Source organism: Zootoca vivipara, chromosome 1, assembly GCF_965207765.1.
Source record: "Zootoca vivipara chromosome 1, rZooViv2.hap1.1, whole genome shotgun sequence".
NCBI lineage: Eukaryota > Metazoa > Chordata > Lepidosauria > Squamata > Lacertidae > Zootoca > Zootoca vivipara.
Window position 1 is genome coordinate 72,928,066 of NC_142582.1, and position 121,896 is coordinate 73,049,961.

The following is a 121,896-nucleotide window of genomic DNA, read 5'->3' on the forward strand; positions in this document are numbered from 1 at the left end:
TGTGTGAAATTTGTACAGCAATTTCTACATCAACTGGCTCTCCATAGAGATATCATTAAACAGCTGATTAAAAACCAACAACAAACCAACGCTTCTCCAAAAACCCAGTTTCCTTAACTACGCAGAGCATCAATGTTTCACCTGCCTTGAGGAAAGCACTGCAAGGAACCATAAGCAGAAAAGACCCGACCGCCTTGTCTTTCTCCTCGGCAATAAGGGAAAATTACATGTTATTCCTGAAAGTGGTACTTTAGCACAGTAGGCAGCTCTTATGTTGTGACAAGATAATGTGTGTGTAAAGCACTCCTGTAATTTAGCTGTCACATAGACACAGCTCTTTGACTACGTCTGGGCTGAGAGAATTTGCTTTGATTTGCTAAAATACACCAGCCAATTTTCATCTCTTAGCAATGAAATTGACTCCGCTTGAACACAATTGTCCCCCAGACCCCGTGCCACTTCCCTTGGTGGGGTTTGGTGGCAAGAAATGGTGCCGGCATTTCACACGCTGACAAAGGCAAGAAATATTTACAGCCTTGTGGCATAGAGTACCTCTGTCATTATTGAAATATTTGGAAGGGTGAGAGGGTCATTATCAGCCCCAAGGAAAAAATGAGCTGCTGATTGGAAGACACTTACACCCAGCAGGAAATTCAGTGATTACTTCCCTTTCTTGCAGGGAAATATGGGAGAACATGATACTCCTAGTACAAACAATTCCTGCCCATGCTGGGACAAATCAAGTAGGGCCATGACCTTCTACACTCATTCTTCTATTTGGGCCAAGGATGGGTAGAGGAGAGGTGGTATTATAGCTCATTATACAGCCTTGGCCATATTGGTATCCAAGGTTATCCAAAAGTTCTTCTCTTGTGACCATCTGTTCTCAGCTAATATTCTGGGTTCTATTTGGTGCTGCACTTCTGTTCGTGCAACAAATTTGCCCATGTGCAACAAAAATTCCCCTTCCACTGCTGCCACCTGCTATCCCCTGTCACTCAAAATTTGCTCCAGAATTAGGAGACTCACCAGAGCATATTTTGGGGGCACATGTGGGGGATGAGAAGAAGGGGAAGTCCTGATACAATATGATGGGAGAGAGAAAAGGGAGCAAGAGGAGATTAAAAACAATTCCAAAAACAATATCCCTCATCCTTATAGAGCAGGGGTCCCCAAACTAAGGGTCGGGTGCGGTCCAATCGTCTTCTAAATCTGGCCCCCGGACGGTCCAGGAATCAGCATGTTTTTACATGAATAGAATGTGTCCTTTTATTTAAAATGCATCTCTGGGTTATTTGTGGGGCATAGGAATTCGTTCATATTTTTCCCCCAAAATATAGTCCGGCCCCCCACAAGGTCTGAGGGACAGTGGACCGGCCCCCTTCTGAAAAAGTTTGCTGACCCCTGTTATAGAGACTTCATCTACCCCAGCTGCAACAAAACATGTCTCTCCCATATTGGTCTCTACAGCTGTAGCAGGCACTGTAACTATCCAACAATTTAACTACACCCCCAAAGGTGCACGCTCTTCCATTGTCTCCTGAGACAGATGGATGCCAACATATAGACTTACATCATTGCTATCATACCAGTCAGGATCTTTCCTGGAGAGTTCATTGAGAGATTATTAAAACAGCATTATCCTCATCTTTTCAAATAGACAGGCTTAACAAGGGGAAATGAGGGTCAACCAATCAGACGTAGCCATTGTACCACTGGGAGGAGCTTGTCATGTACATAAAGGAAGGTTAGCCATTAACCCTTGGCAACAGCAAAAGAGGCAATGAATCAGAGCATTCTCCTCTTGGATTGCCCTGAGTGGAATCAGCCAAGATGAAAACACCACCCTGCATATTTGTGAGAAGATACTTGATACATGCCACTAGAGCAAGCATGGAATTGAGACCTTAGGAGAAGCAACCAGGGAAGTGGGATGCAAAAGGAGGAGTTCATGGTCCAAGAAAGCAGCAGACTGAGGTGGAAAGAGGCTGGTTTGAGAGAGGAAGGGAAAGAAGGAACCTGAAATTCACATATTGCTTTTGATTTGAAATTAGCAGCCAAATCTTTGACTTCAGGTCACTAGAGATTTATTATCAGTAGATGTATAAAATGTCTGCAAACCTTTCATAGGTTTCTTTCAGCATTTTGCTTTCCCCGGCCTTCATCTTGTAGCCTTCTACCACACTTTGTATGTGCCTAGTATTTCACAAGTGCATCGCTGCAAAATAACCTCCCACCTCTTTGCATTTAGAGTGCTAATGCAAAGCAGATGTAAGCAATTGTTCTAATATTCCCATGAAATGGATTATAAAGCACCACACTGAAAATATTTTCTTCTGCCCAATTGGGAGCAAAGTTCAGCACACCCTTGTTACCGATACTCAGATTTCAGGCTCATGCGGTAACAGAAAAGAGCAGGTTGCAGTGAGATTGCATATGGAGATTTTTGGCTCAGGAATAATATCGTATATTTGTATACAATAGACATTTGCTGCTTCTAGTTGTAGGCTAGATTCTGGCATGGAGAAGGGGAGCTTGAAAAGCCAGAATGTGAGTAGGCAGTAACTTCAAACAGATTTGCCTTCAAATTGCAAGGAGAATGAAGCTCAAGCACTGTGTCTAATAAGTATAATGGTTTTCAAAACTCTGGTGCTGTGCAATCAAGAGCCCAAGTGGTAGTAAATAAAGGCTTTAAAACCTCACTTATGCATAATGTCTGGTGGAAAATATTTTCTTTTCATGGTGGTGCAGGGGAAACATAATATTGTCTAGGTGGCTGTGGGGAAAATGGCTGAGCAGAAAAGGGAAAAAATGTTTTGGGGATGTTGTCATTTGTGGTTGCCATGATCTTTGCACAGCTATTACAAGCAGGGAAATTCCATTTGTAGCATAACAAGACAATCGGCACAAGATGTGGGCTTAAGGCACACTTCGAGTGTTACAAGTGGAGCATTTGGGGGTAAATAAATCAAATTCAAAGCAACAAAAGAGTAGACCTTCCCATGAAACTCACAAATGAGAAGCTGTTCTCCATCAAGAGTAGCCAGCAGCAATTAATTAAAAGGGATCTGGAGGGATACAAAATTGTAGAATATTATGATTATAGAGTTGGAAGGGACCCCAATGTCAGGAGTATGGGCAGGAGTCAGGCTCTGGGGCCTGTAGTGCTTTGCAGGACTGGGGCATGCCTCAACTTGTGCTGGAGAAGCAAGGCATGGCCACACAGGTGAAGTCCTCAGCTTGTGCTGGAGAGGCAAGGAGTAATCACCCAGGTGTGGCCACTTGAGATCTCACTGCACCTGGTGGCAGGAGCTGGGAGGGATAAAAGCCCAGCATTTCCCTTCAGCTCTTTGCCACAGCAACGCTATCCCTGCCTGGTTGCATCTGGCCTCCTGTTCCTTGGACCCTTGCCTTGTTGCTGCCGTGCTTCTTGGACCCCTGCCTCGCCTTCGCCTTGCTCCTGCCCCGTGGACCTCCGCCTTGCTTCTTGTTCCTGGATCCTTCGCCTTGCTCCTTGGACCCTTGCTTCGCCTTCGCCTTGCTCTTGCCCTGTGGACCTTCGCCTTGCTTCTTGTTCCTGGACCCTCGCTTTGCCTTCGCCTTGCTTCATGCCCCGTGGACCTTCGCCTCTGCCTTCGACCCTGCTTCTTCACCACCATCTTGCCTCTGGTCCTGACGCCCGCCGACCGGACCGTGACACCCAAGGGCCATCTAGTCAGTGGCAGAGCTTCATGCTCCGGCACCGGGGGCAGAGAGCAGGTGGGGGAGGGGCTGGCGCGTGTTCTGGGGGTGTGGCACGCTGCCCATAGGGGTGTGGTGCACGTTCTGGGGACGTGGTGTGCCGCCTGTAGGGGCATGGTGCGCGTTCTGGGGGCAGGGATCGCCTCCTGTGGGGGCAGGACGTCCAGCACGGGGGGGGGGGCAGCCGCCATGGTGCCCTCAGGATTGCGCTGCCCAGGGCGGAGCAACCCATCGCCCCTCCCTTCCTACGCCCCTGCATCTAGTCCAACTCTCTGCAATGCAGGAATCTCAGCTAAAGCATCCTTGACAGATGGCCATCCAACCTCATTATAACTTGAAGCCATTGGTTTGGGTTCTACCCTCCAGAGCAGGAGAAAACAAGTTGGTGCCATCTTCCATGTGTTAGCTTTTTAGATATTTGAATGTGGCTATCATATCTCCTCTCTGTCTGCCACTTTCCCAGGCGAAACATACCCAACTCCCTCAAGTGTTCCTTAAAAGTATTGGTTTCCAGACCCTTGCTCATCTTAGAGAAGGAGGTCACTCATTCTGAAGTCTGAAAAGACCACAGGTCAAGAAGCATGACTTACTCCTTAAGTCACACTATCAGAAGATGTGGTGAGGATTTTGTCTGGAGTTTGCCTGGCCTTGAGTGTTGTACAGCACAGGTTTGTTTCAGAGTATACTTATAATGGACCCTTTTCCCTGCCTTGCAATGCAGGACCTAACTAGACCAGATTTCATGTCATTTATGAGTAGGCTGCCTATTTCTTTGAGGTAGAAACCTGAAATTATTATGGGGAGGGACTAGTTCTCTGAGACGACTGAGCAGATTCTCACCTGACTACATGTGCCCACAGTACAATACTTCTGGTAACTCCCTTGTAACATGGAGCCAATATTACTAGTCAAAAAAACAACTCTGAGTATGACTAATATTGGATATCACAGTTAGTTAGTTCCAGGTTTGTTTGTTTTTTCTAAGGGAGGAAGTTGCTGAACCAGGGTGAGTTTACAAATCTAGGAGTTTGACAAAGTCAAGATCTAGGCAATTACATGGTGCCCAGTCATAGCAGGCCATACCAGCCAAGAGAATCAATTCCCCAAGGTGTACTTGCAGGATTGCTTGACAGACAACCTGCTTTGTCCCAGTGGGTCCAGATGTTAATGGAACAAATTATGTACCGTATTTATTCTACTTTTTCCTCCCCAATTCTAACCAAAGACTGTACACCATAAAACTCACAAAATGTATTTTAAAATCAAAACAAGAAAGCCAAACAAATGTTGATACTGAATGTCCCTTTCTACTTAATTCTTTTCTTATGAATTCTTTTTCTTATATCTGGATATGATGTCAACTGAGTAACAGATTCTATTCAACCAACATCATTTTGTATTATTATTATTATTAGGCTTTTAGAAGACACATAAAACCATATCACCCACCAACTTTTTATTATTCTTTTTGCCTAGACTTAGCTATCAGTCACACCACTCTGTAAGGTAGGATAGGCTGAGAGAAAGTCACCAATGCAATGTCACCAAATGAGTTTCATGGAAGAGTAAGGATTTGAACACAGGACTCCCTGGTCCAAGTTCAATATCTCAACACTTGTACTTGTCATGACCTTCGAACCTGATACTACATAGCAGAAGATTCTAATGAGGACAAAGCTCAGGGTGATCCCTTGAGAGATGAACCTTCAGTGTTCAAGGCCCTACCATCCTCAGACTCAGCAGATCTACCCCCTCCAATACCTTTCTTTCTCCAGTCTCTCAGAAGTTGAATACTACCGAAAAAAGCAAGGTCAGCTTACAAAAGGCTTCAGCTGGCTCTAGCTCCCTGCAGAGACAGCATCTTCTGTAGCTGTCTCAGGAGGAGAACCCTTCAACCTGCAGGCCCCTTGGAGCTGTCCAAGGTCCTGTTCTTCCCTGCTATCTGCTTGCATGTCACTTGGAACAGAGATTGCCCACTTCGCCTCAAGCTTCCCCAGAATAAACTGTATTGGTATTCTTGTGACCAAAGGTATTCTACCATCATTAAAAGAAAAATCCACAAAGTTCGGCTTAGTATTGTTCTCATTTTCCTTTGTGTTGGTAATAAATGGTTGATGATGATACTTGGCAAATAAACAAAATTTACTGAAGTACTTCCAAAAATCTGACGGCCAAGACATGAGAAGAAAGACTGATGAAATCCATTCCACTACTAAGATTTATGTGCTATTTTTCATAAGTTTGCTGTTAACAGCGTACCCGAGTGCAACGGGAAGGTATTCTGTAATAAGATTAATAAACAATCATACCACAATCTTATGTATCACAGCAATGCTGAACTGTAAAAACCAATCAGTGACATTGTATGAATTTATTATGTAAATAATCAACTCTGAAATCATAAAACTATTACAAGACTGGTTATAACCAGCAATCTTTAATAGAGGGAAATGTTTCACTTATTCATTGTCTCAGTTTAAATTGCTTTACCTCCCCTAGAGAGCCTGGACTTCAGAAGGATCATGTTTTATCAAAGTTTTTATTGTGAGTCTGTGAATAGCAGGAATCCCAGCTGGACTCTCATTCCCTCTCAACATCTTCTTCTCTTCAACTGGTTTTGATCTGCCTCTCTTGAGCTCAGCCTTGCGTCATTCAGAAAAATAATTCAAATAACTTCCATCTCAAAGTGGTTCATTGAGAAATCTTTCTTCTTCTGCACACAGAATGAACTCTGTTGTTCAATTAGCATAGTATCCAGACAGCTCTTCATTAAAAAAAAATCAAGGACATGTTTTACCTGTAACAGCAAGCTTTCAAACATTGCAGCTGTAAACCTTTTTTTCTAAAAGGCAACAGCAAGAAGGTATTTGGCACCAAAAATAAATAGGAACATTTTTTTAAAGAAGAAAATAAACCTTGATCCAAAATACAGAGGCTGCATAAAAATCCAGAGATCCAATTCAAAAGGATAAGGTTGCATAACTTCAGCTTCAATGACATGGTAATATAAAAGGAAACATTATTGTCAAGTCATTGAATTTCATATTCTAAGGCATATTGTTTCAGTAAAGAAGGGCATATAGAGTGCAATGTACTTTGAAGCAAGTTCCATTGAGTTCAATGAAAACTACTCCCAGCTAAATTTGTATAAGATTGCAGCATTACGAAAAGACACAGAGAAATAACCCTTGACCATCAACTAAACTAGGGCTGGGCAACCTCTTTTCTTTGAGGTCTAAAGATAATAAAGAAGGATCATGATTAAATATGCTCACCTGAGCATGTAGAGGTGTGCCTTTCACTCAAGGCTGGTGAAGCACAATTCTCCATATGCATCTGATAATAGATGAAGGAGTTTCATGGCAGAGGGTAGACTAAGCTCGAAGTTAGCTTGACCTTCAATGCTTCCTCTTTGAGGAACTGAAACTGTTGATTGTTAATACTTCAGTCTTTCTCTGAGAAAAGTCTGAGGACTTGGGTCTCCGGTCCTCTGCCTAACCCTTTATCTTCCGTTTGAGAGTCTCCCTTCCCTCGAATATCCTTCCCTACATTTTAGAACCGAAGGTACCACCCAAGTGGAACAGAACAGGAAATAAGGTGAAGAGTGATTGATTGACGAGGCACGTTTTAATGAGTAAGCCTAGCAAAAACGGATCAGAATGCTGGTGCTATGCTTCTAGAGGACCCTGAAGGCAGGTTCCAAAGAGTTGCTTGTTTTCTCTGATTTGGTTCATGCTTCGGCCCCACTTACATGCCATAACCTGTTTCTTATTCTTGTTGATGTATGAGCTATTCTGCCAGAAATGTTCACTGCTATAATGATGGGAGAAACTAAATGTAAAAATGAAATGGACAGGTGCCCTCTCTCCATGGAGATCTAAAGGACCCCCCTCCTCAAAGAAGCCATGGGTCTAGGAACCGGAGAGTTCAGCCAGAAAAGAGGTGGAGCTTTATCCACACAAGACTGTTCTACAACTAATCTGCACAACCAAAATGTTCCAGAATTGCCTAATTGAGACTTGAGGGGTTTGCTGCATCAGTACTCTTCACCTCCAGAACCGTTTTTTTTCCATTTATTTAATTTCATTATTTCATTTCATTTCATTTCTATACTGCTTTACATTTTTAGGAAAAATCTCAAAGTGGTTTACAGCATATTAAAACATCAATAAAACAATCCAGAATCAAACATTTCTGAAGAAAGTCAAATATAGAGTATACAGTCAAAGCAACATAACTGACAGAAAACTAAAATATTATCTTAAAGATTTCAAAATAAAACATTACCACGGAGGTCAACTACAGAATACTACAGGTTAAAACAACAGGGTAAAAGCAAAGTTAACCAAAAAAAAAATCTTAAACATTTCAAAAAGAAAGAAAAAAACCATTGTACACATTTAAAACAGCATAATTAACAAAGGAATAAAATATTATCATAAGCATGATATGTCTGTTTGACAGGCACAAAAAGATGGGGCAAAAGAATCCAATAGTTAGGGTTTGATGTCCCTCCGGTCTCACCAGGAGCCTCTTTAGTAGAGCTGGGTGAGTGTGGGCCCCGCCCCCTAGACCAGGTGGAGAGGGCCTTGCAGGGAGCGGCCTTCACAACTCACAGCTGGACGATGTTGAGATGAGCATTGCCACTATTGCCTCAGCTTCTTCCAAGACCAGCAGAAGCCTCCCTTATGATAACTGTAGGGTCTGCTTGATAATGTTGGTGTGGCAGTAGAGTGACCCACCAACTACAATATGTTCTGGCTATCCTTTCTGCCCTCTCTGGCTTGGTATACATAAATAGAAATCAGAAGACAGTAAAACCCAATAAAGAGCTCTCAAAATTAGCATGCACCATCTTATATTAGGGGGAGTAAGTTGCTTGCACAGGGACATATACAAACCTTGAGCTGGCCCTACAGAGGGTGCTCTGGTTCTCTGGTGCTGTGAATAGCCCTAGGAAAACAGCCCTTCAAAAAAGAAAAGCATTGCAATGCATTGCATTCAGCAGAAAGTATCACTAAACTAATATGTTTCCATGGTCAAAGATTTGTCTTTTGCATTCACTCTGGAATTGCTTGGAAATGTATCCAGGATGGAGGGATTGTATCTATTTCTGAGAGTTTATTGTATACTATGTTCTTGGGACTTTTATCAAGGTGACAATTATGCTAATGAGCCTCTCTAATCTCCCAATAATTCAGGCCAACTAAAAATAGGCCCTTTAGAAACAATGAATCATCATAACTTCACTGTGGAAAGCTGAATCCACTTTAAAATTGGAGTCACAGCTTCACAGCTTCTGCCAAGCAGGCAGCTGATAAAATTGATCAAACTATTTTCTTCTATTTGTGGCTTCTTGTTTTCCAGGATTGCATTCGGGCTCCAAATATAAAAAAATAAAATAAACAAGGTTGAAGTGGAGGAAGGGTGGGGAGAGAATCACAGGAAGGGTAATGCTGCGACCAAAAGATGGGCGTTATAACTGGCATAAAGGTATTATAATGCAAAATGTATCGTCGGCGTGAAAGGTAATAATGTGAAATGCAGACATTTCAAACAGGCCTGCTTGAACACGCTACAAGCTCCTTGTGGTTCATGAAGACATCGAAAGGGAGGCAGAAAATGTTGGAATGTCCTTGGTCATCAGCCACACTTCCCAGTGTTTCCAGATTTGCTAAGCACGCCTAAAGGGATCCGTATCATCTGGGAAAATCAACACCACCTCCAAGCTTGGGACTTGGGCTCTATTTGAGATTTCTGCACTTTTTGTGCATAAAATGTGAAACCATTTGCGAAATCCAAAGGCCTGCTTGGTGCCATTCAAAGTTAACTCAAAGAGAGACTCATTGTTGTTGCTTTTAAAAAGTACTCATAACAACCATAGCAATGTTGCCATACCAGCACCCCTTTTTTGAAAGAGGCCCAGTGGATGTTTTATGCACTTGATGTCACAGCCATCAGGTGAAGACCACATGCACTTGTGAATTCCAAACATCTTTCTTGGAAATATTTCAGAAGCAAAGGGCACCTAAGGAATGAAATAAAGGAGGACAGGTACATAAGATACGGTGAAGCTAGGGTCAATTCAGCTAATAGCAGCAGCAACTTTTCTGACAGTGAGGTCAGTTTCAAAGACTTCTGAAGAATTGTCACCACCTGGGACACTTGAAGCTAGGCTAAACAAAATGCTGGGAAGCAAAATAATAATAATTCTATCTTTGCCAGGGGATAGTGTGACTGCTCTAAAAGAACATTGCAGCTCTGACTCACACAGCTGAATTAGCAAGTCTTACCTCTATGGGACTGCATTTCCTCCACATCTCTTTTAGACAGTCTGTGACCAATCAGCACTCTCATTTCCTTTTCATATACTAATTTACTCATCTTTTTAATATTTCTTTTTTTAAAGGAGGCCCAATCTTTTCGCCTTTTTTAAAACTACCCAGGAAGGTAAAATAAGATTTGGATCCCCAAGTCACAGCTTTGGTTTATAGCTCCAAGTAGTGCTCCTTTGTGTATGATATTTGATTATTATTATTATATTACATATTTATTTATTTATTGCAATCATATCCCACTTTTCCTCCAAGGGGTTCTATGTGCAACTATGGTATACATAGTTCTCTCCTCCATTTTATCCTCACAACCACCCTGTGAAGTAGGTTAGTCTGAGAGTTGATGACTTGCCCAAGGTCACCCAATGAGCTTCATGGGTGAATGGGGATTCCAACTTTCTAACCTTTACACTACACTGGCCTTTAGTGGACCTTGGGTTGGAAAAAAGGACCCCATTTCCGCTTAATGCCCTGTTAACCTGCAGGGATCCTTCATGTGATCCAGCATGAAGCTTATGGAGCAGCTCATTTGCATTTGGTGTGAATTGGTTCATAGAATAGTATTATTCTCCCATATCACCAAATGGCACAACAAACCATTGGGTTGTCCTGTACAATTACATGCCTATCAACAGTAGGGAGAGCCTTAGATTTTGACATGTTGAGATTTAGATTCTGCAGTTGAAAAGTATTCTTCCTTGCACTGTCCTCTAAGCAAATTGTTCTCATCCCAAGGAGAATAAGGCTCGGTGTGGTGATTTTGATAAAACCTTGCATGTATGTATTATATTGGGTGTCTATATTTTGCATATAAATAGAATTCTTCACAGGTTTATTAATGTTCCAGTTTGGTGTACTCACTAAGCCTGACTCAATAAAGCTTCCATTATGACAAACAATAATGGGAAAGTTGCTAAATTAGTCAGATTGACAAGTTTTAAATAGCCCAAATGCTGACTGATTGAATTTTTGTATTTCTTGAGAACATCTCGCTTCTGTAACTGGCATAATGTTACCACAGATGCTCTTACTGGAAAAGATCCTTACAGATTTCCCCCATCGCGCCCGGTTTGTTCCTCTGGGAATGGCCATTGTTGCAGAATCCAGATCTCTTGAACAACAGCATACATAAACAACAAATGAGGGAAAAGAAGCCGGAATCATCCTATCTGAAAATCAATAATCCCAAACTGTAGGTTCTTATAATTAAGACTGTAATAGCCATAAATTATACTCTTTATAAATCTTGTATAACATTTAATATAATCTTATGTAAACAGCCACAGTGTGTTTCATTACATTCCTCTTGGCAGTGATAAGTATTGGTCAAGAAGCAAACATCTGACTCTTCATCTATTATTAATTCTTCTAAAGGTGCTATGTTAAAGTCACTATGCGCCATGGAAGAAACCAAGAGATACTCCAATCACAAGAGAACTTTTCCAATAGTGGAACAGAGAATTAAATTTGCCTGTGATGAAATATCAACTACCCACTATCTCAACCCACTAAGGAAGATAATAATACAATAAAATTCAAAACAGTAATAATTAATGGCATACTTATTCAAAATCCAAATAAAACTATTTAGTTAAATTATAAAATTGATGAACTTGATCCATTGATGACAGCTTTTCACATCTCCAGTGCCCCCTAATACCCCCTTACATTTTAGAGCCTGCTAGGTTAGAAGTTTTCAACTTTTTTGGGTCCACGGCTCCCTTGACCAGCTACCTTCTTTCTGCAGCTCCCCTGTGGGGCTCAGGAGCCCAGTTATGTTACCCCTTGCCTGCAGAGCCGGCAGCCTCTCACCCTTTGTCGAACACCCTCAGCCTCCTCTCTTCTCCCCTTTCCTTGGGAGTCCTCTGGGCAGCTGAGCTGCTCCCCCCCCTTGCCCCAAAGAGAGGTGCCTCCTCACACTGCCCCCACAGGGACCTGGGAAGCACCACCTGGCCAGCCACAGAGGCACCATTCACCTGGGGAGCTTGTAGCCTTGGCTGCTGCAACGAACAACTGCACAATCCTTTGGGTGGAAGAGACGTGAGAGGGCATCAGAGGAAGGGAGGGAAGGAAAGAGGGACAGAGGCCAGTGTTGCCTGCGCCACCCCTGACCATCATTCAAGGCACCCCAGGGTGCCATGGCACCCTGGCTGAAAACCACTGCCCTAGGTAATTCCACTACCTCCAGGCATAGCTGCCAAGTCTCCCGTATTCCCCGGGAAACCCCTGTTTTTCCAGCCGTTCCCAGCTGGAAAAACGGATTTTTTTTGTTTTTCCCCGGTTTACTTACCGGCCGGGGGAGGCTCCTTCTGCACATGTCTGGAGTCTCTGGACATGCGCAGAAGCGATTTCTGGCGCTGGCCATTTTGGAACTGGGCGGAGCATGCTCAGAAGCGACTTTCGATGCTGCTCTGCCCAGTTCCAAAATGGCCGTAGCACGACTTCTAGCGTGGTGGCCATTTTGGAACTGGGCAGAGCAGCATCGAAAGTCGCTTCTGAGCATGCTCCGCCCAGTTCCAAAATGGCAGCAGCGCTACTTCCGGTCTGCCGATCCCTTATTTTTCCAGCAGGAACTTGGCAGGTATGCCTCCAGGGGGTGGTCCCCCCCACTTTGAGAACCACTGCCCTAAACCCCTCCTTTATTCCCTTCCTCCTTTCAATTCTTCTGCACATCTCATTTTCCTTTATTGTCATCTATAGTTGAAGCATGTGGCATTTGAGAAGGGAAGGAGAAATAGAAAGTATTTTGGTTGTTTGGCAGGCTAGCCAGTTAGTCATTTGAGATTGTTTGGTTTGCAGCATTAGCTGTTTTGCCCGCACAAAACGAGGGAAATATTTTGATCACACAACATTCCCTGCTCAATCCCCAATCCACAATCTCCAGGCAGGGTTGGGAAAAGCCCCTGTCTGAAAACACAGAGAGTCCCTGCTAGTGTGTACAGCTAATACTTATTTGCCTTTGTATATGTATCAAATATATTAGGAAGTTATTTGCCTTTGTATATGTATCAAATATATTAGGAAGACAAACTCTATAATCTGGATTCTAAATAATACGTTGGCAGTATTGCTTCACAGTGCAACCATGATACAGTGGTCATCAGGGTAACCACCCCAAAGCAGAGCTTTTTATATTTTATTGGAATGCTTCATTGCAAATCTCAATTATTATTATTTTCTGGAAGGAAACATGTTGGCAGCTGCCTTATTGTTGCTTAGCATCTGTAAACCAAGATGTCCTTCCAGGAAGTAGAGCAGAGCACTTGTGGTTCTGCCGCAGCAGCATTCCCAGTAACTGTTCTTACACACTGCCAGGAAGGGTGTCCTAAAATATGGCTATTGATGCCTGCTCGGTACTTTGCTACTTACAACAAACCACAACGAAGGGCCTCGTAGGATGCGGCTTGGGGGAATTAAGTACGATGGGCCCTGAAACTCAGGCCTGAGCTTTCCTGATTAGTAAATTCCTATGAAAGAAATGGTAACAGGCATGGGTGAGGCCAATAAAAAAACTACTGCCCATCAATGGTTCAAGGGAAAAAAAGCTTAGATGGGCAGAGAAAAATAGCTTTCCCCCTTTCTCCTCCTTCATTTCATTTACTACCTGGCTGAATGTAATCACAACTACTTTATAAAAAGTTGCTCAGCCTACATTGTACTTCAAGTGCTTCTGTTGGTAGTTATCTACTGGGATGTAACAATTGGAATATATATTCTTATTACCATTTTCCTTTTTGCAGAGTCTTTCAAGCACAAGGAGTGTAATTGGGAGGGGGGGGTCCGAGGGAGCACTGGGATACAATAAAGAAACCACAACAAAAAGACAGAACAAAGGAACCTTTAGGTGTGTGCATCGCATGCAGAGGAGTTATACGTAGATAGCACATCACCTAATTTCACTCTGTAGCAAAGACAACAAAAACAGTAAAGTGGTAATAAAGATATATACAAGACTAAGAAGTTATTTATATATGCTGCCCTATTTCCCAAGCCTGAATGGATGGTTTCTATCCAGGTTTCAAGGTGAAATCAAGTGGAAAAGTCTGGTTTTCCTTCTCTGAGTTTCAGCTGATCAGTCACCTTTTTCATAATGACTATATTCCAAAGTGAAGAGTACCAGTGTTCCAAAGACAGATCTGGAGCCACTTTCCATTGTGAAACTATTACCAATTTTGCTACCAGAGTCACATAAATGTTAAGTTATTTTGAGAATATAGCCTTATTATCACAATCAAAAATATTCAATAACAACAATTTTTGGCAGAAACTATATTTTCTTGTTAGTAACAAGAAGCCTTTCCTCATGAAACTAAAGTTCAGATTTTTTTTATATTAATGCATTTCAAGTATAAATGACAACAAATACTGAAAATCCCATATTTGATTGTTCATTTTTTAAAAATGGTGACCAAGAGGAAAATATACCATTGATACCAGTGATGAGTTCATTTTAATGAATTTTCGCTCATATATGTAGAGGCAGGCCTGAAAGACTATTCATTCCTCAAATTATCCCAATCTTTAAATTGCATCTCAGAACCAATTAAAATTAATATTTACTTTCATTTATCAGGGGAAACCCTATTATCATCATATTGAAAATTACGGTATGTATAAATACCAATAGCAGTATCAAATAAGATTTACTTTGTATTGATTTTCTACATGAACAAATAATTCATTATGTGGTCTTCACGGGGATCACTCTTTGATGAAGAGTGGGGTGGAAATTCAATAACTTACTGTGAGCTTGCAGCCATAGAGTTGAAAGTGGGGTATACATTCCTTAAAAAAAGATAATAAATTTCCATTTCCCCACTCTTCTTCCTTTTCCTCCATCACCCAATTACCTCCCCCATCCTCTCTCACACAAACAATATATTACATACAAACATGACGCCCCGAGAAAGTGCCTTATACAGAGTCCAGCCATTGGTCTATCTAGCTCAGTATTTTCTACACTGACTGACAACAGCTGTCCAGGATTTTTTAGGCAGGGAGTAATTCCTCAGGTCTTCCTGGAGAGGCTGGCCCTTGGGCATACATAGCAGATCACCACTGAACTAAACTCCCCAAAGCCCCACAAACATGTAAGTATATAAATCATAAACATATGTCACACAAGATGTTTAAATGAGTCAGGGTGCACTCAGAATATTCTAGCAGGCAGTCCAGACTAGGCAGAAAGCAGTTATACCAGAGGGTCAGGAAGCGTGCATGGAATCTGCTGTTTACTGGCCTACTTTGGATACTTACAAGTATATGCAGGAACCACATGATATTTCAGTTTTCCAAACTGACTCAACCAACACAAAGCTGAAGTCTACTCCTCTGGTCTCAGCAGCAGTCAGAGCAAGTCTGGACCCAAAGGAGCCAACTCCATTCCATCTAGAGTGCTTCCAGATGATCTGACACATTTTTCATATTGATTAAGCAACACATCACAGATTCTGAGTGCATCTTTGTAGAATATGCCACACAATACATTAAAGCAAGACTTCTTCCATCTCAGGAAGAGGTAGAGGAATAAAAATAAAAAACGATCCCGATGTGTACTCTATCTTTCAGTCCCCCAACCAAGTTATTTATATTGGTCAGGTCTATAAATATGCTCCCTAAGGGACTGGATTAAATTTAATTCTGAGTGATTACTAATGCATTCAAAAATTAAATTATAAAACATTTCTGATGGTGTCGTCTGTCTGAATGGGAAAGCTTTGCTGTCATCTCCATTTTGTAATTGCTTGCTTTGCCTCTCAGTCCTGAATTGAAGAATCATTCTCTCTCCCTCACAAAGAGGAAAGTTGCAGCTCTGCATTCCTCTTTTGGCAATTGCCATCTTTTCTAGCTTAACCAATCAATGTATCATAGCATCAACATGAATGGAGGATAAGACAGCCTGACACACATTTTTATCTTTGCAATTGTTCATAAGCATTTAAGGCATTACAAACAAGTAAATCTATGGACACTATTTTCACAGATTTTGTAAAATTACCAGTAAAAGCCACATACAGATTATCAAACTAAAGATTTATTGGTGAAGGGACACTTTCAGTTAAACAATAGTTGCTTTTCCACCTTATTGGAGAAGACTTATTGGTAGGAATACAGAATAGTTTCCATAAACCTCATACTCATTTTTCAGCAGGTGATGAGGCCTAAGAATATCTCTGCTGGGTTGGGTCAATGACCCATCTGATCCAACCTCCTGTCATGTGAATGTGCATGTGATACAGTATTGATACACGAGGGCTTTTTTGTATTGGTTATGAGATTTTCTTACTGTTTAGGGTAATTATATTGCATTGGATGTTTGGTATATGATTTGCTTCTGTGATCATTATTTATTCTGAGATATTTATTGTTGTTCAATTACGTTACTTAAAATGTGGGTGATGATTACTTAAATGTACCAGTTGTGCTTACCTAAAAGGTTGCAAGGTGACTTACACTTAAAAACAAGAAGAGAAATGCATAAATAAACATGAAGATATTACCAGGGGGGGGGAGAAATTCATATAAAACATTAACATAAAATATTAATATTTCCACCTAACAACAACCCACCCCCAAAACAGCCATAGAAAGCTTGGGCAGCGCACAAACAGTAGATCGGAATCAGCTCAGTCCATCAAAGGCTTGGGGAAAAGAGTAAGGGTTTGTCTACACTTCTTGTCCCATGCATAGAAAGAACAGGTCGAAGTGGTTTTCCCCTTGACCCGCTGCTTTCCCAAGGAAACCCCACTCTTTAGCTCAAAATCAGAACAAACATAAATCTGGAGAAAACTCAAATTGCTGTTTGCAGCACAACAAGAGGAAGTGTGGATAAGCCCTCAGTCTTTACTTGGAGCCAGAAAGATGACAATGAAGGCAAGACAGAACTCACTGGGGAGAGTACTCCACAAATGGGGGTCCACTGCTGTAGCAGCAGCAGCAGCAGCAATAATATTGTTTAGTATTGAACATGGTATTGATATAGGGGGTATATGAACTGTTTGGGGCTTTCTTATGGACTCTCAAGTGGTATAAAGGTTAATTAATAAATAACAAAAATTACAAACAAGCACAGTAGGGGCTATCACATGAAGTAGCCCTAAACAATAAATATAAACCAAATAATGTGCTGTATTTTATACTAAAGCAAACAAAAAGCTCACATATCAAGTACAGGAGTACAGGTGTTAGTATCAAAACCAAGGAGTTTTGTGTAACTACAAATCAACATTTTCCTTATTTCATTTTGCATGATTTATGCAGCTCTTTCCAAATTATTTTCCCAACCTTTAAAAAATGGGTGAGCGGTGGAAAGCGAGTGGGGGGCATAAGGGAGGAAGAGTTCACCCAAAAGGCAACAAAAGCACCCTCCCCTACCCCACCAACACTCCTGCTTTTGCAGACACTTTGTTTTTGTGCTGTCCACTACAATATTCACCACCATAGGAGTGACATGTGTGTCTTTTTTTCAAAGCAAATACTGGGATTCACGGGACACTATGCCAATTGCCATATTCTGCACACAAATGAAGGATGCAACAAACTATCAAGACCGGAATTTATCTATGATATAAACAAAGCAGAGGCCATGCCAAACCAAGTTAGGGGTTAATTGGTTTGTCGTAAATGATCATCAGAGTGTACAGGATGTTCTTTTAGGGGAATGTTGTAGCAGAGGCTTCCAAGGAAATGTAGTCCATCATCTGCTTCCCAGGGTCTCCGGCCTGAGCTACCTACAGAACCAGCCTGGTGGGTGGCCTTTAGGAACAGAACTGCGTCAAAGCTGCTCCATGCGGCTTGCCACTGTGTGAACTGACTCTACTCAGCTCTCACAGACCTTCTTTTTTCTAAATGCTCTTACACAGAGTCTTCCCAGCTCTTGATACGGGAGCACATGCACGTTTACACACTTGGTGCAAATTATAAGCATCCTTTGAAAGCTTTATCACCTTCCCTCTGGATTGCTGCTTGTTAGGTAACTACAGTGGTACCTCGGGTTAAGAGCTTAATTCATTCTGGAGGTCCGTTCTTAACCTGAAACTGTTCTTAACCTAAGGTACCACTTTAGCTAATGGGGGCCCCTGCCCTCGCTGCGCCGCCGCTGTGCAATTTCTGTTCTCAACCTGAAGCAAAGTTCTTAACCCAAGGTACTATGTCTGGGTTAGCGGAGTCTGTAACCTGAAGCGTCTGTAACCCGAAGCGTCTGTAACCCAAGGTACCACTGTACCTGAAAAACAACAACACAGCAATGATCTGCTGTGATTCTAGAACCCTGCAGATGATCAGACCCAGGTATAAACAACACGGTTATAGTGTTACCCTCAATTTGTACTCCACATTTCTGTAGGGTGCAGACCCCAGAACACACAACTTCTCCTCTTTGGAGGCAGAAGCAGAAAGGCAATTGCATGACATTCTATGTACTTTAAAGTTGATTGTAGGCCCTAGAATCAAAGTTCAGAGAGGACGAAGTAACACACACAGAGAGAGAGAGAGAAGGAGACTAATTTAATAGGCCACTATGCGAACAGTGGCCTTGGCTGCTATTGCTACTTTGCTCCTACTACCGTAGTACCCATGCTGCATGAATTTATAGTGGTATCTCAAGATCAATAAATTGACTGTGGTTTCGCTGATATACTTGCACAGAGTGCAAGAATTAAGTGCGTTCCTCTAACAATCATTTTGGGAGATAGGATTATTTTAGGGGGATGGGATTAATATATCTTCCCAGTTACAGATGGATAAACAGATGGATGGAAAACTCCACTGAACAGAGTGTTGGCTGAGTGTCATTCTCTGACTGACAGCCAATAAATATCATATGGAGTAAACCTGTAAACTAATGTGATACTATTTACTAAATTCCATCAAAATGGGATGGGCTGCTTGCCAAAGTGTCATTAGAGTAAACATCATGCAGGGTTGAATAGCCTCTTGCAAAGGCAATCACACACCTCAGGTCAGCAATTACTGTTGAAAAGGAAGTTTTTAAAAAAACAAACAAACCTGCCTTGGGATTTGGATGTGATGAATTTATTTTCAAGGAAGTCCCACATGTTCCATTACATGGGAAATGTTTGCAAGTTGCAATCTTTGTTCTTGGCAAATGTGCTATTGAATGTGTGTGCGTTACGTAGTACATAATTAGTTTAGTAGCGAACCATAGGGCAGCTTCTCAAGTAAGGTTTTCTTTTCCATGCACATAAAAGTTTGCTTCCACATGCAGATCTCCCTTGCTGGACAGGGTTTCATCATGCTTTCTAATTGGATGCCTGATCATTTGTAAATTTTGCATGACATAAAATGCTACACCACTTTCAGCATGCAGTGATATGCGCTGGCAATGTGTCCATCATCTGTAAACACAGATTTCCCATCCCACCCCCAGTTTTTGGATCACCCCTTAGTATTTTTGTAGTCACAAACATGTTCTATTCAAAACATACTTATAAATCAGACTATATTTGCACATCAGGTAGTAGAAATAAAACTTCACTGAATATTTATTTATTTATCTATAGTTTAAATTCCACCCTTTGTCATAGAAACAAATTCAGGGTGGATCACAATATTCCTTTTCCAGCAGGGGGTGAATATCCCAAATTCTACATTACAGTCCAGAAACGAAAACAGATTAGACTTCATATATGTAATTCCTTAATTGCTCTTGTATTGAGTAGGTTTCCAGAGTATCTCAGGGTAACCTAAGGCACCCCAAATCCAAAGGGAGCCAGCAACTTAATAGTCTTATTAAGTATACATATTGTCTGCAGAAAATGAGCAATTACAAATCAAGCTGGCACCATCAACTTCTGTGGCATGCAGAGAGAAAACAACACTACCTTGTGGATATTTTAACATCCCAGTAGGAAACATTGTGGAATCAGAGCCAACAATAGCTCCATGAGCCAAATATCTACATAGAAAGTAAGTATAAGTAACACAGAATTATTGCAATACTTTCTCAGGCTGTTGCAGTGAAGGTTGTAATTATATACAGTGGTACCCCAGGTTAAGAACTTAATTCATTCTGGAAGCTGAAACTGTTCTTAACCTGAGGTACCACTTTAGCTAATGGGGCCTCCCACTGCCACCCCGCCGCCACTGCGCAATTTCTGTTCTCATCCTGAAGCAAAGTTCTTAACCTGAGGTACTATTTCTGGGTTAGTGGAGTCTGTAACCTGAAGCGTCTGTAACCCGAGGTACCACTATATGTATATTGTATTGTTGGATTTTGGCTCACCAATTTTATCTTCAGCATTATTCTCACACAACATATAGAGTGCCATCAAGTTATGAAGTAGCTGTGCTATTTTAACCACTTGCCAGAATCAAAAGATATACTTAAGAAGTTAGGTCCAAAGGTTTGGGTATGCCCAGTTTGATTTCCCCCTTCCCTGTTTCGGGCAGGAGACCTCTGAGTGTACAGTTCTTTGGAACTTGTCATAGCATTACTGAAAGTGGTCTCTGTTAACAGTGGACTTCCTTGGAGAGGATGATATATCGTATACAACTAATATCAATCAACGACTGTCATAATATTAGGGAGAATCACATTTTCTGTTTTAGACGCTATTGTGGCAGTATTTATTACTAGAGAGGAGCAGTTGGAACAGGAGGACAGATCAGATTGTATATAGAAAAAACCATCTCCTTGCCAGGATTGGATGCTTTCTGGTTCACTCTGAGAAGCCATTTTTAACTGCGCCGAGGGACAGAAGAGAGAGCTGCTCACAGACACCAGTGGAGAAATTAAAGGGTTTTTTAAAATACCAAAATTGGGGTGAACTAAAATGGAGGGTACCCCCCTCCCCCAAGAAAGCCCTAATCATGCTCAGTGGACATGGAATGCTGAATTGGGGCGGGGGGTAAAAACAGGGGCGGGGGGCAGTGAATGGAATGGGGCGGCTGAACCCTGAGCTGAAGCATCCTACACTGTACCATTCATTGTATGTTTCTCGTAGTTATTTATATTACCATTCTCTTGGTTTCTATATTCCTATTACCTATAGTCTCTTGACTAGGATCCAAAGCACAAGGGCTTTTGCTTATTAGTTTGGTGGGTGGGGTTATGCACACAAATTTGTACAGATCTCATGGCAAAATGTTTTTGTTTTTGCTTACTCCATCTACAAAGTTGGAAAGGAGCTCGCACTCTAGTTTAGGCTGCGGAACTACTGCTTTGAGAAACACACACTAAAGGCTTTGTTGTGTGCATGAGGAGCTGAGGCTGAAGGAGGGTCACTTGCCCAGGCAGGAAGCTCATATACCACACACCTTAATATAAAAATTGGCAGAAGACCCTCAAAGCTGAGCAGGCCTTATGGAAACCCCTATAAACACTTCTAGGTTCATGGCTGGGATGGGGGAAGATACTGAATTCAGTTCACACTTCCCAAAACAATGCATGAGCTAAAAACCACAGTCATCCTTTGAAATTTGCATTTGGCTGAATTTAGCAAGGCAGTTCTGTACACACGACACAAGTAATGTGTACAGAAACACATATGCTAGACTAAAGTGTGCATGAAAATGCATATATTTGTGAAAATAACATAACAGTGTGTTATATTAGGGGGAAAATGCTTTCAAAAACTTGTATATTAGGCAAGATTCCATACCCAAAATGTATGTATTAAGAGCATTTTGCACTGAAATGCTAATGAATTTTCATGAGCACTTTTTTAAAAAAATTCACAACCTGATGTAGAAATGTGGAGAAATGAATCTGACAGATCCATCTACCTCTAGTTCATAGCAAATCTCAACCAATGGATTTACAGCAGCCCTGGCTTCAATTCAGTTACAACCCCAAATCTTTGGAGCACTTTGGGCTGCCTTTCTATGCTAAAACCTGCTTGTTTTGGAGATTTTCATTTCATGAATGATTTTAAAACTCACAGTCTAAAGATGTCTCTGCCCCTTTCCCCCACACTCTTAATTAAATAGCAAGACTAAAGATGGAAGCTAATATGAAAGTACCTTGTAGTATAATATCTTCAAATAAGACTCTTCATCAACTTCTCCAAGTCTCCTGTGTGACACTCAGAAAGTCAAGAATTGCTGGCGAGCGTAATCTTATTCATCTATTCTAGCCTCAGTGTTGCAAATTGTGACTTTATGGCACCACAGCTCGTCAGGCATGGTGTGACCGGCAAGCAAGTCAGAGGCAGTTAACACCCACTCCTTGACTTAGACTTCCTGCCTATCCCTTGTTGGAAAACACCCTGGGGTTGCCTGCAAATCCCCGGAACTCCAAGCGTCCTCCGATGTGCGCAGCACTGGAAAAGGCATCTCCCTTCTTCTCCAGGGCGCTCAGCAACATATATCAGCTTGATATAGGCACACTAATCTTCTGGCATAATACAGCAAGAAGAGTGAGACATCGTAGATCTAAGCTACTATTTATTTACGGTACACACTATATGCAGGCTGCAGTGTAATGGCGACCATTCTCTTCAGCTCCAAGACAACAACCAAGGTGAAAGTACATTATAAAGTACATACAGCGGAAGAGAGATAAGACCAGGCATCCCCAAACTTCGGCCCTCCAGATGTTTTGGACTACAATTCCCATCATCCCTGACCACTGGTCCTGTTAGATAGGGATCATGGGAGTTATCGGCCAAAACATCTGGAGGGCCGCAGTTTGGGGGTGCCTGGATAAGGCTGTCTTCCATCCCACGTTCTTCTCAGACAGGCATGTGATTTATAACAATCTCATTTGCAGCATCGGACTTCATGAAATACTAACATCCTTGCCTATCCCCTGCAAGCCCCACAAAATGCAAGTCACCAGTCCTACACTGCCCTTTCCTCATTTGGAAGCTGCCAACCTGCAAAACCAGTCCCTTCTACAGCTTCCGCCTGCTCCATGCCACCACACAACATACTCAAGCTGCTGCAAGGGCTCACCACTAATGCTAGTCCTGGATTCTATTAAATATTTTCCTAGTTCCAAGGTGGCTTCTTAGATATGCCATCTTAGATTTGCCTCAAATGCCCCGGAGGTTAAGTAATTCTTGAGCACTGTGACATAGGGGAAGGAGATGGCTGCCACTGGGTTTTTTGGGGTGTGTGTGTGTGTCTTCTTCTTAGAATCACATGAATAACAGAGAGTAGCTTTTTATAGATTATCATGAAATAACACTGAACACCATTGAAATTGTCCAAAACATATAAAATTGATAATGGTAAATGCTGATTTTTGTACCTGCACTACAGGTGATTTAACTCATATTATGCCCCAGCACCCCTCATCCTTTTCTGGAAAAAGGGAAAGGAAACAATGATTGAAATGATAAAAATGTATCTATCTTTAGATCCTTTTATTTCCTCGCTGAATTAGGTGAAGGGCAAGAAAACTTTCAAGAAGCAGTATTATATACCCTACTGCTACAAGAACATTTTACCAATATAGACTCTGTAGGACTCCTCCCTGGTCACTTTCAGACATCTTTTATAAACTGCATTTTTCAGACAGGCCTTTTGAATCTGATATTCTTTGCTAACCAGCTTTTACTAATGTGTTTGACATTTTTATCGCTGTAAGGTGACATTCTGTCATGTGATATGTTATATGAAAGTGCTGTCTTTTTTAAAAGGTAAATAAATTAAGATTAACTTTTGCCAAATGCTGGAAGGCAAATTCTACACAAGGGGAAACTGAATGGTAAAAAACTACCCATGGCATATTTATTCTGGTTGAGCTTAAAGTTAATCGGATATTACCGGTGCAGTGCATAAGAAATGTTTGGAGATCAACTCCACAGCATATAGTGATGGAATTATGCACTATCAAGTTGAAAAACTTGAACTGAATATTGACATGCTTCCATCCTTCATTCTCGGGGGCACTATTTTTACACATATTGTATTCAATAAATAAATCCTGTGAGGGCAGGGAACCTAGATTCTTCATCCATGTCCCTTAAACTTCAGGTAATTTTTTTAACTCTGTCCACAAATCAGTTAAGTCAGAATATTTGGACATAAGCCAACATCTCCCCACTGACTTCAACAAAACTGAATTTACCCAACCAATTTGCATCGTTGTCTTTTTCTGGTTGATTACCAAGGTCAGGGTGAGTGAAGCTTCATTTCTAAGCGCACCTTTTCACCACTTTCCTTCAGGAATGGTTTTGCTTTTGTGGGGAGTGGTAATGTCTATGATACTTCTAAATTGCTGCTCAGTTATATTGTAATGGTGTTTGCACAGCTACGGTATTAGCTCTCGCAGAATATTCAGGGATATTCAACTTGGAAAAGAGCCAGTTCTTAATTTATTCTCTGTGCTAGGGAGGTAGAAATCTATCCAGTTGGATTGCTCAGTTTGCACAGATCAGCAACCACGGGAGTCAAGAAGAAGCAACCACACGAGGGGATCTTGAAAGGTGGAAAGTGGAGCGAGGGGCCATTCTCAACCACATGGACTGCAAATCAGATGAGGGAGGCGCAACTCTGCTGAAAACATTCCTTGTTTTGTCAAGTGTTTTTAAGAATTTCATCTGATTCAGTGTTAGCCTTTTTCTGTATTTCATGATTCTGTAACGTTGTGAAGTTTTAATGATTTCATCGTAGTTTGAGGTTTCTTTTTGTTTATGAGTTGTTGGCTTAGAAAGACTCTTATAAAATACTCTTATAGTTCTCGACTCTGCGGCTTAATTAAAGGGAAAACACACCTAAAATAAAGCTGCTATCCTAACCTCACATACCTAGGAGGGAGTCCCACTGAATCATATAGGACTTTCTTCTAAGTAGGTACAGTCAGGATGATTGTGCTATAAACCGCTACAAGATACAAGGGCAATAAATAGTCCTTGTATACACCTGGAAAATATTCTGGAGTGTAGCCAAGAGCCAAAAAGAAGCTGTGCATAGACAAGGCTTTCCTGTCCACTTCACAGGGAAGCCTACTTGTCCCACCCCAGCTGCCTCTCCAGGGAAGCTGCAAAGCAGAATTTGCAGCAGCCTAAGCAGATGCAGATGCATCGGTCAAAAGCATAAAATACCCACTTTCTTTCACACATATTAAGCCGTCTGCAAAGTGGAGGAAGGCTTACCTGGTAAAACACTAGGAGGCAGAGGGTTGTAATTAGACTTCCTTAATTGCGATTTTTCTTTTCATTAGAGGCCCCTCTGCTGCTTGAAAAGCCACACAAAGCTTTTTTAAAAAAACAACAACAACAACTAGGGATGGGGAACTTGTGGGCCTCCAGGTGTTGTCGGCCTCCATCCTCCCTCAGTCTCAGCTTACATGGCCAACGTTCAGGGGTGATGGGTATTGTAGTCCAGCAACATTTGTGGGTTGGTGGGTTATTATTACATGTTTTGTTACTACGGTATGTACTTTTGTATTTTTAAATTGTAAACTGTCCTGTGATCTTCGGATGAAGGGCGGTATAGAAATTTAATAAAGAAATAAAAATAAATAATAACATCTAGGATATCCACAGATTCCAATACTATCAGGCAACCCTCCATTCTTGTTATTCTTTATTTTTTAGAAATTTTGCCAACCAACTGAAGTGCTCTCTCTCTCTCTCTCTCTCTCTCTCTCTCTCGCACACACACACACACATGCGCGCGCGCACACACACACACACACCCCTTTGGAGGTCCTCCCACAAACAAGGAGTACAAAACAAGACACATTTCCTGCTGGCATGTTCCTGATGCTAACCTTAGTCCATTAATCTTGAACAGCTTTTCCCTCCTTCCCTCTTCACTAAGCCCCTGGCGCACACAAAAGTTCCTACAGCAGAGGTGCATGACACAGCAGTGAAAGAAAAAAAAGACGTTAAACGATTTATTACTATCACTTCACTATTATTATTTAAGCAAAACAGCAGAGCTAGGGAGAAAACCGTGTTAGGTTTTATGTAAGTGGTGGTCCTAGTTGCAGTAACGGATAAGAGCTTTCTCTGTTTCCCAGACTGAGTGGAAAAACTGAATGGATGGAAGGTGAATGGGGCAGCCATTATGTTGTTTGTAGCAACTTGTTTCCTGTTCACTGAGAAAATGATGTGCCAAGAGGAAAGCAAGCAAACATTTCCAAGTATTTTTCTTATGTCCTATCACAACACAATGCACACTGTTTGTATGACAGGGACATAGTGTGGTGGTTGAGAAAGGGGTAACTTCAGCATTACTCACATGTCCCAGAGGCAGCATGGAGTGTTGCATGATAGAAGGGACAGGACTGAACCATATTACTCAGCTGAGTTAGGGATTGGAAGGGTAGACAACTCAGCTTGACCAGTTTGAGGGCACCCTTCACTGTAGAGTGCTTGTTTTGGGGGACAGGGGACGGGCAGGTGTGGAGGACTCCCTGGTCCTGAATAGGGTAGCTGTGCCCCTGAAGGACCAGGTGTGCAGCCTGGGAGTCATTTTGGACTCACTGCTGTCCATGGAGGCACAGTTCAGTTGTGTGTCCAGGGCAGCAGTCTACCAGCTCCATCTGGTACGCAGGCTGAGAGCTTATCTGCCCGCAGACTGTCTCTCCAGAGTGGTGCATGCTCTGGTTATCTCCCGCTTGGACTACTGCAATGCGCTCTGCATGGGGCTGAAGGTGACCAGGAAACTACAATTAATCCAGAATGTGGCAGCTAGATTGGTGACTCCGAGCACAATTCAGTGTTGGTGCTGACCTTTAAAGCCCTAAATGGCCTTGGCCCAGTATACCTGAAGGAGCGTCTCCACCCCCATCATTCAGCTGAGGTCCAGCTCTGAGGGCCTTCTAGTGGTTCCTTCACTGCAAGAAATGAATCTATGGGAAACCAGGCAGATGGCCTTCTTGATAGTGGCACCCACCCTGTGAAATCCTTTCCCATCAGATGTCAAAGAAATAAACAACTATCTGACTTTTAGAAGACATCTGAAAGCCACCCTGTTTAGGTTTTTTAAAAAAATGTTTGATGTTTTATCGTGTTTTTAATATTCTGTTGGGAGCCGCCCAGAGTGGCTGGGGAGAGATGGGCGGGGTATAGTTGTTGTTGTTGTTGTTGTTGTTGTTGTTGTTGTTGGTTCAAACTCCCAATATATCCAGATAGTAAGGTTAAACGAGACCTCTGCCACAGAACCTATACGATATCGGGCTTGAAGAACACTTTGAATGATTTAAGACAATTTCATATGTTCTCAAATGGGGAAACTTGCAATGCTCACGTTTTCTTTTCTTGATTGGTCAGGTGTATTTTGTATGCCATGCCAGTGTAAAGTGTTTTGGATCCTTAATACAGGGTTATTAGGTAAGGGGATTGCAAACAGCATTGGGCTGTCCACCTGGGAGATTAGAGTTGGAATCACCTACCTCACCTTGGACCAGTCACTGTCCCTCAGCCTTATCTGATAAAATTGGGAAGGGGAAATGCATGTATACCACCTTGAGGTGAAAGGTGGAGCATAAAATGTAATAAATAAACAAAATTCTGTGGATGCTCTAAGGACAACTTGAGATGTGGGGTGTATGTTAAAGGCCCAGAATGAATCTATATTATCTCAGACACTATAGATTAAAGAGATGAGGTGAGTGAGAGATATGTTTCACAAGACTGCTAAATAAAGTTTTAATATTGGTTTAGGTCACAAAGCTTTCAAAATAATAGCCTGTGGTCATCCTTGTAGATACTAAAGTAAAACACAGTACAAACAGAATCCAGCACTCAAACCTTAAGAGTCTGATTTGAAGAATGTAATGTTCCTCTAGTTTGTTTATCTCATTAACCTGTGTTTATTTTAAAAGTGGTTGGCATTGTGTTTTACAGTTCAGTGCTCTAACTGGCTCTCTTTAACTGGCTGAGTCTCTGCCTCCCCCCAACCCCCCCAAAAACCCTAACAGAATAATCCACAGTAGATAATGTCCCTGATAATGCTAACTTTCGAAATAAGAGACAGCTTGGGCGGGGGGTGGGTTATGTTCCTTTTTCGTACATTATTGCAGCAGAATTAGACTTGGTTGGTGGGGATCACTCGCGTGCTTTTTGTTAACACACAGCAAACAGATCCTGAAATGAATGAGGTTCTTAGAAGTATACAGGAGACAGATTAGCTCGGGATTATTTGTGCATCTAGAGGGATGACAAAAGTGCATTTCTGAATGAAGACTTTAAGCATTATTCTGCTGATCCAGGTGGTAGCAGATCATCCTTGGGGCCCCGAGGCAAAGTGTTGGAATGTTATAATGAGTAAAAACACGGCTGGATTTTGTTCTCTGTCAAGATGACAAAAGGGAACAATGGTTGTGTATGGAAGCATGGTAAAACCAGCCAAATGTCAAACAAGGAATCTCTGCTCCTAACAGGGATGAAAGGGAATTATGCTGCTGCCTCATTGTTTAAAGAATAAACCACAAGGCTGCTGTTAATACTAAAATGGAGAAAGAACACACAGACACTTGCATATCAGGGAGATGGAATCTTCTGCGTAAAAGGGAAATCATTAATATACGAACAAAAAATTGAGTTCGGCCACAATGAAAATATTTTAGTTTTTGAAAAAAAAGTTCATAGTGTCTCCTTGACAGCTGTTCAATGGGTTCATTTTTTATTCAGTGCATAGACTTAAATCTACCGTGCTCCAGTGAAAGTACACAATTTGAAAACCCTTCACATAAATTACACCACTGAAGTATTTTTAGTTGTTGGGTGAGTGAGGCTTGTTTAGGGAGGCAGGGATCCCATGCCTTTTCAGATTTTTGTGGTTAGCAAGCAGCTAAATACACCCAAGTGAAGGTCACAAAGTCTAGCTAGTTGATGGAGAACACCTTTGTGTGACCTGTTTGCAGTACTCTATGTAGCATAACCCGCTTTCTTCCGCACAAGCTTTGATGTTAATAAAAGCTTGGCAGGCAGGCAACTGTGGCTTCAACTCCACATGTTTCAGTGAAGCAAGCAAGCAAACAAACAAATATAAATGACCACACTTGTCATTCACAAAAGGAAAGGGGTGAGCATTTTAGGGACAACCTCCCACTTCTGTGGCTGTGCCTAATAGTGGAAAATACAAGGACAAAATATGCACTGGAATGTGTCACCAGAATTAAATTTGCAGCTGCCACTGATGACCTGGTGAGGGGGCATGGGGACTCCAGGTGCAGTATAACAAAATGCCAGACAAATATGTTGAGGTTTAATCTGAATGGCTGGCACTTTATGGCTTTCCCAGGCAAGGGTATTTCATAGCCAAGCTGTTACCTAAAAAAGAAAATAATTGTGCCACAACATGCCAGTTAAGAACATAAGATGTATGAACAGCCTGCTGGATCAGGCAAATGGCTTGTCTAGTCCAGCATCCTTTGCTCACAGCGGCCAAGCAGATGCCTGTGGGAAGCCTAGAGGCTGGACATGAGCACAATAGCACTTTTCCCATCTGGCGTTCAGAGACATAATGCTCCTACGAGTAGAGGCAGAAGACAGCTATCGTGGCTAGTAGCCATTGAGAGCCTTCTCCTCCATGAATTGGCCTAATCCTCTTTTAAAGTAATCCAAGCTGGTGACTATCATTGCCTCCTATGGGAGCAAATTCCATAGTTTAGCAATGTGCTATGTCAAGAAGTTGAGGGGCGCAGGTAGCGCTGTGGGCTAAACCACAGAGCCTAGGGCTTGCCAATCAGAAGGTCGGCGGTTCAAATCCCCATGATGGGGTGAGCTCCCGTTGCTCAGTCCCTGCTCCTGCCAACCTAGCAGTTCAAAAGCACGTCAAAGTGCAAGTAGATAAATAGGTACCACTACAGCGGGAAGGTAAACGGCGTTTCCGTGCGCTGCTCTGCTTCGTCAGAAGCGGCTTAGTCATGCTGGCCACATGACCCGGAAAAACTGTCTGCGGACAAACGTCAGCTCCCTTGGCCAGTAAAGCGAGATGAGCGCCACAACCCCAGAGTCGTTCGCGACTGGACTTAACTGTCAGGTGTCCTTTACCTTTTTTTTTTGTAAGTCTCAACCCTATGCATGTTACTTGGAAATCCTACTGAATTCCTTTGCAAGTTACATATACAAGCAATCTGCACTGTCTGGAATAGGAAACAGCAACTAGAATGACTAAAATTCCACCACAAAGAATACCTTCAGAGAGTCTACTGAATAAGTGGTAAGAAAAACAAGAAAAAAGAGTTCCTCAGCAGTAGTTCTATGTACAGCAAAGTAGGCAAACACTTCTGCAAGCATTACAATTTTTATCAGTCTTTTTGCATCTATGCAAAGCAATTTATTGGCCAAATTAAAAAAAAAGCAAATAAGGGTGATGGCCTGCAGCCAGTAACCTTGGTTAAGTGTAAAACTATCACAGGTAAATCACATGCAGATTTAGTCCAGAAATTTCCCTAATTGTGATGAGCAGTCATTAGCAATTCCACTTAAAAGTAATTAATCAGCATGTGTCCTTTAGTAAGTGAAACAGCACAAGTAAAATTATTAAATGTGAAAACACTTTTTTTTAAAACCGCCTGTGAGTCTATTTGATATGCAGGGATGCAATGAAACAGCACTCTGAAAACTATTCTTGTATGTTGTATGTGGTCTAATAAGATGGAATAGTATGTTACTATTTTTTAGTATGTTACTAGTATGTTTGGGAAAGATTGAGGGCACTAGGAGAAGGGGACAACAGACAGAGGATGAGATGGTTGGACAGTGTTCTCGAAGCTACCAACATGAGTTTGACCAAACTGCGGGAGGCAGTGGAAGACAGGAGTGCCTGGCGTGCTCTGGTCCATGGGGTCACGAAGAGTCAGACATGACTAAACGACTAAACAACAACAACAATGTTGTATGTGGTCTAATAAGATGGAATAGTATGTTACATTTAGATAGCAAAAACAGAAATGGGTGAACATGGGAATACTCATGATTTTCTGCACTTTGGGAAATTCAAGTCTCTTTGCAGAGGCATCACCCCTTTCTCCTCTTCTCCTGCCTGTTTCCCTCACAGGTGAAGTTTAGATTCATCAGGAAAGAGGCATCTATTTTGTATATGTGACTCTGTGAAGAGCCATGTACACAAATATAGAAACAAGTAGGTACGGAGGTGTGCCCACAAAGAGCAGAGACGATCACCTACCCCCTTGTTGGGTGATTGCTGCAACCCCGCAGGACGTGGGGAGGGCGATCCCTTCCTCCTTAGAGGCTGGCCGTGAAGAAAGCTGGGATTGCCTGCCAAAATCTCCAGTTTGAATTGGTCAGTCACAACCTTTTGGGCGGAAGGGATTCACCGGTGAACCGGAGGGAGCAAGTCCTCACTCTGGTCCACTGCTGCAGCTTGATAAGCAAGCTGTGTGCCTGGGCAGCGGCATCGTCCTTTTTGACGAAAAGGACTCATATCGCCCAGATGGTGCGCACTTATCACCTGCCTGCAATGAAAAAGGGTTGCTAGACATATATTGGGGCCTGCAGAGTTGGTTGCAGCCGTAGGCGGATTTGATGGTGAGCCGGGGAAGTGACGGCTGGCTTGTGTGGCAGATAAGGCATTGGGCTGAATCTTGTAGTCCATTTTCTGGAAGTGGTGCATCACCCCATTTCCCCCCAGTAGGTGCAATATTTCTGGGTACCCTAGTAAAGGTACCTGGAGAGTTCTTTCCTGAAGCCTAGAAGGGAACAGTTGAGCCACAGAACTTACAGATGGTGGCCCAGGTGGCTTAACTGACCCATATCTTGAGGTGACCCTTTCCCAGGCACAATCCAACCAACAGTAGTATTAATCAGGAAGCAAACCCAATGCTAAACCAAAGCCGACCTACATCTGTAATCAATAAAGTTGTGGCAAATTTCAATCCCAAGTGTCAGTTTGTTCAATGATTGCCGCCTCACCTTCTCACGTCCCCTAGGGCATACTGTGCCTAGGACCATACCTGGTTATTTTGGAACGCAGGGACCTTCAGTTGTGTTTCCTAGCTCTTGGCCATCATGACTGGAATAAGAGCTTTCACATCTCATCCCTTCAATGAGTAGGGTGGCCATGAGGACAATCCTGTATTAGAAAGTGTCCTGTATGTGAAAGACTATCTGGCCCAAGATAAAGAAGCAAAAAAAGGGAGAGCAGGGACCTTCAATTTGCCCATCGACACTTTTAACACCTGGACAGCAAGTCATGGTGAGATGTGTATCTATTTAAATTACAATAATTACTTCTAAATTTGCATCAGTTCATATAAAAATAACATATGAAAGCTGCATGGAAATCTCTTTTTGGTGATGCTAACTTACCTGTGAGATGTAAAAGTTGTTTCCAGGTTTCAGCGCACCTTACTTGGGTGGGAAGATGTGCAAATTTTATTTCAAGATATTTGGAGAAGCATCGAGAACAGGAACCCCAGGGACTCGTTGACACATCCAGTGCAGAAAAAGCACACAGTAGAGGTTGCGAGTGAAACAGGATGTGAGAGTGTGGGTAGGGCAAGAACAGTGAGTGACCCACTGGGAAACATTCTTCTCTAGATATAGCTCTCAATGTTTCGCAAAATATTTTACTCGGGAAGACAATGGGGCAGTTTGCAAGATCTTGACTTTATAAAAGAAGATATGAATGATTTCCTCACCCTGCACATTATTATTTTTATATAATTTTTTATTAGTTTTTACACGTATTTTCCAGCATAACATCCTTTTAAATATAATTTCAAATTTTTTGGCTGTCACAGCCTGAGACTTCCTTCAACCTCGACTGATGGTTTTCTAAAGTCTTTCTAATTATGCATTTTGTTACTATAATTATTGCTATAATTATACCTGAAGGAGCGTCTCCACCCCCATTGTTCTGCCTGGACACTGAGGTCCAGTGCTGAGGGCCTTCTGGCGGTTCCCTCGCTGCGAGAAGCCAAGTTACAGGGAACCAGGTAGAGGGCCTTCTCAGTAGTGGAGCCCGCCCTGTGGAACGTCCTCCCATCAGATGTCAAAGAGAAAAACGACTACCAGACTTTTAGAGGACATCTGAAGGCAGCCCTGTTTAGGGAAGCTTTTAATGTTTAATAAATTATTGTATTTTAATATTCTGTTGGAAGCCGCCCAGAGTGGCTGGGGAAACCCAGCCAGATGGGTGGGGCATAAATAAATAAATAAAAATAAAAAATATTATTTTTATTATTATCCAATACATCTATTCTTAATTCTCTTCACAATAATTTATAAATTACTCCTTACAAAACTTCTTTTAACCCTACAAGTGATGTCAATTGATTACAATTACTTTCCAGATATGTCGAAAACTTCTTCCATTCCTTTAGAAAAGTCTGGTCCTGCTGATTCCGAATTTCGTGTTAGTCTTGCCATCTCGGCATCGCAGGGGCCATGCTAATCTTCTCTGTATCATTCCAATTTTAGTATATGTGCTGCCAAAGTGAGCACAGTTCCTCACCCTGCACATTAAGGCCCTTTGCACGAAGAAGGAAGCCTATAACAAATCAGTTTCCCATTTGGTCCAAATGGCTACAATGTTCAGAACAAGCCAGAATCTTAAATTGGCTTCAAACTATGGTTTAATAGCCTGCCTTGTTCTGAAATTGTTAACCAGTTTCCCAGCTCATACAAAATAGTAAACTTTGGCTAATGGAAGACTTTCTGTTTTGCTTGCTTGCACTGTGAAGCAGCTTCTATCTTGGCTTATTAAGCCAAAATATTATTACTGGAATGAAGTCACTCTGATATCTGAAGTGGTATAGTCTAGAGCTCTACTGTATGTTCTGCATGTTTGAGTCAGCTCTGAGTCACAGCACAGATCTAGAATTGAGACATGCAGCCCCCAGAATATTTCAAAATTACTGTCATAGGCAGAATTAATTGACATTCATTGAGCAGGTTCAAGCAAAGATACCGTGAGTCATATTAGTTCTTGCACTTTGAAGAAATGGATTTACGACAGCCAAATTAATAAATTTTAAAGGGTTGTGATATTTTAATAACCTATTTGACAGAAATTTTTATTATGTATTAATAGTGCAAATGTTAACTTGCTTAAATGAGCGAGTGATAGCCATAACCAAAAGGTCTGTCAAGATAAAGCAGATTATTACCAATTTTCTTCAAGAGTAGATGATTTAGTGTGCCGTGACAGTCAATTACTGCCTTCTCTCATAATTCAATGAAACAACATTGTTTGCTTTGTCTTCCAGGTTCTCCTAAAGTCATTTAAATAATAATAGTAACAACAATGTCACTGTGATCTTATAGATCAGGCACGTCCAACAGGATGTCTGTGGTAGATCACTGGCTCTCCCCAAAGAAGCTCAACAAGTTTGGCTCCCCTAAAAAAAAGCTCAACAACTTTGATCTGAACCCAAAAAAGGGGGTAGATCACTGCCAGTCTTTGTGAGTAGATCGCAGTCTCTTGGAAGTTGGCCACCCCTGTTATAGATAATCCACAGGAAAAGTTTGAGTTTTACAAAGTCACAATGTAGCTGAATTTGTTTGTTTTTTTAAATGAAGCAGTATGAATTTAAATAAATAAATAAATAAATAAATAAATAAATAAATATTATGAACACAAATAACTCTGCTAATGTAATAGTAACTGCCTATGATAACAATACTCCTAGTAGAGGGGGATAACCAACAGTCATTACAATGATTGGTACTCATATCTTGTTCCCTTGTGATAAGCCATGTTCCATTTTACTGAGGATGGGAAGACCAGACCTTTGCCAGGAATAGCACAGTAAGTCACCCCACCTTCCTAGTTCTTCCCCATCATTCAGTGCATCTATGGCTACCTGGGAATAGGACATACACAATGGAGCAGAAATTATTCCTCCTTTGCCACCCAAATAAAAACAACAACAACAACAACATATTTCTTGTATCCCAGCCATCTGACTGGGTTTCCCCAGCCACTCTGGGCAGCTTCCGACAAAGCATCATCATCATCATCATCATCATCATTTTTTATTTATACCCCGGCCATCAGGCTCAGTTTCCCCAGTCACTCTGGGCGGCTTACAGCATAAAAGAGCAGTATGATCAAAAATCACCCACTATGCTGATCATATTGCCTATGTATTATGTCTACGATTGACATTTTTACACCAAATATATCTGTAGAATAAAGTAAAAACTTAAAAGATTAGGGCTTTTCTGGAAGGAATGTAAAAGAATGCTAGACTCTCCTCTCGAAGACAAAGAATAGCATTTGAATGGCTTGGAGCTCTATCAAGTAGTAGCTGGGAAACAGGCCAAAAGAGTCACTTTCTGTCTCACTCTCTGAGTCATATAAGAAAAAGGGCCAAAAATCCAGGGGGATCATTTGATCAAGCTAGATATGGAAAGGAAGAAGACAACATGGAGTGAGCCATCAGGATATAAGGGCCCTCTGAGTCCAATAACAAAGCACACTGCAAGAGATTTATAGGATTGGGAGTCCATCACAAGTTCAACCCTGCCATGTCAAGTGCTGAGAGAGATATGCCTGTTCCTGATTAGTATGCATCTCACTAGCCTTACTGTGCTGGATAGTGACGTATTTGATTTTCTTCTTGTAAACGTGCTGTGCTATACTGTGCTCAAACGTCAAAAATTTAGCTTTTGGGGGGTAATTATCTAGGATATTCCATCGTCTCCCAATCACTGTATAGAATGCTATTTCCCTATATTCTTTGTTCCATAAACTACTCACCCAGCTCCTACAATCCTTGCCTGCTTTTCACTTTCCCCCCTAAGGTTCTGGCACACCTGCATTCCTACTATCATATTATCTATATGATAATATGGTCAAGGATTTGCTCTCCTTCCTCTTGGAAGCTGTAACAGGGTCACTACCCATCCTTTAGAAAACCATGAATCTTGTCTGCTTATTGGTGCAACATGATAAATTGCTTAAATCTCTCGAGTGCCCTCCATGTTCCCTTCCTTCATGAAAGATGTTTACACTCCCAGACAGAGAAAGACTGATCAATGCAATTCTTCAAATAAGCTCTGATAATGTGTATTGTCATTCTGATGAAATTATCGCTACACGAGGAATAAGTGGAGCTCCTTCCCTTGACCATTAGTAAGTTAAACACCAGTCCTACTGCAGATTCTTGGATCCTCCTGAAAACTCCATCCTAGAAATTGTCTATCTATTCATTTTCTGTGAAAAACATTATTAATTTAGACTAAGTTCACAACAGATTCTACATATTCCTTATTAGGAAAAATGGGAATAACTTGACTCTTTATTACAAAAGGGGGAAGTAATAATAATGATTTTTTTCATTTTTATTGTATTTGTCCAGGGGTAGAGGGAAGAGATCAGATCAGATCAGATTATTATCATGGTGAGTTATATAGAAACTAACATAATTTATTCTTGTCCTTTAATCTGTATATGCAAAAGATATTTTTTCTGTAGCAATGCAGAAAAAAAGGCTGTTTAGTCATGTGGTGTTCCCTTCTTTGGCATTCTGATTTAATTAAGGAAGTAGGAATAATGTGTGGCTAACTTTTTAAAAATGCTACAAATCTGCTGCTTAAAAAAATGTTTACATTTTAATAGCTGCTCTTAGCTTTGCTGAGCGTCCTCTTGGATTATCTTTAATATCCTTAGCTTGGGGAGTGACCACTTTCTTCTGTATTGAGGTCCATCTTGAGTTAGAAGTTCCACTGGACAATTCATCCTCCTCCTCGTCTGAAGAATTCTTCTCCACTTGCCTGATCTTCTGCCTTACACTGAGATTGAATTTTTCTGATATATCTATTCCATGAAGAAACCGCTTGATGATACGATCTTCTAACGAATGGAAGGAAAGTGCTACAAGTCGCCCCCCTGGCTTTAGAAACTTCTCGGCTGCCTTTAGCCCCGCAAATAGTTCGTGCAGCTCATTGTTGACAAATATGCGCAAGGCTTGGAATGTTTTGGTAGCAACATGTGCTGGTCTGTGAAGCAAGTCTTTTCGAGCATACAAAGCTGTGTCTGGGAAAGCACCTGTTATGAATAAGAGAGAATGAATTAAATGATTACTCTTCAGTAGGAATGCGCCCACAAATTATTCTTCTCTCTTTTTTTTACTGTTCAACTCTTTATTAAATTTTTGCTTTTACAAAACATAACAAAATATCCCAAAATGAAAATACAAAATAAACAAAACACTTAGAATAATATAATAACAGGATATTCCCAAGTAAAATACAATCCTTGGTAAATCAGAATCAAAAATCCTTTCATCCAATCATATCAGCCCAATCCTTTATCTCCTCCCCTTCCCTCCTCTCCTGATCAAATGATTCTTCTCTACTCCCCTTTGTTTTTACTCTTAACTATATTAGTGCTATATAAGACTAGGTCTGAATAGATATTGGATTCTTGTCTCATTACATTCAGTATTTGTATTCAGTAATAATGTTTATTACTAAACTCATTCAGTTTATTACTAAACTGAAAACTATGGAGAGACCTGGTCTGAATAGAGATATTGGATTCTTGCCTTATTACATATGCTAAAGCTATTTTTGGTCATCTGCATACTATCCCTTGCTTTTTCCTGTAGGACTAATTGTAAGGTAAAGGTAAAGGGACCCCTGACCATTAGGTCCAGTCGTGACCGACTCTGGGGTTGCGCGCTCATCTCACATTATTGGCCGAGGGAGCCGGCGTATAGCTTCCAGGTCATGTGGCCAGCATGACAAAGCCACTTCTGGCAAACCAGAGCAGCACATGGAAACGCCGTTTACCTTCCCGCTGTAGCGGTTCCTATTTATCTACTTGTATTTTGACGTGCTTTCGAACTGCTAGGTTGGCAGGAGCTGGGACCAAGCAACGGGAGCTCACCCCGTCACAGGGATTCGAACCGCCGACCTTCTGATCAGCAAGCCCTAGGCTCAGTGGTTTAACCACAGCGCCACCTGGGACTAATTGTAGTCGTTAACAATTGTCAACAGGTTTACATACCCATTGAGTCAATCACCCATCTCCTACTACCCTTCTGAGAAAAACCCTGCCCCACCCTCCCAATATATATAAGGGTCTGGTAACTTCTGTTTCAGTGTATCTGAAGAAGTGTGCATGCACACAAAAGCTTATACCCAGAACAAACTTAGTTGGTCTCTAAGGTGCTACTGGACAATTTTTTTATTTTCAAAATCTGTGAGGCACAATATTTAAGACCCATATTGCATCAGGCTGTGGCAATCCAAGTTTTTGCACTGCAAAAATAATGTATAAAAAAATAATGTATAAAAAAATTATAGTGTAATAATTTCTATAATAATGCCATGTTTGGATGTAAGAGAAAACATAGCAAGCACTCCCTGCACTCCCTGGTCTTCTCACTGCTCTTCATCTAATTCCAGTTGCTGCGGCATTTGAATCTGCTTCCTACATTGTTCTGCCACATTGCCTGTTAAGCATCCACACCGGTCCCTCACATCTTTGGAACCAGCAGGGCTGCAGCATGGCTGCTTGAAATGCAGTCTAACCAACCCATAATGGAAGCAGCTGCAAGGAGCCACAATCCCACAGAAACCATTTCCAATGGCAGCCATGAATCTGAAATAATGTTTAAATTGGTTAAAGGAGCTATAAAATGATGTCCCCTGATCCTTGGGTTAAGTATTCACCAAAGGTGGTGGCTGTAATCCAGCAGAGCAAATGAACCACATCTGCACTAACAGAGGGTTTGCTTTCTTCTTAATTTTTTTTTGGCAAAGCAGCCCGTCCTCCCACCACATCACACACCACTTTGAAATCAGGGGAGTGATGGATCTTCAGTCACCCTGCCTTCCAGGCTATCCTCTCTGCCCCTTTGGCTCCACAGAACGGATCCTAGGCATTTACATGAAAGCATGTATTGTCATCTTCCACTTGCCTACAAGTTAAAAGCAAATGGAAGAATCAGCTAGGAACTTTTTTTTTGTTAACACACATTATTTATGACCTTGGATGTATTTATGGCATCCAGTCTCTTATTTTATGTACTTGGATAGAATAAAGAAACAGACAAAAGGAAAATTCAGCACACTGTGCATAGAAGGCCGACACTTGAGCCAAGCAAAGAGATCTGGGGAAAAAAGTATATGGCAAGACATACGTCTCCTTATGTCGAATAAATCTAAAAATACACCTTCATTTATAGGTTAAATCCTTCATCTTAATGAGGACTGCACCTAGAAAAAAAGCAATTCTTCCATATACTGTAAAGCTCACTGTGGTAAGCACTTAAATGGGTAACTATAAACAGTATCAGTGTGGTCAATGCTCTTACGGTATTCTTTGATAAAGATGAAACAATGTGCTTAAAACCTGAATACGAAGGGAAATCTCTCCTTTGTGCATGCCCCTTGTTCCTTAAGAAGAAAATTGTGAAGTCATGCCCTCACAAGCAAGCTAATCGAGCCATGCATGCCCCATGGTGGTCTGCGGAACTGATGGTGATGACATCTAGATTAGCCACCCTGAGCAAGCAAGTGAAAAGTCAAGGTACAATTTATTCTTATGAATGAACAGTGACTGTGGCAGAAAGCTCATGATGGATTAGATCTTTCTCAGGTAGTCATCTGGACCATCAAGGATGAGATGATGACCACTCAGTGGCTTGCTGTTACCAATCTACCAAGCGCTTAGTGGAATGAACTGCTCATGCTTGTTTCAACTTAACACCAGAGCTTGGGAAGAGTCCATAGATGTACCTTTCACATTTTCTTGTTTAGTTTTGTTGGATATTTATCAATATTTATGTAGCTTGGGGAGGTATACAAAAGAAGATGACCATGTGCACACTCAACCCTTGTCCTTCCCAGTTTTCATGAACAGCTAGAGGCAGACTAGCTGAGTGAGTGGAAGGGTGGTTGATGATGTGGTTCCTGTAAACTTAAAACAGGCTTCTTCAAAAACTTCTGAAGCAGCTCCCTCTTGGTTCTACTATAGGATAAATTCCAGCTGGACTCAAACATTCCATCCCTGAGAAAGGTGCTCAGGTTTTAGGAGGCCTTTCTATATTTTCTATATTTAGGTCTTTCCGTTCTAGATGTGGATTTTCTATATTTAGGCCTAATATTGGAATGGAAACAGCCCCAGTCTCAATGACTGATGACTTTTGCCAAGAAGTACATACCTATCAGTTGTACTAGATCTGTCAGCAGCTTTAAATACCATGATATTCATCTGAATTGCTTGGCAAAAGTGGGACTTTGCTTTAAAATGTTATTCCAGTCCTGGAGGTTTGACGCAAACACATTACCCATTGGCCTCTGGCTTCCCTCAGGGTTCCATCTTACACGAAACCATTCAGAGATTTAGAGTAAAGTGTCACCAATATGCAGATGATGCACAGTTCTCTCTTCTTTCAATCTATAGATACTATTGCCATTATAAATAAGTGCCCGGGACAGTAATGGACTGGATGTGGGCTACAAACTGAAGCCTAGTCTAGATGAGACAGGTGGTCTCATGGGTCCATAAGACTGTTGATCCATGAATAATGATTTAATTAGTGTTGGTTGGGATTTTACTTCCCTTAAGAACACAACATGTTCTTAATGGAACGCTTTTGCTCAGCTTAGGTTGCTGCACCAAATATTGCCATTCCTGGAGATTGAAGATTGGCTATGGGAATATCTTTCTTAGTTACATCATGTCTAGACTACTGGAATGCAGTCTATCTAGGTTGCCTTTGAAAAAATATCCATAAACTTCCAACTGGTCCAGAATATGACAACTGCATTTGTTAATGGGAGCTACCTATCACAAGCATCTGCACTGGCTTCTAGTTTGTTTCGGTCCCCAATTCAAAATTCTATTAATGACCTGTAAAGCCATGTATGATTTGGGCCAGTATATCCAAAGAACTACTTTATCTTGTATGATCCTACTTGCTTTATTAAGATCATCATCATAGGTTCTCATATCCTATACATATTATCCTTCTGACTGTGACCAGGGAGACCTCATTGTAGTCATGCCAAGGTTCCGGAATTCCCTTCCTAGGAAACCTTGTATTGGCATTTTGGTGGCTGGCAAAGATCATACTTCTTAGAAAAGCCTCTGGCTAAGATGCTTTTTATGCTACAAAGATGTAGTGTCGGTTGTTATCATCATCACCTGCTGCTTTTACAAGGACGTTTTTATAGATTATGCTTTAGCTCACTGTTTAAAGCCCCTTAAGTTTTGTAATGTTTGTTTAATGTTTCATTGTTTTAATAATGATGTTGTAAGCTGTCTTGACTATTTTTAGGGAAAGTAGGTACAAAAATTTTAAATAAATGTTTATCTCTGCTGCTGTCTGCCAGGAGAAAAAACAATAGAAAGATTTTAGTAGTGTATTCCTTCTATCCTGTTTTAATTGGACTAGCCCAGCCAGGATGAGATATATGTTATTTCATTCTTAATCATTCTAACTGAGGAGCACTTGTGGATCGGGGTGGGGGGAATCCATCATGTTCTGACCTTTCCACAAAAAAGAAAATCACATTGCCAATGGAAGAAAAATCTTGCTTGGTAACAGGCTTTACTATGGATAATAATAGAACAAAATCTGTATGGGAAGCATGCAAAAAAAATTCATTCATAAAAAAAAACCCTGCTTCTGGCAAGATAAATGATTTAAAATCCCAAGGAGAGAAATTATCCTTTTTTAGTTTTGGGATACCCTGATGTTGCTTACACTATTTAAAATCTAATAGATTCACATGTTAAAATGCATTGAAACTTTAAGCTTCAGAATAAAATTAGCAACGTGCAGTGCCTGCCAATGGGCAGCATTCACGTCCCATGTGAGACAGAGTGTGTGACAGACTTCAAAAATTAATTCTGAGCGGGCACCTGTTTACAGGAATTTCCTGTTGAATCTGAATCACATTTAATAAGTTTCAATGACGCAGCTTATGTCCTTTTGTCTAGGCGTTCTTAATAAATGTGGATGTATATCATATAGCCATCTAAAACTCAAGCATTATTACATATTTCAAGATATTAGTTAAAAGTCTGTGAACTTAAGATAGATGTGGATAAACTAGATTTACCTACCAAGATTCCTTTTAATTGCCTTTTGGCCCATAAACCTATGTTCTCATCAAGAGAATCTTAAAGGCTTACATAATCTTACTTGTCTGTGAACAAGTCACAAATCTAAATGAAAGCAAGTGTAAAAAAGTCACGAAAGCTATCAGGTAACAAGGAACACCAGCCACCAAAAGGAAAGATCAGAAGGAGTTGAGGGAAGAACAGGGCCAGTCCTACCATTAGGTGGAGTGAGACAATTGCCTCAAGCAGCAGTTACTAGGGGGCAATGGTAGTTGCCCGCCACCCTCTGGTCACTCCTCCTGAGCCCCCTGGCCATTTCCCTCTGTGTCAATGTGGCACCATACACCCCTAAGCTAGCCTGCTGCCCTCAGATACACTGACAGCCGCCGAGATCACATAACACCGGTCTTGAAAGATCTACATTGGCTCCCAGTACGTTTCCGAGCACAATTCAAAGTGTTGGTGCTGACCTTTAAAGCCCTAAATGGCCTCGGTCCTGTATACCTGAAGGAGCGTCTCCACCCCTACCATTCACCCCGGACACTGAGATCCAGCACCGAGGGCCTTCTGGCGGTTTCCTCGTTGCGAGAAGCCAAGTTGCAGGGAACTAGGCAGAGGGCCTTCTCGGTGGTGGCGCCTGCCCTGTGGAATGCCCTCCTGACAGATGTCAAAAAGGAAAACAACTACCAGACTTTTAGAAGACATCTGAAGGCAGCCCTCTTCAGGGAGGCTTTTAATGTTTAATATATTATTGTGTTTTATTCTTCTGTTGGAAGCCGCCCAGAGTGGCTGGGGAGACCCAGCCAGATGGGCAGGGTATAAATAATAAATTATTATTATTATTATGACAGATGTATTTCATTGTCAGAAGTGAAATAAGATTCAGCTGCTAATCCAGTCAGCTTCTGTACATGGAATGAGGAGGCTATTTTGCCCTTTGCCTTAGGTAGCAAAATGTCTTGGTTTGGCCCTGGGGAAGAATACAATAGGTACACTGAGATGTCCAATCTTTTTGTATCATTAGACAACACCTAGATGTTAGCAGACGTATCAGGGCTCATGACTACGACTTGCGAATGAGTAAGATAAAAGACTGTAGTTGAGTAGTGACTACTACCCGTCTTATATAATCTGACTAACACTTACAAAGGGATGACCTTCCGTTCCACAGGAACAAACAAAAACAAAATGCAAAACAACTGAGCAATAGCAATAGAGATAAAGAAATCCTGGAGGGCTGCAGTGCTGAGATTTCTGCCTTTGTAAAAGGCCCATCTGCCCTTGTTTTTGATGTAGGTTTGGAGTGCTGTCACACCTCGCCCTTGCCCATAGCGGCAGCAGCACTACACGGACAGAGGGGGCCTGGCAACTCGTAACATCTGGGATTGACTACTAGCATGCACTGTATAGGGGGCTGCTCTTGAAGACCTGTCAGGGCCTTCAGTTGGTTCAAAAATAAAAATGCATCTGCTCAGCAGTGGGGTGGCATGGGTTATATGAAACAATCTCGTCCCAATTCTGAAATGATGTCAATGAATTCCTGTGCGTTTTCAGTGCAATTCAGAGTGCTGGCATTTACCTAGAGAGCTTTATATTTGGGAGAGGGATTTTTCAAGCCCTGTTTGTGCTTTGAATGTATATGGTAGGATTCTTCACTGAGTCATCCTGCTTGGGGAGTAACTGGAATGCTCCCTCCCTCCCTTCACAATGCCTGACGCCTACAGCCCTTACCTCTCAGGGACAGGTAAAAACTTTTTCTCCAACCAGGCATTTTATAATTCTGTATACAGTTGTATCTTGGTTGTCGAACGCCCTGGAACTCGGACATTTTGGCTCCCAAACACTGCAAACCCAGAAGTGATTGTTCCATTTAACATTCCTTTTGGAACACGAACATCCGACGGGGCCAATCACAAGCTGTGATTTGATTTCCAAACGTTTTGGAAGTCGAACAGACTTCTAGAATGGATTCTGTTCAACTTCCAAGGTATGAATGGCTGTATTGCTGTTTTCAGTACTGGAACTTTACTGCAACTGGGCAGTCTTTAGCTTTTGCATTTATATATGTTGGCGGGGGGGGGGGGGGATGGATTCTACTGTCATGTTTTCAAAGCCACTTCAAACAATTCTGAAAAGGTGGCGTACAAATCTATTTAATAATAATACACAGCAACAGCACAGGTCTTTCCATTAGCCCTTTGAATGTAAAGTTGAGTTGAAGTTTTACAAGATAGTTTGCTTCATGTATAAGCACAGAATCAAGTATTAAAAGTTTAAGGGATAAGTTGCCTCCTATTCTGTGATAAATGATCAACCAGCAGGTGGCAATGTCCATTTTCCAGTAGCTTTGGAATGCCCGAGTTCCTATATACTCTCTGCACCTTGACAGCCAATAAAGCTTTACTCTATCCATCACCCCTGCCATTTAATCACAACTAGCTCCACAGACCATTGTTGGGGCAAACATAACCCATCAAGGGTAATTGTAAAGTTATCTGTCTGGACAGGTACTTTGTGCTCTGAGAATGAAGGGGTGCTGTCTGGGAGAGGGAAATGTATTTTATGTATTACATTTATATTTCAATGCGAAACCTTTAGAATGCCCTCGGTGTAAAGTGGCATATATCCAAAGTATTCTGCAAATGACCTTTGCTCTGTATTGTCCTGCCCCAGGGTTGATGAAAAGGTTCAGAAAACGTTTTAGCTATCTGGCCAAAACGTTTGATCTTATGCTGGCGGAACTTTTTCCTGCTTCTCTGCAGATAATTTATTTATATGGACAATTTATATACCGCTTAACTGCAGTTGTCACTAAGTGTACTCAGTACAGACAAAAAATAAATTAAAACTATAAAATCACAATACAGTTAAAATGCCTGCTGGAATAAAAAAGTTGGCACCTGAAGTTCAACAGGGTGGGGCCCACACTACCTGAATGCACAACTCCTAATGGGTACGAGTTGCGCATATGAGCCACGGGAGACCACTAACAATGACTCCTCAAAAGACCTCAATGACCAGCCAGAATAACATATCAAAGGGGAGAGGTAAACATTACAGTTCATCAGGATGGTTTGAATACACTACAATTGAAATTTATGAAGTCTCTATGGCCATTCCTTAAATGGTGGATGAGTTATAGTAAGAGTAGCACTGCAAACATGGCCCCTTGTAAAATCTGAATCTTGTGATTCATTGTTCTTGCTGCATCAAAGTTGTCACAGCCATGTAACTGTGGACTTAGGAAAAGGCTTAAAGGCAATCTATACTGTCTGACAGATCATCTATACCAAACACCCTCAAAATTTAACAATTCTAATTACTCGCTTTGGTTTGCTCACTGCAATGTGTAACCTTCCAGAATCTGCTAAGATAAAACTGTATTGACCACCAGATAGAAACTACAGTGAAGAACTTCTATCCTGGGATACAAAGACAAAACAGCTTTTTTTTCTAGGAGCCAAAGTGCAGTGGCATACATGTGCTGTGTGCAAAAAAATCTACCGTTGGCACCTTCACTTAAAAGAACCTGAACTAGCACAGGAGAGAAAGGCCACTGCCATAAACCCTAAAAAGCTGTTGCCAGTCAGGGTAGACTGGGCTTGATGGGTCAATGGTTTGATTCAGGAAAAAGCAGCTTCACAACACTCCTAGGAACATGATGATGGTTGAATTTAGCAAACTGTCACATGTTCATTTGATGCCTTCCTTGGCCAAATGATACAAAAATAAGAGTGTTCACTCACTCAACTCATTAAAAACTTGCACAGTGAAATAGTTGAAAGATGGCATTGTTGTGCACTGCAAGTTCTCCATGCACCCAGATAGAGGCAGGCATCACTGTTTGCTCAAGAATCCATAAGAAATGGACCACAACTTATTTGGAAACTGTTTTTCAGCTGAAGTTCTCAGAAAGGCTTATAGAATGCAGCTATATGTTAAAAAACAGAAAGCCTTGTTTAAAGGTTTTTCATGTGGCACCATGAAAAACAAAGATGGTGCCAGGCAAACCTCTCCAAGGCAAGGTACCAGAACTGAAAAGGACTTGTCTTTGGTCAACAGCCACTTTACTTAAGATAGCGGAGGGACTTTGAATAAGGACTCTGAGACCCACCTTAAAAGTCCAGGAAGATTTAAGCAGAGGCAGATGGTCCTTTAGGAATCCGCAAGGTTTCTGGGAACAGCTGTCAAGATTGTATGCCTCAATAAGCCCTCTTTGTTAGCATCAGTGATTCACTTTGTTAGCATCAGTGAAATTCACTTTGTTAGCATCAGTGAAATATTTCATTACTCTGAGCAGTACCTGTCAACCTAGCAGTTTGAAAGCACACTTGTGCTAGGAGATAAATAGGCATCGCAGCAGCAGGAAGGTAAACAGTGTTTCTATGAGCTCTGGCTTCCATCACGGTGTTCCGTTGTGCCAGAAGCAGTTTAGTCTTGTTGGTCACATGACCTGTGGACAAACGCCGGCTCCCTCAGTCTGAAAAATGAGATGAGTGCCACAACCCCATAGTCACTTTTGACTGGACTTAATCGTCCAGGGGTCCTTTACTTTTAAAAATCAATAATGTCTACCAGTGTGTGTAATGGAAATCCACTTGGGCAACAGGATTTCTGTTTTCTCCCCTCTCCAGCCTCTCATACCCACCCTGCTCTGCTGGGTCATCCAATCCTTCTGGGTAGATTTTTGGGTGTGCAGATGGCTGCAGTGGGGAGCAGAGAATGGGGAAGACCCAGTGATTATGCCATGTTGGACCGCACCCTATTTCTACCGAATAGAGAAATCAGCTAGTAGACTGTTATTTTACTAGTTGGGCAATTGCTTCTTCTTCCTTCGCAACTACATCAAATTGTGTGAAATTAAGACAGAAGCTTTGTTGTTTCGGGTAACTGAAGGCTTCTCAGCAATAGCGCTAAAGCAGATCCATTGTTTTTGTCATCCAGGGTTTCACCTTGGTAGGCAAAATTAAAAACGTCTTCGTGTAAAGTCTATTATTAAACTAATCAGCATCCAACAATATAAAAAAGATAGAGCATATGGAAAAATAGCTGACATCAGAGCAGGAGAGACAGGATTAGATCTTGCATGATTTCAAGTACAAATAGATCCCTCTGGGATTTAGTGGATTAATATTTTCTCTCTCTCAGACACTGCTCGGAATTAATGAGGGTACCTGCAACAATGCTGGCAAGCTGCTGAGTCCTGGTGATGGGGTAGATGCTGCGTGCCTGAACAACTGCTGAAGCTATTTTCTTGGCGTGCCTCTCCTCCCCGTATGTTCTCAGGATGGACGCAAGTGCCTGTTGATCTAAAGCATTCACAACATCAGCAGCGGTGGGCATGTCAGGATACCTACGCACAAGAACAGCCAATTAGTTCACTGACGTCAGCTTTCATTGACAAGGGGTGAAGCTTCACAGCATTGAGACATAAAGTCAAACACACATACACTGCATGCAAGTGCTTCTGAGATTTCTCAATAAGAGGCAGAGATCATTTTAAAGCAGAAATAGCTCCTATCTTGTAAATCACCTCTTATTAATTCATATGGAAGCTTTCTCCCTCCAACTCCAACCTCCCAACATTAATTAGCTATAAGAAGTAGTTGAGATGCCTTTTATCATAAACTTTAACATTATAGCAGTAGCTCAAATAAAATTCAAAAGACAAAATACTGCTAAGGCTGCCTTTGCTTGTATAATGCCAGGAGATGAACTCATTTTACAAGCAGATATTTTTCCAAGACATCACATTGCTTGATCTATTTCCTGATAAAAAAAGAGAACCTTAATCTCTGTGACCTTTTCCCTCACATCTGGTGTTATGAAAAATGATCTTCTGTGAGGTATTTAACGATCACTTAAAGGTCTCTCAATTCAGAAATGGTCTCTCTTTTAGAAGAAAGGTAGTAGAAATGATCAGCCTGGAAAACACTCCCAGAACATAAGGGAGAAACCAGCATTTCTTTCAGTTGCCTTTTTGGAATGATCTGAGGGATTTTATGTATCAGCAGGAGCAGAGACTGATTCAGAGTCCTGTGTGCTCATCACAGGCAAGGGACTTTGTTATAAACATTAGACCACCCAAATCCACAAGAAACAGTACAATCAGGTTGTACAATAGTACAAACTTAAGCAAGATTTATTGACCTGAACCAATGTGACAATTTAGTCACCAGAAAAACGTTGTGAGGCAAATAAGTTTGTGTGCTTTAAGACACCCCCCCCCCAGCACTGTTCCAAAGTGCAGTTGGTGGGGAGGGTCTTCAGAATTATAGATCTCCCAGAAACTGCAAAGTAGGATACCAATGAATCAAAAAGTTTCATTTGTATTGGTTCTTTATTTGGATTATTTCATTTTGTTGTTGTTGTTGTTTAGTCGTTTAGTCGTGTCCGACTCTTCGTGACCCCATGGACCACAGCACGCCAGGCACTCCTGTCTTGCACTGCCTCCCGCAGTTTGGTCAAACTCATGTTCGTAGCCTCGAGAACACTGTCCAACCATCTTGTCCTCTGACGTCCCCTTCTCCTAGTGCCCTCAATCTTTCCCAACATCAGGGTCTTTTCCAAGGATTCTTCTCTTCTCATGAGGTGGCCAAAGTATTGGAGCCTCAGCTTCACGATCTGTCCTTCCAGGGAGCACTCAGGGCTGATTTCCTTAAGAATGGATAGGTTTGATCTTCTTGCAGTCCATGGGACTCTCAAGAGTCTCCTCCAGCACCACAATTCAAAAGCATCAATTCTTCGGCGATCAGCCTTCTTTATGGTCCAGCTCTCACTTCCATACATCACTACTGGGATGTATGGAAGTAAGAGCTGGACCATAAAGAAGGCTGATCTTTACCTCATTTTACCTCATTTTAAAAAACAACAACACACTTAACCACACACAGACTATGTTATCAAATTTCAGCAGGACTAAAGCATATTTCTTTCTTTCTTATGGAGGTCAGGGGTTGATTGTGCTTTGAGTGACATGAAATCTGTCAAGCCCCTTAGCAATCTCATTTAATGGTTAACAATTCTTAAGAGAAATATACATGGCTGATTTCAAGAACAATTTATGCAGATCTTGGCTTAGGTTATGCTTTTCCTGGCTATATTAATTTGCATTTGTAATACCACAAACACTCTGCTGATTTTTATAAACAGAGCTTCTGGAAATATTTTTTGACTAAAATCTTTAAAAGTGGTCTCTAATGTGTTCATTCATTCTATCTGCTCTATCAATCTGTGCATCAGACACCAAAGTTCTGCCAGTACTGAAGCCATCGGAATTGTACTAGCTCATTGCCATTATAAACTATAAATGTTCCACTTGGCTCATCTAACAGTAGGCTCAATGCAATACTGATTCCAAAATACTTTTTAATGAAGTGTACTTATTGTTGAAGACACTTGGCAGGTTATACACGGCTGCTATACATTCAGTAAAATGTACAGCCACACAACGTAATACTCCAGTTTTCCACACTGTCACTAGTAGGCAACAGTTATCTATGTGGGGACATTTCAAAATGGGCAATGCCTTTTGATTCAGAAGCTTACGGAGTTTTTGTTGTTATTGTTTACAATTCCAAGAAACCACCTGGAAGAAAAGCATAAGTGATCTAATCAAAGGGATAAGAAAGATGCTTATATAGGAATTGCCTCATTGGTCATACTCCAGCGAATCTTTTACATACATTTCAGTTCTGTGTTCCATATGGTTAGCTGTTGCTGTCATCAACCATAGTTTCTATTTTAAATGCCAGGTTTAAAATCCATGTGCTTGCAAACATTTGTAACGAGCCAACAAGCAAAACAAACACTGGGACTACTAAGGCCTACACCTTTAACATTAGGAAAAGTATTCTGCAATGGGGGGGGGGAGATGATTTATGATGTATATGCAGAGGCAGATATGGGGATTTGATCGCAGCTCTGCAACATGAAAAGGAAATTAAATTCAGCATGCTAGTGAAAAATTGATTTCTTGTTGAAGAAAGAAATGTTTTATCAATATGTACCTGCCACCATCCATCCTCATGTCCAAAGGACCATCTTTTCTTAGGGAAAAACCTCTTTCTGGAGTATCAAGTTGCATCGAAGAGCAACCGGCATCCAAAAGAACTCCATCCAGACTCCCTGGCTGCACTCCAGCCAAAGTTAACAAGGCTTCTGCTTGACTAAACTGTCCAAGAAGAGCTTGGATTTGTTGCCTACAAGAAAAAAAGAGGAGAAAATAATATACATAATTAGCAAAAGGATAGCAATGTTTAACCTTAATTTTCTCCTGGATCCCTATGCATATAATCAGCAACTCCTTCATCCGAAGTCAGCAGCACTGTGACTGGAATGTCTATTCTCATTGCAATTTGGTATGCTTACTTGGATAAGGACCTAAGAGAAGTTCAAAAATCTTTTAAGTCTTTGTTCTACCAATGAAAAAGAATAAAATGCAACACTAGTGCCCTATGATATAAAACAAGACCACAGATGACTGCTTTATGTGTCAAAATGCATGGGTGTGTAACTTTTTTTAGTTCTAAAGAAAGAAATTAAATTCAGAGTTGCTGTTTGATCTCTTAAATCCACACTGTTGCTTTACTCAAAGCACAGCTTTTGCAACATCAGGAGAAACAGCGATTGTACCAAGCGAACACCTTGCTTCCTCAACTGGTGCACACATTTTGTCAAGATCACTAAGGTGAATGAAATAACTCTCAGAGGTACACAATGAACCTAACCACCAAAGGTCTACTCATAAATTAACAGCCTTGCTACTGCTGCCAGATCAATACCTGAATGAGACTACATGGAGGCATTTTTCAACTAGTTAATTGAGAAGTTGGGTGTGTGGGAAGGAAATTGGATTGAATGATATGGTGTTCAGGGGCCTGTCAGAATGTATCAGGGGGCACAAGTGTCAATTAGGGATGAACAGGCAAGTGAAAGGTATGTCCAACAGAAATAGAGCACAACTTTTCATTCTCAAGGTGTCCTGTTATCATTTCCCATTTATTTAGTTTAAAAAGACTATGTTCCACCCCACACAGAAGAAAACTGTGCCTGGTTAAGAAAATCTGATGACATCTAAGCTCTGAAAAAAGTAAAATGAATGTGCAGCAATTCAAGGTCCTTAGCACATTATTATTTTTTCATAATTCACCTCTTTTCCCAGAAGACTCATAAAATCCTTGAGTAGTAGTATTTCTACTTTTCAATTGGGGAACTGTATAAGACAAAGGAGGCAATTTTAAGTGAGCTGCCCAAGGATGAATAGTAATGATGATAAAATTGGATTGGCATTTAGGAAATTCACAACCCAAGGGTTTATAACTTCAAACTGACTTTATCATAACCATCTTAGATATCCACACACACACACACACAATTTTTTTGGCCCTCACCCAGGGGCGTAGCCAGGATGAAAATCAGGGGGGCAAGGGGCGGGGCCAAGGGGCGGGGCCACACTGGAGCAGCCCGAAATCGGGCTGCTCCGACTCACTCCTCCCCCTCCGTGATAGGAAGGGACGAGGGGGAGCCAGGATCAGCCCGAAATCGGGCTGCTCCGACTCCCTCCTCCCCCTCCGCGATAGGAACGGACGAGGGGGAGCCAGGATCAGCCCAAAATCGGGCTGCTCCGACTCCCTCCTCCCCCTCCGCGATAGGAACGGACGAGGGGGAGCCAGGATCAGCCCGAAATCGGGCTGCTCCGACTCCCTCCTCCCCCTCCGCGATCGGAAGGGATGAGGGGGAGCCAGGATCAGCCCGAAATCGGGCTGCTCCGATCCCCTCCTCCCCCTCTGCAATCACTGGGGCAGGTGGAGGGAAAGCCCCAGAGCCGCGCAAAGCGGTTGCCTGGCTTTCCCTCCGCCCGCCCCACAGCCAGTCCGGCTAGAAGGGACGTCTCCCTTCTCCCTTGCTGGCTGTGGGGCGGAGGGAGGGAAAGCCAGCCAAACGCTTTGCGCGGCTCTGGTGCTTTCCCGCCGCCCGCCCCACAGCCAGCCAGGGAGAAGGGAGACGGCACCGGGCGGGCAGTGGGGCAGGCTGGCCAGTGGCCCTGCTTCTAGGGGGGGCAATTGCCCCCTCCTGCCCCCCTGCCTACGCCCATGTCCTCACCACTTTTTTTCCTCCATTTTGCATAACATCCACACTTGAATGGCCTTCTAACTACTATCTGAAATATTCAACTGATTCTTTTGCCTTCCTTTCCTTTGTTCCTAATTCCTTTGCATTAAGGTTCTTCATTTTAAAGAAATATTCTAAAGAAATTGCTGTTAAAATGTCTGCTGCTCCCACTTTAACAATAATTCTGCCTGTTGCGTAAAAGCCACAGAAATAAAGTGGGGGTGGGGGCAGGTCTTTGCACCTATGATCACTTTCACAGCTATTGTTCGGCAGTTCATAGCAAGGGTAGGTAATTCCCAAATCACAGCATTCTATTAATGTCACTTGCTGCTTAATCTTAGCAGTTAACTGCCGCCTGCCAACACTAGCAACCCAAAGTGTTTCGCTTAATGTAAGGAACATGCCAAAAGTCAATGCTTTCGAAAAGAAGCTTATTTCTGAACTTCAAACAGAAAGGTCTATTTACAGATTCGGCTTTTTTCCGTGAGATAGTTAACATGTATGCCTACAAGTGACAATTTGCATGGACACTCGCTTGGAAACTTGGGGAAAGGCTCAGTCAGATGTTATATAGTGATTACTCTCAAAAGCTAGCAGTTCAGGGCTAAAACTTCTACAGCCATTGACTTTCTGACAGAGCAACTCCAATTATTATTTTCATTGAATAAAGACCAAGCCCTTTGCGGGGGGTGTTTTTAAAATTGGGAGGAGAAACTGGCATAGAAAGAAAGCTAAGAGTACATGGTTTTGGTTTTTTTGGGGGGTGGGGTGGGGAGAAAAGCAACTGGACTGATTCTCAGTGATACTGTACATGTGTATATGTGTGTGTGTGGGGGGGTTGTCTTCTAGTGATAGTGAACATTCCTGGAAACGCCCCTTCTGTATATCAAGCAACAACATGTGACATATTCACCGCCTCTACCAAAACCACACCAGCCACTAATTTCCCTGATAAAAGGTGTCAGTAGGGAGTTGATTTGCAGAGAAGTGAGGAGGACTTACCGTAACTCTTTCCCTGCCCAATTTTTTCTCCTCAGCCAGTTTTACACCCATGGGGCTAGAATCTAAATTGTGCAAAATTATGTGGGAAGGCTATGTTACAAAGCAAAAAAAAAAAAAAAAAAACTGTTGGGGAGGGACAGGCCCACCACTTCCCAACTGCAAATGCCCCTTCTCCACCCCAGATTAATGTTATAATGGGGCTCTCATAACTTGTAGTTCTAGCATCAGAGAAACATTCAAGTGGATTGTTCCTCTAGGTGCATTCAGTTCACTTGCTTTTCCATCGTTACTGATTTCACAGAAGAAGGTATTAACAGGCATAGAAAACATGGTCTTTAGGTTCAGCATTGTTAAGGGAACGTTGAAAGAAGGTTCAAGAGAATTCTCATCCAGGCTTGTCAGAACTCAGCTCAAGTAGCCAATAGAAAAGAGACTTTTTGTGTTCTCTGCTTGGGTATGTTCCTTATAGCAGCTGTCACTTTATCCAAATTCATATATTCTACTAATTTAACTTCCCATTCCTGTACCGATGGTACCTCCTCCCCCTTCCATTTTTGCGCTATCAAGATCCTCGCTGCCATTCCGGCATATAATAATATATTCCTTCTATCCTTTGGGATGCTTTCGGGAACCATACTTAACAAAAATAGCTCTGGCTTTTTTATCAAATGTTAACTTTAATATACTTTTCAACTTTTCATAAACCTTGTTCCAAAACTCTTGAAATTTTTTTTGCGATGTCACCAGCAATGTATATATGTTCTAATGTGTGTGTGTGTGTGTGTGTGTGTGTGTTTCCCATTTATCTGGGAAACTTTCAGAGAAGCTGCATTGAGTTCTTGAACAAAATTACAGGTATCTTGGCCAATTTTTAAAAAATCTCAAGAGCTCTCTCTCTCTCTGTGAGACAGAGATTTGAACAGAAAGGCAAACACACATCAGTATCTCCCCTGCCCCACCTTGCTACCCGGCATCGAAGTGTTTTTTGCACTGGTGTTATGCCATAAACACCAGCTGAAAGATTTCTGGTGACAACATACAGACCTGATGCCAGCAACCCAAAGCAACTAATGGTCATTCAGAAGTCTTGCTGATGAACACTGTTCCAATTACCTCAGCAGGATGAGTGCACAATAATTACTGCCATGTTGGAATCATACACAAGATGCTCTGCCTTACGGGAGGAGAAAGGAAACTTCACTCTGACCAATAGGGCGCTTGTTTCCCATTGAATAAATGGAAGGTGATTCACTCTGCCTGTTGATTTAAACGTTTTGCTAAGACAATGCTCATCCATTAAAAAATATTTTAGATCCTACAAATCGCTTTTGCCTGTTTTATCTGTTGGCTCTGCCAGCTTTATTTTGTGTTTTTATTGCCGTTTCATGTGTTTTATGGGGATGGAGTCTTTTTGCTTTGTTTGAAGCTACCTTGAAACCACCTGCAATGAAAGGCAGAATATAAATCCTATAAATAAATAACACCCAGTGTTAAGAATATCAGTCTGACAATGAGGAGTCAATGTCTCTTGTGTCAGCAGGTCCTCCAGGTGAGCTTTGTAACTCAATAGGCTGGCATTGTAATCAGAATCCCGTCCAGCATAAACAGTCTCATTCCCTAGGACAGTTGTTCTGAAGCCAGCAGCTATAGTTCAGAGACTGCCTGAGTTCCCTGGTCACTCTACCTACATACAGCACCATCTTAGAGTACCCAAGAACAGACTTCAGGTCCTGGCAGGATACCTGAATGAGATATATTTGATCTAGTTTCTAAACTGTTGCAACCTACTCGAGATCTTCTGCTGATACTCCTCTGACAGACAGAAGCTTGTGTTGAGGACCACTCTCCAAGAAATGGAGAGGATGAGGAAAGAGTTACTTCTCTTCTTGACAATTAACTATCTTCTTCTCAACAAACAAGCAACAGCTGTGTCTGATCTGAATGTGTAGATACACCTCCACAGGTCACAGAATCAGAGTTGGAAAGGATCACAAAGATCTTAAAAGTCCAACCACTTTCCAAAGCAGGAAATCCATTGCTGGGCATCTATTTTGTGCTTAAAAACATATAATGAAGATGAGGCCACCACCTACCAAGATAGTCTGTTCCATACCACTAGGAAATTCTTTCTAATATTTACTCTTAATCCTTCATCTTGCAATTTGAACCCTTTTGTTTGGACCCTATTGCTTGCCTGCAGCATTATTTAGATATCTGGATCACCATGTTATTGTGAAGTGCTTCAGGGATCCCTGCTCCTGCTTCACCTTTTGACAAGCCCAAAATGCCCTGGAGGCAATTGCACTTCACCTTCACCAAATCCAATACCCACAACTACTAGCTACAATATGTTAGGATAAGGAATGAGATAATAGACCAGGGTGTGAGGAGAAGATATATGAGCAACTCTGACTGATCTCTGCTTACTATGTGCTTCTCTGCCACTTATTCCCTGCCCCACCACTCTGTTTTTCTTCTTTTTGTATGTGCTTTTAAATGGTTTTGAGTGTTTCTAGTGAAATGATTGTGTGTGTTTAGGTGTATCTGTTTTAATTTATGCTGTGAGCCATTTTGGATTCTGTACTGGGAAAGGCCGGGTATTAAATAAATGAATGCACACAAACACAAAAACAAAGCATGTGTCTGGCACAAGTTCTCAAATTAAAAATAACGTAAAATTATTTGAATAGAAAAATATTGTGTCTCAGTAGGCAGAATATGCTACATCTATCCACAAATCACAGGAAGCTCAAATTTATATTGAGACCTCAGGACACTTAGCAATTTTAGGAAAGAATCACATGCTTCAACTATGGCCAGGTTAAGCTTTTTGTTGTTCCAGGTTCTGTCAGCAGCCATCAATCTCCGAACGTAAAGAAAATGAAAAATGGCAGGATAAAAAAAATCCAATTTCTTTTAATATACACTGCAAGCAAAGCTCATATTCTCAAATTTAACAACTGTCATTCATGGCTTCCTACTGCAAATGAAAACCACAGAAATGTTAATTTCAAGCACCTATAGACTGTACTGTACAATTTAATTACACTATAAACTCCAAATGACATATTCAAGAGTCCAGATATTTGGAATTTATGGTTAAAAACCCACAATGGGTTAAAAGGCTCTATAGCTAAATGGTCATATTTAGGATACAAAACATATTGTGTAGAGCAGGCATGGCCAATCTTGGCCCTCCAGCTGTTTTGGGACTACAACTCCTATCATCCCTAGCTAACATGTTTTGGGACTACAACTCCCATCATCCCTAGCTAACAGGACCAGTGGTCAGGGATGATGAGAATTGTAGTCCCAAAACAGCTGGAGGGCCAAGTTTGGCCATGCCTGGTGTAGAGCAACTGGAAGAAAGGACAATCCCAATTGGCACTAGTCTCAAATATATAATACCTACAAGATTGGGAATCCTTCACCTTTTTGACACCTTTCTCTTTAAAAAAAAAAAATCATGTTAACACAAACCTCAGTTTTGGTGTTCATTTATCGTAAGAAAATATCAGATGGTTATTTAAAGCAATTGGCCAATTATAAATTAAGACCTGATTACTAGCTTCTAATAAAAGATACCTCTCAGTTCATTCCTCCACTCATTTAATTCAGAGGAGCAATCTTGTAGCTAAATGGCACAATAAAGGTGTACCATCATACTACACAAGAAATTGTAATTTTGGAAACGGACACAAGATACCCTTGACAAGATGCTTATGGATTTACACAAATTTCCTAGCTGGTTCACACCACAATGGCTACAGACTGAACAAAACTTGCTTCATCTCTGGTAGCCCAATTAAACACGAAAAAAAGTACGGGTTAATAGTATACTGACACTTCTCCTGCTTATGTGTAAGTTGTTCTGCTTATGGTTGCAAAATTAAAAAATAGTAATAAATAATAGAACAAAAGATAATATACTGGTGTCGAGAAATTTAATGACCACTAACACTGGCTTAATTTAGTGACCATAGGTTTGAAGCTGCTGAGTGATCAATAAAATCAGCGCTTGGGCATGACACCATCACAAATACAATGGACAGGTTGTAGAGAATGAGAATTCTACCTCATCCTTCCTACCACAGCCTCTGGTGCCCTCCAAACCACTCGTGGGAGCTAGGGGACCTTTTTTGACTGAGAGGGAGAGCCTTTTGCTTGAGTGAGAGTCCCAGTAAAAGTTTTAACTATTCATAGAACATCACAAATTGTATTAATTGTTTATGACATTAAATAAGTATATCAATGTGCATTTAAGAAGACAAAAATCTGGAATAGTATATTGCCAGGGAAACGTTAGGAAAAAATCTAGCACTGGTCTACATTCAGAAGAGAGATGCAATGTGGTCAATTTCAATGTATGCACCGTAATATAATTTTAAATGTGTTATAATACCACTTGTGTGATGACATAAACCAGTACTTCTGAATGCACATGCAGCCATATTTCAAAGAAGCATGAATGTGCTTTCTATTATTCAGTTTCACTTGAACACTCTGAACCATCTGCTTTAACCCAGCAAAATGCTATAGTATCAACTGCACAATAACTTAAACCAATCAACCAACTCCTCTTTGCAAAATGCAGCTAAGCATTGGTCATTACATAGAATCAAGCAATTCCAAAACTTGAGATCTCCAATTGATGAATGCATTCTTACTCATTTCTTCAACTCAGAGCACGATCCTAAGCATGCTTCTTTTGAGACAGGTTCAATGTATTCAGTGGAGGTTACTCACTAGTAAGCGTTCTTAGGATTGCAGCCTTTTTCAAAGATATGGGATTTACTACCAAGCAGTAATGCATATTATTCAATCTCCATAAATTTACACATCATTCCGGAAACATTTTGGCCATGAACTACAAGTCTCCTGCATAGTTAAGTCTCATTTTTATTTAATCACATCAATTCAATTTAATATTGCTAAATGATCCTTACATTTGTGCTAATTTAAAATGCATCTGTGTATTCATCTGGGTGGAAAAACTGATTCTGATTTTTAAAACAGACAGAAATATTAAGGGCTCAGAAAGTAGATGAAAATGGACTGTCAAAACAGGATCTTTCTTTCCACACCTACATATTCAATTGTTTGAACATATGACTCACACTTGAGCTTGATTTACATTTTGTAAGACTGTTTTAAACACTCAGAGTAGTATAGAACTTTTATTATCTTCTCTAAAATTGGACAACAAATGTTACTACTCCCAAGTTTTTCTTCAGCTAGCAAAACTCATTTATACATCCCACCCCCTGCCCCACATCATAAAATGTTAACTCTTCAAGGAGGTCTTTTCACAGAGGTCTTTTGTAAACTTCTTCATAGCTTTTGCTATGTTATGTTGTTGCTTCATATGCATAGCCTCAGCATAGTGGTAGTGCTGGATGAATGAATGAATGAATGAATTAATGATAAAAGGACTATGCCTCTTACAAGGTCTTTAGAAATTGCAAGAGGTGTCTAAGCTGCCACAGCAAACCCCAGGTTAAATTAAATCCCTACAAGACAAGATGGTGAATATTTTTGGTTATGGGAATCTAAGTGAAACACAAGCATAGACAGTGCATTCTCAGATCTTCCAATCTACTCCTTTCAACCTAAGTTTGATCAAAGAAAACAAGTTCCCCAATTCACCTTTAACTAGTGCATAAAAACATGGTGCAATTCATTTTCAGTAAAAGTAAAATCCAATTCCCTTAAATTAGACTAGTTAATAATATCATTGTGCAAGGTTTTCAATAGAAATCTTGTCATTTCAACTGGAAGTTTGTGGTAGGGTAGGCTGACTACTGAGAACATGAATTATTATTTGTGAACCTACACAGGAACATCTAGAAAGCAGTTATCCTCTCTTCCCCTTTATCAATAGATTTGTTACCAAGGTTATGGTTGTATCCACAACCGAGCCATATCCAATTAAAATGAAGGCGAAATATATACAAAATACTACTTTTCAATCTCTTCTTAATCTCTGTAAAAATATAAAATGCTTGGGTTTCCAGCTGTTGTTAGACTACAGCTTCCATCATCCCTAACTAGCAGGAACAGTGGTCAGGGATGATGGGAATTGTAGTCCAAAACAGCTGGAGACCCCAGTTTGGGAAACACTGTTCTAGAGGATGCAAAGCCAGAAACGTCAAAACACAAAAGCACTGACATTTCTGCTTGTTTTCTGACAAGCCCATTTGCCACTTCTTTGCAGAGAGGAGGAAGGTTGGGAAAACTGAACAGAAGTTCAAGAAGACCAGAAGCAAGACTAACCAAATGATCACAGGGCTGCTACCACTGAGAATGTGTTCCAACGTAAGAAGTAAATCAGGAATTTCTGCATAAGAAGAGGGAACCAGTAGTGAGCCCATGGTACACCCAAAAAATGGAGATGGGAGCATTGAGAGTAAGGCTCCCTTTTTAAATAGAAAATTAAGCCATTTTTTTTCATAAATAAAACCACATGTGTGAAAAGGAATAACAACCTAACTTTTTAAAATCTAATGTCTCTGAAATGCTAATAAGGTAGGTGATTAAATTTGATGAGAATCCCACATATTATTGTGGGCTTCCCATTTTGTCCCTTACAAAAAACCTTTTTGTTTTGATGACTTTCCAACAAGATTTTAAATAAATAAAAAGCTGCAGTCAAATGAGTTCATTAGGAAGTGATGCGTGAACTGGAAAAACTTACAGAGAAATCAACTACCTAGGGAATTACAGTGAACAGTCACTTCTGCCATCTCTCTTGGAATAAGCATGTCACTGTGTTAAGGATGTCATTCTCTGTAAGGCTGCCAGGCATACAGGTGCAACAGGAAGAGGGAAAAAGTCACTGCCTTGCCCACTGTTCAAGACATTTTTAAACCTGATACACAACATTATTTTATACCTCGACATAAAACATTGTGACTGAACAGGATACAGCCTTTCTCATGAGGTCCTTAACAATTCAGTAGTCTCTAAGTGCGAGGAAAACTGCCCTGTCTTTCCATTTTCATCTGGCAACAGGCAGGGTCTGTGCTTTGGCATAAAACAATCCCAATTTTTCCAATGGCAAAACATGGCTAATGTAGTTATTATACAATACAACATCTCTCCAAGCTGGTGTCCAGGAGAATTTTTTTCTCCTGACAATCCCTGGCATATTGGCTTTCGCAAATGTGGCAAACCTGCTTCTCTGGCAGAATGTAACTGATATACTGTATATAGGGGGGTGTACTATTAGCTGCCAGAATAGGCACTGCCCATTATTCTGAGCTGGATTAGGAACCAGCAGTTCTAAAGTGCATATGGAACTCTGTGTTCTAATATGCTCCCCTCCTTTATTTTATATAACAACAACAACAATTTATTATTTACACTCCACCCATCTGCTGGGTTTCCCTAGCCACTCTGCAGAGGAAGGTTTCTGTAACAGTACAGAAAAGTCTCTTTGCCTCCTGGATTCCAAGAGAGACAGGAGAGGAATCCCACTGCACAGGAAGAATGACTGCTGATCTACCATAATGTATCTTTATTAGTCAGGTCAGCAGAAGCCACGGGTATATTTTAACCGTGAAACATGATGAACTCTGTGGTGTCCATATGAAAGACAAAGGGTGTGCTCACCATGTGGGGCCTGCGGTTTTAAAAATAAAATCAGAAGCATGAAACACAATTCCAGAAGTTAAATTTTAAGGAAGAGGAAGGAAGAGTTGTGCTCATGTTAAGATGAGTGTCAAGCACTGATCCTCACTTTTGCTTTTGTAAGAGAGGTCCTTAAACTTGTGTCTGAAATCCTTGACATTCAACATTAAATGGACACAACTCTTCCTTCCTCTTCCTTAAAATGTAACTTCCAAGAGTTTGACTGAACCAAAATTAGCATTTTCTTCAGTGGAGAAAACATCTTTCTTCTGAATATTTTATTTTATGTATTATCAATGGGCGGCATTCAATGAATTAATTGTGGCTAGCACAAAGTTTAGCACTAGCAAAAGACTTTGCCTCTTCTTAGAATCATAGAGTTGGAAGAGACCACAAGGGCCATCCAGCCAAGCAGGAAACACCATCAAAGCATTCTTGACAAATGCCTGCCAAGCCTCTGCTTAAAGACCTCCAAAGAAGGAGACTCCACCACACTCCTTGTTAGCAAATTCCACTGCCGAACAGCTCTTACTGTCAGGAAGTTCTTCCTAATGTTTAGGTGGAATCTTCTTTCTTGTAGTTTGAATCCATTGCTCCGTGTCCGCTTCTCTGGAGCAGCAGAAAACAACCTTTCTCCCTCCTCCATATGACATCCTTTCATATATTTGAACATGGCTATCATATCACCCCTTAACCTTCTCTTCTCCAGGCTAAAAATACCCAGCTCCCTAAGCCGTTCCTCATAAGGCATCGTTTCCAGGCCTTTGACTATTTTGGTTGCCCTCTTCTGGACACGTTCCAGCTTGTCAGTATCCTTCTTGAACTGTGGTGCCCAGAACTGGACACAGTACTCCAGCTAAGGTCTGACCAGAGCAGAATACAGTGGTACTATTACTTCCCTTGATCTAGATGCTATACTCCTATTGATGCAGCTCAGAATTGCATTGGCTTTTTTAGCTGCTGCATCACACTGCTGACTCATGTCAAGTTTGTGGTCTACCAAGAATCCTAGATCCTTTTCACATGTATTGCTCTCAAGCCAGGTGTCTCCCATCCTGTATTTGTGCCTTTCAATTTTTTTTGCCCAAGTGTAGTACTTTACATTTCTCCCTGTTATAATTCATATTGTTTGCTTTGGCCCAGTTCTCTAATCTGTTAAGGTCATTTTGAAGTGTGATCCTGTCCTCTGGGGTGTTAGCCACCCCTCCCAATTTGGTGTCATCTGCAAACTTGCTCAAGATGCCCTCAAGCCCATCATCCAAGTCATTGATAAAGATGTTGAATAAGATTGGGCCCAAGACAGAACCCTGTGGCACCCCACTAGTCACTATTCTCCAGGATATGCTTCGCTGGAGGGCTAAGAGAACCCCAGGAACAGATTTTAGAGTGCACAGGGGGAGGGGTAGAATGTTCTCTTGCACGGGGAGAAAACCAGTGGCGCAGTGGGGTGTTGAATGCAAGCACTTATTTACATCAGTGGTTCTCCAAAAAGGGAAGTGGGAAACATAAGGGCTGTGAATGTGGGGCTGAAATCCAACAGATGAGAACATGATGTGCTGAGACTGGCTAAGGAAACTAAGGATTCCCAATTTTCCTTGATTATCCCTTTCAAACAGGCAAACAGTAGAACAAATTTACATTAAAAGGTAAAGGGACCCCTGACCATTAGGTCCAGTCATGACCGACTCTGGGGTTGCGCGCTCATCTCGCATTATTGGCCGAGGGAGCCGGCGTATAGCTTCCAGATCATGTGGCCAGCATGACAAAGCCGCTTCTGGCAAACCAGAGCAGCACATGGAAACACCGTTTACCTTCCTGCTGTAGCGGTTCCTATTTATCTACTTGCATTTTGACGTGCTTTCGAACTGCTAGGTTGGCAGGAGCTGGGACCAAGCAACGGGAGCTCACCCCGTCACAGGGAATCAAACCGCCGACCTTCTGATCAGCAAGCCCTAGGCTCAGTGGTTTAACCACAGCGCCACCTGGGTCCCTTTAAAAAAGATAAAAGTATTATACCACGGTAATATTAGTGTGCCATGGTAAATTCATCAATGATACAACTTGGAACTAAACATAGCATTTTATACCTTAAAGAGAGAAACTGAAATAACTCATTTTTGTAACCAAGACCGATGCCTTCAGATCACATCAGCTGTGCTGGCAGAGCATTATATGAAAGACGGTGCTACATAGGCCTGAGAGACGGGATTTGAGCATCATGCATATATGCAACATGTATATTTCAATATCCCCATGAGATACTGAAAACCAGGCAGCAGGAAAATCTGTCTGTTACAGCTGATGTTACATTTGGAAACAATGGCATTATCCTTCATTTTCAAAATACAAACAGACTGACAGAGGTAAACAAACACTTAAGACCAATCTCTCTCTCCTTCACACCTTTATAAGCAGATGGCACCCCCAACCTCACACTGAATGGAATTCACACACTGTCTACAGCCCCAAATTATCTGTTTCCTAGTGATGTGTGTTTAAGCATAAGCATCATACTTTATTTTTTAACACTATTCACATATTATGGAATGAGACAAACCAAAGACGACTTACCGTATTTCCCTTTCCTATGAGCCAGGTTTTAAAAACCTTATAGCAGAGGTGGGCAGTTTTTGGATAGTGGCAGCCTAGTCGCCAGTGGTGACTAGTGGACCCTGGACCTGGTAGGGTAGAATGGTCAAGGAGGTCGTGGTGGGGCAGACGTGGAGGCCTCCTTGGTGAATATGATGGAATGATGGCAGCTGTAGTTTAGCAATATCTGGAGGGCCACGGGTTAGCCCAGGCATCCCCAAACTTCGGCCCTCCAGATGTTTTGGACTACAATTCCCATCATCCCTGACCACTGGTCCTGTTAGCTAGGGATCATGGGAGTTGTAGGCCAAAACATCTGGACGGCCGCAGTTTGGGGATGCCTGGGTTAGCCACATCTGTTTTGAAGTCACATAGGTTTAATGGAAGTAACAGGTGCACACAAACATCTCACTTGGATTTGTGGATTTTAAAGAGTTTTAAATTTACGATTGCACCATGCCATATTATTTATTTTAAAATAGAACTATAGAACTATATATCTTTTCATGCAGGCTAACAGTGCATTTAGTCCTCACTGATAAACAAAATTGAGTGTGGAATTCCATATTTTATTTTACCCTACTGTACTATTTTTAGTTGCTCCCCGCCCCCAGTCTCTACTTCAAAGCATACACATGATCAGTTTAAATATAGAAATAAAAGTATGTAAAGGCAAGGTAAAGGCAACTGAATTAATTCTATCATGATTGAGAATTTACAGTGATTCTATTGCTGAGATGCCACATCTTTAAAACTCTATAGAAGGCCCGTCTCCTTCTTTCTATATTGAGAAAGTACTCTAATTGGCCAAAACCAGTCATAAAAATTTAACTCTGTTTCTGAAAACACAAGTGCCAAGGGGTAATGCATCACTAATGGTTTCCAGTGGAATAAATAGCAGTTCTGACGTCAAAACTTTGTTACACTCCAATAACTGTCTCACTTGGGGTTTCAGGTACAGCGAGTTACATGTCAGTTTTAAATAAAGATATAAAAATAGAATGCATGGCAAACCACACTGTCATTATGCCACCTGACACTATACAATTTGTGGCCAATAAATGGTTTGGAAAGGAGGTAGATAACACAAAAACAGTATTTTCAGGCTCATGAAACCCCTCTCCTCATGTTGAGTTTTGAGCTTTTAGATTACTCCGCTCCCTCAAAGGTTATACTTTTGCATTTTACATTTAAGGGTCTGAGCAAAAATGGAACAAGCAGTACAGTATATTGGTAAACTAGAATAGTTTAGCGTCAGTTTCCCACCCAAACTGAAAACGACATCATGCCTCTAACGGTTTTGCATGTGTGATTGTGTTATGTGCATGTATGAGAGAGTAAGTGTAAATGTGAACCCACAATAATCTACAATGTATGGGGTAGGCATGACAGAGAGTTACAAAAATCTTCCTTGTGTCTGCCTTCAGCAAGTTTATCACCCAGCTGGCCCCACAATACTGGCTACATTGCATTAAGCAAACACAAAGCCAACAGGAGAAGAGGCAGGTTTCTAGAAAAGGGGAAACAGGATCCTTCCAATCAGTAATGGCTGGCGGGGCAGCACAAGCATTGCTCACCAGGCATCCTGATGCTTTGCACTACTGCCAGTTATCAAGAGGGAGGAGCAAAATGGGGAGCTTGACCCAAGTGCATTGGCAGGAATGGTGGTGGATTGGCTCCACTGCTTCGCTACACCCCACTGCCTTCCCCTCTTTCAGTAATCAGCAGCAATGGGAAGCCAGGGGAGAAGCAGCACACCGCTAGTCACTACTTCTTCCAGAGTACAACAATACTAAGCAGTTTCCGAAACAGTGCGCTTCCAAAGTACAGTGGCGCCTCGCTTAACAAACGCCCCATAAGACAAAATTTTTGCTTAAAGAAATGATTTTTCTAGCGGAGGTTGCCTCGCTAGACGAATTCGTTTTACGAAAAATTCGTCTAGCGAATCACGGTTTCCCATAGGAATGCATTGAAATTCAATTAATGCATTCCTATGGGCAAAAAAAAATTCAAAAAAAATCAATGCATTCCTATGGGATTCGCTAGACAAATTTTTCGTTATAAGAATAGACCCGTGGAACGAATTAAATTCGTCTAGCGAGGCACCACTGTATATTGAATCAGCAGGATATGTCCAGCCAGTTCCATTGGCATGAATGCATTATTCTTATAAGCTCACTAAATTAGGAGGCATAATAAGCTATTATGCAACAACACATATATTATATCTTTAGGTCAGCTGGACTTTCCCATAAGTGTATAAAATATTGCAGCAGTACATTGAAATACAGTGATCTCCAATGAGAGCATTGATTTGCATATTCAGACAAACAGATCAAAAGGAATATTCTGTCACCTGATATTGCATATGTGCATGAATGATTCAATGCTTGTTCCATTTGTGGAATGACCTGTGCACAGTCTCTAAAACCGGTTGTCTCTGAAGTTGGGACATATGCTAACCTAGACAACACACACATGCATATTTGCTGTGAGATTAACAGCAGACTCTTCTCCTAGTTAGGAAAAGAGTTTTGCAAGCTTACTCTTAGGTGACAATGCAGTGATGGCTTGCTCTGACACAATTGCAAAGACATTAATGGAAGTTTTTGTAAGACTATCTGGGACAGATTGTTGAGGGGACATGAGCAGACCAAGGTAAGTCAGTGCACACAAAGAAGAAGACTGCAGTAGTCAAGGTGGTCAAAGAAGAAGACTGCAGTAGTCAATGCTTCAAAGATTTCTCTTCGACAACAGAGAGGAAAGGCTGTTTTCTGTAATGTTGTAAAGGAAGAAGAAGCATAATTTGATGACATACTAATTGGGGTGGGAAGAAGAGAAGAGTCAGAGAAACCTAAAATTGTTTTCATCAGGTTGTGCCTAATGAACAGGGTGGATAGGTGACAATGGGAAGAAAGTTGAGAAGTTCAGTCTTGAGAATATTGAGCTTGAGATGATTACAAAGAATCCAAGTAGAAATATTGACTGGACACCTGTAGATAAGAACTGTAAAGATACCTTTGGATTTGGCAATGAGGCACTCCGAAAGGTTAGTGGGACAGTATTTACTCTTGCGACAAACCTAGACAGCATCTTAAAAAGCAGAGACATCACCTTGCCAACAAAGGTCCGTATAGTTAAAGCTATGGTTTTCCCAGTAGTGATGTATGGAAGTGAGAGCTGGACCATAAAGAAGGCTGATCGCCGAAGAATTGATGCTTTTGAATTATGGTGCTGGAGGAGACTCTTGAGAGTCCCATGGACTGCAAGAAGATCAAACCTATCAATTCTGAAGGAAATCAGCCCTGAGTGCTCACTGGAAGGACAGATCATGAAGCTGAGGCTCCAATACTTTGGCCACCTCATGAGAAGAGAAGAATCCTTGGAAAAGACCCTGATGTTGGGAAAGATTGAGGGCACTAGGAGAAGGGGACGACAGAGGACAAGATGGTTGGACAGTGTTCTCGAAGCTACGAACATGAGTTTGACCAAACTGCGGGAGGCAGTGCAAGACAGGAGTGCCTGGCGTGCTATGGTCCGTGGGGTCACGAAGAGTCGGACACGACTAAACGACTAAACAACAACAATTTACTCTTGCAGAAGCCATGCTGATTCTGCTTCAGCAAGGCTTGTTGTTCTATATGTTTGGTAATTCTCTCTTGAATGCTTTCCACCAATTTCCCTGGAATAGACATTAAGACACAGTAATTGTCTGCATCCCCTTTTAAAAAACTATGGTTACACTGGCCACTTTTCTGTCTCTTGGAACAGCATCTGCTCCTGAGGGCAAGTTACATATTTCTGTTAGAAGCTGGAAGACCAGGATTTTCATATTTGAGTTCTTGCAGAACTTTTGTTACCTTGAAGCTTTGTCAGTGAGCCTGAGATGCTTCATCAGCTGTTCTCTTGCTTGCACACTTGGGTGCTATCTTAGATAGTTAAGTGCACAGTATGAGACTGCAAGTGATCAATTAAGTTTTATTCTAAAATGTACATGCGGCTTTGTGCAGGGGTTCTGTTCCTGCCCCTATGCGTGTCAGCTGAGCATGCATAAGCGAGCCCAGCCCATTCTGCTCCACCCCTGCTCTGCCCTCTTCCAAGTCCAAAATGACCCACGCATCCATTTTCATTCATCGTAAGACACGACCAGAATTATTTTGATTAAGAAAATTCAGCTACAGCTTACAGAGGCTTCACAGCAATTTTTAAAAGCAATATGCAAATACTAATACACGTTGCCTAATTAATTTAGTATATTCATTAGCCACCATGCACCCTATTAACTATTCATGCAACTCATCTTTAAACAGCATGGCATATTTTTTAATTAAGGACTGCGAGCTCAGAGTGGGTTGAACTCTTATGGCCTAGCAATTCTACCCAAAAATAATAATGTCCTACTTGGGACATTTTGCAGGACATGCTTCTTGTAAAGCTTTTTTCTTTTCTTTCTAAGTTTCACATTATTACCTTTGAAGTTATCATATTGCAAGCAACAATATTCTACAAAGCACTGATAACAGTGACATACATACATACAAAATATGCAGCAGTTGTATTTCAAATGCCAACAGCCATATTCCTTAAGAAACCCCCGATCATTCAGCAAAAACTGTAGCTAGGTAAATAATGAACTACTCTTACTTGTTGTTCTAGGTTTTTCTTTTTTCTAATCATCAGTATCAGCTGCACCACAGGATCCCTTTGGTTATTTTCCTGATCGATCTCAAGCCCTTGGGTGACTTGTTAGCAAGATGCTTTGGAAATAAAAAGTGACGCAAAAGATGTGCAAACGCCTTATTAATCGTTAACTTACTTCTACCTCCAAGCCACCTGCTGTAGCTCCTAAGTTGATTATGGGGCAAAAAGACGTCAGAAAGCTCAAGAAGGTTTGTTTTAGTACTGGCTGCATCAAGCATTTCACCCCAAGATACTATTTGAATTGTCATTCAAGCTTCAAATGTTCACAGGATCTGACCTTAGAATTTAAGAAGTGCGTCAGTTCTGCAAAAAAACCAAACCCTGGCAATTAGTTGATCATTTATAGCAAAGAGAAGAAACTCAAAAATATATTGTGTCTTATTTTTAAATGCCAGCTGTTCAGTTGTTAAAAAGAGCTTGAATAACCAACTTTATTTTGCAGGATTTTTGTTTTGTTTTAAGTTAAGGCAAAGAAAAACACGACACTTACGATTATCAAATTATTATTTTAATTACTAAATTTTTTTTTTTACAAAACCAAAACAAAGTCCACCCACATAAAAATATGAAACCACAGCCAGGATCAGCTTGTGCTTTCTACATAGAGATCAGTTGTAAAGTAATAATATCCACATATGCAAAATAAAATGCAGTGCTCCAAAGTAGATTTGTACCAAAAATCATAAGCCAGGTGGGGGTTTCTTCCTGGGGAATCTGTGCTTCTTAAAAATGAATTAATTCAATCAAGCATTTTGTCTACTTGAAAGTAAGTTCCACTATGTGCACAGAAAGTGGGGAAGCCACGGAATGAGCGTCGATGCAACTGCAGGCAGCTGGGCAGACCAATGTGATTCCACACTAAAGAATAGAAAAATGCAACTATGTTTCTGAAACACTGAGCTGCCTCTAGCTATTGATGCTATTGTGTTTACTTCACTAACTATATTTCCCTCAAATTCTTCTCCACATATTAGTTTAAATTTGTAGTAGCCATTGAAAACAGATTCAAAACAATTATACTATACAACTTGTCACAATGTTTTACAACTTGTTCCCTTTGAAGTTTTACAATACAGTACTGTATGTAGAAATTAAGTTAGAAGTTGGCAGGGAATTTCGGAGTGCGGGTGCGGAGCTCCCACTGGATATACCCAGGCCTGAGTTTTGTTAAATAACTTCTACTTTATAGAATTCTCTAGAACCTATTCATTCAGATTAGGTATATGGTTGATTCCCCAAAGATTAATCGGAATGGGTATCCCGCCACTCCTGTGCTTTCAATTTATGTGTTTGCACGAAACAAGTCCTCCCTTACTATCAGTCTATAAATGGGATTACTACCTTACAGCTAGCCGTGGTTTGCTGAAAACCTCTCCTGTTGATAAATGGCCTGTAACAGCAGGAATCATCAGGAACTCATAGCTAAGGTAACATTCAAGTCTCATCATTATTTTATAGGCTACTAGCTGGCCCGGCTACGCGTTGCTGTGGGTTTTTGTGTTAAATGGACCCTTTTCTGTTAAATTGACCTTCAGAGTCTCCCTTCAGAGTCCCCTCGTCTGCCCTGTTCCAACCCTGACTCCCCTACTGTAAGTTTCAAAAATAAGACTCTCCCACCCACGCGTGTTCCTGAAAATATCCCCACCCCGCACTGCTTTGGCTGACTCAGGGTCCTACCTACTGGGCAATGTTGCAGCCTACACAGTTTCCCCTGTCCCAACCCACCTCCCACTGTTTTGGCTGACTCAGGGTTCTTCCTCCCCCCCCATGGCTATGTGTTCCCCCCTCCCTTTGTTGTGCTTCATCCCTGTGACCCCCCCCCCCCGTGGTGAAAGCCCCATTTTCTGTTTGTTTTTGCCTGTGGCCTACTGAATGGTGCGGCCTACTCAGTTTTCCCTGCTGGGCAATGCTGCAGCCTATTGAAAAAGCTGGGCCTTGTTGCTGCAAAAAGGACTGTTTTCAGTTGGTTGCTGTGGAATTTTGTGCTGTCATCTGGCAGTGCAGCTTTGGAGGCGGCAGGGTGCGATCTGCCTTTCTATTGGATGCTGCTGGAGTTTTCAGAGCTTCTGGTGGTGACGTCTAATTTGGGGACCACCTTTTTTGTGTTTAATCATTATTTTAGGTGTGAAAGGTGTGGCTTTTTAGGGAAAAAATTAATGCCAGATCCCTCCCTGAAGGGCATGGAACGTTGTGGCCAAATATGTTACATTACGGTTCAGCAGTTACGGAGAAAGGCTGTGACCTCCGCACACGCAATGTCTATATATATATAGGCTTCAGCCAAGTTGGGCAGAGCCAACCAAGATTGGGCTGCCTAGGGCAAACTGAAGCTGTACAAGGGGCAGATTAGTTTGCAAGAGGGCTTTCAGATACCCTAAAGCAGTGGTCCTCAACCTTGGGCCTCCAGATGTTTTGAGACTACAATTCCCATGATCCCTGACCACTGGTCCTGCTAGCTAGGGATCATGGGAGTTGTAGGCCAAAAACACCTGGAGGCCCAAGGTTGAGGACCACTGCCCTAAAGGACTAAAAGCACTTTCTTTGAATGCAGGTGCCTGTTCCTAGGAGGGACACACACACACACAAGCTGAGCAGGGCTAAACACTCATTCACCAACAGATGAGCGGAGAGTGCAATTCTGCTGGCTACAGGGGGCTGCTTCACATGGAACGTGCTGTGAAAGCAGCCCTAGCAGGATTGAATCTCCCACTCTCTGAGGTCAGCAGACACAATATCTCCCACCATCTCCTGATGGTATCCTTAATTAAGGGTTTCTAAATCCTAATTAAACATTAGTCCTGCCCCCAATTTGATTCAGGGCTGGCTCCGTGGTGGATGTTTCCCAGATCATATTGGGAGGGGAAAGCATAAGGATGGATGGAAGTGGTTGTATATAAAGCATTCTATCAATCATTTGTTATATTCCATACTCTAAATTCAGTTAGCTTCCTATAGACAGAATCTAGTCAGTCTTTTGAATAATCACTTGACATTTGACATTTCTGATTCACAGAAGTCAAGATCACACTGAAACACGAACAGCATTTATTATGAGAAACAGTATTACTTATTCTTATTTGTGAAGTTACCTGTTCCTCTGTTTCCTGTCATTTGTATATATACTGTGTATAAAGCATTAGGGCAAGAGAACAGCAACATTGCCTGCAATGACTAAAAGCTTTAAGAACCTTGGAATTCAAACTACTATAATTTAGATGTACCTTTTATTGTAAAGGGCAAAGAAAGCCTTAAGTGAAATTATGTGGCCACATATATACCCCCCAGAACTTTTATTATAAAAATGGGCCTGAAAAAGGCAATGGCTGAATTTAAAGTAACAGTTACTTGGATTAACATAATCATCTGCATTCCAGCCCAATTCATTGCATCTTATAGTCCAATACGAATCTGGTTGAACCCAGTAGGACATTCCAAGTCTATGATGTATACGATTGCAACGTACATTTTAAAAAACAACACAATAAACATCACCAGACAAGGGTTTTAAAGTGTGCAATCCTCTTTTACGGTAATGCTATCTAAGTTGATGGGCATCACTGCCTTCTGTGGGAGCAAGTTCCACAGTTTATGCACCGTGTGAAGAAGTACTTTCTTTGATCTGTCCTGAATCTTCCAACATTCAACTTCATTGGACTTCCAGTATTGAGAGAGAACAACCTTTCTCTCTCTTACGCGTCTTTTCTCTAAACTGAAAAAGTTGTGAACGCTGCAAACATTCCTCATGGGGCATCGCTACATCCCCTTGATCATTTTGGTTGCCCTTTTCTGAACCCTTTCAAACTCCTTTTTGAGGTGAAATAGCCAGAAAAGCACACAGAATTCCAAACACAGTCACACCATAGATTTGTATAGCAGCATTACAATATCAACAGTTCTAGTTTTATTTATGTCTAATCTCTAATTGATACATGCAGTAACCTCAGCAGGTACAACTAATCCCAGGGAGCAAAGAGAGTTGCATTCAAGAAATGATGGCTAGGGCAAAGGAGCCCCGCTGAATGGAAAACATACCAAAACGCCAAATCAATGTAAACAGAGTTCTAATTTCAGGGCCATTTCCCACACACATCTAGACTTTTATAAACCATTTATGATCATGTGTGAAACACATTCTCCAATTGGAAAATATATGGAAACGGGCATAACTCTAATTACATATACAGTGGTAAGAACCTTGCATAATTATACTGAAAATTTAATACAACACAATATGAAGCACTGAGGAAGCTACAGTGAAATTATTTTCTTCTTTGTTGTTTAGTTGTTTAGTGGTGTCCGACTCTTTGTGACCCCATGGACCAGAGCACGCCAGGCACTCCTGTCTTCCACTGCCTCCCGCAGTTTGGTCATACTCATGTTCATAGCTTCGAGAACACTGTTCAACTATCTCATCCTGTGTCGTCGCCTTCTCCTTGTGCCCTCAATCTTTCCCAACATCAGGGTCTTTTCCAGGGAGTCTTCTCTTCTCATGAGGTGGCCAAAGTATTGGAGCCTCAGCTTCATGATCTGTCCTTCCAGTGAGCACTCAGGGCTGATTTCCTTCAGAATGGATAGGTTTGATCTTCTTGCAGTCCATGGGACTCTCAAGAGTCTCCTCCTTTCTTCTAGGCAGAATTAAATAGCCATACTTGAAATCTTGGCAAAGTTTAAGAAGCTTTTGAGATCTCCCTATCTGAAGGAAAGTGCAAGAATATTTCTTCAGTATTTTTCTGATTTCAAGAGGGTACTAACTAGCACATTCTGAAATCCAACACAGTCGAGGGCTTGGTGACTCATCAGCTGAAGACAATACTAAGGCCAGAACTGGTTCATTCAATGTTATGAATGGAAATGAAGGAAGAACAAGTTCAGGGCAGATTCAGAGTGAAGTACATAACATATAATACCTGACCAAAAAGAAAAAGGGAATAATGGCCAAACTTCACATTAAACGAATGGTAGGAAATCACTTAACTACTTGCATACTGCTTAAGGAGAAAGTCATCATATATTTGGCTTCTCCCTTAGATTTTTCATAGTACTAACTCAGGAGTCTTACCCACATATGATTGAGGAAGTTTTTTAAACAAAAACAATAAAGGATTTAGAGTCATTAGGTAGGAGACAATGGCAAGTATTAAAGGGGGAATATGTTAAGTGGTTAAATACCTTTTCTCTCTCTCTCTGTCTTTCTGAAGTGCAAGGCTTTGTACCTACAAGGAAGTCTAGTGCAAAAGACGTGCCTCTTACGTGCCGATGTATGGAACAGGTGTAGTTGTCCACAGAAGAGGGAAATATGCCCACTCTACATATGCACAGAAGCATTTCCTAACACTACTTCATACACACATTCCAGGTATGAAGCCTGACACTGGAAATAAGCTCTAGATGGGTATTCATATATTCTGGATCAGAAAAGGAGCCCCGTTTTTATTATGAGCACCCCCTTCTTTAAGACATCTGTTCCCTATTATGGACCGTTGAACATCCATGCAATGTAATGTCCATTTGCAAGTGAAGACCTTCTTGTTCCAACAGGCTTTTGGGAACCGACTGCTTTTAATGGAAGGGTAAGTGTCATGCTGCTTTTAATGTAATCATTTGTACGTTTAAAACAGATTTTATATGTGTATATACGTAGTTTTAAATCTATCACAGTTCAATTGTTTTTTAAATTATTGTTTTGTCTATGTTTTTAGCAATTCTCGTTTTTATCTGTAAGCTTCATTGAGTCCCATCAGGGAAAAAGGCAGGGTATTTATAAATACCACCACCACCACCACCACAACTCCAAAATCTAAAAACCGTCAGTAAGCAAGGGCAGTTGCCAGCTTTGGAACGAGGAAGGATATTAAAAGAACTTCAAACTGTGATTAATACCCTAGCTTGTTCAGAAGCTGATAACTGTAGTTTCCCAATTGAGACAAAACAGAAACTTATGGTTAATTAAAGACTTCCTGGTTTGAGGAGAAGAACAAAAGGGACTTGTTCGTATCTCAGTTTATGAAGCTGAGGTATAATTCTTTAGCAGGACTAGAATCTAGTAAGCCAATTATTTTTAAAGCTGATATATTATAATTCTCTGACTTGCAAAGAGCTCCAAACAAAAAAAAATAATTTGAAAACTAAGAAACAAAGCATCACAAAATGCAATATATATATTTGGTCATGAGTATCTATACTAGTTGAGGTAATTCCACCTCTTCTCTTCAGAAACTGGGAAACCATGTTCTGATACAGTGCTATAGGACATCTTCCAATGTAATTCAGCATTCTCAGGGTTCTATAGGGGACCTCTAGCAAGAGAGAGGCAGATCTGATTACATTAAACCTCAGTCTTGTAAGTTCTGGCTGATGGAAGCATAAATCGCTGTCAAATTCCACTACTACAACCAACAGGAAAATTTGATATAAATTGGATTTTTTAAAGAGGCTTCCATGATTCACAACTCAGTACTATATAGTCTTTTTGCAGTGTTTCTCCAAGAATACATGAGTTACTCAAAGAAACAATGAAAGAAAAAAGCAATTTCAAGATGAGGAAAAAGCCTTGAACAGCCCTGCAACTAAACTAGCAATATATCCAGAGTTACTTCCATTATATAAACAAATTTTAAACTTTGGTACAGCCACTATTTGGGGGGCAGGGGATAGGTGCCCAGCAATAAGTGCATTGCATCCTATTCCCTCCTAATTTGGATTGCATGGGGGGGGGGGGGAAGGTCGCATATATTATTTATTGAACTAGTCCAGGGTTTCCCAAACTTGGGTCTCCAGCTGTTTTTGGAACACAAGATTGCTGACGACTGGTCCTGCTAACTAGGGATGATGGGAGTTGTAGTCCAACCCTGAACTAGAGACATGATGTACACCATGGGTGAGGAACAGATGCAAGGCTAAATACAGCCTTCCAGACTTCCCTATCTTGCTGTTTTGACTCACCCCAGGCCATGCCCCTTAAAGTTTCTTGCCTGCTTGGTTGAAAGACCGAGGTGGTACTCACTTTTGCCTCTGGCCCTGATCACTACTGGTGGTTGCCACAAGGTTACTCAAAAAGGCACGTGAAATGTGGACTGGAAAGGGTTCCACACACATCTTACACCACCACCGACTGCCATGGCACTGCCAGGGAACACCCCAGAGCTGAGGGAGGAGGGAGAGCAGAGTGAGCAGGAGACGTTAGAAAGGACAGGAGAGGGGGAGAGGGAATGAGCGGAAGGAAGTCAAGGGACGAAGATGCTCCTGGATGCTAGCTTAGAGCATCAGCACCGCTCGACTGGTTCAGGACCAGATGGAGAGGGAATGACTGGTCCCTTCAGCTCAGGAGCGGAGGGGGTTAAAACGCAGGCAGCAGAGGAGGTGTTTGGGACTTCCCAGGCTCCTATGCTGGAGGAGGAGTCGCAGATCCCCACTTCCTGGATCTGCAACCGAGGACTCAGACACATGAAAGTATGTCCTGTAATTTGTATATATGTACATAATAAAAGACTGTGACTATATCTCTGAGTGAGCAGAGGTATTTCTTGCGGAAGGCTTCCAGACCCATCACACTGACCTATGGCTCTTTCTTTTAGAAATGATTAAAATTGCTATGCACCCCTCAAGGCTTTCTTCCTGGTTATTCACACAATGATTTATAAGGTCAACTACACAAACCAGTTTTGAAAGACAAGTATTACTAGGAGACAAGCTGAAGAGACAATTCTGCACAGTGCAGACATCTGGCCTGCAATTCTCTCTGCCAAACTGAGGCCACATAAAGATTACAAAAGCCAATGTACTGAACATGCACAAAGAGAGGCAGAAAGTTTAACTGGATGGTTTATTGTAGGTGTTCCTCTTGCGTGTCTGGATTTGTCTTCTAAATTTTACACACACAAATCAGAATTCATTTTGTTGCCATAAACTTAATTTCACCTTGAACCAAAGCACACACATTTTAGGCAGTCAATATATATGATGAATTTATTTCCTCCTTCATCTAAGGTATGATTTCATTTCCAACTGAGTATATTATAACAACTTGACTCCACTGTGTAGGATCTGCGTAGGTTTCTCATCCTTTCAAGTTTGCAATGATACTAACATAAGTGCTAGATTGCAGGCACCTTTTGTAACCTTTTACTTTCAGTGGCTGTAAGAGGGTTTATTTGTAATATATATTGCAACTGACAGAATACTATTTTGCTCTGGAATCTTTGCAGCAATTCCAAACTTGTAGGTTTCCCCCAAACGCACGTCAAAGGATTCCTACCCACACACTGAATACCTAATAGGGCCTGACCCATTTCCTTTTCTTATTAAAACAGCACTGCATCTTTAATGAAGACCACAGCAAGAAAAAAAGAAGAGCTAAACTTGCTCAAAAATTACGAGTCTATAACTGCGGAAAAACCCAAAGCATTCCATGCCATAACAAATCCACATACAGCATTAATATCCAAATTGGTTGTAAATAGTATGCTATATGACTCTGCCATTCTCAAAAGATGGGAAAATCAACTGCTAATAAGGGTTTTTGAGCAAAAAGCCCAAGACTAGACAGAATCTGAGTAGTGAGAGCAGACACTGACTAGAGGCCTGGATCAGCTGGGGCCATCTGGGGTAGAAGAGGGTAACCTTAGAATGCCGACTCATCTGTCCGAGTTGTGGGAGAAAGGTCCTATACACACATGCAAGTTGTAGCATGTAATTCTGCTTTCAAAATTCTACCTGTAATGTATATATATTCTACCACAGCAAACTGTCTGGTGTAAATTCATGTATCACTCATTTTATTTTATTATCATAGAACCAAAGAGTTTCAGAGTTGGAAAGGACCCCAGGGGTCATGCAAACACATGCATGTGTAAACACTCTTATGCTATTAACATATTAGATCTGAAATGAATTGTACTCACGGGTGAGATTCAGAAAGCCGCTGAGCTAGTTGATAGGCTGTGGGATCTCTGTCAAGAGCATATATTTTAATATCTGCTGCCTCTTGCATAAGTGCCTTGGTATGGCCTCCTGCTCCAAATGTCATATCAAGAATACACTGAGAGGTAGAAAAATAATAACCTTGTTATTTTACTTAATAATGCAGAGGGAATTTAAAATTTAGCATCCATCTCTGCTTATTAACCTTTAAATTGTTAATCGTATTTACCCAAACATTATGCGTATATTTGCATTTTGAGATCAACATAAGCAGTCCTTAGGTTCCTAAATGGAAAACCTAACTCACAGAAAAACCATTTGCCATCGGTCCATACCGTTGAAGATGTCTTAAGTTCCAAAAGAAGTAGAAAAGAAACTTCACCATTCAGAGGTCATGTTTGGTAGCTCAAGAGAATCAACTCAAGAGAATCAATCCTCAAGTTGCAATTGCTGAATAAAATCAGGTTTTGCACCCCCCCCCCAAAGCTATTGCTTCACTAAGTGATACCAATACTGCATATGGAGATGTTCTGCTTTGGTAATTTCACATGCTCCGAAATTTATCAACAACTCTGTTCTACTGGCCCGATGCTTTGTTTTAATAAAGCATAATTGAAGAAACAATTGAAAGGTAATTTGCTAAAAGAAAATCCCAGCAGAATATAGATACAGAAAATAGCTTCACTATAGTGAAAAACAGAGTTGTTCTCATGTGGATCACATATTTGTATGGCTTTTATGCTCTACTATTCAATCTTACCAAACCCAGTTTCCCATGTTTTTTGTAATAAAATATGTCATCATGCTGCAGTTTGCATGGCTGCTGAGAGGTGGCCATGCCAACTTCAGTATGATGACGGAACAGCAAGCAGGTAGGTAAGCAAGCAAGCAAGCAAGCAGCGTGGGTGACCCAGATGAGCTGCAGTGGAACAGCAAGGGCAGGGCAGGGCAGGGCAGTTCCCCATCAACCATCCTGATCCGTTGTCATTGTGTTGCTGCCGCTTTGGCCAGAGCAGTATCAGAGGCTAAGGATTAAGAAAGTGACAACAAGGCAGGACAGTGGGGAGATGAAATGGCAGGCAAGCACTCTCCCTGTTGCTACAATTGCTGATTGCTTATGGGAGATAACTCATGAGCAGGCTGGCAGTGAGTGGGCAAGTGGGAAGCCTATGCAGTTCTTCCCATGTCCCCCCCTCTCCTTTGTCCACCAGGGCAGGGTTTAAGGATCTGTGAAGGGATGGAGAGGAGTTGAGTGAGATTAAGGGACGGGGTGGCAAAGAGGTGAGGGTGGCCCGAGAGCAGGGGCAGGAGCCCCTAGTACATGAAGTTTGAGAACAGGCACATCTCCCCAGAGCATGAGTGGCTCAACTCTTTTGACCCTAAAGATGGTCAGGTATACCTTTGAGGCTACAGGTCAGTGGTGGATGTGGCGGATGCATGTGTGCATGTACACATATGCTACGTATACATTACACATAGTGACCTCACACATACAGCACACACACACACAAACACCAGACAACCAGGCCCACAGCACTCTCTCGTTCTCTCTCACACAAGCAATCACACACACACATGCATACACTGCCACACACAAACATATGTAAACACAGGTACACATGCATACATACAACCAGCCCTTCCCACTTGAGCCCAGAGGTGAAGGTGGATGGGAACACTGCCTTTTTCCTTTGAACATTATGATCTGTGAAAAGCAAAGGCAGCGTTTCTCCACACCCCTACTTAAAAAATATATTGTGTCATATATAACTAATCTTCCCTTTGCAAGATTAAGGCTGCAATCCTATTCCCAGTTTCCTGGGAATTCTGAGTAAGCCCAACAGAATTCAATTGGATTTACTTCTGAGCAGACATATAGGACTACACTGTACTAATAGCTTAAGCATATTCCCAACACTTCATAATACATTAATTACAGAAATCATTCAACATTCAAGAGCACAGAAAACAGATCATTAGTTTGGGCATACTTTACACCTTGCCTGCTCCCCCCCTTTTTTTCCTTTTTTTGGAGGGGGGGGGATAATTCTGTACAACTAGATGACATTTTATCCCCAGGGTACTGTAAATACCAGAAAAGATTATTATACGACCACTTCCTGCAATGAGTCACACTTCTATGGTTAAGTTATGATGCCCTGCTACAGCTTCTCGTAGAAATTTTATAATCAGTTTGTGACTATACATTTTTGAAAGTATTCAAGTTTCTCATGATAGCCACAGAAAAAATAAAGCATTCCAATACTGCTTTCCCCCACCCCAAATTTAGTGATACATCTATGAAAGTCCATCACCTTAAGTTTGCATTTAAAGAAGAGGTAATGATCTTCACTTTGGCTCACTTTGAAATTATATTACTGGTTTAAATCACTTTGTCATGTTTTTCAACAGTATGTCTCAATATTTACTTTTCTATAATTAATGTGTTCTTGTCACTATTTTTTCCACCTTTTAACAAGATTAGATAGAAAAAAATACGGAAAAATATTTTGTTCCATTAGATCTCTGGCTGTACAGAATAAAAGCATAAAGCGCACAATGCAAGAGTATTAAAACTGATCTTGAGATAATCATTCTTATTAATGACTTTTGTTCATACAGTGTATTTGGATTTTTTAATTTTATTTTTCGGTGAGGTCTGCAATGACGCCTTAGGCTACAGTCCTACACACACCGTGGATGTGGATGGATGGGGAGTGGGGTTAGGCTCTTGTGTGCCACACTCACTACTGGTGGAAAGGAGAGCCACTGGGCTTGGGAGGGCACCACTGCAGTGGAGGTCCCAGCTTGTTGTAAACTATTGCTGGTAGTAACCAGTGGAAAGGCCCCTGGAATGAATGTAGCTAGGTGGGTCAGAAGGTGCCAGAGGTATTGGATGCACTGGATCCTAAAGCCCCACAATGTTTCAACCTTTCACCTATGCCAGCCTGGAGATGGTATAGTGAAATGAAACCCCACAGACCTTCTGCTTTGCTAGTAAGAACCAGTAGGAGTTCTGATAGCGTTCCATGTCCCCCCAGCCTCTCATTAGGATTGCTTTGCCCACTTCCTTTCATTGGTCACACATTACAAGATGCCGCCTGGGAAGCTTATATTTCTCTGCCATTGCTTTGGAGCCTTTGCTTTTCCACCTCACAAATGCAAAGGGTGTGATCCAGACCTGCTGTTCTTTGAATGGAAAGTCTTCTCCATTCATGGAAGAAAACTGGATCCAGCAGAATTTCCTGCTCCACTGGCTTCCTGCAGGCAGACAGGGAGAGGGGAAACTATATTCACCAACCATCATCAGCCCACCCAAAGTTCCTACTACACCCTCCCACTGTTTCAAGGGGTCTCCCAATCCTCTAGAGCAGGTGAAAGGGGAGCATAGGGAAAACCAGTGAAACGTGTTTGCTCCTCTTCCATTTTCAACTAGTCCACACAACTCTGGATCCAACAAAATGTGTGTGGGTGCATATGTTTACAAACCTATTGATCACCACCTTATATAGTAATGGTATAATATTTAATAGCCTAGACACCTGCAGTCCAATAAATGGCTGGCTGGTTCAAATCAATAGGAAACTCACCTACATATATACACAAGTTCTTGACATTCACTATCCCATTAGGATTACAGCTCAGAATACTGCAGTGACAACAAAAGCTCTCACAGGGTAAGCCAATCCCTTCAGGCATCTCTCACCCACATAACATGGGTTTGCAGCTCATCAAACCTCCCTTACCTGCTCAGTTCCCTCCTGTCAATAATGCACAGTCCCAGTGTAATGCCTACCCCAGCAAGGTGTAATAGTGCTAGATTTGTGAAAAGAGAAACGTAATATATGGATACAGTAAGCAAGAGGGGGGAAATGGTGAGGAGTTAATGCAACAGAGTATGTAGCTGAAGAAGTACATGCAGTGAGGAAGAGCTGAAGATTGAAGAGGGGAGAAGCAACTGAGGAGAGAAGCCAAGAGAAGGAAAAAGAAGAGAGAGAGTAAGCAAAAGTAACATAATGAATGAACTGTGGCAGAAATTGCTATTTCACTAGCAACAGTAAATTGGCACCATGATACATAATCAGTGGTGGATGGGGATGAGTCATTCATATTTTCTTATTGTTTATTCGTTTTTATTAATAAACAGGCTATATAAACCATTTTTAACTACAGTATATGTAACTCCCCACCCCAGTGGATTCCAGAGCGATTACCAATTTGCCCTCCCCATCCTTGATGTGTACAACTTGGAAGGTTTGCCCCAGTCCTACTTGACTCCTCCCTTCTTCAACTCCATGTCACCACCTGTTCCCTCCCACCCTTCAGGTACCTACATTGTGCCACTTCCTTCAGTCACCTGTATTGACTTATTTCAATTTTCTCAAGCCTCCTTTACCACCTATCATTTCTTCAAATTCTTCTCTTTTACTCCACCGATTATTATGCACCATCCCTGTGAGCCTTTATCCCTGGTCTTCCTGGTCTTCCAAGTCCTTGGGCTGTACATGTGTTTGGTCTGAATCCCAGCCAATTGCAAATGAACATTCTTTGCCGCCACTCCATAGCAGCCAATCAGTGCCAGGGGCTCCCCCACAAAAGCACAATACTTTTGAGAACCCAGAAAAGGATCCCAAGGGTCTGAAATACTGATGGAAAGTTTGTTTAGAGGAGCTGTCATAATTAAGAACAGCAGGAGCCTCGGTTTGGTATCTTTAAAGCTGTGATCCAATGCAGTTCTTTCAAGAGGCATAATGTGTTTCACATTTAGTAGCTGTGCCTGCAGATTTTGAATAGTCTTCAAATGCAGCCCCACGTTCAGCTCATTATAGCATACATATGCCCGTGGTCAGAACAGCATTTCTCAGAATATGGTGCAGCTGTCATATCAACCCAAACTCGTAAAGGCCCTTCTGGTTATGGGCCACCTGAGTCCGCAGGAGCAAACTGCAGGCATGAGCCTATTATCCTCCACAAGGAATAAGAATATTACCCACTCCAAGTTCACATGACTTTATGTGGGTTGTGCTTTGGGATGTTTACCCTAACCCAGCATTAATGATCTAAAGCCCTCTTTCAGAAAATCTCCCACTACGTCTCAATGCCACCATAGTGTCCATATTCCAAACCCCTGAGCAACCTCTTGTAGCCGTTTTATGTAGATGTTGAGTAGCACAAAACAGTTCCTCCATGCAGTGCAGGAATGTATGATGGTGAAAAGCCAGGCAAAAGCGTCCATTTCCTGGTATAAGTAATCAGCCTGGTTCTCAAGCCAGGTCAGAAGTCAGACCAAACATTTTCCATCTCATTGTCATACACTGTTAGGCAGCTGCCTACAAAGAACTCATTCTTCTTGTATATATCTATGCTATATACTTATGTAAGGAGAAAATCCGCAGGAAGGGAAAAGCTATAAAGACAAACCAAACAAATCAATGCAATGCTATATATTTCATTTTCCCTCCATTTTACAAAGATCATTGGTGTTACTAGGATGAGTCATCCTATCTAAACTCTGCAAATGTTTAGTCTTACTATTTAGACTTACTGTTCAAAATCCTACTTCTTCACAGCAGAAATCACCTCTTGCTGCAACGAACTTGTTTTTAGTCAGCTTTAGACCATAAACCCTAAGTACATGAACATTAAAAGATGAAAGTAGTCTACCTTTTTCATGACTGACGGTGCAGAGAGCCACGACTTGTTGTGGCTTTCTCATTCTATGTAGTCACAACTCATATATCATTTTATATGGCGAATAAACACACACACACAATCAGTTTATGTGATCCAGACAGATTGACAAGTGAAATATAAAAAGCTAGAAACATTGTTTGATATGCCCAACAGATCAGTCTGCCATGGGAATCTCCACATACACATATCAAATTGGCTTCATATTTATGGTTTTTGGTTAAATCCAGCTTGAGCTTTTTTTCTTTTTTAAAAGGTCTCTATTCTTCCACACATCTGTTATATTAGAAATAAAAGGGAACAAAATTCTAAAGAACCTGTAGTTCTCCTCCATCCCCACAGCCCAATTGTGGGTAAAATATACTTCTACTACACTCATTCTCTAAAAGACCATCACATTTATAAAGAGAGAAGCATTCGTCACTGGAGTCGACTTCATCAGATCCAGAAAGTGCAGGAAACTTGCTGTACAAAAATGTGATCATGGAAGTGAAACTAATTATGAAGCAGTCACAATGCATTTTTGTGGGGAATTAAATATATAAATCCCTGTGGACCCACATGTGTGAGTGAACAACAAAAAGAAATGGCAGATTCAAAAAATGGGGCTTTGCACACTCTCCCGAAGGGAGAGATTTCCAGTAGCTGATATTAAACATGCAACTTGTGCAGCAGTACAGTGTTAGGAATATAGGTTAATTTTTAAAAAAAAAATCCTTCCAGTAGCACCTTAGAGACCAACTAAATTTGTCATAGGCATCAGCTTTCATGAGCATGCACACTTCTTCAGATACGTATCTAACCAGCCTCATGTTTGCTAGCTGTATTGACTGCAAACTCCCACAATTTTGAAATACTAGTATGAGAGATTTGTTCAATCATCTGTCCCTAAGACAGAGCCTTCTATGCTTGGTCCCACATCTCCAAACATCAACCACTGCAAGCAGAAGGCTGAAGCAAGAAAGGTACCTGCCAAATACAAGGGACTTCCATGCTGTAAAAATGTACAGAAAACATCGCTAACTTTAAGGGGGTGGGAGTGGGCGTGGCTCCACAGATGAAGCAGCACCACACAGAGACATGAAGAGAAATCAGGATTACAAGGTCTCTGGACTCTATTTATTCTTTAACTCTTACTACACCTCTACGATTCTATGATTCTTATCAGAAATTTGCAATGTAATTCCTATATATTTCTTTGAATGCTTGCTTGCAATGAGCTCCTCTCACCTAGGAAAACAGAATGCATATCTTAGTTAAAGTTAGATTTCAAAAAGAAACACACACACACACACACACACACACACACACACACACACACACACACACAGCTTTACATGTTAAGTCAGAGATGAGCATAAGGTAGCTCTGGACAACTGGTAAATCTCTGGGTGAGTTTCAGGACATCAACAAAGATTTCTGACTCCCAGCTGCTTAACAAGAGCAGCATTGAATTCCCAGGTCCCAAATTAAATTGCTGAATGAAGAAAGGTTGGGGTAACTAGAGGAGAAATTGTTTGTGGGAAGTTTATGAGCCCATATCAAGTGCTGATACGAAAAATAAATAAATCTTGGGATTAAATTTCTCTAATTGTAAGAATATGATCTTTTCAACAGATTCTGCTTGGTGGATTTCAAGACCCTAGTAAAAAACAAAATAACCCAAAGTAGATCCCACAAGTCTGAAGCCTGTCCTTTTGTTTGGTGAGTGGAGTAGTTCTAAAGTAAGATCCGAAGAGGGAGGAGTGTAATGTGAGGAGGAAGTTCAAGGGAGAGGCTGGCGGGAAGGGCTCACAAATGCCGTGTTTCCCCTTTTTTAAATATGTAGTCATAAAGCAAGCCATGGCAGGATTTTAAAGCATTTTCGAAATATAAGACATACTCCGAAAATAAGACATACCTTGTTGCTTTCCTTTAGAGCCTCAGAGAGGCTTGAGACCAGGTGGGAGGGGGTGCATGAATTGAGCGCGTCGCCAGGCAAGCCACGCTGGGAGCCTCCCCACTCTTCCCAGGACTTTTTTCCACTCGGGCCGAGCGCCCGGACGGGGAGACCCCTTGGCGTCGGGAGGCCTGCTGGCCCCTTCTGCGCCGCCAGAGCGTCGTGGGCTACATAGCCCGAGGCTAAGTGGCGGCAGGAGGCCCGCGGGCCCTTCCGCACCGCCGAATAGCGGCGTGAGTGCTGCTGGCCCCTTCCGCACCGCCGGAATTTTGTGGGCCGCATGGCCTGAGGCAGAGTGGCGGTGGGAGGCCCGCGGGCCTTCCTGTGCCGCCGGGGCGATGGACAGCGGCGGGAGCGCTGCTGGCCCCTTCCACGCCGCCGGAATGTTGTAGGCCGCATGGCCCGAGGCCGAGCGGCAGCGGGAGGCCCACTGGCCCTTCCCCAGCCAGCCAGCGGGACCCAGAAAGCCGACCGCAGCAGCAGCAGGGGGAGGAGGCCTGCCAGCTTGGGGCCTGGAACCTGCGGCCACTGCAGCGGCCAGCACGTGGAGCGCCCAGCAGTGCTGCACGGAGAGCCCAAGCCAGCGGCCTCGCCTCTTCTTGGCCCGGCCAAGGAGGCCTGCTGCCCCGCCGCCCGGAACTGGCTGCTACAGCGCGGATCATTCAGCAGCCCCGAGCGCTCGGAGCACCCAGCAGCACTGGGCGGAGCGCCTGAGCCAGCGGCCTCGCCTCCACCTGGCCCGGCCGAGGAGGCCTGCCGCCTCGGCGCCCAGAACCGGTGGCTGCTGCAGTGCCAAGCGCTCAGAGAGCCCAACAGCACCATGCAGAGCGCCCAGCAGCACCCCGAGCCAGCAGCCTGGCCCGGCTGAGGAGGCCGTAAGGTACCGTAATAAAAACCTAATTAAAATTAAGACATCCCCTGAAAATAAGACACCTTGTTGTTGTTTTTTGAGGAAAAAAGTCATAAGACGGTGTCTTAAAAAAGGGAAAACACAGTACCTAGATCTGGCCCTATTCAGCTTATGCTAGCTGCACAAACATTTCTCCATCTTAAAGAAGCTCATTATATTTTGTTACCTGAGATACAGGCAAAAAACCTCAAACACCCAAAAAAGCCCACCACCACAGACAACAATCTACCACCTTCTCTTTGTAACTAATTACTTTGTTCTAACAGGAGCTTCATAAGCTCAATACCTCATGGAAAACATGTGAGAGGGCATTAAAATCTGACCTAACATTCTGAAAAGGTAGAAGAAGCCAAAGTCAGATGAGAAGACATCCTTACACTAATAGTGGTCCTGAGCAACAACATACCCCAGAATACGGTAACAAAACCTGTAAGATAAAATTTAAGTCTAAATAATTGAAAAGGTGCTACAGAATTATACAATGCAATAGTCAAAAAGTCATCTCACACCCCCGTCCTATTAATGAATTCCCCTCACTTTTCTATCCATCATTTGCCGCTTTTACAATTGACTTCAGCATATTGTAGGGAGAATGCAGCAGAAATAATCAACAGACAAACATACCGTTAAATTAACATGTCATGATGTGCAGCTTTATTTAAAAAGAACTACTCTATAATTATCTCTTTTTGATGAAAATCTTAATTCATTTGTTCCTGCTGTTCTCTGCAGGTCGTTTTGCTACTCTACACCCCAAAATTAACAAAATTGCTTACACCAGTTTAATTTCAGGGAGCAATCCGAAATATCAGTGTCAACTGCAGAATGGCTTATTATGGCAACAATCAATCTATTTAAAGGAGACTAATGGAAGCAGTATCACTTTTCGTCTGACACACACATGGAGTCTTTTTCCTGTCAACTCAAGTTCAAGCTTGGACTCAACTTACAACTCAGCCGAGTACAACATACACAAAGCTATCATGGCATAAATCTCATCAGCCTATGATAATGTATTGCTTTGGAACACTCAAATTGTGATTGTAAATAGTAGGCTCTCTGTTGAACGATAAATACAACATTAAGGAAAAGAGACTAGAACAAATGTAAGTTCTTCTTTAAAGCAATATTGTCATAGTCAGCTACAAGCACAGTAATTAGTATGATAATTTAATACAGATTGTTCAAAACATGAATTATCTTTTCAAAATATTTACAAAAGTTTTTTTGGCCAAAACTGAATGAGATAATCAGATTACAGTCAGGCTACTGATTCAACTATATTATGATCCAAATTAAAGTAGCAGGGGAGCAGATTAGATTATTATGTTAGGAGTTGTGACATGTAACGCAAAGTGAAATAGCTTGAATATATGGGGGAAATTTAAAAGAGACTCAGTTTAACTCATTGTACAGTAGTCATTTTGTATAAACAGTATTTTCAGAAGAATTTGACTACCACAAAGGAAACACTGCCACAAATATACGATCTCAGGCATTATACCTTTATACCTGTAACAGGTTGCCACCATCTATCTATGAGAAAACCAAACAATAGCATGGGATGATCTAGTGCTGTCACTGTCCCAGGAATAAGCAAATTTGGAATGCTACGCTTATTCTCAGAGATTCTTAAACACACCAGTTCTCTTTCTTTCCATAGATAATAAATTTAGGAAAGAATTGGTGATGGGTTGATTGCATCAAACACAGTAACACTTAATGACTACAAAATAATACATTTCTACAAGGGCAATGGGCACACAGATCATTAGCATGTTTTAAACCTTTTCACAGTGCAGTTCTATATATGACTATATATTGCATGGAGTTCAATACAGCTTCCTCCAGATAAGTGGGCATACCGGTAGGACTGCAGCATCAGCAAGGATCAGGTTCTCATTTGTATATGCTGCTTCTCAAGCAGCATTTTGAGGTTGCATGATATACTTGAAGCACCAGGATGTGTTCTGCTTCTCTACACCTTCACTGCTATACTACTAACTTCCATACAGGGGTTGTCAACCTGGTCCCTACTGCCCACTAGTGGGCATTTCAGGTTTCTAGGTGGGCTGTAGGGGGTTCTACGGCACAAGGTGAATCCTTCTTCCATCGAGCACTGGTGGGCGGTAAGGAAATTTTACCATCAAGAAAGATGCATTAGTGGGCGGTAGGTATAAAAAGGTTGACTACCCCTGCTCTAGAGCAAACATTTGCCACAGACGTTGGTCTTCAAGTGAGTTGTGCACTTTGCTTCTTTTTATCCACTGCTTGGAATAGTTATCTGCTTACACATATATTTTGTTGTTTAGTCATGTCCAACTCTTCATGACCCCATGAACCAGAGCACGCCAGGCACTCCTGTCTTCCACTGCATCCCGCAGTTTGGTCAAACTCATGTTAGTAGCTTCGAGAACACTGTCCAACCATCTCGTCCTCTGTCGTCCCCTTCTCCTAGGGCCCTATATTGTGTGTGTGTGTGTGTGTGTGTGTGTGTGTGTGTGTGTTATTTATATATTTAGAGCTGTTTTATCGTTGCTACTCTTTTTAAAGGGAGGGTGTCCTCTTTGTTTTTTAGATTTTGAAAACTGTTACAGCAAGAAAAGGAGAACACTTTCACAGTAGTTTCATCACTGCTGAAATCATGCCTTTATGCACTCCATTAAAAAAAAACTACTTTAATAACACATTAACTAATATTATAAACAAGTGGGAATAGGTGCTTCAGAAAATTCTAAGACAGCCTGGTGGTGCACACAGATCTCCCCACTCCTCTGGCTTGGGTAATTTGACACCATAATCTGACAACCAAGATTGGTTGTCTATTCTCAAATTCCAATGGTACCACTGCAGAAATGCAGATAGCTCTGCTGCAGAGCAACACCAATAGCCTCTGCTCCCTACCCCACATCATATCATGGTAATTCACATAGTGAAGAGGGCATAGGAGGACACAAGGCAGGAAGATGCTAAATTAACAATAACTTCAAGCTAAGACTCAAGTGATTTACATTGAGCAAGATTGTAGAGATAATCAGGCAAGCTACCCAGATTCAAGGATTTTGCTTTTGTAAAAGCAAAAAGCACTTGGTAGAAATGAAGACTCTTAAATAAATAACACTGATCTCATGCTGGACAATACTAATAAATGTAGGGAAGTGTCTTTTAAAAAAATGACTGGTGTTTAATGTATTTTTAATCTCCTGTTGGAAGCCGTCCAGAGTGGCCGGGGAAACCCAGCCAGATGGGTGAGGTATAAGTAATAAAAAATATTTATTATTATTATTATTATTATTATTATTATTATTATTATTATTATCATCATCATCTCAGCATTATACATCAGTAAAATACATAGCTCACTGCAGCATAGTGCTATATTCAGACACAGCCTTGTTGCAAGAGTTACCGTAGTTGGTTTCAACACTGTATTCACACCGTGTGTGATCTTCCATTGTGATGCCCTCAAAAAAAAAAACATTTCACAGCAATCATAGCAGTGGGTGGGACTTGACAATTATGGTTTATTCCTCTTAGCCACATGATTCTCTCTCACCCCTACTACGGTACCTATTCTGTACATGCATACAGTTGAATAAAGTGTACTCGTAATGTAATTCTATGTCTATAAGCCCTGTTGAATTCAATGGGACTTACTGCATGGCAAGAGAGGTTAGGGTTGTACCATGGGTCTACAGTAGGGCGTTTTATTCTATTAGCCACCAGACATTTGGTTAATTAATTGGGTAAACTTGAATAACTTTAAATATGGATACAATGGAAAAATTTAGCATGAAAACATTGTTTTTATTTGTAGCCATGTTTTCCAGGAATGGAAAGGAGTCTTCCAGCAAGACTTCCTCTTCCTTTCCTCCCCAAAATCTGCTCTGGAGTGGGAAGTTCCATTGCACAATCAGAGGTTTGTTGCATCAGTGGAATGGCAGCGTTGGCTGCAACCCAATACAGTGCAAATGCACAGGCAAGCTCAAATCTAACAGTAAAAGTCGGGCTTGCTCCAAACTGCATGTTTTTCCTTAGGATGCAGACAAACTTGGATAACAATTGGGTTTGTTATTTTCACATATGGGGTATCAACCATCATTTGGTTCCCTCTTCTCAGCAGCCATAGGCACAACCAGCACAACAGAGCCTCATTTGAACGTCTGTTACACAGTCCATCTTCAGCTTCATCATCTGCAAATTTCTCTCTCTCTCGCCTCATGAAGAGCTCTGGGTAACTCAAAAGCTATTTAGCGACATTTTGATTGGCCTTATCAAGCTATTGCCCTAATGGGTTTTTGAAATAGTTGATATGGGTCGGAGCAATGGCCTGTTAGAGGTTGTTCTGCACCACCACCAAAGAAGTCATCAACAGCTTTCTTAGTTCAAACAACTCGCACTGAATTTCAGCGTCTTACACGTAGAAGCACTTCATCTCGTCCCATGAAGTAACAAGCCGCTCCCACACAGAATTCTTTCTGCCTCCCTTCCTGCTTCTCTGACAGGGTGCCTAGACACTGATAAGGTGCAGAATATATAAAAACAGGCAAACGAATAGGCCCAGATGCTGATCAAAGAGACCAACAGTCTCTTGAAGCAGACAAGAGGCTCCCTCTTATATCTGGTGAAAGCAGAGCCTGTCTTCCACTTCTGTCTGGGGAAGCCCTGCACTGGGGCCGCTAAACACAGTTGGCTGGTTCAGAAGCCCAGCACAATTAACCCTACTATAGCATGAAGGGGAGAAGATCACATATAAATCTGCCTGCGCTAATGCAATGCGGTTGATTGCTGTATTAGCATCTGCACAGCTACCCTGCTTTACAGCAGTACAATACATTTAGTGGGTGCGTTGGAGGCAAAAGCAAATTGGTCAGATTACTCAGCATCTTGTCAAACACAAGATGTTGCAATGGGGAAATAAAATGCCCCCCCCCAATATGTTTAAGTCAAAACAAACAAACTATAGCAAGTACATACCATGCTTCAAATAACAATTAAAAAGGAACACCTGCAAAAATCAGTTAACATTTTATGTCCACAAAACAGACTACCACAGAAAAGCTAACACAGGAGGACCATCAGATTAAGCCACCCAAACACAACCACTACCTTGTTTTTTCTTCTAGTTCTCACAATACATGTTTTAGTTATTATACATTTCAGAAATGTGTGTGCAGATCTAAACTGAGGCAATCATGTCTCTTGAGAGGAGAAAAGCTACTATGAAGTGAACACTACATATATGCTACATTTTTCAGTAATTAGAAATACAATGCTTCTGAGGAAGAGAGGATTTAATGACCTCTGATACACTGTAATTCGAGATGCTCATATTCTCATTTAGGATGCAGGTACAATACACCAATACATAATTAAAGAACATGAAGTTATTGTGATTTATATTTATGTGAGGTCAGTTTTACAAAATGGAGAGTATTTCAAGCTCATAGGGAAATTAATCTTATTTTAATTTCTTACCCAAGATTAATTTCTTACTATTGAAGCTCAAATTTCTCACCAGTACATGATTCTAACACAATTACCAGCATACTACCTACTGGAGAAAAAATAAAATAAAATAATAAAATCCACAGACTGACTGTCCGATGAAGAAGTGTGCATGCACACGAAAGCTCATACCAATGACAAACTTAGTTGGTCTCTAAGGTGCTACTGGAAGGAATTTTTTATTTTATCCAATGAAAAATTAATCTGTGTAAAATCCTACAACATAGCAAGCATACAATATATATTAAATATTGGTGACATGCCACATGTTTTTCTAAACTAATATACAGTAATGGGAATAACTTATAAAAAATGTTCACAATTGAGCAGTGGTTTTCAAAAAAAATAAAATACATGATACAGAAGTGTTGTTTGGTGACTTGTTTTGAAATAATCCCCGAGAAAAATCGCATCAAATTACAAACTGTCAGCAATAGTCTGAATAAACCAGAAACTACAGTCAGGATTGAAGAATAATGAATCAGAAGCTAATGAAGAAGACAGAGCTAGAGAATAAGCCAGGAGTCAGAAATGAAGAGCAATTAGGAACAGAGCATAAACCAAAAGGCAGAACTGGAGAAAAATGTCAGGAGTCATGACCAAGGAGAATAACTAGAAACACAAGATATGCCAGAACTAGCAGCTAGCTTGGGTGAAGTTAGGACACAGAACCCTAAGTGACCACATCTGACACTGCTTAGCAGCTTCCAAAACTTCCCTGAGCTTGCCATTTGAGGCAGTAGTCAGCAGTTTCTAATCGTCATTTATCAAACACGTTTGAAATTAAGTGCATATCAACACACTATTTTAAATTATGTGGATTTTTTTAAACTTTGGGTATGTTTCAGCCACAATTTACATTCTCGACTATTTATTAAGAAAGAGGGAAGGGAAGTTCCATCGAGCGTTCTGAAGTCCTAATACATACGTAACTACTTTGTTGGATATTGTCCACTCATTGTTCTGGGAGTACGTTTTAAAAACAAAGAACGTAAGCGAGTGAGAGAGCTGAACAACACGGCACAGTTAGGTGTAAGTTTACTACCTCTATTGTTCTATTTTATCAATATCTCCAGTAGTATAAACACATCTAATTCTTTCAGTCCCCCCTCATTACCTGCAAGAATAAGGTAAGGGTAAGAATAAGGTTTGGCCACCTCATGAGAAGAGAAAACTCCCTGGAAAAGACACTGATGTTGGGAAAGATTGAGGGCACAAGGAGAAGGGGACGACAGAGGACGAGATGGCTGGACAGCGTTCTCAAAGCTACCAACATGAGTCTGACCAAACTGGGGGAGGCAGTGGAAGACAGGAGTGCCTGGCATGCTCTGGTCCATGGCGTCGTGAAGAATCGGACACAACTAAACAACTAAACAACAACAAAATCATCTCAGACGAAAATTCTCACTCATTTGTAGTTGCGTATTTGGAAAGAATAGGAAGGAATCTAAAGCATAGAACCAAACTCTAAAAGAGTTCTAAAAGATCTCCAAAGGTAATATAGTGCACGTCCTTATTCTCCTTACAATACATGCTTAGAAGCTACTTTCTGCCGATCCTTCATTTAAAACAAATAAACTGAGCTATTTTAAGAAAGGCAAATGGGATGAGTCCTGTTTCACTTTCCATATCAGAATCTTCTCAGTGCAAAGGCCTGGTACTCCAGGGTTTCTGTGACAGCACCTCAGAGCAACACACAGGAACATTTGATGCTAATTTTACACCATCTAATTTGTCAGCCCTTGTGTAGAAAAATAAAAGTCCCTCTTTTATCAGCATTTTCCCAGCAGCAGAACTCCAAACATGACATCACTCACACTCAAGAAGTAATCCTGAGATATTTATTAGGCCTCCTTATTTAATGGGAAACTTTTTAGTATGGCTGAGGTCCATGGAGATGCCATATTACTCATCTCCAAGAATCATCAGGGTTTGCCTGAGGATTTTCAGGCTCCCCAACCTCCCACCTGCAACAGACTTTATCTTTAACTAAAAATCAAATCTTCTTAAACTATACAACTTCCCAGTTCTCAAGTAGTAAAATTTGTTTGTTTTCTTGCATAATCAATCAATCATTTAATTTCGTGTTCATAAAATCTGAACTTTATATCCAATAGCCAGTTTGGTGAAGCTTTTGTAGTGTCACACTTCGACCTGGTATGCCTACTAGATTGAAATCTATGATCTACCACAAAGATCAGCACAATTCTATACATGTCTGATCAAAAGCAAGCCCCACCAAGCTTACTCGGGCTTAATCCCAGGTAAATATAAAATAAAACTGCACTCCAAGCAATTTACAACCTCCACACACAATCGCTCGGCCTAACCTCCCTTAAAGGACAGTTATCCCTCCTCCTCAAATGTATTTATTAAAGCTTTTAAACAATTTACATGAACATACAAACACAAAGTATGTTTTCCTGTTATAATTCCATGATGACCAAGCAACACAATCCACAGGTTAATTCATATCCAGGTAACCCCTCCATATTGTCCTATGATACAGTGTGCATAGGCGAGGATCTATATGCAGACAGATGCCAACAACAACAACAAGCTGCAACAGATTTTCAAACAGTCACAAGACTTTTTGTTGGTTTTGCTTAAGTACAGTACAGACAGCAGAACAGAATTTCACAGTGTTTGGAAAATAACCAGATCGTAAGGCTTAGAAGTAAAAAGAAAAAACAAAGTTATAATTTTGTCTCACGACATCACAAGATAATGTTTATCGCCTGCTGATACAAGCAGCCACTCTGATGTTTTATAGCCTAAGTAATCATTTGGTCCATGAACAATTACTTATTCCCAGACAAACACTTTTATGAGCTTACAGCTATGGACTCTAATTGAGCCAGTATAAACTTGAACTCTATGGATTCCTTATATAAAAGGGGGGTTGAATTTTCAGAATGTTGCACAATCAAACTTCTACTCATGCAATGGGACTTCTTCCTCCCCCCCCCCAAACAGCCCTCTGTGATCCCTCAAATTTGCTTAATTAGATTTAAGGAGTGTGCAAGAGGCTGCAAGGAGGAAGTAAACTGCTCATGCACAAGCACACAAATGCTGTCAGATTCAACCTGAAACCTTTATTGCTTTGCATTCCAACAATGCTTATTTTTATTTTATAGATTTATAAGCCACCTTTCCCAAGGCAGATGAAATGTTGTTTTTGGAAGATTCATAGTTATGTGTCTGAACAAAGGTGCCATTGACATGTATTATCTTCTTAAGACAGTGGTAAATGCACAAGGCCCACAGTTCCTCATCCATATATGGCAGCAATTGTTTTTACTTATTGCAGCTGCTCCTTTATTAATTTTATGAAGTGCAAGATGAATTCAGAATGCATATTAATCCAGTTATTTCATAGTACAGAATTTTGGAATTTATCGCATTCTACGATACAATCAGACTCAAGGTGGCTTACAAAGATAAAATATATGCAACAGCCAAAACTAAAAACAAATCTAATAAAGCAAACAGCAGTAAAACTGAACCATGAAAATACAGTCCAGAATTCCCATGAGTGGGATTTGGTTCATGGGGTACTCCTCTTGGAAAAAGTGGAGTGGGGAGGTATTTAATCTCCTCCTTCCTTCTGTGCCTGCCTGAAAAGCTGATCCAGAGGACTGGGAACAGTGTGGAGGGAGATGAGATGTGGGGATGAACTGGAGGGGGAATAGACAAGAATTGCCTGCCTCCAGTGAGAACTTCTGCAGGATCTCAATTTCTACTTCAGAAGGAGTATATTTAGCAAATGAGTTCTAAATATGGGAAATCGAAAATTCAATTTGACTGCGTTTAATATACACGTCTATTTCTGTGTGTGCACAAACACACATAGAGGAAATGGTTGTGTTTCAGAATTGTGCTTCAGAATTGCTACAATAACTGACCTTTATTCCATTTTTCTGGATTAAAATGTGCAAAGTGGGTTACAGCAATGGAAACAGTGAAGCAGAAAAACTACAAAACTAAAATTTGAATAGTAAGTGTTTACTAGAAAGTGTTGGAGAGGTCTATTGTTTCAAACATATCAACTATTATTGTGCTTTGTTGAGTTTGAAATCATTTCACACTTCTGTGGAGAAAAAGGTTTAAAGTATCCATTTCGGAATTAGCCAGCAATACTTTCCCATTGTGGGAACGTCATAATTTCCTGCAAAGATTTCAAATGATTACCGGTAAATGTGAAACTGCCAACCTTATATCAGACATGTAATAAAGTTTATTTATGAAACAGCATGCTTTTTTATCCACTTAAAGTCCCCCAATGCAGCCAAGTAAAATGAAATGTGATCCAAAAGTTCAATTAAGCCAGGATGGCAATATATGTTTCTAGACCCACCCAAACAAGAGCATGCAACCATCTGAACTTCAACATGTTCTTCACCGCTTTCATCCATTTCCAAGGCCACATATGACAGTAACACAGTCACTAAATAAATAAATAAATAAATAATATACACAGAGATGATTAAAAAAACTCTTACAATGTAGTGTTCCACGTTGAATAGGAAGAGATCAACATAATGGTTGAGGACTTGCTGAAATAACTGAACTTTCTTCCATCTCTCTGCATGAATGAAAATCCTATTTGCCTCTAAAGAGAAATGTGAATTCTGATTAAGTGACTGTTTCCCACGATCCACTTCCATGTCATAGAAAAAGTATCTGGATTTCTGTAATGTACAAGTTACTTGGACAGTATATGGCGTTTCCCAAAGGAGTGTCATTTCTCCTTTAAGGCTGCAATACCTAGATGATCCCAGCAATCTACACTACCGTATATGAAAACCAGCTCATTGTGTGCCTAACACTAAACAAAGAATAGTTTAGCAAGAACAGGCTAGTACATAGGTTTCCAGACAGATTGCAGGCATTTTATTCCTATGGCCCTGCTGTTGCTGTAAACTAAACCATGGTTTGGCTTAACGTGCCATCTGCAGCCACTGTCATGGTTGGTCTCCAGACAAAGCACAGACTGTAACCAGGAAAACCATGAGCCCAGGTGCTTTGCATACTGTGAGCTAAATAATGGCTTGGCTCACAGTAGCCAAGGAGGATCTTGGGAAGAGCACAGGAGGTGGAATCTACTCTCCAGAAACTATCTCATTTGCACAAAGTCATGTGTCATTTGCAGTTCTTAAAATGTCCTGATAATAAGCAGACTCACTATTTAGTTAAGCTGGATTCTGTGCTTTCAAGGCACATTTAGTGTAAGATCAAACTAAACCTGTAGAAATTTTTAAGCAATTTGGCATCTTACTACAACTAGAATTCCTTACATAAAAATAACTTGGAAAATGGACTCCCATTCTTTAAGTTATACCCGATAAAACAGTAGGACATATATTTTTTTATTCTACCACTTCAGGTGATTATAAGTACTGTAAGTCAAAAATTGTGAATATACATAGAAAGAGCTATATCGCCCTACTGTGTACAGGTGTTTAGCTACTTTTAATATTGCAGATAATCAACTTCACACCTAACATAATTAAAAATGCACAGCAATTACGGTCCATTTGCAAGATAGTTTTACAACTCTGCTTGCTCCTCACACAAAATTTAAAAGGTAAATTGCATGCTTCCAATTAGTCTTTCAAATGCAGTTTCATAAACTTCAAATTAGCAGGCAAAAGTCTGCAAACTGAGCTTGGCATTACAAACTAATGAGCAAAACCACCTTGAGGGGCATGTTAGTCATCACTAGACTTAGTCACCTTGAAGACAGAAAGAAATACTGTATACCTTTATATAATTCACAAATCATTGATTAAAAACAAATCTAAATTATATAAAATTGATCCAACACACTCTACTGTGTATTTAAGTAGGCTTATGTAAAATTGTACTTTAAGTGCGTAATAATTAGTTAAGAAACCAATTATTTGAGCAAATTTTCCCAACAATTATTAAAACTCAATTTAACTTTGATAATATTTGTAAGAAAGTTGTGAAAGGAGTGGGGGACGGGCGAGAAATCAATCAATTAAAAGCTATGGGTGGAATTCAACATCACACTCTTACAATTGCTCTATCTGCACTAGCATATCAGCTTGCCAGATAGAACGTTCCCGCCTCCCTGCCCCATGCACTGTTCTGAGGATTTTTCTTGATCCCCCAGAGTCAAATTGGAGGGGGGGGGTACAGGGAATGAAGGAAGAAATGTCTCATTGCTTCAGTGGCAATATTTGTACAGGGATTCTATGGAGGGCCACCATTTTCCCATTTCTGCATTAATTGTTCAGTACTTGAGGAAGCTTGATGGCAGAAATTAAAGAACCTTTTAATGAGGGTGAAAGAGGAGAGAGCAAAATATGGTCTGAAGCTCAACATAAGCTCAACCTAAGATCATGGCCAGCGGTCCCATCACCTCCTGGCAAATAGAAGGGGAAGAAATGGAGGCAGTGAGAGATTTTACTTTCTTGGGTTCCATGATCACTGCAGATGGGGACAGCAGTCACGAAATTAAAAGACGCCTGCTTCTTGGGAGAAAAGCAATGACAAACCTAGACAGTATCTTAAAAAGCAGAGACATCACCTTGCCGACAAATGTCCGTATAGTTAAAGCTATGGTTTTCCCAGTAGTGATGTATGGGAGTGAGAGCTGGACCATAAAGAAGGCTGATCGCCGAAGAATTGATGCTGGAGGAGACTCTTGAGAGTCCCATGGACTGCAAGAAGATCAAACCTATCCATTCTGAAGGAAATCAGCCCTGAGTGCTCCCTGGAAGGACAGGTCCTGAAGCTGAGGCTCCAATACTTTGGCCACCTCATGAGAAGAGAAGACTCCCTGGAAAAGACCCTGATGTTGGGAAAGATGGAGGGCACAAGGAGAAGGGGATGACAGAGGACGAGATGGTTGGACAGTGTTCTTGAAGCTACCAACATGAGTTTGACCAAACTGCGGGAGGCAGTGGAAGACAGGAGTGCCTGGCATGCGCTGGTCCATGGGGTCACGAAGAGTCGGACATGACTGAACGACTAAACAACAACAACACCATTTGAGGAAGAGACAGAGATATCCACCACCCACCTACCCTGGTAGAAGTTTTTGGCTGCTGAATATTTGGAATCTTGAGGACCGTAATACTAATTTTGATGGGGTTTTTTTAATGGTACTTGCTGTTGTCATTTAAAACAAACAAACAAACAAACAAACCACTCCTATCAATTGAAAACACCAGCCTGATTTCCTGAAAGACTCCCACCTTGTGGGATAAACTGCTTTGTGAAAGTGATATTCCGGAATATAATTATACAAATAACACAGGAAACATTTTCAACCACAAATTCAAAAACTACACCTTAGCAATAAAGATGTCTCTTCCTTTCAGTTCAAACTAACAATGTACGGCAAATTCTTTTCCATAACACTGTAGCCAGGAGTGACATCTGTAGATTTGTGCACACCTTCAATGGATAAGAACTTGTGCAAACAAAGGATAATTTGGTATTTGTGTATTTAGGATTACAGGAAAGCTTTGTCAAAAGCACCTTGGCAGAAGATTTTGTGGTCTTTCTGTATTTGAAAACCTCATCTTTTGTTTATAATTCTGCTTATGTCTGGTGATAAAACAAACACACATTAAACTTTTTACCTTTTCAGTTTAAATAGGTAGTGATCTTCAACCCAGACTCCAATGCTCTAGTTCAAAGTTGGGGAGGGGCAATATAGGGGTGTGGTTTTGGGGGGGTTGTTTTTTACAAGCGTATTGCCAAGGAATCTGGAATGATTCAGTTGCACAGGGCCAAACCAGCAAGTCCCTGCCATCCTTTCAAGCTCCACAGTTGGAGCTGGACAGGTGAACATGAGGTTGTCCTGAGTTCAAGAAAGGTATACCACCGATAATGGGAAAGGAAGAGGCAGAGTCCAGGTGACTACAGATGAAATCTCTTTATGTTGTGTAACATTGACTAGGTCCTGCTTTTAGCATTTGGGACCTACTACAAACTCTGCCCCCTGGCAAAAAAGAGACTTCACACAATTTCAAGTTGTCTCTGATCATCGAAACATTTAACACAAACAACCTTACTGCACATAGCCTACATGTCACTGGTGAAACTTCTAATGATTTTAACAGAGCTAGATAATGTTCCAAGTAAGCAAATCCTGGTTGATCATTTCACCATCATTCAACATGGAAAAATGGAGACTAAAGGCATTTCTGTATCGTTCCATGGTAATCTTGGGAATAAATGTAGCAGCGTGAAAGGAGCTTTTAAGCTATGAAATTCAGCATAGGTATTTCAATAAATGAACTCTTGGATGCTATGAAGAAATACCAAAATTAACTTCACAAAAACACATACAGCAGGCATAGGCAAACTCGGCCCTCCAGATGCTTTGGGACTACAACTCCCATCATCCCTCATTAACAGGACCAGTGGTCAGGGATGATGGGAATTGTAGTCCCAAAACATCTGGAGGGCCGAGTTTGCCTATGCCTGACATACAGCAAAACTGCCCCAGAGTGATCATTTAAAAACAGTGGTTAGCGATAAGCACTTAGATCCAGTGGAGATGTAATATATGACCTAATCTTAGCACTAACCTAAAGTTACTGCCCGAACACTAGAAATTTCTGATCTCACAGAGAAACTCTGGTCCCAGAGACTATATACTGGAAGAAGCCCTGCAAATAAAGGTGGCTGGAGAGGTGAGGAAATAGCCCAACTATTTTATCTATTTATTTAGAAAATTTCTAAACCACACCTTCATCCAAACATAGATTCCATGGCAATGCAAACTCACACATGGTCAGCCATCAGCTTCACATCCTGGTTTAGGCATTTAGACATGATGTAAGCCAGCTTTAAGGAAAACAAACCAGGGTTAAGTCTCTTATCTGTACAGGGCCAGAGTAGTAGTTCAATAAAACTGTTCAAATACTTTGGCCATGTGCTTTCCAGGAAGTAAGCACTTCAGACAGAGCAATGCTGATCAATGAATATTCCTCTACTCATTTATTTTTATTAATTTATTTCGGGCCCACCCTTCATCTAAAGACTGCAGAGTGGCATACAAGATAATATAAACCCATACCATAAAAAGGAGGAATCTTAAAATACCATAAAATTTAACATTAAGATAAAGTAACAGTGGAAGCAATCTCAAAGATTCAAACATATGTAGCCCAAGTTTTAAAAAGTGTGTTTACAAAGGCTCCTAAAGAAAATTCTGAGGGGCCTATCACACGTCCAGTAACAGGGGCTTCCTTTATTGGGTGCCACTGTTTAGGCAAAATGGCACCTGGTCTTTACTGAAATTGTAATGAGTAAAAATAGTTGTAGTCTAATGCAGGCATAGGCAAACTCGGCCCTCCAGATGTTTTGGGACCACAACTCCCATCCTCCCTAGCTAACAGGACCAGTGTTCTAATGTAACACAGGCTCAGCTTAATATTCTTTGTTCTCAACCTTTTGTCTCATCTTTTTCTATATATTTTGTGGTGAGGGGTAGCTGAATCATACAAAAGAGGCAGTGAGATGGTTTCAGTGTGAAAGAGAAATATATTAATGGCATTTGGAATCTTTTAAACCTTCCTCAAGGATAATAATAATAAAATAAAATTACCAAATGAGTAAAAAGTTATGGTTAAGTAATTGAAAATATTAGCAAGCTATATATGCCACATTTATGAGCCACTGAGCTTCATTTTGTACTAATTCAAATATTAACCATAATTGGAATTCTTAGGATAACATATACTCAAGATGAATTATTTACTTTTTAGTAATAATAATGTCGTGCTTCTGAAATTGCTTTGACCACTAAACTATACTGGGTATGGGGCACATTGTACAGTTCTGATAATTGAAATTTAATAGAAAGGTTTTGCAAAGGAGGTCGGTGAACCTGCTTTCCTTTTGATCTTTCATCCTTGCGGGTGCTTGGATATTTCTTTAGTAAGAAAAGTTTTGCTGGATGAGTCAGTGCACTGAGTCATAGGCAGCTTGAAGCCTGTAGTGCTATAGACTAATTGGTAACAGTCTCAAATTTAATTAAAGCACAGTTGTCAGCTCAGATTACTGACTGACAATCCTACAGAAGTATTTTGTTCTTTTAGGAAACTTGTTTTAATTGTTCTTTTATATTAAAGGTATTTTGTTTTCAGTTCCAAATCCCATTTAATAGGAAAAGGAGTTGCCCTTCTACTTTTCTGTATCTTCATTTATTTCCTAACATTTTCCAGAGCTGCCAAGTACTACAGCAAATGGTTTGCATGCCCCTTTAACCACATTCATTGAGAAATGTTCTCTATCCCTTGCCCCATGCTAAACGATTTAGCCAAAGTCTTACTATATTATTTTCATAACTTCAATCTGAAGAAAAACGTGTATCATGTCTTGCCCAAACATTTACTTAAGACGAGCCCTCCTGCATCACAGCAATAGCCCATCTGGTTGCCAAATGGATACCACAATCAGGACATGAAAGCAATACCCCTCCCTCCTTTTCTTGCTTTCAACAACTTGTATTCAGTGGCACACATTCTCGGAACTAGAAGATTACATATGCACATCATGAAAAGCAGTTTTTTGATAGACTTACTTTCTGTGGATTTGTCTAATTTCCATTGGAGGCATCAAAGCTATTGGCCATCACATCTTAAGGTAGCAAATTCCATAGTTTGACTAAGCATGGAGTGAAGAAATACTTCCAGTTGTCCATCATGCATCTACCACCAATCAATTTCACTGGATAACCCTGAATTCTAGCATTGAGAGTAGAGGGAAAATGTCTCTTCACTTTTTCTCTCTACGCAATGCCCCCTTGCTCCTTTTTACTAAATGAAAACGCCACAAATTCCTAAATGTTATGTTGGTGTCTGCTCATTTTCACAGGTGACATTCAGGCAGTAGATTTCAGATTTTCAGGTTCATTTAGAAGAAAATATATAAAAATAAACTTGGAAAAATTAGAACAATCTGGTAATAGTTTTTGTCTTTTTCTACATTACATATTTACATCATTTCCTGTATCAGAGGCATTTAAGAGACGAGAAATACATTTACACTGCTTAAATTTTACAGTAAGAGGATAATAGCAATAAAGAGCTGCTATGAATCATGCTAGATGATTGGTGCAATCATATTAATAGAAACAGAAGTTAAATGAATCTTCTGCAGAGGCAAATGCTCATTGTTCCTCATATGCTCAAATGTGAGAATTAAATTGTTGAAGATACTAACACATGACATTTCAGGTTCAATAGAAAGGACCACAATCAACTGTCTATGTACCTACTGATATTATTTCCTCGACGTACGGTAATTCCCCTGTGAAATTGTCAAGATGCTTTCTAGACCCTGAAAATTTTAAGCAGTTGGTAATTGTTTGACTTTTTAAAAAATATGTATTTTTACCAAGTGCTAATTAAAGGGTAACTTTTCTGATACATACATGAGTCAAGCGCATATGCCAATTGAGAAATATATTTCCTTCCTCCATACAGAACTTTAATTACATCCCTACCCTTAAACATCAACTGTCCAATCCTAACCAGGTCTATTCAGAAGCAATGATTCTGTTTCTATGATTGCAAGTCATATTGAATTCAATGGTGCTCTCTCTCAGTTAAGCAGTGTTAGATCGCAGCCTAAATTGTTCATGTGACTGATACCACTTTCCTAAGCATGCTTACTCAAATGTAAACATCCCATAGTTTAATCAAATTTACTTTCAGTTAAGCGTTTATAGATCTGCAGCCTAAATCTAACTGTATTGTTGCATCATAAATATGATGCACTGTACCATAATATTCTACATAAACTTGATTGTGCTAAGATAATTTTCATAACAAGATTGCTTTTTTCTTTTGAATTTGCTACTCCCTCCAGATATTAAAATGTGGTGCACGGGGGGGAGGGAGGTGTCATATTATTAAGCAACTTTGAAAGGTACAGGTATATACAGGTATATATGAATATTCACTCCATCAATCAGAATTATAAAAAAAATTATTATTATTTTTAATGGAAAATTTATAATAAGATGCATCTTATGAACCTTAAATTATACATTACTTGCTGGATTTAATAATTTTGTCTCTCATATGAAATTGCTTATGCCCCAATAATAGTTATGCCACAATAACTCACAATAACTAATGCTTTCTCAAAACAGCACTTTAGGATATAATGTTTTAAAACTGATGTTTTTGTTGAATTAATTCACAAGGCAAATAAACACATTCTGTTTAGGACATTATTTTTCAATTATTTCAGGTACACTCCATTCACACAAAAGTAGAAGCTACATAAGAAGATACCACAATTTTATCAGGTTTTTCATGTCACAGTTCTTAAGCCCAACTATTATTTGACTCTTGAAATTTCATATATTGATTTAAAACTATGCAGAAGAAGAATACCGAGAAATAAGAAACATGTAAAAACATGATTGAACAAATATTGGGAAACATTGCCCTGATTCTATATGCATAACTACCACTCTTCCAGCTCCGAATTAGCTTCCAGTGAAGTCATGTACAGTTTGGTTAAAAAGTTGCCTGTTCCTGGGACAACATTAATTCCAGCATTGTTTACAATACGGGTGGTTTCAGTGGCATTTGTGTCACTAACTTTCATGTCACAAAGAGTTAATGTTCTTCTAGAACTATCTGGTGCGATAGAAAACTGAAAATCTAAATCACTGTATGTAAACTGTTCCTCAAATATTTATAAAGCTAGCCAATCCTGGGAAGAGTATATAACCACTTATTTCTATCACTACTTCTGGGACCAGTGTCTCATTCAAAAGACTTCGATTACTTTCTTGTGAGTAGTTTTGCCAAAGAAGTGCGAAGACTAATGCTGTAGCACAGAGGGAAAGCGTACACAGCGTCATTTACGAGCTGAGTCATCCCACAACACTGCATCTTTTTTATTATAACATAGTGCCTTAAATAGGCTCCTGAAATACTATCATTTGTTACGTGATATATAGTGATAGCAGCAAGCTAACTTAGTATCACAGGAAAATAAGATCAAGTGCATACACAGCACGGCTCTCAGTGGGCAGACCAAGTGCCTTGCTGTTTTCTTTCTTGGTAGAAGCTACAGGTTCTCCTTCACTAGAAACGTACATAGGAAGAGAGTTGGTGGGACCAAGAAGGTCTAACTGCTGAGAACCAAAGTACAAGTACAAAGTCTAGACAGGTTATGACCAATTATGGAACTCTATAGCAGGATCTGCATAGCTCAAACTGCTCAAAACTTCTGTGTATCAAGCTGAAACTCTGAACTCATTTTGCACACGGCGATGTACATGAACACCTGCACAGATCCATCAAAGAATACTTTTAATAGTTTATCAGTTGATTTGATGCAGTCTACAATTTTTTAATTTTTTTGCCACTTATTGGTATTTGGGAACACACTTTGTGAACCACATTTGCAATAAAGCCAACACCCAAAAACAATGGTACCGCTATCTTTGAATTCATGCAAAAATTCACAACAATCCAAGGAACACCAAGAACAGCAGAAGGCTATGCACAGGCCATTGCATTTGTGAAGCCTCCCAGTCTCCTGTTTTATCTCACTGATTATTGGTGCTATCAGAAAAGCTGTACTCGTTGGTTGCCTGGTGGGCAAGAGCAGGGGAGGGAAAAATTCACATGAAAGCGAAGTTGCTAGATGCAACAGTTGGTTTTTGCACATAAAGCTACAGTAGATGCCTGCCCACCAACCCAATCTTGGCAGGCACATCACAGGTTCAGGGCCATGACATTTTCTACGGTATATATATAAAAATGTAGGCATTGTGTGTGCGGAGGTCACAGCCTTTCTTCGTAACTGCTGAACCGTAATGTAACAAATTTGGCCACAACGTTCCATGCCCATCAGGGAGGGATCCGGCATTAAATTTTTCCCAAAAAACCACACCTTTCACACCTAAAATAATGATTAAACACAAAAAAGTGGCTCCCAAATTAGACGTCAGCACCAGAAGCTCTGAAAACTCCAGCAGCATCCAATAGAAAGGCAGGTCGCACCCTGCCGTCTCCTAAAGCTGCGCTGCCAGATGACATCACAAAATTCCACAGCAACCAACTGAAAACAGTCCTTTTGCAGCAACAAGGCCCAGCTTTTTCAATAGGCCGCAGCATTGCCAAGCAGGGAAAACCGAGTAGGCCGCACCATTCAGTAGGCCACAGGCACAACAAAGGGAGGGGGGAAACACATAGCCATGGGGGCAGAGGACCCTTAGTCAGCCAAAGCAGTGGGGGGTGGGTTGCGACAGGGAATACTGAGTAGGCCACAGCATTGCGCAGCAGGGAAAACTGAGTAGGCCTCACCATTGCCCAGTAGGTCACAGGCAAAAACGAACAGAATATGGGGCTTTCACAATGGGGAGGGTCACAGGGATGAGGCACAACAAAGGGAGGGGGGAAACACATAGCCATGGGGGTGAAGAAAGAACCCTGAGTCAGCCAAAGCAGTGGGGGGGGGACATTTTCAGGAACACGCATGGGTGGGGGAGTCTTATTTTTGAAACATACAGTAGGGGAGTCAGGGTTGGGACAGGGCAGGTGAGGGTACTCTGAAGGGAGACTCTGAAGGTCAATTTAACAGAAAAGGTCAATTTAACACAAAAACCCACAGCATCGCGTGGCCGGGCCAGCTAGTATTCTATAAAATGTTGCAACTACATTCATGTCTTCATAACAAAAAGACTGTCTTGAGCAGTTATGCTTCTGAAGCATTTTATACTAGGTATAGCAAATAAATCCCAGCATATCACCATGTGTACATATGCTAGAGTAAAAGATAAACAGAAATGATCCCTGAAAATTCCTTCATACGGCTGCATATCCTAAGCCTGCTGCTTTATTTGCAGAAGCAGCTATTTCTGCACAACATATCAAAACTTCATACTTCAGTTAAGAAGACCAGAATTTCTGAGGTAAGAAGATGTGAGGAAATATAATTTAACATTTCATCCTCACATATTGTCCCCTATTTGGAGGCTGAGATGCAACTTCACAGATATATAACAGATAATATGATGTGCCTGGATGGTGAGGTCATGAACCATGGGGATGGAACGTACTGTATACCTAAAAAGTCCCACTTTAAGTCCCAGATTTCAGAGAGAAATCTGCTCAACTGTCTCCCACTGAAATCAATGGGACTAAAAATGCTTATCTTTGAATTATGGCCAATAATCCTTATTTGCTGGCTTGCAATATGTAGTTTAAGCAGAGAGGCAGCTTTTACCACTTTTTTTAAATAATCTATACAAATCACTTCAAATTAGGCAGAACCTGTATGAGTTAGCAACAGCACAATCTGATACATGTCTACTCAAAAGCAAGCTCCAAGCGAGTATAGGATTGCAACCCAAGTTGTATTGAATATTTAGCTGAAAATGTAACATGCAGTTATGGCATAGTTTATCATATCACACTGCAATCTTATTTATGCACACTTATCTGGAAGCAAGCCCCATCACACTCAATGGGATTTAGTTCTCAGGAAACCTGATGATGGTGAATTGTTGATCAACCAAGGGCAAAGCAACCAAAATAAACAAATGTTTTAGATGGCCGAGAAGACCTAAAATTGACAGGTGTTCCCACTACTCTGTACAGGCCATTGCTCCTTAAATTCAAAATCATGACACAAGAGAATTTTACGAAAACAGATCTCACATAGTTCCCCCTCGCCATTTTTTACTTTACAAAATGCAGCTCCAGCATTTCATGGAAGACCTATAGGAAGAAGCTTCCTTTCTCCTCCAATGCCTTTTGTAAGAAGAATTCTTCTCTCATAAACTATCTACCTTCCTTCCCATGAAGGTGTGTGTGAAGTTCCCTGAGTTTTTTCTCTGGTACACAGAAAAGCAGTTCGGGAGTGGGAGCAATTTCTAGCAAGAGAGAGAGAGAGAGAGAGAGAGAGAGAGAGAGAGAGAGAGAGAGAGAGAGAGAGAGGAGAGAGAGATTGGGGAAAAGGTTTAAGATGCCTCCAGCTGTGGTCTTCTTCCATGGAGGACTGCAGCTTCATTTTGTAGGAGGAAAAAATTCCAGGAAAAGCTGCATGTGCTTTAGTGCTGTGCATATTTTGGCCCCTGGCTCCCAGAGAAACTAGATACACTTAACATCAACACGGAGGCTGAAACAAACAATGGTTAAGAGACATCAATGTGGGCATCTCATTGTACAGCCTGTACATTTTAAGACCAATGCTGCCAGTCCCTTTTCAGCTCCAGCACGCCTACACTTCATCAATTATTTTGCAGCCCTCCCACACTTCTTTGCTTTGCCCATTACTGGCTGTTATCGCAAGCAAAAAACAACAACAGGAAAAATAAATGTCCTCCAGCCATTTATCTACAGGACCCTCCAAATCACAGAAGGTGAGGGACAGGCACTAGTATAGGTATGAAGTATTATGGGTGGTTTTGGCTCCACAACCAGATGTGCCTATAAAAAGGTTGTGTTGATTTGACCTTTTATATTATTCACTAAAGCTATGTACATACTAGCACAGAACCTTAGGGGAACTAGAAGAAAAATACCCTAAAATAATAGTTAATATAGCAAGTTTTACAGGAAGTATATTTCAGCAGGCTTACTGCAGTAGGCGTTCCATTGAGAAGAAAATGAACTAAAAAGGGAGTGACTCATTCATACAATGTACTTCAGAGAATACTTCACAAAAGGGATTTGGGAGGAAAGGGTTCTAAAGCAATGGGTAGGTACTTAAGAGTTTGCCTGGAAATCCAATCCCTTACATTAAGTGAAAGTTTTCCCACAGGCAAGAGCCAAGAGTTCAAACCTATTTCAAAGAGCTCTGAGCCCATCACCCAAACAAACCAGTATGCTTTCTTCATTTTCTGCTATGATACATATTTTGTCAAATATATTCAGTGCCTATGAGATAGTTACAATTTGTGCCGTCAAGCCTGCAAAAGGAACAATGTGCTAAAACTGCATTAGAGTAGGTCAAGAGATGGAAGGAATTGGAAAACGTAGTCTCTGTCTATCAAAGAAGCAGTCTACATTTTATAAGCAACCATAATAAAGCAAGCAAGTTTTCGCCTTGATTACTGACCTATGACCTCAACTTTAATGAAGAAACTGGCCAAATAATACTAACTCTTTGTGCAATATTTTGCCCAACAAACTTAGCTGGCACTCATACACTACCCTCCATGTCAGAATCAGAATACTTGCCATCCCCTAAGATAGGAGGATATAAACAAAAATACAGAAAAGTAGTACCTGCTTTCATTCTACATCATCGTAACTGCATAGCTGTACTCTAAAGAGGCATAACAAAAATCCACTAGTGTGTAATAAGGGTACTTTGAAGATACTATCATTTACAGAAGCATATAAGTGGCAACCATTCATGGTTATGAATCAGCATTTAAAGTTCTGAAGTAGCAGCATCCCTAGCCAACACTGAGACTGAAGCCATAGCACAAAATTACCACAAAAGTCTTCCAGAGGGGCAATCCTGAGTAGATAGAGTGGCTGCTGAACCTTGAAGTTACAGATTAGACAGACCAGAAATTCACATATCCCTTTAAGTAATCACAACTTCTGCAGACAATATCAGACAATAGAGTAACACGAACTACAAAATATTGGTTGTTTTTTAATGATTACAGTTTTGGTGCTTAAAGGAGAAAACATTGATGATCCTCTGCCAAATGGAGCCTCACATTTTGCTTCAGTAACACATAAATTTTTGTGAAGCATACTTTTGTGGCTTACAGTATCATTTATCGCTGAATGTGAAAACAAACATGAAATTTTTCTAACCCAAATCCCATTATTATTATTATTATTATTATTATTATTATTATTATTATTATTATTATTATTAAAAAACCATATGGTGCAAGTATTTATAATCATTCGTGTTTTCACTCTGAAACAGGCATCCCCAAACTTCGGCCCTCCAGATGTTTTGGACTACAATCCCCATAATCCCTGACCACTGGTCCTGTTAGCTAGGGATCATGGGAGTTGTAGGCCAAACATCTGGAGGGCCGCAGTTTGGGGATGCCTGCTCTGAAACTTGCAGTTAACTTGGCCTGAAATCTATACACATTTACCTGAGAGTAAGTACACTGAACTTTACTTTCTTATAGATAAAAAAAGGTAAAGGTAAAGGACCCCTGGATGGTTAAGTCCAGTCAGAGGCAACTATGGGGTGTGGCGCTCATCTTGCTTTTCAAGTCAAGGGAGGTGTTTGTCCACAGACTGCTTTCTGGGTCATGTGGACAGCATGACTACACCGCTTCTGGAGCAACGGAACACTGTGACCAGTGCCAGGGCACATGGAAATACCAATTACAGTGGTACCTTGTTTTGAGTCTGGGATCTGTTCTGGAGCTCAACGAAAGGGATGCTTGACAAAGCGCCGCTATGCACACACACAAGGAGCGGTTTGCACTTCTGTGCATACGGCAAACCCGGAAGTAACCCATTCCAGTACTTCCAGGTTTGCCACGGACATTTAGAAAATGGACGGTTGACAGGGCGGACGTTCGCGTAGGTATTACTGTACCTTCCCACCACAGCAGCACCTATTTATATACAGTGGTGCCTCGCTAGACGAATGCCCTGCTAGACGAAAATTCCGCTTAACGAAAGGATTTTCTGATCAGAGGTTGCCTCGCTATACGACGAGGTTTTCTATGGCCACCGCTTCGTCTTGCGAAAGTAGCCATAAAAATCTCTGATCAGAAACTCGGGGCATTCATCTAGCGAAAGGGGAACACCGCCGCCTCCCGCCTGCCTCCCCCGACATGGAAGGCAAGTTCAGAGACGTCCGAAGTTGCCTTCCGTGTAGGGGGAGGCAGGCGGGAGGCGGCGGGGGTCTCCCTCGCCGCCTCCCACCTGCCTCCCCGACATGGAAGGCAAGTTCAGAGACGTCCGAAGTTGCCTTCCGTGTTGGGGGAGACAGGTGGGAGGCGGCGGGGGTCTCCCTCGCCGCCTCCCACCTGCCTCCCCGACACGGAAGGCAAGTTCAGAGACGTCCGGAACGCAAGCGGGCGGGCTAGGTGTCCCCCGCTTGCATTCCCTGAGAAGGCACCCGGCTTTCTCGGTGAAGGCAAGCGGGGGACACCTATCCCGCCCGCTTGTCTTCGCCGAGAAAGCGCACAGCCGCCTCCCCCAAGCCAAGGGGAAGGCAGGCGGCATAACGTCCCCCCATCGGCGCGCTTCGCCTCCGTCACCCTCCGCCGCCTCCCACCTGCCTCCCCCGACACGGAAGGCAACTTCAGAGACGTCCCAAGTTGCCTTCCGTGTCGGGGGAGGCAGGCAAGACGCGGCGGCGGGGAAACGTCTTCATCCGCCACCGCGTCTTGCCGCGCACAGCCGGCATGGAGCGCGGTTTCGGAGGTGTCCGAAGCCGCACTCCATGTCGGGGGAGGCAGGCAAGACACGGCGGCGGGGGAACGTCTTCCCCCGCCGCCGCTTCTCGCCGACATGGGGCTTGGCAGAGGTGGGGGAAAGGCGCAGGATCGTTCCTTCTCCTTTGCCCCACCCCGCCTGACAGACCCGGATCCGACGAAGCTTCTGAAGCTTCGTCCGATCCGGCTCTGTCGTTGGCAGCAGCGCCGCTTGCTCTCTTGGCTCGGGGAAGCGCCTGCCTGCCTTCCCCGAGCCAAGAGAACAAGCGCCGCCTCTGCCACCAGTTCCCCCCGAGCCCATAGGAACACATTAATTGACTTTTAATGCATTCCTATGGGAAACGGTGCCTCGCTAGACGAAATTTTCGTAGGACGAATTGAGTCCTGGAACGAATTAATTTCGTCTAGCGAGGCACCACTGTATTTGCACCAGTATGCTTTCGAAGTAGGTTGGCAGAAGCTGGGACAGGGCAACGAGAGCTCACCACCATTGTGTGGATTCGAACCACCAAACTTCTGATCAGCAAGCCCAAGAAGCGCAGTGGTTTAGACCACAGCGCCACCTGCACCCCAAGACTTTCTTATAAGCAGGCATGCACAGAATTTCATTATTAGGGACAATAAACAAGCTGCACAATTCTGAATTGTCGTAACTATCAGAAGTCTCACTGGAACCTGTAGCATCTAATGCAACATAGAACAAAATAATAATAATAATAGTAATAATAATCAAAAATTCATACAGGAACGTCTTAAGAAATAGATTTTCTGATATCTGTGTATAGTTAGAGATGCTATGTTAATACACAGATTATCACAGGACTTTTCAGTGTGTGTGTTTAATGTTCAAAAGCCTTTTGGAAGCCCAACTATGCCAAGTCTACCTCATTAAAGACCAACACAAAGTTTGTTCAGCTTCACTGCAAGCTCACTCTTTCTTCAGAAATCCTTTCAAGGTTTTTTTGTTTTTGTTTTTTTGTCTTGTAGGCCAGCTGAAGGCTTATAGATCTTGTAAGAACCTGGAATGCTTGGAGGGGGGTCCAAATTGGATGACATTATATATGGAGGTGTCAGAATCAATTGTTGAAAATTCTTCAAGGAATATGCCCTGGTCATCCTCAAGGATGTAGATAGGGTTCTATGAGATCTACCAAAGGTAATGTGGAGCCTGGCCATCTGTGGTGGTGAAGGCTAGCAAGGAAGAACTTGGTGGGCCACGAAAATTAATGCCTCTCTTGATGAGCGTAGGATTTCTCCTGTACTAAGAGGTGATGATCTGCCCACTTTTTAAATCTTCAGACAGAGATAGCCTGGCCAGGTTTAAGTCCACATACAACATTTCTTTTGGGAAAAAGTCGTGCAACATGTGGTGGCAGAAAGGCTGTAGGCATTCCTAGATTTAAAAAATCCTTCCTTGATCTTTGTCCATTTGGTTTCCAATTTGGATATGGGATGGATATAGTTTTGACCGCTCTGGTAGATCTCTATTCTGAAATATACACGGGAGATGTTTCCCTATTGATCTTGCTCACCCTTTTTATGACTTCTGATATTATGACCATGTTGGACTTTTTGACAACTTTTCACTTGCACCTCATGCTAGATCCTGTGGCCTCCCCTCCAGTCAGTTTCATATAGAAATAGAGAAGTACTGTATTATCTTACCACGATCATCATCATTAACAACAACAACATTGTTGTAGTAAGCAAAATACATTCAAGTCAATCACAAATCAGTTCAGTACAATAGAGAATCTTCAAGGACATAAATTACAGAACAATTTCATCTATAATTTACTCTAGCTGTAAAATAAAATTTGCAATTCTTTATTATTATACAATCTACTTTGAAAATAAATTTCAACTTACCTGTCCTTTACGTGGCGCTAAAAAATTAACAACTTCCTCAACCATAACTGGTATATGCCGTTGTTGATAGTCTTCATTGTCTACTCGGCCATTTAAGTATTCATCACCATGCAAATGCAATTTTTCTTCAGTTTCACATTTGCGGGTTAATGAAGAGTGTATATTTTTTGCCCATGTACCTAAGCAATTTGGGCTAGATCTAACTAAACAGTGAAAAGGAAATCGGTTGCAGGTCTTGCAAAAATACAGCAGCTGGTGCATATTGTAGGCAAGTTTGATTGAAGGGCAGGGTATAAAAATAATAAAACAAAGAAGCCAACCTGGGGGAGAAACATATTAGAAGTCAAAATTAACATTTTTAAAATGGCTTGTATTAAAAGAAGAACTGTATAAAAGCAATAGTAATTTGTTTTACTAATCAGCACAAAAAGATTTCAGTGCCAGTAAATGTTGCACGATGCTATTTAACATATGCCACTAATGATGCTATTGTATTTGGCCAACTCTAGTACTTGCAAGTACGCCACTAGCATAACTTTACAACCTGAGCATCTGTTACAATTTCAACTGTTCTCAATCACAGATCTATTCAAATATAAACCATATTGACATGTATGCCTCATTGAACACAGTGTAGATTGGGGACACCCAAACCGCTCCTAGTTCAAAAAGATTCAACCATAATTGGCTCAGTTTCGAGCAGTAGCCAGAACATGATGCTTGGATAACAGAAACCCAGCTTCGCAGTCTGATTCATTCATCAAGTTCACTGACTTGCTCTGGGAAAATCACTGTCTCTTAGCCTATATTCTACCTCAGAGTTGGTGTTAGCAAAAATGAGCTAAGAATTTACTCTGCAAAATACTATTAAGTATATAATAATATGCCTTTCCAGGAAGAAGCTTATAAATAGAAGGCAGACATTATCATGGAGAAAAATATGGAGCGTATACTATGGTTGCAATTCCATAGCATTGCCTGTGTGCTACATGAACATTTCATTGTACATTCTTGTTCTCAACCTACATCATGGTAGCAATACATGAATATTCTTTTAGAGATGAGATTCTTCATGCAGCTTGAGAATATGAACTGACTGCTTCAACATTTGAAACCTACTAGAGTCGTACCTTGGTTCTCGAATGGAATCCGTTCTGGAAGTCCGTTCGACTTTCAAAAACATTTGAAAACCAAGGCATGGCTTCTGATTGGCTGCAGGAGCTTCCTGCATTCAAGCAGAAGCTGTGTCAGACTTTTGGGTTCCAAAGAACATTTGCAAACGGGAACACTCACTTCTGGGTTTGTGGCGTTCGGGAGCCAAAACGTTCGAGTCGCAAGACATTTGAGAACTAAGGTACGACTGTACCTGGCCAGCTGATATATACAACATCTTAAATGGGTTTATGAGGTGGCTATGCTTCAGATGATGAGATGCCACTCTGAGACCTCTGATATAGGGCAGTATATAAATTCAATTAATTAATAATGCCCTCTGTGTTGCATGTTTTTTGTTTTGTTTTTTAAGGCATATTTGCCTCAGAGGAATCTATCCTAATCTAGTGGATTTGAGCAATATTGCCCACTGTAAAACATGCCACTTTGGGGAAAAGTTTTGGAGTGGGTAGTAGCAGCTCAACTCAGGATGATGCTGATTATTTAGTCTATTCCAGACTGTTGTTGTTTAGTCGTTTAGTCGTGTCCGACTCTTCGTGACCCCATGGACCATAGCACGCCAGGCACTCCTGTCTTCCACTGCCTCCCGCAGTTTGGTCAGACTCATGTTCATAGCTTCGAGAACACTGTCCAACCATCTTGTCCTCTGACGTCCCCTTCTCCTAGTGCCCTCAATCTTTCCCAACATCAGGGTCTTTTCCAGGGATTCTTCTCTTCTCATGAGGTGGCCAAAGTATTGGAGCCTCAGCTTCACGATCTGTCCTTCCAGGGAGCACTCAGGGCTGATTTCCTTAAGAATGGATAGGTTTGATCTTCTTGCAGTCCATGGGACTCTCAAGAGTCTCCTCCAGCACCATAATTCAAAAGCATCAATTCTTCGGCGATCAGCCTTCTTTATGGTCCAGCTCTCACTTCCATACATCACTACTGGGAAAACCATAGCTTTAACTATACGGACCTTTGTCGGCAAGGTGATGTCTCTGCTTTTTAAGATGCTGTCTAGGTTTGTCATTGCTTTTCTCCCAAGAAGCAGGCGTCTTTTAATTTCGTGACTGCTGTCACCATCTGCAGTGATCAAGGAGCCCAAGAAGGTAAAATCTCTCACTGCCTCCATTTCTTCCCCTTCTATTTGCCAGGAGGTGATGGGACCAGTGGCCATGATCTTGGTTTTTTTGATGTTGAGCTTCAGACCATATTTTGCGCTCTCCTCTTTCACCCTCATTAAAAGGTTCTTTAATTCCTCCTCGCTTTCTGCCATCAAGGTTGTGTCATCTGCATATCTGAGGTTGTTGATATTTCTTCCGGCAATCTTAATTCCGGCTTGGGATTCATCTAGTCCAGCCTTTCGCATGATGAATTCTGCATATAAGTTAAATAAGCAGGGAGACAATATACAACCTTGTCGTACTCCTTTCCCAATTTTGAACCACTCAGTTGTTCCATATCCAGTTCTAACTGTAGCTTCTTGTCCCACATAGAGATTTCTCAGGAGACAGATGAGGTGATCAGGCACTCCCATTTCTTTAAGAACTTGCCATAGTTTGCTGTGGTCGACACAGTCAAAGGCTTTTGCATAGTCAATGAAGCAGAAGTAGACGTTTTTCTGGAACTCTCTAGCTTTCTCCATAATCCAGCGCATGTTTGCTATTTGGTCTCTGGTTCCTCTGCCCTTTCGAAATCCAGCTTGCACTTCTGGGAGTTCTTGGTCCACATACTGCCTAAGCCTGCCTTGTAGAATTTTAAGCATAACCTTGCTAGCGTGTGAAATGAGCACAATTGTGTGGTAGTTGGAGAATTCTTTGGAATTGGGATGTAGACTGATCTTCTCCAATCCTCTGGCCATTGCTGAGTTTTCCAAACTTGCTGGCATATTGGGTGTAGCACCTTAACAGCATCATCTTTTAAAATTTTAAATAGTTCAGCTGGAATATCATCACTTCCACTAGTTCCAGACTAGTTTCAATCTAATTTCAGGACCTTGTTCACCCTGATAATGACATGCACCAGGAGGGTGAAACGCAACCCTATTGATTCTCTTGTGTTTTCCAATACCATCAGCTATGATACTTTTCTGGGCCATGTCATTAGCCTCCCATTCGTCATCTCCCTCCATGTCTTTCTCCCGAATCTGCTACCCCAGAAAGCGCCAAGGGACTCATGCAACTGCTGTCCAATACCATGCCTTCCGATTATATTGTCATCCATGTTATTTCACTTCGACATCATACTACTGGGAAAGACCATCCATTTATCTCTTGCTTCTACCAGCCAACCCCAGGGATACTATGGAAACCCTGAGTCAGTGTCTAGGGACAGTTCTAGTGTAGATGCAGGTGAAAATTCACAGTGACTAGAAGTTTTGTGGATCTGGACATAGATATACAATCTGTTTTGGATGGAGTTAACACTCTCATAGAGTAGGCCAGATCCAGCAGGCTCTTCTTATGTTCTTAAGAATCAAGTATAGAGTATAAAAGTCCTACTGGATCCAACATTATCACTGAATGCTCAGGTTACATCAGTAACTATGAATGCTTTTACCAGCTGCAGATGGTTCACCAGCAACAATCCAGCTAGCCTCAGTCATCCATGCACTAGTTAGATCTAGGCAGGACTATATAATGCTGTCTACAAAAGCTGCCTTTAAACGCAGTTTGGAAACTGATGAAAAATGAGACTGCCAAAATGTTTGTAGGAGGAGGATTATGAGTAACAGTTTGAAGTTTGTTTCTAGACTCAATTTAAAGTGCTGGTGTCAAACTCTAAAGTGTTAAATGATCTACTACCAGGTTATCCGAAGGGTCCATCCATATCAAACTAACTGAGCCCTAAGATCAGCATCTGCAGTCCTCTGCTTTCTGCCCCCCCCCCTCCATTAGTAAAGATTACATTGGCAGGGTCTTCCAAATGTGCAACTGCCTTCCTAGGCAGCTACATCTTCAGGCTCTTTCTCATCACAAGCAGTCTTTGGAAGGTTTTTTTTTATTGTACAAGGATTTTTCTGAGTATCTTTTTGTGCTTTTGCAGTGTTGTTTGGTGGTTTTGTTACTCTTTCTGTTATTTTTATTCTGTGAGCCACCTTAGAGAGAAATATTTTTAAAGGTAGTATATCAACAATTAGAATAAAAAATGGGCTTAAATTGAATTGAATTGTTGGATTGCAGTCTACAGCTTCCCCGACAGTAAAACCCTCAAGGGAACACAAGAGTGTGCAAGAATACAGAAGCTGAATGGAAAAGGAGCAAATGTCTGTTGAAAATGTTAAAATAAGGTGGTAGCAAGAAAAGTGCAGGAATAGCCACAAGGAACCTATGGAGATCAGGGACACTAATAGAGGGCTGCTGAAAAGAGAATGGCATGACAGCCCAGTGACTGCTGAAGAGGCCTTGGGGGAAACAGATGGATTGTCCACATTTCTGCTACAGGTGCAAGGAAATAATTTCCTTCCAGTTCTCCAATACATTTGTCACAGCAGTGTCAGACCTCATAGCATCTCTTGTATCCTTCTTCTTTGCGGCTGCAAGGATTTCCCCTCAGTAGCTATCCTGCTATCCGGAAGCACAATTCAATACAATGCTGACTGCTATGAGATCATAGAATGCAGGGCAAAATGAGTTCCACTAAGTTTAGTAGAGCACACTCTCAAGTATGTATACACATGACTGCAGACTTAGAATCAAAATATATACAGTGGTACCTCTGGTTACGAACGCTTCAGGTTACGAGCTCTGCTAACCTGGAAGTAGCGGCTCCTGGAATGTGAACAGGAGGCGTGCGCGCAGCGGGAAACCCCATTAGCAAAAGCGCACCTCAGGATAAGAACGGTTTCAGCTTAAGAACGGACCTCCAGAAAGAATTAAGTTCATAACCAGAGGTACCACTGTTGTTGGGAACAGATGGAAGTCAGGCAGTATATTATAACTGGAATACAGCAGGTTCCTTCATTTTGAACAGAGGTCTTTACACTTGAAAAAATGTTTTGAGGCTTACAGAAGAAGTATAACTCTGACAATACATGCAAATAAGCTGGAATCCTACAGAACAGCAGTGAGGAAATAAACTCACATAAAGCTTGGCTTTACTTCACCGGACAGTATCTGTGTTGATAAATTCATATCATAGGGCTGTGCTATTATGCACTTTGTGTGAGGCTTCTCTAAGGCAGGTCTGGAAATTGTAGTTAATGTAGAAGTTGGGTTGCTGAGTGATGCAGCCAACCATATGCATGTTACACCTTTGCTCAAACAACTGCACCAGCTGCCAATATTTAGAAGAGTCAGCTTATGTCTTTAGGATTAAGGCTGGTTGTTTGCCTGAGCTGTTTGGAAGCTTGCTTGTGTGTTTGTATGTTTGGTCATGTGCCAGGGTACTGTGAGAGGCTAAAGGAGGAAGTGAGTTGGAGGACACAAGCTCACATCTACCGTATTTAGAGAATATATAGTATTGTGGGGCACATAGCAAGAAGATGCAGATTGGAGAATTATATTTTGCCTTTGGACAAGGAGTCTGAGAACAGGATGCAGACATTGGAGAGCCCAGGGGTACACACAGAAAATGCTCAGGAAGGATCATCTACAGCAGGGGTCAGCAACCTAAGGCCCATGGGCCAGAAGCGGCCCGTGGAGGTTGTGTGACCGGCCCATGAGCCGCCCCTGAACTGAGCTGCCCACTCATGCGCTGTGCTAAACAGCGCAGCATGGGCACTCGCTTCCGCAGCGCTGGAAATCGCGTCTGCGCACGCGCGAACCAGCCCACAGGGGACCAATCTGGCCCAGGCAAGATAAACCTTGCTGATCCCTGATCAACAGCTTCCAGGCTTTCCAAACCTGCTCTCTGAAGTATCAGGTGTGCGTACCCTAATGGAAGCTCATCATCAGTAGGCTACTTAGCTCAGAAGAAAAGAGATGCTAACAAAACACTGCAGGCAGAGATAACACACTTGAAGGACCTGGCACAGAATCTCTAGCACAAGTTGAAAAAGTATTCTTTGGGGACTAGTTGACTTTGTCTACACCAGCAGCCAATGAGACAAAAGTCCTTGGCATCAAAGAGTAGCACAGAAGCAAGGATGACAAATATAGGAAGCATGAACAAATATGCAGGAGCATGAACAATTAAGGAGTGTGAGAGCCCTCCAAATGAAAGTGACATCAGGTGGAATGCTAACCGAACAATGGTTCTGAACTTTATTTGAGGATAAACATTGAAATATGGCTAACCTTGAGTCAGAACCAGATCTGAATCCAACAAGGGGGGTAGTAGTATGTAATGCAAGTTCCTATTGTCAGAGAAAACAGTGAAAGCAGTCTCCTCTGTACCAGGCTAAATGTATCCAACTTCATCAACCATTCAAGCCTTATAAGCAACAAGCCTTATAAGGCTTGGTTTCCAGACCCTTGATCATCTTGGTCGCACCCTCTGCACACATTCCAGCTTGTCAATATCCTTCTTAAATTGTGGCACCCAGAATTGAACACAAAATTCTAGGTGTGGTCTGACCAAGGCATAATAAAGTGGTCCTATTACTACCCTTGGTTGTGAGACTATACTTCTGTTGATGCAGCCTAGAATAGCCTTAGGGTTTTTTGGGCTGCATCACTGTTGACTTATGTTAAGCTTGTGGTCCACTATGACCCCTAGATTCTTTTCACATATACTACTGGCAATGTTTTATTAGTGCAGCTGGTTCTTCCTGCCTAAATGCAGAACCTTACATATGTCACTCGTGAAATTCATTTTGTTAGGTTTGGCCCAGTTCTCCAATCTATTAAGGCCATCTTGAATTCTGATTTTGTCTTCTGTGGCATTGGCTATCCCTCCCAGTTTGGTGTCATCTGCAACTTTGATGAGTGTGTCCTCAATTCCTTCATTCAAGTCATTTATAAAGATGTTGAAAAACAACAGACCCAGGACAGAACACTGCAGAACTCCACTTAGCACTTTTTTGCAGGATGACGAGGAACCATTAATGAGCACTCTCTGGGTTTGGTCAACCAGCTACAAATCCACCTAACAGTTACCTCATTCAGCCCACATTTTACCAGCTTCTGCGCAATACCATGGGAGACTTTGTCAAAAGTCTTACAGTACTGAAGTCAAGATACACTACGTCTACAGCATTCTCCTGATCCACCAAGCTTCTAACTATCAAAAAAGAAATGAGATTTGTCGGGCACACAGATTGTTTGAAAAAAGCAAGTGGGAAAATTTGGGTTTTGAAAAGTTGATATTTACTTAAGGGGCAGAACAAAAAAAGAAGAAAGTGGACAGACATGACATCAGAGATAAGTGGGAAAATAAATCCAAATCTCAATCTACTATTTGACTAGCAAATGTTAACTAGCACTATACCATGTATTCAACTGGTTAGGACTGGGTCATATTAATTACTGTATGTGTGTATGGGAATTATTCAATAATTATTAGTTGTTTGCGCTGTCACAAGAGTTGATTGTGTTAACCTTTTTTAAGCCACAAGGTAAAAAAAAATTCATATTCATTCCACTCAAGATGGACTACTAACCTGCTTTACCGCATACATAGTCGAGAACGGTGTGCATTAACACAAGAAATGCCACACAATGAAAAGCAAGCTAGAGCCTCAAGAGCCATGTTGGCACAATAATTCGTTCTTCTACACCTCGCGTTATTTTTAAAGGAGCGTTTGATGTCGCGATTGCTCTTCGCAGGCTCCAGACAAGGAGTCATTTCGCTTACACGTGGAAGGGGGGGGGGTACATGTCCGAGGTTACTCACTGCAAGAGGTGGGGGGGTGTGGCGTGAGGACGAGGAGTAATGTCTGGCCACCACCTCTATTACCTTAGCAACGGGTGAACTCCCTTGTGGGTAGGAGAGAGACAAGGAAGGTAGGGGTCCACTGTGGACCTAGGAAGGGGGGGAGCAAGGCTTCCGAAGTGTGCGCATCCGGAGAACAGCACGAGCTTTCCCCTCCCTCACAGCTCGCCTCTCCACCCCCGTCCCGGCGCATGGGGACACTAGCTCTGCGGCGGAACCCTACTACTCACAGCGCTCGACGAGGCCGCTGCCCCCCACGCTCCTCCTCGCACAGCCTACAGCGTCAGGAGCGCTGCCAAAAGGCTTCCTCCCTGCAACAAGGCGCTGCGGATTTGAGTTCCGCTCTCAGAGCCCGCGCCTCCTTTGCAGCAACGCGGTGAGAGGGCTTCTCCCATCCCACCCACTTCCTTCTCCCCACCCCCCACAAATACGGTACTGGGCACCCGCCCCCCTCTCGAAAGCTGCTCGATCATTGCCTGTGCCTGCCTGCAGTGCCTTCATTTCAAGCGGGCTCAGGGTTTGCAAGGCGACGGTTGTGTGCACAGCGCGCACGGATTCGGAATCGGCCTCGATGAACGCGGCGGGGCTGACTCAACAGATGCACTGCAGGGATGCGCAGGTTCTCCAGCGAGACTGGCGGGATTTCCACCGCCCCCTCCATTATCTCTACGCAGACTTTTTCCTGCCTCCTTCCCCCAAAGCCCCGTATTTCCTTTCCTCCCGGTAGACATCCCCGCTTTTTGCAACGCGGTTGTCAGACCCAAAGCAAAATAATTAAGACGCCGTCGGCAGAACCGCGACTATCTTTTTGTGAGACATCAATTAGGGATAAAGGGGCAGGTTTGTTCCAAGGGATGCTGCGGTGCGACAATACTTCGATACGTGTCTTGTTACGTAGTAAGAGGTAACCCGTTTGCGATCAGGCTGGCCGCCACACAACCTCCCGCAGCCCATATAATCCTAGCAGAGACCGTTTTCCCAACGTAGTTGCTATATACAGTACTGTATATATATGCTGTGCTCTGTCTTTACTCGTCTTGCATTAACATATGTCCTTCTCTACCACACACATCTGTTGCAATCCGCAAACCTTAAGCCACCAGCAGATACGCTCATCAAATGTTCTATTTTAAGAACATTTTAAAAGCATCTTTCCGAAGGCGCACAGGTTCCTCTGACATCCGCCAGTAGAACATCCCGTCCGGAACGGGCGCACGTTTTTCATTCAGTATTTCTACAGCTACGCGCACGAGCAAACAAATCGTGTGAAATAATGTTTTCTCATTTCACATTTAACAAGCACCACAACTGCTCAGCGTAACTGCGATTTATGGAACAAACTAAGGAATCGCGAGGTTCATGGGCGTTCACTTTTCTTGATCCCATTCACTACTTCAGCGGCAATACGCATTTCTCGAACCAGCTGACAGGGCACCAGTTTGAGAAAGGCTGGCGTATATCTTTCTAGTCTATAAAACAGTATCGCCCGCCCCACATAAAAGCAGCCGGTGGGGGCGGGGGGAGTTCAGTTTCCAGCCAACTGGGCTTGTAAAAGTTAAACCCATCCCTGAGCATTCCTTAACTCCCAATCTCAGGCTCCTAGTTTTGCTTTTTAGCTACAAAAAACCTTTCAAGCGAACTGTTAGTGTCTCCTGTCCAATTTACCCCTCACTCC

At 41.5% G+C, this 121,896-nt stretch overlaps 1 protein-coding gene and 1 pseudogene across 3 annotated transcripts; both read right to left on the reverse strand.

The window, feature by feature from the left end:
• Window positions 1-33,309: 33,309 nt before the first annotated feature.
• Window positions 33,310-33,409, reverse strand: LOC118075642 (U6 spliceosomal RNA; annotated as a pseudogene).
• A 2,770-nt stretch (window positions 33,410-36,179) lies between these two features.
• On the reverse strand, window positions 36,180-120,498 carry METTL15 (methyltransferase 15, mitochondrial 12S rRNA N4-cytidine). 3 transcript variants are annotated; one of them, XM_035117786.3, is made up of 6 exons: window positions 120,452-120,498; window positions 112,254-112,573; window positions 76,925-77,061; window positions 50,000-50,191; window positions 47,165-47,343; window positions 36,180-36,959 (listed from the first exon to the last, which is right to left on the reverse strand). In XM_035117786.3, the coding sequence occupies exons 2-6, from the start codon at window positions 112,512-112,514 to the stop codon at window positions 36,517-36,519; spliced, it is 1,212 nt and encodes a 403-aa protein (XP_034973677.3). In that variant the 5' UTR covers window positions 112,515-112,573; window positions 120,452-120,498; the 3' UTR covers window positions 36,180-36,516. The 3 variants fall into 3 exon arrangements, with proteins under 3 accessions (XP_034973677.3, XP_088524060.1, XP_088524054.1); XM_088667934.1 differs by having other exon boundaries at window positions 120,246-120,498; XM_088667928.1 differs by having other exon boundaries at window positions 119,950-120,498.
• Window positions 120,499-121,896: the final 1,398 nt, after the last annotated feature.

Bases quoted from the DNA above. Each gene is read 5' to 3' on its own strand.
- METTL15 (XM_088667928.1), bottom strand. From the start codon at position 119,986: ATGCACACCGTTCTCGACTATGTATGCGGTAAAGCAG. The intron at 112,574-119,949 runs GTTAGTAGTCCA...TTTCTCCCCCAG, and splicing joins CTATGTATGCGGTAAAGCAG to GTTGGCTTCTTTGTTTTATT. The intron at 36,960-47,164 runs GTACCCTCATTA...TATTCATAACAG, and splicing joins GCTTGCCAGCATTGTTGCAG to GTGCTTTCCCAGACACAGCT.